Source organism: Excalfactoria chinensis, chromosome 2, assembly GCF_039878825.1.
Source record: "Excalfactoria chinensis isolate bCotChi1 chromosome 2, bCotChi1.hap2, whole genome shotgun sequence".
Taxonomy (NCBI): Eukaryota; Metazoa; Chordata; class Aves; order Galliformes; family Phasianidae; genus Excalfactoria; species Excalfactoria chinensis.
The window spans coordinates 26296236-26440414 of record NC_092826.1 but is presented as its reverse complement, the minus strand read 5'-3'; the positions used below and the strand labels follow the sequence as shown (position 1 = coordinate 26440414).

The following is a 144179-nucleotide window of genomic DNA, read 5'->3' as shown; positions in this document are numbered from 1 at the left end:
AGTAGTTTATTGTGCGGGGGTAGATGTAGCTGTGAGCAAGTCACCACAGAGCTTATCAGACTCTTTGGTAGACCTTATCACTGTGAAAGCCTGGAAGACCAGAGTGTGAGACCAAGAGCAAGCAGTGTGTTTGCATCCATGGGTAGACAGGAGGTTCTATTGATATGCATTGTTGATCCTGTTTCTCTTAAGAAACCTTTCATCCTTTATCACTGTTTGGGAGAAGCTGGCACGAATTAACTGATTAGAGGAACTGTTTGAGCAACGGGAATGTCTTGCTTGTAAGTTAATGGTATATAAAATGTATGCTGAACACAATAAAGACACACTATTCTGATGCTACAAGAAACTAAGAGAGCTCTCTAACCTGACTGAGCACCGACAGTTTATTTTTTATTTTTTAAAGATCAGTTCTTTTGGGCTCATCCCTGAATTTTGTGTTTTCAGTGTAGCAGTCTATTTCTTTAATCTTCTTCAGGCAGAAAGTGATGAGCAGTAACTGGTGACCAACAAACAGAAAGGGATCTCCAGCTGGGTTTATTCTTGCAGAGAGCCAAAGCAATGTGGCAAGGATGGGTGATGGGTCAAGTTGAATGTTTAAAATAAATAAGTTGAACAGTGAATTCAGTGACCTAACAGGACATTTTCTAGGAAGGATCTTCCCTTTTGTATGTGTATGTGACAGATGCCATTTCTTCTTTTTTATTCCTGGCTCTCTCAACAGCACTCATGATTTTTCCATTTGGTTCTAAATATTATCAAAATCATGCTTTACTAGCACAAATATTCACTTGAAAGCAGATTTTAAATGTAAAAGCCTGAATAATTTGTGTAAGATATATTTTTTAATGGTGCATTTGTTTGCAAAACATGGTGTTGATACTGTGTTAGTTTCTTAACTCTGTGGAGAGAAGGAATGTAATCTATTACTGTGCAAATTGTGAATATTCACAATCTGTGAAACAAAAGTTTCAGTTCATTAATTCTTCAAGAAACCTCTGAAATGTTCAAAATGCTTTTACAGAAAGAAGATAACTACAATGAATTATTTGGGTTTTTGTTTGTTTATTTGTTTGTTTTGCAATAGGAAGGAAATGCTTATGAAAGGTGAAGTGGCTGTTTCTGTTTGTAGACCAAATACAACACAGTGAATACCAACTGCAGAATGAGTGAGCAATACAATTATTCTCAGAGCAAATAATTCACAACAGAATTATGCTACTGTTTGAACAAAACAGTGGGTAAGTTCATCTATGTAAGGCCATTACATTTTGTGAGTAATATACTTTCCAAACATCCAGAGCACAGCACTGAAGACATTTGTAGTCTCACAAATGTATTCCTACATGTTATTGTTGTAATTTACCAGGCAGATCCTGCTGTTTTGCTAAGATCTCTGCCTATGCCACTGAAATCAAAGGAAGCTTTGATTTTAATGGGAACAAGATCAAGGTTTAGCCACTCAACATGTCCTTGAGCCAAAACAAAACTTCCAAGGAGGTTAATGTTGAGAGCCCTGTTTTGATTGCATAATGACACCATCAGACAAGATAGGAGAAATCACTGGGCTGCACTGAAATTGAAAGTGTACGTGTCTATTTTAAACTGCTAATACTTCATCCAACCTACTGTGCTGAACAGTTACAAAATGAACCTATGCCATGTCTGAATTGCTGTCCATAAAGCAAATGCAAGCAATAGAATGTTACTCTATTTCTATAACACAGTTATTTCTATGTTATTACAGCAATAGTGAAAACACTGCAGTACCCCAACACTGGGATACTACATTTTTGGAATCATTTACAGATGCAGTAATTTAAAATAGCTTTCTTTCTGTGAAACAGTGAGATGTAATTTTTACAAAATGAAATTATTCAGCAGGGAGGTAAAAAATTTACTCACTGGGGATCCTTACATACCAGAAGAGAGGCATATCTTAGGTAAAGCCATAGTTTTTCAACAGATTAAAGTACTGAAGATTAACCTTTAAATTAAATTTCTGTGTATGTATCTCCTGTATCCTTCGTTGCTGAGATGGCTTGAAATGGTTTAACATACCCGAGGATTTGACTTTTGAAGGTAGATTCTCCTAAGGAGTATGATCCTCCAAGAAGAAAAGCTTCAAGCTCCTTAGCTTCCTGTTAAATTTTGGGAATAATATTTATTTCCTGAAACAAGGCTTTAAATTATTTAGGATCTCCTAAAAAGTTTGAAGATGCCCATAAAATACCATATTTTCTTGTGTGAGGAAAAGTCATGATGAGGAATTATAGTCATCCTAAAATATATTTGGCCTAATCATTTCCTGTTATATTCTGATTTGGGCACTGACACTGGACTAAGTTGCTGTATCAGAGGATCAGGATTCTATCTTCACAGAACAATGAATACGATTCTCTGCACTTCTACATTTCCCAGAACTCAAGGGAAAATCTGAATCTGGTCTCAGGTTCAAAACAGAATTTTGTGATTTAGTTTATCACCACAATGAGCCGAACAGTCCTATTCATTACAGCTAGTCTATCTATGTATAGGTCAACTGTAAGTTATACTAAATAAATGCAGTCATTTGCAGGCACAGTTGTAAGAAAATGTATTTCATATTCCGTACTTTATCATTATGTTTATGGCTTTGTCTACATATGCTATATGGCAGCCTTACTGGAAATAGTTTACTATATTCTGTTAGCTCTTATTATTTTTATATTTTAATTTTATTCTACAGTTTCAAAGTTGGTTCTGTAATCTCACTGAAATACTTCATCCAGTAATAGCCAGTTTTGCTTACTGAGAAAGATAATAAGAATAGATAGGAAGATATCAAAATTTAATAGTCTTCTCAAGACTTAATGATGCAAATCAGACACTGCATCTGTGCATATTAAATCAAAGCAATCTTACACTAATGAAAATAACTGGTTTTCTAAAACAATGGTAAATACAATTAACTGAAAGTTCTAGAGGAATCTATATTCTTAGATTTTCTTTTTTACACATTTCATAAAACAATGCTAAAGTATTCAGTGGGTGTAAACATCTGGTGTTTATGTTTCTTCTGCAATACCACAGATGACTAATTATTTTCCAGGTGTCATGGAAAAAAAAAGTTAATCATCCAGTCAATTTAGCCTAATGTTCTGCAACTAAAAGCTCCTGTTTCCAGGTGTATGCGTGTGTGTCCATACATGAGCATGCCTGCATGCATGCACATAAGTGTATTTTGGTCTTCATTTCACTCCTCCATGCAAGATGGAGTGGTTTGGCAATGAATTTGCACAGATGCAGGTTCAGAATAAACATTTTGTGGCTCAGAAATATGCTTGAGGATGCATGGGATGAAGCAACAGACTAAAGAACATATTTAAGTTCATTACTAACACAGACCAAAGAGAAAAGAGAGTAAAATCTTGTTGAATTTCTTATGTAATTCAGAACTGTCTAAAACATGCTGAAGACCTAGAATACAGGTAACATTTTTGAATCTCCAGAGGATGTCTACTGTTTTGTTGTTTAATTTAGCAGAAAGGGTGGATTCACAGAGATACTGCATGAAGGGATGAAGGGGTTTTTTCTCAGGCTGACCACTAAAGGACAGTTATTCTTTCAAGGTAATGACTTCTTTTCTTCACCTGATGTTGTCACTCAGAAATCTCATGTTATTTTCAGATGAATTCTTGGATCTCTATTTGAGTTTTGAACCATAAAAAATTCTATAAAGTAACTGTTGAAAAGCTGTAAAAAAAAAAAAAAAAAAAGAAAAAAAAAAAGAAAAAAAAAAGAAAAAAAAGGGAATGGTGTAAAGCTCTGGGTTGATAATGTATGTGGAAAAAGTAATATGTAAAAAAAACAGTAAGTAGTCAGAGAGAAATAAGCAGGGTGGAGTCAAAGGATAGCTGTGATATAAATTTCATGGCACTGAACTCCATCCCAATGAAGTTAAAACCACTGTTCCTCCTCAAATGCTTCCCATTGCTTCAGTTTCTCTTGAGCTCCCTTCTTTGCAGTTCCTTTTGCCCAGAGGATGTTCAACAGTGTGTTCATTTAATACCTCTTCCCTTGAAAACACGGAAGTCAGACCATGTGTAGAAGGTAATCGAACGTATGAACACAGCAACTTCAGGCATGCAAACTAGGTTGAATTTGTCTATTCTGAATGACAAGGACAATAGCACTACAGAATTTCTCCCAGTCTTTCCACTGAAATTAGTATCTGGAATTTGTGACTTCAAATTTTTTACACTGAATTTAACTTGATCCAGGCTGGCTTGGTTTAGTGTGACAAGTAGAAGCCATTCCCCCCAGTTACAGAATATAGATATATGAAAATATCTGCATCCATATACATTATGTAAATTGTTCTGAAAGTAATGTCTCCTATTTATTTCCTTGGAAACCGCAGCCAATACAAAGAGCACAATAACACTATTTGACAGAGCGATTTCTTATCTACAAACTTTTGTTTTTCAACATAGTCACTCATTAGCAATGCATTTTCACCAGCAATGAACAAGAACCCTCATGCTGTGCTTGTAAAAATTTGCACCAAAGGTGACCTGCTGTCACTGTTTCCTCTGCTGAAATGTACCACCCACTGCCTCAGTGTGCTCACATCCACTATTGGTCACCGTAAACATTCAGCAAGTGTTGATGAATGTCAGTGAGTTCCATTTTTTTCTGCGTGAAAGAATTCAGTGGCAGACCTTTGTTTCATACACACTTCTGTGTCAGATGCCACTGTTTCAGACTTCCCCTCTGCTGCCATCTGTCATATGGCAACAACATGTAAAAGAATATTAGTAGGTAGGTTCAACTTTTTCTGCCATACCACCAGCATCCACCTCTGACACACTAGGTCAATGTAATAACGAAAGAGGCATTACTTTCAGAGCAGCAGCCATAAAATCTCCTGGAATATACCATAAAGATCATGCAAAACAAACAAACAAACAAACAAAAACAAAACAAAACACTAAAAGACACCTCCAAATGATTTTAATCCAAATGTTCTCCTGTGGACTTTGTTTTCTTGATTTCTCCTTTCATCTTTTGTGTAATCTCCATGTGTCATTACATTAAACTTTTCCTCCATTTTAGAATAACGCACCTCAAGCCATTGTTTTCAAAATCTTCTCTGTATTCCTGCCAACAGGAAATACACACTCAGGATTCCTTACAGATAATTAGCAGATCATATTGCAGTGACAGGTGGGGGAGGAGGCTGGTAGCCACAGGAAAGGAAGGGAGAAGGAACAGACCATCTTGGGACAGATTGTCACAGTTTTAACAGAGCAAGAATTGTGAACAGCTCATTATCGAGTGTGCCCCATGGGTGATACTTCTGCAGGACCTCAAGAAGGTCATTCCTGCAACTGTTCCTTGATACTGTGTTAACTGCAGTGATCTAAATGCTGGTTTTAGTCACAGTTGGACAGCTATTGCTGTAGGCTGATTATTTAAAACTCCTATTCAAAGGATCTTTCAGATCATCATTTTTAGGAACTATTTTGTAGCTAAATCATTGTCCAGTTGTGTAAACAAACTGACGTACTTCCTCAACTTGATATTTCTTACAGAGAGAAGTCAGTAGAAAGTACTCTAACATGGTGGAATACAGAAGAACTACTGAGTTAGTTAGTCAGCTTATTTCTGCACATTCCCCAAGAAAAGCAGAAGCCTCAGATTAGCCTTGGGCTTGGATCTGTGCTCAGAGACAGGTTCTTCCCATGGCTGTAGCTAGTGCTGGCAGTGACTGACCTGTTAGCACCATGAAGAGTCAGAAAGATAGAGTTGGAAGCTGCAAGGGTGGCTGTGCTGATTAAACACAATGCCAATAGCAAGCAGTCTCAGCATAGTATCATATCATAGTATCATAGTATCGTGCAAGTTGGAAGGGACCTTAGAGATCATCGAGTCCAACTCCCGGGATTCGAGCCCCTCTGTGTAGCAGAGCAGCACTTCTGCCACTTGCGCTACAGGGGGATTCGAACCCCGGGCCTCTGGTGTTGCAAGCGGCAATTCTACCACTGCGCCACCGGAGGCACAAGCATGAGCTCTAGCAGATGTTTTTTTAAATGCTATTCTGTTGTGACCATCAGACAGTGCTACACTGACAACTTTGTGAGGCCCAGCCAGAGGGAAGAGTAGGTTTGATCCCTAAGTCATCTCACTTCACCTGCATTGTCCAGTACAGAGGCCACTCACAGGCTGCTTCGAAAACTGCCATAGTGCATGAATGTCAGGCCGTTCTGGAAAGCACCTGGTAGCTGATCTGTATATGTGACTGTCCTTGAGACTATACTGCAAGAGAACTGGAAAGATCCACATAGCTTATATCTGCTGGTTTTCATCAAAATCCTGCCTTGTAATCTGGTAAGAAAATACAATCAGGAGACTTGTAAAACTTATTCTTCTGAAACTTCTGTTGGTTGGGTTAATTTATATTCTCAGATTCTAATCTGTTATAGGTGTAGGACTGAATACATTACCTCATTATTCAACCTGCTGCCCACACAAGGTTAGTGTGTAACTCTGTGATATCTCAAGTCATTTTGATCATTTTAATAGAGTTTTAGAATCATAGAATATCTTGGATTGGAAGGGGACTTAAAGATCATCCAGTTCCAACCTACTAGATAAAGGTGCCCAAGGTGCTATCCAGTCTTGCCTTGAATGTCCTGGAAATTCTGAATAGAATCCCCTGTTTAAATAGGACAAGGCAGAAATAAAGCTTTCAAAGGTTTTCATTGAAATCATAAAGTCTATTAGGAAACCTAAACCAAATAGTTCTTTTTTACTGTCTGACATTAATAGTGTTAGTATGTTGAAATTCAAGACATATTGTAATAGCACCCTTTTTTTTTCCCTCCCTCAAAAATGCTTTAATGGCCTTTAAAACCAGCATAATCGAGCCATGATTCTATTGTCAACAGTCTAGAATAAATCTTGCTCTCTGGCATTTACTTATTAGGTAACATAGTCACGTTTCTTTCAACTGTGCTGTGAACACAGAATAAATGGCTTGTGATGTTTAGCACTCTTGGTTAAAATCCCATTTTTATGGTTCAAGAAAAGTGCTATGACCCATTCACTGCAACTACTGATTTATCTGCACAGCAGCTTGGGTACCAAAATGGTTTTAAAATACTTCTGAAAACATCAAATGTGTTATGACTTAACAAACAACAATAAAATCACTCTGTTAAGTTTCTGGCAAATGCAAACAAAACAAAACAAAAAAGAAAAAAAAAAAAAAAGAAATTCCCTGGCAAAAATTGAATGTATATGAATGTATGCCATCTCTGTCATCAGGGAGACAGAGGCACCCATCTCCTGACCTGATGTACTGACTAAAGAGAATTGCTTTTTGCTGAAGGCCCATATCCAGGATACTGAGGAGGGACTGCCAAAGCACGTTTGGTGATCTTATTACTGCCCCTTGCTATTATTTCATGATGGTACAAACAATAATACCAGGGGAAAACCTTACAGTATAAAAAGTGACTACAGAGCTCTGGGGGCAGTAGTCAAGGCCTTGGAGACCCAGGTGCTGTTCTCCTTAATTCTGTCAGTGAGGGGAAAATGTGAAGATTCTAATAGGACAGGTCAATTGCTTTCAGAACAAATATTGGTGAAAAAGTTTGGGGTTCTATGACTGTGGGAAAATGACTTGGGGGGTGGATCATGGAAGACCACAAGTTGAACATGAGTCAGCAGAGTGCTCTGACTATGAAAAAGGCTCCTGTATCCTGGGCTGCAAAGTATTGAGAACAAGTTGAAGGCAATACTTCTTATCTGTTCAGCACTATTGAGGCCATATGTGAAGTAGTGTGTTCTGTTTTGAGATCCCAATAAAGGAGAGATATACTAGAAAGATGAATTATCACACTTCGACATGGGCCTGGACAACCTGCAGTGGGTGTCCCTCATCGAGCAGGGACCAATAGGTCCAACCCCAACCATTCTGTGTCTCTGTGAGTCTGGCTGCAGCTTGAAAGACAGCTTGTAGGAACAAACTGTCATATAGTAAAAACAGAGAACAAGTTTAGACTCAAACATACATAATTAAGTGTTTATTTGGTTTTTCCCCTGAAAAAGTCTTCTTTAGAGAGCTAGGAGCAGACTTATACTCTTGGCTACATCACAATAGTTGTCTCAATGTACATTTGTCTATCACTAATACATATGTGTGGCATGAAGTCATGGAAGCATAGAATCATAGAAGCATGGCTTGGGTTGGGAGGGACCTCGAGGCTCATTGGTTACAAACACCCTGCCACAGGCAAAATTGCCAGGTGCTAGATAAAGTGCTTGATCACATTGCCCAGGGCCCCATCCAACCTCACCTCAAACACTTCCAGGGATGAGACATCCACAATCTGTCCATATAACCTGTTCCAGCACCTTGCCACTCTCACAGTAAAAACCTTCCTCCTGATATCTAATCTAAATCTTCCCTCCTTTAATTTAAAACCATTCACCCTTGTCCTAACACTATCTACCCATGTAAACAATTGTTTTCCTTCATGTTTATAAACTCCCTTTAAACACTGGAAGGCTGCATTCATATTTTCCCATGGCTCTCTATATTCCAGACTGAACAAGCTCAGTTCCTTCAGCCTAATTTCATAGGAGAGGTGCTCCAGCCCTTGGATCATCTTCATGACCCTCCTCGAGACCCTCCACAAAAGTTCCACATCTCTACTGGGGCCTCACACTTGGACATAGTACTCCAGATGAGGTCTCACTATGGTCAAAGGGATAATCACCTCCCTCACCCTTGATGGCCACCTGTCTTCTAATGGAACACAGGATACCAATGGCTTTCAAGTGCTCACTGATGGCTCATGTTAAGTTTTTCATCAACCTATATCTGTAAGTCCTTCTCTGCAGGACTACTAATTCCCAGGACCAGCCTGGTGTTGAATGCCCAAATAAGTATTTTGATTATTTTCCAAATTAAAGAGCATGTAAAACTGAGCAGTCACTTGCAAAGCTGTTGCTCTGAATATTTCTCTTGTGTGATTCAAAGCAGGGCTACACCTATTTCAGATTTTCTGAGACCCCTACAGTTTTCCACTCTATAGACTTTTCTTAGACAAATTTCAACAATTATTTATGTATAAAACTTTTAAGTCGAACAGATGTTAACCTCTCCCTAGCCGTCTTAGTACAAGACTATACCTTTCTACTATATAACCAACTTCAGAGATATGTATCTGCTCTATCAAACTCTGCATCTTACTTTGTGCAAAGGAAATGCATTGCTTTGAAATATATTTTGTAACAGGAAGGTAGTTTGGGAAGTAAAACCTGTCTAGTGCAGATATGTGTGAAAGTAAACTTAGAGCTGCCTTGGGTATATTCAGTGAGACAAAGTTTTACAGAACTTGTAGCAAATCTTATCAACATGACTAAAGTCAGGTTTCTATACTCCAAAGAGCAATCTCCAATGCTAAAAGAACTCTCTAAAGCCATGACTTTCAGCCAAGACTGAAAAACTATTTTCTACAGCTACAGTAGTAATTACTTTCTCATCTCCATGTCTCCCCAGTGAGCTGGACAGCTTGCCTTCCTCTATAGTGATTCATACTTAAAGGAGAAAGGGGGAGGCAGTGTGATGGGGGTGGCAATGAAGAGTTACATAGCAGCCCATCCCCTTGCTTAAACCTAAGGCTAGTTAGTTCCTGTCTATGCTGGGAATGTGTTAATGACCTGCTCTGTCTCTGCTCTCCTACTCAAGAGACAGAGATAGGGCTTTGGCCTTGCCCATATGCTGGCCACCAAATCCATCTGGTTGAACTGGCATTCTTCCAAAAAAAGAGGGATTCTGTGCTGCCCAAATTCAAGGTAACACCCACTAAGTTAAAATTATCCTTCTGTGATGTAGCCATGCAACAAAAACTCCCTCACAAGTAGTGTTCCCAAAATTTCCAATAAAGTAATGTAGAGTTGCTAAAACTGAGACAATTAATAATACTGTGGTGTTTTGGAGAGGAATTTTGTTAGTCAAAATACTATGGGACCAAGAGAAAAACTTGTAGAAGGATTTTAGATTATGGTAGAAATCTCTTAATTTTTTATTTTTTTATTTTTTTTTCTTGCCTTGTTAAAATATTTGTAAATAAAAGTACTAAAGGATTTTATATTCTGTATTTTTGAGAATCCTGTGTGTTAGAATGGACTTTCAGAGCTTGTGTAGTTTTACTTCCTGCTCAGAGAAGTTCTAGTTAGATTGCTCAGGCGCTGTCCAATGGAGTTCTTTATGTCTACTGGAAAAACAAAAAACAAAAAAAATATTTTTTCTTTGGATTTGTTCAGTTCACAGGAAAAAAAATAGTTTCACCAAGAATTTTTGGATTAGCAAATAAACCTTTAAGAATAAACTCTAAATAATATTTTGATAATCAGATAATCACACATATTCCTTCAGTAGCTCAGCTGAAAAAGAGGAAAATTACCTTAATAGTAGAAAACTTTAGAGACTCTCAGTTCATCTGAGATGTCATCAGATTATCTGTTTTAGTCATTTGACTTTTTTAACAACACATTCATATACTTCCTACATACACTCACACTGTAACTTGACAAGTTTCTGAAGACCTTTTCCCAAAGATAGTAAATGATTTTGATATATATACTTGTTTTCTGGTCTCCCTCTCTTATTTATTATTTATTTATTTATATTTTGATAATACATTAAAAATATTACAAAGGTAAAAAACAAAACAAAACAATACAAAACAAACTAAACAAACAAACAATCAAACAAAAAAGCACCCTAAGAAAGACTGATACTGAAGCCTGCAGTTGTTCAAGTGCCCTTATTTCTTCAGGTAACTAACATGTCCTTTTGGATTTAAAATGTCAACATCCTGATCCTTCGTCAAGCTTGTTGCAAGTTTCTCTTGTGAATGTCTTCAAACTACCAAGGCAGTATTCCTCTATTTTTTTTTTTATTTTTTTTTAACGGGAATTCAGCACCTTTCATCTCTAGAGATTTGAATCTCAGTCTTCTGTAAAATGTGGTGAAGGCCATGCTTTCTCACAGAAGGATTTATAAAGGCAGTGACACATTTTTCAGTAGCAGAAATGGGAACTACATATATAAACTCAATATCAAATTGGATTTACAGAAAAAAAAACAATATATGGTACCAAGAAGACCTCAATACATCCTTATAAAGTAATAAATAAATAAAAAGCTGATCTAATTTATTCCATGAAATAAATCACTGCCACTGAGAAATAAGTAATGGGAATTGTGGGTTTGCATCATGATTGCTGCTGCCTCTTTCTCTCTTGTCCAAATTAGTTAGAGCTAGCTTGTCTTTTTTTGGTTGCAGACACAAGATTCACAAGGTAGTTTGCACAATTTCAGTTGGTGTTCCCCTTTTTTTCATTTAGTTTCATCTTAATAAACCAATACTTACTGCCTCCTCTCTCCATGCAACGCTCATCACTAGTGGTTAGTAGTTTTAAAAATTTCTTTATTTTAAACCTTTTTGATGCACCGACATAGGGCATAAAGATCAATAGGCCAGTAACATTTATTCTAGATGGTTCTTGCCATTAGTTGCTAGAGATGCTTTTAATATGATTTAAGAATATTTATCCTGATCTTAAATTAAATACTTTGGTTAGACATCTCTCTGTTGTTCCTGCTAATGAAATCAAGGGCAGAAACAAATATGAGCTGTTCACATCCATAGCAAGAGGGTCTGGAATATCATGGTTCTAGTTTTGCTTTAACTTTTGGAAGTAAAGTGATTCACAGCATCTTTTGTGGAGGACTGTATTATTTTCATAGAGTTGTTCACATATTCCCTTCCAGACAGGCACCTGAAATCAAAGGTATACACTCAGCACACTGACCTTGATACTACAATTAGTTTCTTTTAAATTAATTCAGTCAAAATACTCAGGAATAAGGCACCACAGAAGAATTTCTATCTCACTTATCTTTTAAAAGTTGCCAGAATCCACTTCAACTTCAAATTTATCAGCTACCAGGGGTCACCGATGAGCATTTGATATCCAAGCTGTTGCCAGGTGTCTGCTGTTTTTTTGTTCTTCACTGCTGTGTACTTACTGTGTGGCAAATCAGTCACTTATCTGCAATGTAGGCACCATTTTATTCATTATGTTTTTCTGCCATTTCATAGCAAAACAATTCTCACAGCCTTTGTGTACCAAGTTATTATTCTATTAGTTGTTTGTTTTACTGATAATCAGTTTATGATAGAAATCAAGCAGATATAGAAAATCCAAATGTCAAATCCATGGCAACTGCTTTAAAAATAAAACATGGGACAGGAGGCTTATAAACCTAAGTAGGTATTTCTCAAGGACAGAGATGTTTCCACCAAGACACAATCTGTTATTGATACTCAGCTAAAAGAATTTTGCTTATATCAGCGCAGGAGATCACTCATTAAGGCTTTAATCTGAATATGGAAGAAACCTGCCTTAGATCAATGTGAAAATTGCTTTCTTCTGATATTTTTAAATTAAACATTTGCTTGCTACTTTCTCTGCATTTAAACTACTACATCGGCTTTGATTTTTTTTTTTTTTTTTTTTTTTTTTTTTTTTTTTTTTCTCGAAGGATTAAATCCTTGGTGGAGTTCACACTTGCATTTCTGCAGAGAACAAGTCGTCTAATCTTATCAAGAGATTATTGCCTTGGAAATAACTGGGCTTGTGCATATAGTTCTAGGTCTCTGGATCTTGTCTGAGGAACAATTCAAGAAACCAAACTGAGAAACAGGAAATGCATGCTGATTAGTAAGCTCATGATATCAGCTCTGTGAATGTTTCAGTTCGTTTATTTAGTATTTGTTGTTCTAATCATCATCTGAATTTCTGTTCTGAGTAGCTATTAACAACAGCATATCTTAATTCCCTTCCATTCAATCAAGTTGTTAGATATCATGCTTTCTTATCAGAAAGTTAGTAAAATAAAAAGTGACCCTTTTTTTTTTTTTTTTTTTTTTTTTTTTTTCCCCCACTCTGCTTCTGTTTCCTTTTAAGTCGTATAAAATTAAATTGGTTCTTCACAAGAGAATTGACTCACCTTGGATTTTTTTGTTCTTGTTGCTTAGCAGCAGTGCAAACACATGGGTGTGTCTGACTCCAGGGAACTTTCAGCAGTGCTTTATATCTTTCGGGCATTTTTTACATTAAGATGATATGACTTAGTCGCTGCTTCTTAGTTTAACTACAAAGAGGTTAAAAGGAAGGACAGACAAATGCCTGTGAGACAATGCCTGTCTTGCAAGGGAAATGCATATCTATCAGGGGCAGTGAATTTTCAATTTAGTAATAGCACATCATTGTGTTCTGTACTTCATTTCAGGATTCAAAAAGAGCAAGAAGAGATCTACAGACTGATTTCACATTTGAGCATTTGAGAGGATGAGGAGACAAATATGTGTCGTGTTTTTTTGTTTGGTTGGTTGGTTTTTTTTGTTTCTGTTTTTTTTTTTTTTTTTTTTTTTTTTTTTTTTTCTGAATATCTCCCATTAAGTGGATGTAGTTACAAGTGAACAGCAGTTCTAGTTGCTGTTAGTGTCTGGAACCCTAAACCTGTGAAGAATTCAGACCTGTTATCTGGTGTTCACATCTGCTAAAAGTGCATGCATGCAAAGATGACATTAAATCAATATCTTTTCTCTATAATTTTGAGCCATATTAATATCCAGGGTCTAGATACTGCAGATCACAGATCTGCTCCATCCCCTTGATCCTCACAGGTAGGTACTTAAGCAGACTTGATAGAGGAAAAAACTTCAGATTTGCTAAAGTATTTGAACAGTGCTGGAAGATTACCTTGTCTAGGGAAAATTCTGTATATCTAAAAGCAGAATTCAAAACCATTGCATTGAGAATGACAACCACAACAAAAATAAAACAACAGCTTCAATTAATAAGAGCTGTGTCTAAGTGTGTAAGAAAAGTAGCCCAGAGAAAAAAAGAATCTCACATAGTTTTAGGGGTATTGTGTGATCTCTGCACAAAAATAGGGACACAATGGCATATACAATTGTATACACTGTTGCATGTTTATAGGAAGATAGAAATATGCAGGAAAAGTTACTTAAGCAATGAACTAAATGAGTTTCTTGCAGCAGTGAGAATGAAATGCAGTCTTGCAAACAGCAAAGATTTATATATGATATTATGTAAAACTACTTTAGGTCTGACATGAGATTAAACATTTACTTGTCCTAGTTTTTACTTTCAGCTAAAGTTTTTAAAAAAGATTTATTGAAAGGGTTTTTTTTTTGTTTTGTTTTGTTTTTTTTCCTCTTTTTAAATTCCTAATAGTGGTCATGCTAATAGTGGCTGAGAATCCAGTTATTCCAGTTATTTCACATGTGATTCCTCAGGGGAAAAATTCTTGCTTCTTTTAGAAGAAAGGAAAGAGTTACCAAAATTATCTGCTCTTGCAATTTTTAAAATGCTCTTGTTTCACAGGCCTGATAAATGAATGCTCTTTTTTTCCATGATTCGAACATCAGCTTAAATTCCATTGACAGAATTAGTTTGCAGATTTTTATAGACAGAAGACCCCTCACAGCCAGCCCTATCTAAATAAAATTTGTCATTACCAAGGATCGAACAAAATATATACATTTTGGTTGTATTAACACTGTAAGTCAATAGGAAAAGTATTTTAGATACCTGTGAATAAAATAATAATAATAAAAAAAAGGTAGGGCAGTAGAAAGCAATATTATGCTGTGGTTATTGCATTGTCTGGAAAAAATATCAACACAAAAGGCATATATTTATATCAAGTAGAATAAGAAATATATTTAATGACTATGTGTATTTAGCTGTCAGTGCTGTGCATCTCCATGGATTCTCTGATCTACCAAGGATTTTTATGTATTATGTGGTCTAGCCCCAAAAGGCACTATTATATGCTGTGTAGCAGACATAACAAACAGAAGTACTGTACTTTTAATTAGTACATTTGTAAATGTTTTAGAAGGGTTGTTTCTTTTAGAATAAGTTTTCTGGATTTTCTTAAACTTTATTTTAACTTATACAAATAGCCTCCTTATGTCCCTCTTATAAAAAGAAGATAAAACATTAACTCTTTCAGTAATTAATCATTCGTTGATATGGCTTTTCCAAAGATGCTGTGCAAGTAAAAGTCAGTTCCACACCAAGACTAAAAGCACTGGTTCACACCATATTTTTTTGCCTCTCAATTTGCTGTTTTCTTGATCATCAGATCAATACACTGCATTTTTTTCTGCATTTCTGTTTCTAAGCTGAATTAGAATCAGGATTCCTGTGAGCCAGCTGCCAAAGCTGTGAACTTTCCCAGCTGGGCTTTGTGTAATGTATATAGCTATTGAATGCTAATTGACCTTCAGAACTAAGCAGCCTTCTTTTCCATATCAAAAGATGACATGCCTATCACTGCAGTATTTGGTCAGATCAAGGAAAAGGCCTCAAAGTTACTTTTAGTCAGTGTGTATAATGAAGGCTTCCTTCTGCCTGAGTTCAAGCATAAACCAACTCCTTCTTAGGGTCAAGGTTCCTGCATTGCAAAAGTCAATCCTGGATATGAGTTAAGGAGGCTGAAAAACTCACAGGTTTTGCCAATTAGTCTGGTAGGAGTAATCACTGACATCAGTCATCCAAGGCTTTCATGACTCATACTTTAACCTCTGATCTACCAGAAATCCTGCTATACCCAGCCATCACGTCATTTCAATTATTGATGAGCTATGGCATCATTTTTTTTTTTTATTTTTTTTTTAAGAGGAAATCAGAAAAAAAGTCATATGAAAATGCATCATAAAGAATTATTTGGAGATAAAATTAAATGCAGTATTCTTAGATAGGTGCCTTTCTCTGAAGTGTAGAAGATTAAAAGCTAATTGTAATAAAATAATTTTTTAGGGTACTCAAAGAAGTATTTGTTATTGACCAATCCATTTTTAGAGGCCTAAATGTAGCTGTCGGGTAGATAATCTAGGTAAGGTACTACATTTGTAGTATTTACTCTATGCCTTGTACATTCTTGTTTTCATCAGTCCCTGAGTTATTATGGGAATTCCAGGAGGAGGACATTCCCCATCCAACACATCCACAAAAATTAAATCATTGTAAAGAACTCCTACATTTATTTATTTATTTTTCCCCTTTATTCTCTCTTTAAAGGGATTTCTTCCTTAACATTTGCTTCTTTATTTTTTAGTATTTTCTCAACAACCATACTAAATAGATAGTCTTCTTTAAAATGAGTTAGAGAAATGTGGAATTCTTATTTCAACTTAGAACACGGCTATGATAATTTCCAAATACAAAGCTGTAAAGCAAAGAGAATTAGTTTACTGAATGTGTCTCAAACAAAGTCCTTAGTTATGAAAGTGTATATTTATTGTATGGTTTCTCTGATGAAGTCTCCTTAACTATTTATTTATTTGTTCTTTTATTTACTTTACATGTGGCAGCAGCATATTGACATTGAGATGAGCAGTAGCAGCTTAATGTGGAAAAAATGAATAATAGTATAATTACATAATAACAGAATGGCTGAAGTTGGAAAAGTCTTATGGATTTCATATGGTCCAACCTCCCTGTTCAAGCAAGGACACCTAGAGCTAGTTGCTAATGACCATGTCTATTGAAGATTTCCAAGGTGATGACTCATTTTTATTTTGTGGCCACTCAAAAGGTCTGTGTTAGTTCAAGAACTGTAGCTACTAGTATTGAAAACTGCTGAATAATGCTTCATTTTTAACTGAAAATTTAGCAGTGTCCTACTGCCTATAATCAGGAAATTTGAGATCTGATTACCATTAAAGGACATATGTCTGGTGCACTTCTTAAAACTAAATATTGTTTTTCTTTCATGGTTTCATAAAATGGGTTAGAGACCAGAATAAGCCTGTAAGGGCTAACATTGCTAAATCATTCAGTATCTCCAGTTACAGATTGTCTCCTTATCTCTTTTGACAACTCTTCATTGTGATAAAATACATGGGAATAAACATATAGAGTGAATGCTATTTTCACTAACTTGTCTGGCTTAAATGAATGCTATTCATTATAAATTTCTTGTAATTAAAGTGTGCACATTGTTATCGGATGTAATGGCTAGACTGGTAATTTTTATTGATTACCAACACATATTAGAAAGATATAAATGACCAATCTAATTGTTGTTGGATTACAGTTTCCTGGACAACCATTAGACAAGGTCAGACAGAAATAAAGGATACATGTCTGAAACGAATAGTGCTTTTTTATTAGCTGAACAAATACTTCTGAGTTCCAAAATAAAAATATGAGAGTGCAGGTCTTCATATATGTACACAAAGAAAGCCTCAAAGGCAGGAGAAGAGTTGTATTCCCATGAATCCAACATTTAGGGAGGACATGTTCCTCAGCTTAAGGATTAATAGTGTAAAACTATTCCCCTTCATTCCATCATTATTGAACCATATAAAAAGTCAGTCTCCCTTCTGTTTATAATCTTCCTTTAAGTACTGGAAAGCCGCAAAGAGATCTCCCCAGAGCCTTCTCTTCTGTAGGCTGACAAAGCACAGATCCCTCAACCTTTCTTCATAGGAGAGGTACTCCAGACCTTTGATAATATCCATGGTCCTCATCTAGACCTGCTCCAACAGCTCCATATCTTTCTTGTGCTGTTGACCCCAGGCCTGGGTTCAATACTCCATATGAGTTCACATAGTGCATAGTAGAAGGGAACAACCCCTGTATTGATGCAGGCCAGGATGTGGATGGCCTTCTTTGCTGCAAGAGCATGTTGCTGGCTCATGCCCAGCTTTTCGTCCACCAGAAGTACCAAGTCCTTCTCAGCAGGGCTGCTTTCAATGAGCTCTTCTCCCATCTGTGTTCATGTTTGGGATCGCCTGACCCAAACACAACACCTTGCACCTGGCCTTGTTGAATCTCATTAGGTTCATTTGGTCCTTCTTTTATAGCTTTCATGTTTCTTTTTGCAGGAAATAAGCATTAAAATTGAGACATTCTGGTCCACACTATTATTTATTTGTTTGTTTGTTTATTCCTAGTGCAGGAATCATCTGCAAATTTGTTGAGGGTGCACTCGATGCCATCATCTATATCATTGATGAAGATGTTGAAGAGCTCCGGTCCCAGGACTGACCCCTGAGGGACACCGCTCATGACAGACCTTCACCCTGACACAGAACCATTAATCACAACCCTCTGTCTGTGTCCAGCCAGTCAATTCCTAATCCATTGTATAGTCCATCCTTCAAGTTCACACCTCTTCAATTTAGAGAGAAGGATGTGGTGAGGGACCATGTCAAAGGCTTTGCAGAAATCCAGGTAGATTACATTCATTGCCCTTCCCCGGTCCACCGAAACTGTCACTCCATGGCAGAAGGCCTCACCTTATGTACAATTCTATCAAGAAAACTTCCAGAAAAGTGCAAGTAATCAAAGCATGTGTCTAAAAAGAGCTGGATCAAAATACAAAATCATATTGTTTATTAATTAACCCTTAGCCCTTTTCTAAAATACACATTTGTCAGGTAAAATAATACATTTTCCTGAGCTGAACATTTATCCCTTATATTCCATAATAATTATTTATCTTATGGCAAGAAAACAGTTCTCCTAGTATGTTTTTTTTTAAAGACAGAAAGTTCTCTTAAAAGTAGGGTAGTAGTGAATACCAGCTACACCCTATATGATACAACATGAGCTGATCTATGCTGCTCCAGATGTAATTACATGTGTTCTTTTATTATGTACAATTTCCTTCTAGTTTCTTACTTTCTGCTTTTTTTAGTTGAGACTCAAAATTTAGTACATAAATCACAGCACATACAGGGACCATCTAGACCAACACCTGCTCAGAGCTGGGTCAGCTAGCTCAGGCTGACCAGGACTGTGTCCAGGTGAGTTTTGAGTATAAACAAATATGGACACTCCACTGTTTTGTCTGAAAACTTTTTACAATATTTGTCCACTCCTATGTTGTTATGATGTAAAGTGGAATTTTCCATATTTCAATTTGTGCTTGTTGCCTCTCCCCTGCCACTAGGTAGGTAGATATTGAGAAGAGACTGCTTCCATCTTCCTTACTCTTTTGCATCAGGACTTTATAGACATTAGTATGATCCTCCTTTCTCTTCTCCCTTTTTTCTTTTTATTTTTTTCTCCTGTGAAAATTAAGGATGTATACCACTGAATGAACAGAAACACAAGACAAATGCTGTTCTGTATAACTAATGCAATATTTCCTTTACGAGTATTTTGTTCACAGTTTACATTAATGTATGCAAACATAACCATGGAAGTCTGGGCAGTGACAGCAGAGGATATTTCTCTTCTGAAGTAGAGGAGGTCCCTGTGATTATTCAGATAGATCTCATGGCTCTGCCTTTTACTTTTTGTCATCTTCTCCCATTTAGCTTCTATCTCACACCTCCATTCACATAATGAGCCCTCTGGCCTTTCCTTTACTTCCACATGTAAGTAGTATTGCTAGTTTCAGGAAATGAACAAGATTTGATGTCTGGAGCATCCCTGCCTCTCTCTGTCAGTTTTCTCATATCTCACTACTGAGACACAATGGTGCTATTGCCTTTCTGCACTTTGTATTTAACAGATGACAGCAATGCAGACGCTTTACAGAAGCTGTGAAGTCCCTATTTATATTTATCGGTCAATACCATCCTAAAAAATATACATTTGCTTGTTATGCAGTAGTGCAGATACAGTGATAATAATAACATGGTTCAGAAGTTTGATACCTGAAAAGATAAGATTTTGTCAGAGAGGGGTTGCTCCCAGGCTAATTACCTCCTTTTTTTCAGTAGCAGTTACTTATCTTTGACAGACTGTTGAGGTTAGAATACTCCAGTAATTCTAGTTTTGGAGATAGCTAAAGAATCTGTGTATATGGAATCATCAAATTACTAGGGTTGGAAAAGTCCTCCAAGATCATCAAACTGACCACCTATTACCAATATTTCCCACTAACCCATGCCACTCAATAGTACGTCTAAACAGTTTTTGAACTCTTCCAGGGTCAATGACTCCACCACCTTCATGGGCAGCCCTATTGGAAACATAATTGATATGCATATATTATCCGATCCCAGCAATCCATTGAAAAAATAGTTTTCAACATGTAGCATAGAACTATGCCACATACTTGGTGTGTAGTGATAATTTAAGTAGTCCTGAAATGGGGATCATGACATAGGCTTATAGGTAGTTTTGTGTCACTAGACAGCTGCTGTTATGTTCACCTTATCTTGTCTTCCACTGGGCTTGCTACTTACAACTGGTAGTGCAGGTGCATGAAAACAGAAGAAACACCATCATCTTAAGGAGCTCTTTATTTCTAGAAATCTTTTAAGCCTTAGAATTCAGTTTGTTTTAAATTGGATCTATTTTTTACTGTTTTGATATCATTACTACTGAAAAAACATGCAATAAAACACAAGAAAACCAAGGGCATCCGTACGCTAAGGATTGTTGACATGCATTTGGGAAATAAGCGACCCCATCCCACAGGATTATTGCTTCTGCTCTTAATCTGGCAGAAATACTCACCTCTCTCTGCCCTTAATGAGTAATGTTGATATTTCAGCTTTCTGTCACAGTCAAAGCAAGTGGAGCCCAATACAGATACACACATCTGTGTAAACTGTTCTTTGTTTTGTTTTCCGGGACAATTAAGTAAAAGCCTAATAGAGCCTAATAGATGAGCTCAATTACTTTAAAGTAGTCACTTTCAGGTTGGTTAAATCATGACAGGTTAATTGCATGTATCTTGCTGCATTGAATTTTTTTTTTATATCAGTAGAAATAACTATGTAGCTCTTCCATCTCTATACAGCATTGCTATTTCTCCAAGAATTTTTGAAATATTTGTTCATTATAATAAACTGTACTTTTCATTAAAATCAATTATTTTTAATCTATGTTTTGTATGAGTGGTATTTAGCTGCTGTTATCCCAAGCAAATTATTAGGCAGCTTCATTTTTCTGACAATACTGAGCTTCTTTCTGAAAGTTTAGGAAATAAAGTTTTTGCCAAGCAAAACAGTCTGCAATTAATGCTGAGCCCACTTCATGGCACAAGTTAGGACTCAATTTCTTGAAACTGGTAAGAAATTTCAACAAGTTTTAAAACTGCAAATCTTTGGAATTAGATTTACACAGTCTATTTGATTGGTCAAGAAAGCAGTTTCCATCTGTTATTGACATAGTAAAGATCAGGTATTTTTTGCTTTAATACATACACAGCCTGTTCTATAGGAAAAATGTTTGTAGTTACTCAAGGAAATTTTAATTCACCTCAATTTTGACCATCAAATTGTTAAACTTATAAATGATCCTGGTTATCTCCTGCAATAACAGGAATGAAGAAGCAACAGATCACCCAGAAATCATTATACAATCACATAAATTATTTTTGGGTTGGTTAAATTGTGGCTAATACCAAATAAAGCAATGGAGAGAAATTTCCTATCTTCTGGATATTCATTTTAGATTAGGAGGTACTGTGCTCTGGAGTCACATCTCTCTCTTATGTCTCTAAGCAGATACTGAAACTCTTGTTGTCTTGCCTTGCTTTAAAGTAGCTTATATTAAATGAATGCAATGCACAGAGTCTAGAAATGCAGCTGTCTGTTCAGCTGTTATTTTGCTCCCAAGTTCAGGGTAATTCTTCACTGGTAGAAAACAATCTCTGGAATAGCAGACTTAGCCCTTGTTTTCCTGAGATGGCTTTACAGTTTATGAATACAATTACATTTTAGCATCAAGAATTCCCACATCTGTCTAGTATATGGAACAGTAGCACATTTGGAAAAGCTAGTTCAAATGAATGCCAGCAGAAAAGCCTCACTTCATTGTTATCCTGGCAAAAATGAAAAATTACTGCAGTGTTGAAAATGGATTTGTTAAAATAAAAATACAAGACCATGTCAATGTTAAATTTTATGTTGGAGTTCATACAGACATCAACAGAGTTAATCTTTGCTCCTGTATGAGAGGATGAGTAGGAAAAGCAAAATGCCAACAAATAAGAAAATGATATGCTAGTTCATCAGATGAACAACAAAAATCTGCAGTGGAAGATATCAAAATGCTGACCTAGAAGGGATTGAGATTAATGACGAATGGCTTGTCTATTGTATTGATCAGTGCCTGTGGCTATTTAGTAGATGATAAAACACAAAACATTGATCAAGGCTACTGATAAAATATTTTAGATATCAAAGAGGCAATCCTTTTCCTATAGCTCAAAAAAAGTCTTTAATTAGATATATATAAAGGAATATATGAATATACATACTTATTCACAGGCTTAAAATATTTAAGAACGACCAGCAACGGTGCTGATTTTGTAATGCCAAGCAATACAGGCTTATTACAGGTTTTTTCTTACTATTTTGGGAAGCAGTCAGGTAACCAGTAGATTACACAGAAACTTTTGCAATAAAATTATCAAAATATTATATATTTAGAACAGCAAGTAGTTTAGCTCTTGTATGGAGACCTGGGGAGAGAAGGGATATTGAAGTGGCTGTTTGTTACCTGAGAGATCTGCTTCACAATTAGAATTTTCCTGTGGGAATAATATAGTTCTAAACTCATTAGCAACAAAATAGAAATTGCCAAAAAGTTGAAGAGATTAAGAGAAGAAGAGTAGAATAAGAAAGAGGGATGACAAAACAAATATCTTTACCACATAAAGAGCTATCTGCAGTGCACACTGTTTGGCAAAATATTGTTAAAAGTGTAAGACATAATTGCAGCTTCTAGAAGTCACAGCAATTACCTCTGAAATGAATTTTAGCCTTGCAGATTTTAACAGTAAGGAAATGCAGCGCTGGTGCAAGAATATAAATGTGCTGTGAGTTTACTAGGGATCTGTTTTATCTAGTTTTTAGGGTTATAGAGACATTTGTTCTATTTTTTCTACAGAGCAAAGTTTTTTGTTCTGGTGTTGGTCAGAGCAACAATCTGAACTAGAACTAGCATGCAATGAGTTCATTCACCAACTGTAGCAAACTGTATAAATAAATGGAATTCTTCATAAGTGTATATTCTTTATGCAGAATGTTTCCTGGAGTAAAATGAATAATTATAACCTTCTTAACTGGGTCACTTTTGTGCAGGCATCTTTTACCATTCGCAGAGACTCTTCTAGCAAGGATATACAACTTAAACTTTCAAAGCAATTATTTACTGTCTTGTGTACACAGCTGATAGCAAAGTCTAACATGCTACTAGGTTTAGCATTAATTTACCCAGTGGCCCTGGTGAGATATACAATGAGTCTCTGCCGGCCAGGCAGTCATCAGTCAGCTGCAAAACTGCCTTGCTTCTTGCAAAGGGCTGATCTTCAGTCTTGTTAAATGCCTAACTTCTGATTCTTTGCATTTTTTATTTTCTTAGAAGAAGACTTGCCTTTTTTTTTTTTTTTTTTTTTTTTTTTTCCCTCCCGTTCTTCAACTATTCAACACAGATGTCATTGTCTCAACATTTTACTACTGCTGAGTTTTTCCTTTTTGTATCTTATTTGGCTCTAGCTTTTGTATACTGTCTTACCTCAGCACCCATTTTATCTGATTGAAAAGTCACTCAGCAAAACCGGGCATTTGATCACAGACAGATGAACCCGTTGGACATGGGTTGCAGGGTCTTGTAAATTTATGCTTCCTTGTCTAGTAACTTGATCGAGGTCATGTGCAGAACTCCATCTGAGTTGCAGATAAGTATATATTCCTGAAATGATCTCAATGACTCTCCAGGTTTCTGGCCCTTACATTCAGTCTTGCAAAAATCAAACATCTACTATCCTGTATTGTGATCAATGGCATCCTAACAAGAGGTGGAAAGAATAAAAATGTTATATATTTTTCTTTTCTTTTTTTCTTTTTCTCCATGCAGGGCATAGAAATGATAGATCTGAAGATGAAAATGTCAGCATCTTGTCTTGTTACATAATTTTATTTCTTCTATGTGTACCCATTGAATAAATCTTTCTACAAAAGTTTGGCCTTCTGGGCTGCAAGAACATGCTGCTGGCTCATGTCCAGACTTTTGTCCATCAGGAACCCCAAGTCCTTCTCAGCAGGGCTGCTCTCAATGAGTTCTTCTCCTGTTTATATTCATGTCTGGGACTGCCCAATCCAAACACAATACCTCTCACATGGCCTTGTTTAATGACATTAGGTTCACGAGAACACCTTTTGAGATTTCCTGGTCCCTCTGGGTGGCATCTCTTTTTTTTCTTCTGTATTTGCTTCACCACTCCAGTTTGTGTCATCATGAAACTGACAAGGGTATACTTGATCCCACTGTCTGTGTCATCAATACAGATACTAAAGAGCACCAGTCTCAAGACAGACCTCTTGAGGGACAGCACTTGTCAATGGCCTCCACCTGGACAAAGAACCCTTGACCAAAACTCTCTGGCTTTGACCAGTTCTTTATCCACTGAGTAGTCCAACTTTCAAATTTATATTGCTCCAATTTAAACACCATGTCAGAGGCCTTGTGAAGTCTAAGCAGATGGCATAAGCAGGTCCACTGGTGCCATCACTCCATCAGGCAACTATGTTGGTTTCTCTTAATGAAATAAGTACTTCTCATGGAGAGTTTCAATATAGATAATGAAAGTTAGATGAAATGAAACATATTTGGGTTATTTTTTATGAATTAATGAATACGTTTGATATTGAAAAAAAGAGAGAAGTTAAAATTAACTATGAGATTCCTTCTACTAGTTGAAATTACTGTTTAGGGAAATGGAGACTCAGCATACATAATTGTGTTATTATTTCAACTTTTTTTTTTCTTTTTTGTTTTTTCTTTTTCTTTTTTTTTTTCCCCCTAAGGAAATTATGGGAATAGTATTTTTATTTTATTTTATTTTTCATAAACAAACTTGCTGTAGCAATATAGTAGAACTGCAATAGTATTATTATAGAAAACTTGGAACACTGAGTGGCATTTTGTTTAGATTTTAAAACTGATTTACAGAAGCATGAAACAGATTTTTGCATGTTTTTCTCTATGTCAAAAGCCTACATAATACTTTAAAATGGAATAACATAGTAGTATTTTCTCCTCCTAGAAGAATGTAGATTTTTCATTAAATAAACTTTCACAGTAAAAAAATCTTGTGGTGATTACAAAACTGATTGTGAACTTTCTGAATAATATACTCTGTAGTTGAAGTCTGCAGTTACAGAAGTGTGTATTACTCCCATGCATCAGACTGATGTATGTGTATTTGAAAGAGATTATGTGATAGACAGGTGACTTTAGTAGATGTTGCTAAGTCATGTGATCATAACTCTAATCTGTATGTTCATATTAAAATTTGTTTTAAGATAATTATATTAGATGGAAATGAAAAAAAGATTTACTTTAAATAGATAAAAATCTAACAATGGAAAATGAACTCATTATACTAATAGTGATTATTAATGCCAGTGTATGGATATCAGGTCCTTCAAAAAAGCAAATATTACACTGACACAAACATATCCTTCAAGGTTATCCACTGCATTTTTTTATTATTATGAAAAAAAAATTAAAAAAAGTTTGCTCCTGCTTTGCCATGCCTGTTATATGAGATTCTGTACAGAATCCATTTTTTTTTTAGCTTTCAGCGAAAAGGATCTCATTGATACTGGTTCTCAGTATCTTCAGATATTTGAAGATCTCACTTTTCTGAAGGACAGCTTTGTTGGAATTCTACAGTTCAGTACATAATTTGAAAGATCTTTCAGAACTTATCCAGTTGAGGTTTCAGCTGCTGCTGGCCAGCTCCTGTACAAATTTACCTCTGGTGACTACTGTTCTCAGGTGCTTTGCAACTGTAGTGCTGAATCTGCCAAGCAGCAGTGTAGTTTCCGCCATTAAAGAGATAACATCCCATATGAATAGATTCCTCCCGAAAAACCACAGATGAAACAGTTTTCTTCATGCTCTCCTTGTATTCAGACAGACATATAAATGCACTGCTTTTATGTGGAGACCAGTGCATAAAAGGAAATGTGAGGGGCATTCTAACTTAGGCAGCAGTGTTCAGGAATTCCTGAACCAAGTGTCAGTTGAGAATGCCTATAATGTCCATACCATGGTCACTGTGTGTTATGAGGTTCCTTTCTTTCCTGCTTTATAAGTAAGGTCTTTTCTCACACATCCCAAACTGAGAAACTGTGATTTCAGGTCATCTTCAGCATCAGAGTTATTTTACAACAATTATACACTGAGGAAGAGTAAATGAATTTTGGATATCATACTGCAAATCTTAATGTGTCCTAAATTCATTAGCAGTTCTGGAAGTTAGTGCATGTGGTATGCTATCAAAATGCATCCATGTTATGGCTCAGTTATTTTTTTATAGAACATAAGCTGATATTCAGTTTCACATATCCTTTACTGATGAACTAGTAGAGTGGCCAAAATGGTTATCAAAACCTGCAACAGAATATTAGGGAATAAAATATTGATTATCTTTCTGAAATCAAAATACAACATAGATTTATGAGCAGCACCAGAAAGCTATGAAACTTTTCTTCACTATTAAAATGAAATCAAGTATTTTACCCACAAACAGAGTACATATTAAACTGTAGTTAAATTACAGTATAATTATATGTGTATAATTTCATATATTTACAGGGTTTTGACTTTATACCTGGCTGTTAAATATACATAAAAACACATACTCTAATGTCCTCAAGGAATTTGTCTGATGAAAGATCAGAAGAGAAACATAGACTATCAGCTTTTACATGAAAATTCTGGAACATGAGGTCTTCAAAAGTACAAAATGTCATCTTCAGCATCTGCCTCTACTGAAGAAAATAATAGACAATTTGCTTTTTAATTTTAATTCTTGGAACACACTGTTCATTATTCCACAAGCAACAAAAAATATCAGGTTGTGGTGACTTTCTATTGCTTGTATATATTTTGACCAAACCCATTTTTATTCCAGAGTGCACTAGAGAGATTTTACATAAATTCTTTCCCTTTTAGTTTCATGATGCATGTACATGTTTTTCAAGTCCTTTAAGGTTCAATTGAACATTATCAGATCACTGATGTATAATGCAGGTACTAATTTTTTGTGTTCAGTTTACATATCAATACAATTTCTGAATCATTTTGGACAACGGATACTTCTTGAAATGTTTCATTTTGATTGCTTTTTTTGGGTGGGAGGGTGTGGGGGAAAAGGTCTGGAACAGAACAAAAACATACAAGTAAAATTCTTACCACTGTGGAATGAGAAAAAAGATACCAACAAATGTCCTCCATCCAAGCCATTCTCGAAAATATTACTGCGAACTGTCCCTAAGATGGAGCCCTGGGGAACCCCACCAGTGACTGGCCACCAGTCTGAGGTAACGCTATTTACTATAACCATTTGGGACCGATCCATCAGCTAGCTTTTCATCCATCACATTATGCTTATTGTCTAGCTTTATGCAAGACATGTTGTTCAGAAGCATGCTATGAGAAACAATATTGAAAGCTTTACTGAAATCCAAAAAGATAACATCAGCTGACTACCCATGGTCAACTAGATGAGTGATCTTTACATAAACAGAAAGTTAGCTAAACGAGACCTTTCCCTCATGAACCTGTGTTGCCTTTGACCAATGACTGCATTGTCTTTCACACATTTTTCAATAACTCCTAGCATAATTTTCTTCATAATTTTATCAACCTCTGAAGTGAGACTGATAGGTCTGTAATTATCAGCGTCTTCTTTAGGTTTAGGCTTTTGTGGCAGTTTTCATCCTATCACCAAATGTTTTAAATTCAGTCACTTCATTTTTACTATGGCTGGTGGCCACCAAGGAGGGAGTGAACTTGTGATCTATTTAGAACATATGCATGCATCTAAATACCCCAATGACATTCTCAGATCCTTGTTTGCTTTTCTTGAGAGTACTTTCCTGCATGAGAGAAGTGTACTAAAATTAAACAAATACTGAATAACTCTGAAAAAGCAATTTTTCTTCATTTCACTTTTCTTTTTACATGAAATATTTATGCTGCTCAAAATCTGCAGCTGTGGATTTACACATGCTGAGGATCCTACATCTGCTGTTAAAAATAAAATGAATCAAAGGCACCCAAGATGATCAAAGACAAGAAATGGAAAACTTTCCCTTCAAGAACTCACAGTATAACTCTCAGGGGACTATTCCAATCCATATATATTTTTTGAATCATTAGTGTTGAAAATGAAGCTTCTTTACCAGTCACTGAAAATGAAGAGTTAGTAACATTCTGTGAGAAAAATATGTGTTCATTGTCTATTGAATCATTACCTAATTGTCTCACTGCTGTGACTTCAGTTGCTTCAGTGACTGAGAGGACAGAGAGGCTTTGGTGACTGAGCAAAGCTTTTCTCTTCTACCTGTGGTAAAACATGGCTATTTCTCAGATAGTTGAGTTTCTAAAGCCATTTTAATCATATGAGGTTGAAAGTACATTTAGCATATTTAGTTACATAGCTTGTCTAAACAGTTGTTGGGGTGCCTAGAGCTTTTCATAATGTCTAACTTTGAGCATGTTCCAATTAAATGCCACTAACATAAGACATCACAATCACTCTAGCTTTGATGTGATGATAAAAATCTACAAGGATGTTACATTTTCTAAAAAAAAAAAGGAAATAAATTGTTTCCATAGTAAATAACTGCAGTGTCAGTGCTTAAGCCTCATTCTTCACATTCTGTACTTGGAGCAAACCATGTACTTTAGGAAGAACTCACAGAATACAAGCAAACTGCTGTATATAGACAACGTGAATCAAACTGACAGAATTTATTGCTACTATGGAAAGTAGGTAGGACAGATGTGATATAGCACTGCTCTTATTCACTGAGATTTTAAATAATATTACAGTTAGTTTAATGCAATTTTACATGTATCAGAAGCCACACAATCCACTTTCAGCAACTATAACTGTCTCACTATATTAGAATGATTTACGTTACAATTAGAAGGCCAAATAACATTTACCCTTGTTTAGACTTAAAATAATAAACACTTTAAGGTCTACGAGCTCTACTATTACTTTAAACAAGCCAGAACTCTGTTCCTCCCAAACTCTTGTTACCACATTTGAAATAAACAGTATCAAAAATCTTGATGGGGTTACAGTGTTTGAGACTGACTTTAGTTTTGTTAAATCTTTGATATCTCTGATTTGCTGAAACAGTTGCACAGAGATGCAAGGGAATATGTAATCAAGTATCTTTGTATGGGCTATCCACAGTTTCCTTTGTATGCTAACAAATAGACCAGAGGGGAAAATAAAGGACCTGAAAGACAGAGTGTTATGGCTAGATGTTTCATAGGGGGATCAAAAGCAGTGCTATGCTTTCATTTTATGTAATTGTAGTTTATTCTTAGATCTGTCAAGAAATGAAGAAACTTCTAGGGACAATGATCAATGATAAATTATTTCCAGATTTAAGGATGTATTTTGCTAATTCCTATGCTGTCTGAAAATACTGGTTATTGACAAGGATTTCAGTACCATTCTTTGTAACCTGCATATCAGCAGGCTTCTACAGAACACTGTCCTGAGATATACTAAGTTTCTAACCTGGTTTGTAAAACTCCTACATGCCAGGCCAAATGCAGCTTTCCCAAAGCCTGTTGTTCACAAGGGTGATAATACACCTGTAGTCAATTCAGGTAGTCTGTTTCTTCTCCTGTAGTACATCAACTTTTGTCTGGATTACTGGACCGAGACTGATTTGTGCCTCTGTTACTGTAAATATAGCATGTAAGAACTCAAATAGGTTTTCTTCTTTGATATTTCATGACCTTCAGCCTCTTTCATATTAGACTGTGGAATGTTCTGCGTGTTAGATGTAATTCAAGTTAGATACCTATTATTTATTTTTGTCAAATATAAGCAATGTGGAATTAAAAAAATGAAAAAAAGAAACCATGTTTAAAAATGACATAATTTTGATTGATTTTAACTATCAGTGCAAAAAATGTGCATTTTTGAAAGTTAGCATGTAACATTTTGATGCTTCTATATGGGCACTGAATCATTTTCAGTTTCTAGTTTCTTACATCATTTATCTCTACAAATACAGAGCTATTCTTCAAATATTGTATATCAACTTATAGATCTCTCTCGAATATGTAAACGACTGTGTTTGTAAAATAAAAATAATATTGAAAATGTTTATTAAAACTGAATAAAGAGAAACAATTGGAAATATGATTTCCCCCCCCCACACACTACTATTAAGGATTTACAACTTACCCTTTTCCCATTGTACTGAATCTTACTTAGCATATAGATATAGGCTCCTTTGTTGAAGTCAAGAAAAGTAGTAATAAAGAAAAATCTTTACATTTAGATAATTGCATTTTTTGAAAGCTTGTCTTTTTCTCCAGTTGTCCTTCTGGAGGCTAAGACTGTATCCATCTGGTCTCACCAGTTTCTGCCCTTTTGGCTAAGAGTCAATAGTTTCTATTATTTCACTTCTGATAAATTGAGTTTAGGCACATTAATATTTCTTAACAGTAACTTGACTAAATTGTTTTATGGGTCTCATGTAACATTTTTCTACTTACCTGCAGCTGAAAGATATGATTCAATTGAAGTTATTTGGTGGTCAAAACCTTGTCTTGAATTAAATTCTCAAAATATAATTTATGAATTCACTGTTTTAGCAGCTCATGTAGGTCTATAATCCATTCTGAAAACTAAAAAAGTTATGCCTTTTAGATCTGATATTATGATGGAAGTTTAAAATCTTAGGAAACAGGAAATCTTAGGAAATTTCCAAGCAGGTTTAAATCAAAATCCTCTTAGAGATCAGAATCCCCTTAAATAAGACATATGCAAATATATATATGAAAATATGTTTTCTGAATATATATAATTGATATGCATTATCTTAGTGTGACTTCAGTTTCTGATATTTTCAGTTTTTAGCAAATTCTATGTTAACTCAATAATTTTTCAAGAATATTCCATTTGAAATGGTATCAGACTGTCATATCAAATCCCGTCAAAGTCATATTTTATAACAGCACTGAAATAACAGAATATCTTTCATTCCAACTGGAAGAATTCCTTGGGCAATCAATGTTAATACCTTATCACTTACTGCAATATAAGGTTCTGTTTAGAAATAAATTGAGCATATGATTCCAGAACAAATCATACTGTACTTGCTTCACAATGAGACAGTTGGAAGCTTGGTATTTTGAACGTGAAAATGAGATGAGCCATAATTTGAAAAGAAAATTAGTTTCTAATGTTTGCATGAAAATCTTTTACTAGAATATCAATATCACACTGCCCATGTTGTATTTCTTTTCTCATGACTTAGTTTTGTATTTAAGAAAAGGATTATAAGAAAGCTTAAACTAAAAAAATTTTGCAAGATATTTTGAAGAAAAGCATGACATTGAAAATATCAAAGGTCAGAAAGAAATTATAAGGACCCAAACATTTATTATCCAGCTTAGAAATCACAAGGTTAAAAAAAAAACCACAACAGTTTATTGTCTTGATATATGATCTTTGACATGATAGAATTGACAACAATGCATAAATAAGAGAAAGCTTGTTCAAGATTGAAATAAAGCCTCTAGAGGAGAGCAGAAAGGGTCTTCTCAATGCCTTTGCATTTACTGCTTTGATACCAATTTATCTGTTTGGGGATTTATCTGTTTATCTGATACCAATTTATCTGTTGTGTGCCCCCAGTGGCGCAGTGGTTTAAGCTGCTGCCTGCGGCACTGGAGGGCCCGGGTTCGATTCCCCCCTGTGGCGCAGGGGTAGAAGTGCCACTTCGCTACACAGAGGGCTCGAAACCCGGGAGTTGGACTCGATGATCTCTAAGGTCCCTTCCAACTCGCACGATACTATGATACTATGATGATACTATGATGATGAAGCAATTTTTCTTCAGTTGATATGCCTATAATAAGTTGGTGCAGTTTTTCTAGATTAGCACATAGTGCATATATAGATTCTCCCTATGGGAGTTTAGTTAACTTTCTCTGTCAAAATCTTCCCTATCCACCTCATTTATGATTTTTAAAAGGAGTTTAGATTAATTAGTATTATCAGGACATGTTAGATTTCAAACAGTTATCAGCTGCTACCATGGATTACCTTACTCCTAGTTTCATTTAGCAGCCTAGATGGCACAAAGGACAATAAACAATAAGCACAAAGTAAAAAAGGTCCTCTAGTGCTGACTGTTCCCAAATGTGAATGGAAACTCCTTCAAAATAAGTGTGAAAACATTTGTAAATCCAGAAAAAAGGCAGCACTGACTTATTACTTTGGCTCTATATTTATTAGAGCAGCTTAAAACCTTTTAAAATCTCTACATTCTGCATGCAGCTGAATATTCAGTTCAGCCTACATTTACGTTGAAACAATAGCAAGGCTACAGGGTGAGAGGACAAAAGCTGAGCAGGGTTTGCAGTGTGGCTGCTGAGCATCCTGTAATTGATACAGACGGCTTGCACATATGGGAATTTTTCATTTGTCTCTAGATGTCACTAGAATGGCAGTGGGGCACCGTTTAGCTTGCAGGGGTATTTTTAACATTTTCCCTGAAGCATCTTCTGACTACAGTTTTTTCCTCATGCACAACCCTTCTTCCTAGAGTGCAACAGCTATCTACTTGAATCAGGTAAATTCGTTTCCATCTGATGCTTATGTTACCCTGCCTTTGTGATACATCATGGAAGATGATAGATAGATAGATAGATAGATAGATAGATAGATAGATAGATAGATAGATAGATAGATTCACAACTGGACATGATTTTGACTTCCCTGAGCAAGTGTGATTCCCTGGACATTATAAATCTTGAATGTGGTGTGGGCTATTCAATATCCATTGATGTCTGTGTAATTTGGCAGTTCAAGAAGTTGAGTATGTGAAGCCTTGATCAATTAGCTGCACTAGTTAAGAGCTAAAGTTGCAGCAAGGAGAAGCTCTAAATTCCGTAGAATGATCACTAATTCCATGGTAATGTAATTAGTAGGGGAAGGTTGTATGTGCAGAAGTAATATATTTCATCATCTTTAAACAAAGGCTATTATTTTCTGATCTTCTGATCACATTCTTAGCTTTAGGTTTTTTTTTTTGTTTTTTTTTTTTTTTTTTTTTCCCTAGGCCACATAGGATGCAAAGTCTGTTTTTCATGTCAGAAAGGAATTACAGGCTCCAATTAGTTCCTTGATATCAGTTCAGGAATTTAGTGTCACTATTACTTGAAATAAATTCCTTAATTCTTTCCTTTCTTGGTGGCATGTGTATATTTCTCGAATGGGGAAATGCTTTATAGGAATTCATCACTTTTTTAGTTCAGTCTACAAACCATTTTCCAGACCTTTCTCATTTGATGAGATTGACTGAAGTGATTAAGGAATTAATGATTTCCCTTACTGGTTTTACTCTCCTTATAAACATTGATATAGAGAACAGAGTACCTGAGAGTAATTTCCACAATAGATATTCAAACTTCTACACTGGAGTGATGGTGAGACTGAGAATTTCTGAAACTTTTCAGTTTTTCTTTATGTCCTTCCCAGAGGAATGGTGTGTTGGTTTAATACCAATTGGTAGCTCAAATACTGCATGCCTCTGTCCAGCATAGGGCTCCATGGGCTGCAGCCCTCCTGACCCACCTTGGGGTCTTCTCCATGGGCTGCAGCTCTGGCCTGAGGCCTGCTTGAACACGAGCATCTGCTAGGCTGTGGGGAGCTCCTGCTCTGGGACCGGAGCACCTTCTGCCCTGCTGCACTGACCTTGGTGCCTGAAGGGCTGCTTCTCTCACATTTCTCACTTCTCTCTCCCAGCTGCTGATGTGCAGCATTTTTTCCCTTTCCTTGAAGTGCACTTCCAGAACATACCACGTGTCACTCATGGCTCTGCAGTGCCCCAGAAGTGGGTCGTTTTTGGAGGAACTGGAGCTCATTCTGCTCTGATATGGGGCAGAGCAGGGCTCCTCACAGAGACTACCACTGCAGCCTCTCCACTACCAAAACCTTGCCATGGAAACTCTATATACACAGGTATTTTCACAGCTGTGAATGAGGAAGTTATATTATGCTGGCTTTGCACGTTCAATATCTAGTTCTTCATGATCTAAGAGATTATTGAAGAGATGTGTCAACACACAGAGAAATTTCTCTGAACTGAAGGATGAATGTGCACAAACCATGCATCTCTGTTTTCCATTGTAAAATTTATATATATTATTTTCATTTGTGCTGTGTAAAATATAAATATTAATACAGCTGGTTTGGTTTTTTCTTGTTGTTGTTGTTGTTAAATGTCATTTAGGAGTATTTCAGCATTTACTTTCCTGCTGCAAGCCACTAACAATGAGATTTTATGTATTCTCTTTTAGAAAGAGAACAATAACTAGATAACCCATTGATATTATCATAGCACACACTCTCAGCATGATTTTTGTTATCAATAAATACAAAATTAAAATTAAAATGAGAAGAAACTTTGAACTTTCCAAGGAGAAATAACAATGGAAGTCATATTTATGTGTCATTTCACGCTTTTACACTTTTTTAGGGGGGCAAAGGAAGAATCTCACACAACACCTCTCATTTCATTGACTGCTCACTGTGTAATATCATTTGAGCATATCCAACATGTTTTGCTTAGGAAACAACATCCAAATACAATCAAGTGGCAGTTTTTCTCTTTTATTCAAATACAATTATGATCAATCCATAATACTGTCAAATCCTTCTATTTGGGAAAGGCCAACAAAATTCAAGACTTTGAATTCAGGCCCTGAATAAAGTAGCAAATGTTTTAAAAAATTGTGGTCACTGTGTTGAAAAATATTATTTTTCAAGTGAGAATTTGCTCTATGAAATTGCGTTATTCTGCTCTTTGCATCTGCTATAGTTTCCATGGAAATAAAAAGGAGGTATTACTATTGGTATTACTAATTACTATTTCATATAGATCAGTTGCTTTTTTTTTTTTTTTTTTTTTTTTTTTTTTTTTTTTTTTCCTGGTTATTTCCTGTGTAGCTTTCTGGATTTATCAAGAACTGTAACTTAGCTGTACATGTGAATTTTTTACAAACACATCTCTTTCTTTTCTCTCTCCATTTGAATTTTCACATTATTTATTTATTTATTTATTTTGAAACACCTTACTATTTAAAGAAAAAGGCTTAAAAGATGAGTAAAATGAATACAACACCCATGGGAATCTTTCCCTTCTAGAATGTTGCATATGACATTTCCCATTATACTTTGTAAAGCTGACATAAAGCTCCCTAGTGTCTTTTTAGATGATGTAATTGAATTAATTACTTATAGTGAGCTGTTCATGAGAGGGGAGTGAAGTAACAAATGTCAAATCTTTGCCAGGAGACAATAAGACATCATTGAGAAAAAGTGAGTTTGCATTATGCCAATGGCAAATTTGGGAATAGTCTACATATTTCATGTCAAGTTTCCTTTTCTATACCATAAAACTGAACATGTACTCTGCCGAGTGAACTGAGATAAGATTTCAAAGATTACTAATGATAATAATAACTATAAAAATATGTGTGAATAGATAATTTCAAAAAAGTCATATGTATTTCTCTTGTGCTTGATTATTCTTGATTATTTAGCCTGGAGAAGAGGAGTCTCAGGGTTGACCTCATTGGATTCCACAACTTACGGAAGGGAGGTTGTGATGAGGAGGGGCTTGGCCTCTTCTGCCAGGCAACAAACAGAACCTGAGGAAATGGCTGAAAGTTGTATCAGATGTGGTTTAGACAGGACATAAGAAGGAACTTTTTCTCTCAGAGTGATCAGGCACTGAAATGGCTGCCCAGGGAGGTAGTGGAGTCACCATCCCTGGCAGTATTCAAGACGCATCTGGATAAAGAGTTAGGAGATATGGTTTAGTGGTTTTCTTTATGTATGGTAAAGGGAGGACGGTTGTACTAGATAATCTTGTAGGTTCTTTCCAACCTTGTGATTCTATGATTCTGTGATTCTATGATTCTTTTCTTTTTCCCCACCCTACTCCCAAAAGATCACTGGAATATATCCGCAAAGATAACCCCATTGTTGTCTTAAGGTGATACTGAATACCTAAAGCAGCAGCATTAAAGTGTCAGTATAAAAAATACTTTGTAGTCCAATATTGTCAAAGTTGATGAAGCTTGCTAGCTGACAATTGCGAATGAAAGAAGTAACAATAGTAGGAATATCCTTCTGTTACACAGGCTAGTGGTTTTAGTCATATGTTTTCTGGATAGAAGCTTAGAAGAAATAAAAGAAATAAAGTGAAGAGGCTTTTGTGTGTGCATTTCTTATTCTAGCCTGATGGTACATTTCAGCTTATTTTTCTGTTTCTTTGAAGCATGCGATCTCAAGCTACTTTACTAAAACCAATTCATAGTCCAAGAGAAATGTTTCTGCAAGTTGCTCTCCTATGTATTTGTTTTTATTCAGTACAATTTATGTTATTCAGTAGAACTAGTTAAACATTGCCATTAAAAAGATGGCTTAATTAATTCTAATAATTACCCTCCTAGAGAAAGACTGTAAATACTTTAGGTACATATCTGAACACTTACTCAGTTTGAGTAATCCCATTGAAAAGAGTTACGTGTTGAAATACCCACTTGCAAATAAGATTAAGAAATTTACACCTCAGAATTTCTGAGCGAAATATATTATTTTCAATTAATCTTAACAATGAAGGAACTATGTCCAAGTAACACTGATTATCCATTGATTATAGATATTCTAAACATTTAGCTTAACAGGTTAGAAGAATGTACAAGACAGATAGAAAAAAGTTGAATATAGCCTTTTTATATACGGCTTATGATATCTTTATTCTAAGTAAATAAAGGTAGGAAGACAAAGGAAAATAAATGAACAAATAAATAAATGGATAAATAAAAAAAATAAAATTGAGTTTGGAAAAAGTTGAAAAGAGATGATATTTAAAAACAAAATAATCATCTTTGTTTCCAAAGAAACTAGAAGGTAAACAAAAGAGTAGTAGTATGTTTTAATGATAAAGAATTGTATTCTTAAAATCTTTAAAAAAAAATTCTGATACGCAAAATGTGGCTTAAAATTTAAAATCTTTTGGTTATTAAGTTATTGGGATCTGTTGATTATTGTATTACTGTAGTGTATTTATTGCATTAAGTAAATTATCAGAGAACTATGCATTCAGTTTGTTAAAATGTCTAATCAGGTGCCCTCAGAGATATTTTAATTATTTTATCAAGAAAACTCCATAGCTTTTGGCACACACATCCACAAACAAAAGAGCTGGTTAAATTATTTTACTAGATTATTTGCATTAGGTCCCTGAATTTTAAGATGGTCTTTTGTTGTTGTTGTTGTTGTTGTTGTGTATGTGTGTGTGTGTTTTGTTTTTGTTTTTGTTTGTTTGTTTGTTTTTGTTTTTGTTTGTGTGTGTGCGTGCGTGTGTGCATTTGTATGTGTGTGTGTCTGTGTCTGTGTTTTAATTCAGCCAACTTTATGGAAGAATTCACTCAGGAATCTCCTTATGGCACTTAATTTGGCTTTCTTCAAAGTGAAATATGCTATGAATGAGCTTCTTTGTAGTGAAAAAAGAGAAATACTTTATATGCTGTGAAATATTTAATATATGCATCATCTCATGAATTTTGCTATCTTTAAAACACAAGCTCTACTCTCAGGTTTTTTTGTTGTTTTTTTTTTTTTTCTTTTTCTTTTTTTATTTCTCTGTGACTGTAGTGAGCATTTGTGAGCAAAGACAGTAGACCATACTTTACTACCCAGTATTTACTTTGTAAACAAAGGAAATGAAACTAACTGATTGTATACAACATAAATATTAAAATAATTTCTTAGAAGTTGCACTGGCAAGAATTTATTTCTGGTTATAAATTCCTTTATACCAAATGTAGTATATGTGCAATGAAGTCCACAGAAGTTTTTAAAAGTATTACACGTTAATAAAGCTTTCCAGATGCTATTGAAAACAACCTATCAGACTTTCTTCCTATCAAATATATTTCCTAAATCAATAACCCCTGTGTACCTCTCTCACTCTTGCCTACATGTGTATCTCTCTTCCATTTTTTCCTCAATAAAATAAATTCTAATATATATTTTTCTTTTCTCCCTATTTTGTCTATTACACTGTAGGTTAACTGATGTTTTGATATAGCATCTTTGAAGACGGTTCATCATACTAAAATCTATTTGTTTTGAGTAACAAAGCAATTTAAATTTCTCTTGCTAGTAATATAGACAAAAAATCTTTCATTTATAACTATCTAAATGGATTTGTGACTGGTCATGATGAAATGACACAGATTTGTTTTTCTGCATCTTAGCCCATGTACAGTGCACGAGTTATATACGATTAAAAGCCACAGAAACTAACTAGAGAGGACAGAGATTCAAATAAAATACCCTGAATCAATCTATCTCCTCAATATCTCTTCTTTGGAAGTTGAATATTGAAAGGTTACTCTTCTTCCTTAGCTTCAACTTTCTCAGGAAGCATACATCAAACCCTTTCACCAGTATCATATAAAGTACATTAATTTTTCTTTCTCATGCAGCTACTCCATAACAACAGAATGACTGATTCTCCTTTTCTGAAATAACAGAGATAATACTTTATCATTCCAATCCTTTGACAACTCCAGTCAAAATCATTTGTTCCTCCCACTAAAGTAAAATTCCTCCTCCTCTGTCAGTGGAAACTCATGTTCCTGCATTTTCACAGTGAATACTATTTTCCTCACTTTCTAAAATCCATAATTTAAGGAAGGGTTTTCAAAGAGTAGATACTTAGTCTTTCACTCAACTGTTTCACTACCTCAAAATCACCAGCCACTTTTGAAAGCCTAAAGTGAAGTGTCTATAACATTACAATTATTCCCTCCGACCAGAAAGGGTATGCTGCAAAAGAAGTGTTTTTTACTACTCCATGGTAATAAGCATTCAGGAATTCAGAATACAGACTGTGACAGACATGTAGCATTAGGAATCCTCTATCAAGATGTTATATTTATTTAAATAAGTCTTGTACTTTTCTATGTCAGTTCAAGGAGTTTCCCATTGTAATTTTCTGCTGAGTTTAATCTATGATGTGTAACTATACTGTAGTGTACAGTATAGAACTACATAAAGAGAACACAGCAGGGCTACTCATGGAGCAGTGTTGTCAGTCACCTCATTTAAACTTAGTCTCTTCTGTCCAGATGTCAGTCATTGCAGGAACACATTCATGGAACAACCTGACTATTTTTGAAGTGTTAGACCTATAGTGTTTGAGTGCAAAGAACAAAATAAATAGATGCATAGGAAGTTTAAAAAATTTCATTCCTGGTGTCTGGAATTCCCTTTTCTCGTACTTGAGAACAGATAATTCTTAACTTGTGTTGCACTGAAATCTGAGTAGTAGTCAAACAAGCAAAGTAGCATATAGATATATAAATGTACATGCATATACCTATAATTACATTGTCTCCCAAGGATTTCAATAACAAATCATCCTGAAAAATGTCAGAAACTTTAAATTACAGAAATGTTCTTGACTTATTTCCATCAGGTCTTCTGGTGGACTGGAGAAGAAATACACATTTATCAATGCAGACAATAATAATCCAGTAAAAGAAAGTGATAACCTTTATTGTGTTAAACTGCTTAAACCTAAAATATACAGTTTCTGAGGTGCTGTCAAGTACAGTTAACTAATAAGAGCTCTGTTGGAATGCAGTGACAGTGTGCTGACAAGATCGAAGTCTATGTAAGATCAATGCGACATAGAATCTTGTACCAATTATCTGTCGGATATATGTCTTCTACAGCTGTCATGTTTGCAGAAAGAGAAGTGAGAATGAGGGAGGATACCTTAATGAGACATGGAGTACCATGGTCTTTGGCGCTCGGAGCTATGCATGTGTCATGCATACTGGTGAAGACAGAGAATCACTTTTACCTTCATCCTGCACTAGGTGCTGTATGTTCAACTGGTGGTAAGAACAGTTTCAAGATGTGCTAGCTCAGTCTGGATATAAAGCTGACAGAAAACAGAGTAATGTTACTAGTTGAAGAAGAATTTATCAGAGTATGAATGCAGACTGGCATGAAGTGAATCATTCTGTATACAACAAATAAACAACAAGAGCAAAAAATGAACCCAGTGTGCTTCCTAGCAGTATTTTTTTTCTTATTTCAGTTTTCACAAAACTGAGTTGAAATTCTTTAGAGAAGAAAGAAGAAAATATATTTCAAAATAAATATTAAACTTGAGTAAGAAACATTGAAATATCAAAATACCTTTTTGCAAATAAATATTTTGACTGATGCTACAGCTAATCATTGTATTGCCAAAGTTCTCCTGGAATAAACACACATAATTCCCCAAAGCTATTTGTGCAAAGAAATTGATAGATCAATCATTTGAATAGCTTACCTAACACAAAGGAGGTGAACAGGCTCAGGATATTACTCCTAACCCTCAAGTCCTAAAATCAAACTAAGAAGAAAATGAAACATTTTCAATTTTAAGCATATTTAAGATATTTCATATAACAAATATCTGCACAAACAACTGTCATGACTGTAAATTATTTGGGCATAAATTGCTTTTCATTACTCTATACTTAGAACTTCATTAACAGGTTCTAAAATTTATTCTAAAATACTAGAAATGTACAAGTAAAATGCTTGGAAATGTGGAGTATTCTGTATGCTCTCAACATGACTGAGAAAACTTACTTAATGTTGGCTTAGAAGATCAATTAAGCCAACTTTGTGTAGAACTATGTACAAAATTCTCCTTTCACTATTTTATTGAATGTATTTTTTTGTTTGATTCCTTAAGTAAATATCGCACAATATCACAATTATAAGCCTGAATACTGACAAAAGATTTTCCACTGAAGAGTAAGAAGAAGAAAGCTGAAGTCATTGTTATGTTGTGATGTAGGCTGGTCAAAGAAAATGTATAATATATTTCTTTTTTGCAATAGCATTGAAAATTGAAACCAATTAGTTTGAGAAAACAACAGTAAATCTCCTCTCATATTCAAGAATACAAAGGAGAAGCGTGAGAAAGTAGAACATTGAAGTAGTGTCTTAACTCTGTTGGAGAATTTCATGCAGGGACCAGTGAGGCTGAGATGTGAATCTAAAGATTATAGAATCTTCAAAGCTATTTCATTTTTACATCTGCTATAATAGCTGAAAATTAACAGAGCAAAGATATTAAGTGTACAAAAATCAACTAAAATCTTTTGTTTAAAATGAAAAGTGTAGGAATTAGATTCTTAACTTGATTATAGTTTATTACTTCAGAATAAAGATGTCAAAATCTGTGGCATTTTTAACTGATCACATTTATGCTAGGACTGAAAATCTCAGACTGGATAATATCACTGTAATAGCCTTCGGCAGAAAAGAAAAAGGGAAGGGAAGGGAAGGGAAGGGAAGGGAAGGGAAGGGAAGGGAAGGGAAGGGAAGGGTAGGACAGGGAAGGGAAGGACAGGGAAGGACAAGGAAGGACAGGGAAAGGGAAAGGAGGGAAAAGAAGAAACCAGTAGTGGGGAACACATTCAAAATGAGTGTTTTTAGATGTGCAGAACTTCACGGCCAAAGGTTGTTTTCTGGTCCATGGGAACAGCATTTACAGACTAAGCTTACTGTTTATACTCCATGTAACTGGTAGGATTTCTGCTGAGGTCTGTGAGGTCACACTTGGAGCATTACTGCATTTGAAAATCCAGTCCTCTAAAAGATCACCTGAGAGGTGATCCTTTCTCCTAAACATTAATTTTGGCCACGGCCTCTTAATTAATATTACTATATCTTCAGCAAGCAGCCTCTGAAATAAGGGACCAGGCTGGTCATGACAGTTATTACAGTATTATGCTGAAAATATCTCAGGGCTTTTAGCAGGCTTCAAATTTAAATTTGTATAAACTTGTAAAAGTTGCCTCACATTTAAGTAGAAGAATCTAGAATTCTTTTGAACAGACATTATTGGAAAGAAATGTGGTTATAAGAGCTAACTAACTAAATATTACAAGGGAATAGAGTGTATGAAATCTAACATTTTTCTGGTAAACATTTCTGACATTGACCACATTATGCCTAACAGATCAATAATTTTCAGCTACTTAATTATCTGCGTGATTGCATTTGCCAATTCCAACATAAATAAATGTCTTACCTGATCAAGTACCTTATAGAGGTAGAGAGAACTGTTTCAAAAGAATAAAATGTTTTAGTCTCAAGGAGACAATGAATTCTTGACATTTTATATGTAAACTGATTTCATGTTTTAAACAGGAGTAACATTACGGGGCAGTTGTACCATAAGAGAATCACTCAAAATACTGCTAAGTACAGATTCCTTTCCAAATGGATTCAGAGAATCCAAATACATGGCAAAGATGTAGAAGCTGGATTAACATAAAACCCCAGGCTGTCTCTGCTGGTTCTGCTATATCACTCTAAATAAAATGAAGCATGATTAGTTAAGTCAACCAAATAGGAAAAAAAGCAGTAAATTAAAAGAAAGTCAAGTTTATTTTTCCTGGTGGTGCAGAGAAATATTGGCAAAGATTTTGCTGTTTGTATTTTGTTTGTTTGTTTGTTTGTTTTTGTTTTGTTTTGTTTTGTTTTTTTTTTACCCCCCAGATAATTAGAGCAAATTATACACTTCAAAACAAAACAACAGAAAACTTGCTTTAGGGTTATTCAAAATCTTATTACAGGCCTAGATCTTCATTTTATAGCGATGTAATGAAAAAATAATACAAAATTCAAGTCATTCTTAGCTTTTCTTGATGTTTAAACAGAGAAAGTCCAGTGGGAGTGTATCACTGTAATACTATAAAGAACAGGACTTGGCGTTCAGAATCCACTGGATTGCACTCTAGCTTTTTAGCCTTATTACAGGAATCTTTCACAAACAAAGCAACACATTGTTTATTTTAAAGAGGCACAAAACACAATGGGATAGTTTTTAAGCTCCTTTCAGAAAATGAAAATCAATAAAGTCTCACCAGGATTTTGGGTTTCCAAAGAGCATTGCTGCTATATTGGCAAAATGGAATGAAATTGCACTTTCCTTTCCTTCTCTTTCCCCACTCTCTCCTCATCTCCCTATCTCCCACATTCTTTCCTGCTGTCTCTTTTGCTGTCTTCATATCATGCAGAGAAGCTGGAATATGAGAGGAAAGCAGAAGAATCTTAGTACTTCACAATATACTTTAAAATTAGAATGTCTAAATTTCTAAGCTTCAAAGACTTTTATTGGGTTTTAATGGTCCCAAAGTGCATTTTTAAAACCTCCCATTCTTCCCTTCATTCTCACCCCTAATTCAGTAAAGGCTAATGTATGGGTCACTCAATTTGCTTACTGAATGAGAAAAAGCTTTTTTATTCAATGGAAATTGCTACAATTTTGACTCCCCCCCCACCCCCCCCCATTTTGCAGTATAACCAAACCCACACAATTTTTAAATATTGTGTGAAATAAGCACAAAGCAATTTTCATTTCAGTGAGCCAGTATAAATTCAGAATATCTATTATAAAATTCTTTTTATTACAAAAACAAAAACAAACACACTTATAGATAAAGATAAAATGAAAAAAAAAAAAAAAAAAAAAAAAGTAAAATTTGTTTCAACTAGGTATTTCCCTGAGGGAAACTGACATATTAATTCAAGGTTAAATGTTTGAAGAATATGATAAAATGTTTGAACAATATAATAAGTTTTGTTTCAGAAGTATTTATTTTAAATTCTTGTGACTTAAGAAGTTCTCCACTGACCGTAGATTCATTGGCAATGAACAGTGACTGCTGAAAATCCCTGATTATTTTCAAATTAGGCGTGCTTTTGAAATACTTTTTATTGCAACCTCCCAAACATTAGCATAATAATATTCCTGATTTTTTTGTAAATTCCACTTTTCAATGCCAGATCTTGGTAGCTTTGTAAGTTAAACAAGGAAGGGACAAAATTCTGCTTCTCTTTACTAAAGTGGCTGTGGCACATCATATATCCTATGTTGCTTAATAAAGACAACCTATATTTTTGTATGTTGTATGGAAATTAACCTTTTGCCCGTAGTTGATCTCTTCACTATATAAGGAATGTATGTTTGCTGAGTGTAATTTGTAATCTGAATTGTAAGAGCAGTCTTTGTTAGTTTTTGTGTTGCAGACACCTTTATGATCTGTAACTACACAGCTATCTTGCAGTTTGTTTTGTTTTGTTTAATCAGATGTAGCAAGCTTCAGTAGCTCAAGCTATACTAAGAATAAGGAAAATAGAGCCTATTTTAAATAAAAGAATGCTCTCAGTCTTTTAAAAAATATTTTCTTACTCAGTCTTTTAAAAAACAATTTCTTCTCAATTTCCACTTTTTTTTTCTTTTTCTTTTTTTTTTTTTCTGATTTATTTAGATGATATTATTATGGTTTACAACTAGCTGATTATATACTGTGAATTGTGATTTTTACAGTCTGTGATGCTCCTAGCCCTCTACCTATCTAACTGTTCTTCTGTTCTTCTATTTAATTATATTAGATATTGCTGATGGCTATCAGTTTCATTTGAGGGTGGCATCTGAATGTAAATACAAAAGGTCTGTTTTCTAGTGTCACCTCTATTAGCATTTATAGCAATCTGAATTGCTTTGTCTATCCAAATGTAAAAATAGCTATGTCAGAGAACCAAAAGTGTTAATAAATTTTGATATTCAGATATAAATTTGCTACTGAGGGAAGTGCTTTATATATTTTTCCATAGTAAGTAATAGGCTTGCAGAACCACTGAGCTTAATAGGTGAAAACAGACCTATGGTGGTCAAGGAGTTTGTACCTTAGCTCATTGTGACACAGAAAAATGAAAGGACAATCCTGTACTTCACAACTGAAGAGTCCATCTCTTTTATTAAATTAGTAGAAAGAGAAAGAACAACTTGTCACATAAAGTTCTATTAGAACACGTGCATTGCTTCTTGGAAAACTGTCTTAGAGATACTGCGTATGTTCATGTCTGTGGGACCTTTGGATACTGAATAGTATCATTATCATACTCGTTTCACATAATGGCATAGCATAGTTTAAACTAAAACATATCTATTGTAGCTGAAAGAAAAAACAGGAAAAGAGATGTTTTGGTACACTGTATTGTTAGGAACCACTAAAATCAATGGATAAATAGTCCAGGAGGAAAACGATGAGTTCTTAGGGCTCTTGTACCTTCTCAAAATATATCCTACCAGTCTTAATAGCCCAGATTCTTTCTAGAAAGCAGGAAATCCACAATACAATTTTTTATGCATGTAATGCAAACCATTTAAGCTAAGGCAAACTAGATATACTAAAAATGGTATTAACTCTGAACTCTGATATTTAAAAATTTGTACGGAGGTATAAACACATTCTCTATACATTCATGTATGCCATTTCCGCAACTCATTCTCGGGCAAACTGAGATTACTATGTCCAATTTGCAAAAATTTGTTCTTTTCTTTTTCTTTTGTGTGTGTGAGTGTGTGTATTAGTATTTTAAGCTTCAGCTCCCAAGAAGTGCATGTATGTTCCTTGACAGAAAGTCAACAAGCTGTCAGATAGAGTTCACTTTGTGAGACCAATATGGTTATATTTTATAGGAAAGTCTTGAGAATATTTAAGAGACATCAAATATAATTCATTTGATTACTGATTAACATTAAGCTCAGAAGTAAAGCCACATAAAATAATTCCAGGAAATAACAATAGTATAAAAAACAAATCAGTACCCTTGCTTTTCTTTTTGGAGAACATTGTGGGAACAATCTGTACTGTTTCTGTTTTGCTCTGGGCATGTAGACTCTTATAGGAATTACTTTGCAGATTAGTGGGTACAACGATTGCAGTGTCTGGGCTTTAATATATTCAAAAGGAGAAATAACATTACTTTTTAAAAAGTATGAATATATAAATTAATTCTGACTGATATTTCATGTACATGCAATAGACTGTGTGGCAAAAACAAATCTGTAAGTTGAGCAGCTTAGTCACAATACTTTATTTAATTATGCATCTAAGATAAATGAACAAATAAATAAATAATTGCATTTTATTTTTATGTGAGCATGTGATATAGCTAGAAGATTGATGGAGAATACAAACTGGCTAAAATAATGAAGCTGACTCCATTTAGATTCAACCGTGTCATTAAAATAAGTAAGTTGCGCTTGAGCCAGGGCACTCCCAGGTATTTAAACAGACCGGGAGAAGAACTCCATGAGAGTAGCTCTGCAGAGCAAGACTTGGGGGTCATGCTGGACAAGAAGCTGGACATGAGCCAGCAGTGTGCACTTGCAGCCCAGAAGGCCAACTGTGTTCTGGGTTGCATCAAAAGATGTGTGTTCTGCAGAGAGTGGGAGGTGACTGTCCCCTTCTACTCAGCTTTTGTGAGACCTCATCTGGAGTACAGCATTCAGGTCTGGGGCTCCCAGTACAAGAAAGATGCAGAGATCTTGGAATGAGTCCAGAGGCGGGATACAAAGATGATCAGAGGGCTGGAGCATCTCTCCTATGAAGAAAGGTTGAGGGGACTGAGCTTGTTTAGTTTGGAAAAGGGAAGGCTCTGGAGAGACCTCATTGTAGCCTCCCATTACTTGAAGGGAATGCATGAGGGGAACTGCTGCTTACATGGGTGGTTAGTGATAGGACAAGGAAGAATGGTTTTAAGGTGAGACAGGCGAGGTTTAGGTTAGATATTAGGAGGTAGTTTTTCACACAGAGGGTACTGACACAATGGAACATGTTGGCTAAGGAGGTTGTGGGTGCCCCACTCCGGAGGCATTCAAGGCCAGGCTGGATGTGGCTCTGGGCAGCCTGGTCTACTGGCTGGTAACCCTGCACATAGCAGGGAGGTTGAAACTAAGTGATCTTTAATGTCCTTGTCAACCCAGGCTATTCTATTCGATGATTTTGTGAAAAAACAAGCACTACAATTCCCCAAAACAAAATATTCACCATAAATAGATAACCAAATTCAACTGAAGTCAGGCTCACCTTTAAGAAAAAAAATCTACACTTGTAACACAACCCATAACAAGAAAATAGTGACTGTTCAGCCTTCAGAAGTCAGAATTTTCAGGTTTGATACAGTATCGGTGAAATGAGCTAGCTCTCAGCCCTTGAAGATGAAATTCACAAACCTCATAAGACCTATGATGACTGGCACCAAAGAAAAGTTCCCAGTCTTCAGAAAACAGTGGAACATCAGCAATTCATTCTAGCATTTATTCAGTTCACACTTCACTGTATTAGAACTTAATGAAAAATTAGCACAGCAGTAATGATATTTCACAAAGGAAAGTGGACACTTCTCTTTACACTGTGACTCATACAAGGAAGCTGCAACATGACTCCAGTTTATGTCTGATATTAACTTTTTTCATACTTTCTACCTTTATTGGCAATGTTTTAACCCTCCTGTCCATTCACAAAAATCTGAGTTTAATGGGGTCTGTCATTTCTAGTAAATTTATGAATATGCTGTGTTTATTTTAAAGGAATTTATTTATAAATTTGTTTATGATGTATCTCTGAATGTCAGGATGAACTGCGTTTTGAAGAGGAACTGCAAATATAGAGCAACTTCAGGCTTTCCAAATTCATACATAACTGAGAGGTCAAATATTGCTTTTAAGCAACACACCCAAATTAGATAAAATGAAAATGAAATGAAATTGAACTGGAAATATTTCCAGTTTTTCTACTCAACTCGGTAGGCTAGTAGTCTAAAAAGTGCATGAATGTATAAGTTGACAATAAACAGAAGTAGTAATTTTAGGGTATGATCACCCAGCTGGCAGTGCTATCTCATCAGCCTTGAATCAAAATACTTTTTAGCACCAATATTACATTTCTATTATTATTAGGGTGAGTTGCCCAGAAGGAATATGTAAAAGACATTATTATATCCAAATGTCATACTATGTTGTTTTTGCCTGAGAATAAGGTAGTAAGATCGCTGTCTCCAGAATGTGACCCATGGCTTCTTAAGTAAACAGACATTTCAGTGAAGGCAGAAGCCATGAAGTATTTACTATTTATTTAGTGTGTTTTGTCATCTGTTTAATGTATGTGAGCAGGGTAAAAAGAAGGAAATAATCCAATGAAAAATTTCCTAAAGTATTACAGCAAAAAAGAATTTTCATATATAAAAAATTAATTATGTAAATATAAAACTCAAACAAAAAGACAAAGCAGTACCTATCTGTAAAATGAAGTGAATGGCTTATTTAAGAATCAGCAAGCGGTTAATACAGTCTTATCAAGGACAGAAATTTTAAGAGAAATTGCAGAAATTTCCGTATATTATTAATATCTGACTTAGCAAGTTCCATATAGGCAATGGTTTCTCTGCTCTCTCAGATACGAAGGTGGGGCTAACAGTTTCTCGTCTCAGACCCTGTCGGTGCCAACTCTGGAAGTACACACGCTTGGGTTTCAGCACCACGGATAGCTTCACATATTCCTTCTGGGCAACTCACCACTTGCTTATCTTACTGAACAGGAAACATATGTTGCAGTCACACATCACAGACTGTGAAACAGGATACCATTTTGTTAGCATATCTACCTCTCAGCTTCCAGCAGGTGGAGTGGCTTCAAATGTCGAAGAGCACAACAGGATATTTTCATACTTGCTGAGGAAATGTTTTTACCTTTTCTCTACGTGTAAAACCAGAAAATAAGTTTTCAGTAATTAATTTTAGTTGAGTAGTAATGGCTTCTGGATTGGTCAGTTTTTGTAGTATAATGATCAGATGGATTAAGACTGTAAGGCATTTCTTGAATCTTAACATTCAGCCTTGCCTCCTCATTTGAAACAGTAAAATGTAGCTATTGCAAATCTTTAAACCAGTAGAACAGTGTCCTCAGACTGATGGCTGATGATGAAGCTAATGATTTATTTTTTTTTTCCACTCATATACTAGACATTAACAAGAAGACATATTTTATGCATTGTGTCATGGAGTTGATCTATGTCTGGACAGGGCAGTGGCAGTAGGACTGTGGACCCCCTGACCCCAAAAAATGGGAAGGGAAAAGGGGAAGGGGGTAGGGAGATGAGAGCTGGGCACAAGGAAGAAGATCAAAGGCAACAACCAAAGGAGGAAAACTTATTTTACCAACTACGACATCAGAATGCAAGAGAACACAATATAATACAATCTAATTAAAACTGAGGCTAATTAATCAAGTAAAATAAGAGAGAGAGAGAGAGGTTTCTGAAGACCAAGAAGCCTACTTTGAAACTGAAGGTGCCATGGCTAGGAAGCACACCTACACCTGCTGCCAGGCAGTGAGAGAGAGAGCGAGAGTCACTTCTGTGACTTATTTCCTTCTCTGACCGTGAGGTCCTCTGGAACGTGCAGTTCTTCTTCTCTGTGTTTCACATGATGTTATGATGTATGATGTGGAATACCAATAGCAAAAATTACAAAATTATGACTTTTTTTTTGACTTTTTTTTTTTTTTTTTTTTTTTTTTTTTTTTTTTTTTTTTTAGTCTTACATGCATTATTAGAAATTCAGTTTAACATTGTTTACTATTGTTACTATTGTCATAGTTATCAAAACATATTATGCTATGGATCACTGATATGGAATGAGATAATCAAAAACAATTTCAAATTTGCTAGAAGTATCTACTTGAAGTTTACTAGAAATGGAAATAAATGTATAAATAATGTAATAAATGTATATAGGAACATGTATTAAAAGCTGTTCTCATTTGAATTCTACAAAGAAAGATAATTATACGAATCTCTGTTTAGTACTTTTAATTTCTACATACCTTCCCCTAGTGTCAAAGCCACCTGCAATCAGCAGTATGTGTTTTAACACAAAAATCTTAAGTGTCCCAGATGTTGGCTATCATACTGTGCATAGTAAGATGCTTTTCTGTGTTGATATGACAATTTATCCTTTAGGTCTAAGCCTTGTCATACTCAGCTAGAGCTCCTAATGATAAAGCAGAGCTGGAGCCTGTCAGTCCATGAAATCCACTATCCAGACTTCAACAAGTCCTTTGACATAATATCCCACAACATCCTCCTCTCCAAACTGGAAAGATATGGATTTGATTAGTGGAGTCTTCAATGGATGAGGAGCTGGTTGTGAGACTGTACCCAGACAGTGGTGGTCAATGATTCAGTGTCTAGATGGAGATCAATGATGAGTGATGTCCTCCAGTGCTGGAACTGGCATTCTTTTAATATCTTCATCAATGACATCGACAGTGGGTCAGGCTGGAAAAGCCTCTGGGCAACTTATATATATATATACATGTATATATAGATATAGATGTACATGACCCTGTTTATTGCAGTAGAATTATACAAGACAACCTTTCAAAGTTCCTTCCAACTCTAAGTATTCTATGGATCTATGACTCTGTATCACTGCCTATATTTGAGCCTAATTATATGCTTGAATAGTCAAATGCACAGAATCTCATTTGATGCAGTGGAAGAGAAAAAGCTGCACGTTTAGTAAAAATAAACAAATTAACTTCCATCACTAAATAGTAAAATGAATGAATAGATAAAACTCAAATTATACAGTGTGCCTGCGAAAAATATTCATTTACATATTTGAGCACAACAACGTATCGAGTTTTAAGTAGAAGTTATAGTAAGTAGAAAGTACTTTTGTCCTAAGTCTTTGATCTTTTTTTTCTGTAAGACTGTTGTGCTTTCTCAGTCATGTTGATGCTGGCTGAAGTTATTGATAACAGAGATCAGAGTCCCTGGTTAATAAATGGGAGATACAGATGCTGGAAAAATATTCAAAAGTCTAACAGGTGTTATCTTTCATCACCATCATAGAGAAGGTGGTCAAGCATTATAGAGGGCTGGCCAGAGGTGAGGTGGAGTCCTCATCCCAGGAGGTACTTGAGAAATATAGATGAGTGTAGGTCAGGTTGATGATTGGACACAATGACACTGAGGTCTTTTCTAACCTAAATGATGTTTAGATTTTACCATTCTATGATTAAGTGTTTTTAACTCACTATCAGTATATTTGTTTTGTTAAATATTTATGCTGGAAAATACTGCTCAGAAAACAATATAAACATAGCAATTGTATTGGAGAGGATCTTGATATCCACTAGCCTGCTCAGAAACAAAATCTGAATCACCTGTGTAAAGATGGATATCACAGGTATGCACTTGCAGTGCCAAAAATGTCAACATTGTAATTTTTGAAAAAAATGTTGTGGTATAATTAAAGATAAAATATATGGGGAATTGTAAGACTGAAATTATGTAAATAACAATAACAAGAGATGATATTTTTTTTAATGCACGAGGCACCTGAATGCTGCAGTTGCTGTGTTGATTTGTAAATGCCATGACATTAAATAATAATAATAATAATAATAATAATAATAATAATAATAATAATAATCTCTATTGCTTTCTGCAAGGGTTTTTAATTATTTAAATTTTATGAAGTACTTTGGAATGTAACTCATTTGTAAATACAGCAGATAAATGTTACGTAGTGGCAGCAACAGGGTTGATTTTTTTCTACTATGTTAATGTTTCTATGTTACATTGCTGAAGAACTTGTTTTTTAAATCATCATGTCCAGTCCATGAAAAATTATCTGTGAACCAATGTGGAGATCTGTGAGCACGCATCAAAACTAGCCTTTTCTTACACATAATGAAATACAGATATAGCTGAGGAATTCTATGGGATAGGAAATTCTTTGGTAACAGGTGCAACTGAGTTACTTTGGAACTATCCTGGGTATTTATTTATTTATTTATTCACAAGCTGACCTTTAGTTCAGTATGAAAACACCAAAGCATAAAGAATAGGCCACGGTTTCTTCTCAAATCCAAATATGGATTTTCATAATTGGCACCAAAATTCATCCTATTGGCTTAGAAGAGTGTCATGTTATTAGTAAAAGTATCTTTCCTTTTCCAGTAATTCTTTTTCTAGTTGAAACCTTATTGCTCTGGTACTGGCTTTTCATGTTAAAAAACTACTTTGAAGTATCCCTTTCAGCAGAAACCAAGTTCTCTCTACATTTCTGCTTTAGGGCAGTCAGAACTTCACTAAAAATCTCATCTGTATTATCTGGACCACACTGTCGAAACCTATGTGCAACTGAAGGAACAACAAAACAGAAAATAAGTGAGTGTGTTTTAAGAAATCCATATCTCAAAGACTCTCAGAAACACATAATCATAAAATCAGAACATCCTGAGCTAGAGGACACTCTCAAGGATCACTGAATCCTGGCTCCATACAGGACCACTCAAAAATAAAACTGTATTTTTGAAAGTACTGTCCAAATACTTGAACTCTGGCATCTTCATGCTGTGATCACTTTACAGGCATGTAAAGTTTACTTCTAGAAAACAATCCTTTCCTAGCACCCAATCTGACCCTCCCCTGATGCAGCTTCAAGCTGTTTACTTGGGTCCTATTGCTGCTCATCATCTCATTTCTATGGCTTCTCTTGTTCTTTCCTTTAAAGAAAGGAGAAAATAGATGCTTCGTCTTATTTTATTTATTTTCTTTGCACATAAGTTGTGTATATAGGACTTCCCTTCCTCCTTCTCTGTCTCCCTTCTTTTCTTCCTTCCTTCCTTCTTCCTTTCTTCCTGTCTTTTCTGACAATTCTGGCTTAGTTAAAATACTGAAAAATCTTAAGGGGGATTTTTTTTTTTTTCCTCCTCAAATCACTCACTTGTCAATGAGGTAACAACATATGTTATGCCTTTCATGTGACACTGAATTTCATTATCTAATAGAACTACAGATTCAAAAAGATTCAAAACAAAAAAAAAATATAGATTTTCAAAAAATTATGTAAATTTGTAACTATTTTAGTACCTAGTTTGGGGTTGGGGTACAAAGCTTAATTTGTTCATAAGAGAGCAATGGCTTTTGCATGGCTGATGAAATAATTTCTTTAGACACATCACATCAGAGTGATAAAAATAAACTAAGAGAAAAATTAAAATTAGAAAAAAATGTTGTTATTGAAAACTTTATTAATGCTCTCCTTAGCCTGAACAAATTATAAAACTATGAAGTTAGAATGCATAATTTAAAAACAAGCAAAAGAACATAGTCTCTTGGATGAATATTGTATGCAGCGAAGTGCATTGTAATATAATCTGGGATGAAATGATCTTCACTTTCTGTCAGACTCTGGTGAATATTTTAACAGTTTGATCTCAGTTGTTTTTACCTGTAACAACTTAGTTTAACAGTGTACTTCCCTTCTCCCTCCCCTTAGAGTTGTTAGTGAGCATCTCAGTTTTTCCTGAAAAACTGAAAGTCTTTAGGCAAAGCTGAAATTTTCCAAGTGATCAAATGATAAAATGAGGAACAGCAGTTACACAGATTTGATGTCTGAAGGAATATGAGGAGGAAGAGAAAAAAATAATTTGCAAGCTTTGTTATTCTCTGTCCAATCTTTGGCAAAATACATTATTAATATAAAGATGATTGTGTAGTAGTAGCTTGCAGTTCAGTAATACAATCAGCTCAGTAATGAGAAAAAAAAATTCTTATATTTACCTGGAACACGTGAGAATTGGCTCTATTAAAAAAAAAAAAAAAAAAAAAAAAAGTGTTAATCAGGAACAGAAACAGAAACAGTGCAGATTTGGAAGGCAGGGCATGGAACTATGATTACAAAAGAAGTGTGGGTATTATCATAATAAGATGAAAGTGATAAATCTTTAAGATTACGTATGATTACTTTTCATCTTGTGGGCTCCACCTCACCCGTATAGTGTGAGAAACTAGGAGATGACACTGAAATTTTTAACTTCTGTGTACGTAGTTTATGATACTTCAAGGTTCCTTTTGCAGAATTATTTTCATTACTTTGAAACTTCGCAAATGTTTTTAAATGGGAATTTAGTTTGACAAAAGGGAATTTTATAGTTTCACTATTGAACTCTTACCCTGGAATCACCACTGGACACAGGCAATTCCCAGGTCTACAGTGAATTTGGCAAAAGAAGATGCATTCTCTTAAAAGCTGCTCACTTTTGTTCTTTAAGTTATCAAGCATATATTACTGCTCTTCTGTGTGCATTTATGTATTCTGAAAAGCTAAAGATTTTTCAGAATTTTGCTCCTAAGCATCACTTCATACTACCCCAAAATACCACCTGTCTTTGCAACAGTTCACACTGAGGGTTCCTCTGAAAGCTCTTACTTTAATGATGGAATGTTTAGATGGCAGTATTTTTGTAGCAAATAGAAAGCTGAGCCTGCTGCCAATTGGTGGAATCCCTCTGAACAACGGGGCAGTGCTGAAATGTCCACTGATGTACAAGCATTTATAGGATAACCCATAGTGCTAGAGGGAATGCTACACAAGCAATAAAGGTCATAGATTAAATAGATGCATAGCAATCTGTTTTCAAGCCCTGTCTCAAGACTGATCAGAACAGTTACTTATATGAGACCTGCTGGACTTGGAATTACAGCTATTCTTGTGTTACAAATATATTCTGAGTGTAGCGTAGAATCAAAGATTGTTTTCACATGGTAAGTTCTTAGCAATAACATGGATAGTGAAAACAGAATGCTTCAGCTGAGGGTAACACAAATGACATTAGAATGTATTTTGTGAATAACACATTTTACACAGTGGTATTCATTTGAAAACTAAAGCTCATTTAAGTAGAGTGAATATTCGTTAGAATTTTAACTGATGTAAACTAGACTTTTAAATATGGAATCTCAGGGGGTGGTGATATAAATATCTTCCCAGTAATCTAGTTTGTATTCTTGGATCTGTTATTGATTACTGTTCACAGAATGGTGGAAGATAGATCACAGTTATTGCACTGAGTCTCATTTACAAAATGAAGACAATACTATTGCTCTAGATTTTCTGATAATGTTACATTGGAATGAAACTAACTAACTAAATAAATAAAAAATAAAAATTTCAGCAAGCTCACTTATACCAGCTGAGAATCTAACCTTGACTGAATAAAAATACTCCAGCAATTATTAAAAGGAATTAAAGTGAAAGCAATTTTCAAATTAATTCTCATCCATTTTCAGATAACTTTCTCTAGGATATAATAGAAAAAAAATATATAGTTTGCCATCCCAGCTTGGATTAGTGTGATGATATTCATTTTTTTAATACAAATAGTTTGAAAAGACCTATCATTTTGAGTAATTTTCCAGTGTAAGTGAAAGAAAAGGGTCATGGTTCATAGATACATATTAATTTTGTTAACAGAAAGCAATTTACTTTTCCTTAATTAAACTTAACCATGACAGTCTTTGTTTTAAATTGATAAAAGGATTACAAAATCATCTTTTCAGGTTTGTATAGCAGTTAGTGTTTGAATAAAAATGACTTTCGCCTGAACTTGAGTTACACTGCAGAATTATAAAAAGCTCTTCAACAAATTCAAATCATCTTTACATTTCTTTATTAAATTGTAGAGTTCAATTTCAGTTCCAAATTGTAAGGTTTGTGCAATTACAGGAAAACTAATTTGAAAACATAGGTAGAAACAGGCAGTCAAAATACAAAGACTGGTAATTTAATGCACAACTCCTTTTTGTGGCTATGTATTCACCAATAAACAACAACAACAACAACAAAAAAATACCTTCTATCATCAGAGCCAACAACTGTCTACCTTGGTTGTGAAATTAAATCTCACCAGTATCAGTGAAAAAGAATGTTAATCAGAGTGGAAATGTCCAGCAGGGTATATCCTTCTCTAATCCAATGTCTACTGAACAACATGAGAAACGTATAATGAGCTAAAACATTCTTCTGACTGTGTGTGTGGGAATATAGTACAGAGTATTGGCATTCAGTTTCCCTGGAAAGAAAACTCTGTTGTAAATAACAAACAAATCACTAAAAAATCACATAATGCACACAGTGTGTAAATGGAAAGCTGAAGCTTATTGTGGGTAACTTTTGCTATGTTTTGTCTCTTTGGATTGTCACAGCTGAATTACATGATAATGAGAGAGAGTGGCTAGTTGAAAAGCATCAGGCAAACGAGCAGGAAATGCTTTGAAATTGAGATGGATGGATAACTACCTAAAAACAGAAACAAGTGAAAAAATAAAAAAATAAAAAGGCTTTGTTTTGAAAACAGGGAAATGGAGAGGGGGTTAAAGAGAGACCAGATGAAAACTGTGCTGAAACAAATAAAGGTGTCTAAAACATAATGATATAATTGTAAGGACAAGAATAAGAGAAGCCTCGTTTCAATGAGGACGGAATTTATAACTGTAATGTATACAGGGTTCCCAGAAAGGGAAAAAAAAAAAAAAAAAAAAAAAAAAAGGTAATTTTGAAGGACAGGGAAATTACTACCTTAGACTCTGGGATGAAGAAGAACAAGAAATTGCCTTCCCAACATCCAGATTGTTTATAATGACATCTCAGAAAATATATAGTAAGAATAAATAAAATAATTTTTAAACTTGGGACAAGAATGATTGATTACGCTGCTTACTTATTAATCTGAATAGGATATAAGGAAAAAAAAGCAGTAAAAAAGGAAGAAGACATGGCAGATACAGAAAGAAAGTGAAAGATTTTATCACCTGACTTCCCTGAAAACAAAACAATTTAAATAAAATGACAGCAGTCGACTTCGGTTTCTCTCATCTTTCTTAAAAGATGATAAGTTATTGCAAATGAAATTTATACCTGCAGAGTCAAAGAAAAGAAATTAATAAAAATTATGTAAAATGGATATGGAGATGAATAAATGCTAAAACTAGAATGAATTATTCAGCTGTGTCAAGGTACAATGGAGGCCATTGGATCCCAGAGGTATAGTGGCAGAGGAACACTGGGATAGCTGGGCAGGACCAAGCAATTTGTCACATGTCACTACCTTAGTCAGGATTTGGCTGATTCACGAGGGAAGCCTCACTGCAGGCATCAGGAAGATCTCCCTGGGGCTGGGAACAGGATGAGGCTAGGCTGGGACATGGGCCTGTGAGTGGTTCTGTGGCCTCAGATTGTTATCTACATTATTTTCCTCCTAAATTCCAAAAGTACCAGCATACCAGCTACTACTATTAATAAAATTAACTCTAGGCTAACCAAAACAACTCCAAAATTATCACTATTATAAACACATTATGGATGTAAACAGAAAAGAGATGTGATTTGCTTTTTGCGCAGAAGTTCAATATTTAGGAATACATGTAGTTGGAAAACAAAAATTTAAAACTCAAGACATTGTGCAACAGATTCAGTAGAAATAACAAGAGAAGAAATCCAGATAGTGTTGAGGCAGCATATGAATGAGAAAAAAGATTATAAAACATATTTGCAGCTAAAACAAACATCTGTGATGCTTTGAATATATTAATACCTAAATTTAGAAAATGATAATAAATGGAAAGATTTAAGTGGTGTAGCTGTATAACCTCAATGTAGGAGGGAAGGAGAAACCTTCAGAAGTGTAATTCACAAGCCTGACATTTGATTTATAAAGCAGTTTTTAAGTAAATGGAAAATAGAAAGTCTCAAAAAAAATCATGATAAGGTTTGGGTTACATATGACAGGCCAGTTGCAAATACCAGGGAAAAGAATATGTTTGAGATTCTGAGGTCCGTGTAAATTTGGAGCTGCACGTGGGATGTGTCTACTTCTTTCTCTGCAACAGCATGAACTCAGTTTTCCAAGATGAGGGAATACACCCCCCAAGCTTTTCTCAAACACGGTGTTTGAACTGAAAGCATTTCCAAGTTATCATTAATTTTGTAAGATCTCTATCACTGATGTTTTTTTCCAGTTAAAATTGATTTGACACAAATGACTTAAGTTAAATGTCCTTAAGAAATGAAGTTTTTTTCTTACATACTATGTTATTTTATTTTATTTTATTTTATTTTATTTTATTTTATTTTATTTTATTTTATTTTATTTTATTTTATTTTATTTTATTTTTTATCCCAAGCTCTACAGGTCAGAGTTAGGCTCCTCAGCAGTTTGGTTAATTAAGCTATTACATATGCAATAACATTGCTTGAATCATGCAAGCAGGTCTCTTTAGAATTAAAATCCTGCTTATAACCTAGGTTAAATATACTATCTGAAAATTTTGCTGGCTGCCTACTTGCCTGTGCATTAAAGAGTTCAGTGCAACTTGGCTGATTACCTACAATTAATGTTTAGTTCTTTGTTTTAAATCTTTATCACTTCTATTTTAAAGGAAATGAGAATCAACACTGCTTTCTATCAAATTAAATTCATTTTTAAAAGAAAACATATTCATATTTGTATTGCTTCAACCTGATGAGTGTCTACTCATTCAAACTGACCATGTAATCATCTCATCAATGCTGGTATAATCATAGAATCATAGAATGCTTTGTTTTGGAAGAGACCTTTAAAGACCATGTAGCTTCAACCCCCCTGCTATGGGCAGGGACATTCTCGCTAGATCAGGTTGCCCAAAGTCCCATCCAATCTGGCCTTGAATGCATCTGGTGAACTCCCTACAACTCTTGGCAAGATGTTACAGCGCCTCTCCACCCTGATAGTGAAGGATTTCTTCCTTATAGCTAACTTAACCTATCTTCTTTTAGTTTTAAACCATTATCCCTTTTTCTGTGTAAGGGTTCAGCCCATTTTGACCTAATTCCATGACAGGGGGCAAAGGGACACATGGACCAAACCACAGGAAAGGGGAAGGGTGGAAGGAAAAACAAAAGGTAGGATGATGGGCCTAGATATGAAAAACAGCTGTGAGCTAAGGGAAAAACTTAATTTACTAAATATAATAGCAGAATGTGAGAAAATATAATATAATATAATATAATTGGAATTGAAACTAATAAACCAAATAAAATCATAAAATCATAGAATGGCCTCGATTGGAAGAAACCCCAAAGGTCATCATATTCCAACCTCCCTGACAAAGGTGGGGCTGCCAACCTCCAGATCTGGTACTAGACTAGGTTGCCCAGAGCTCCATCCCTGAGAGAGAGAAAGAGAAAGAGAAAGAGATTTTCTGAAATGAAAGTTCTTGCTTTAATGCTGTAGGTTGGAGCTCAGATGCTGTCCTGTAGGACAAGAGCACAGAGAGCAAAGAGATCAAAGAACCAGTTGTGTGTCTGCCAGTCAAGTTCATCTTTCCCTCTGTGTGAAAAGAGAAACAGAATAATAAAGTCTTCTGGGATTTGAAGTACATTCTTCTCTTCTGAGTCTGGATGACCAGAACTATTGTCAATCTATGAAATTTCAGCATTAACTCTTTAATTCCCAGTACACTCCATGATTATACGATGTGGAATAATATTTACTTATTTATTTGTAAGCCTTTTCTAGACCCATGTTAACAAGCCCATATCTTGTGCTGTTTGCCCAAAGTCTGGATGTGGTACTCCAGGCTATCTCTCACAAGGACAGATTAGAGGGAAGATTCATTTTCTTTACCCTGCTGGCCTCATTTCTTTTGATGGAGCCCAGGATACAGTTATTCTGGGCCACAAGTGTGCGCTGCTGGTTCACTTTTAATCTCCAGATTGGAAAGCCAAGGTTGATTTTGTAGGATTAATGGACATGTGGAATCCAACTACAGAGGCAGAAAAATTTATATTGTTTTTAACTGTACAGAAAAGAATCTATGGCACATCTTCTTTTAAACCGTAACTTCTTGTCATGTTTTTCCCCATCCATTACATTCAGTTCCATCCCTGTTTTTGTGTCATACAAGGAATAAAAATACAAATAATTTTCTAAACTATAATGTACCAGTATATATATACTGTCTTTCATTTGATAATCAAAGTAAGAGAAAAGAACTTTCATTTTGGTTGGACAAACTATGCTTATTTATATTTTTCCTGTATGGGAAAATATTTCAAGCATTTTCTGAAAGCATAGTATGCTTGTTGCATATGTAGTTCCCGTAAACGTACCTTAAAATTAGAACAAAAAGTTAAATACAATCTCCCAAAAACTGGTAATTCATTTCACTGAACAAATAACCTGATCTAATACCTAGGTTTTAAAAAAGGATAAAAGTATCCTGAGGTTTGTGTGGATCCATGAGATTGAAAGAATGAACAGATTTCCTGGAGTTATTTCAGCATTTCTGAGTAGTCCTTGTATGCAAGCTCTGAAAATGAGTAAATGGATTAAATTCTTCATTAAAAACACAGAAGAAAGTAAAACTGATTTGTTAATATTTATGGGAGATACTGAAGCAGGCAAGTGGTGAGTAACAATTACAGTTGAGACTACATTACAGCTAGTTCTGAAATTAGAAATATAGGGAGGGAATCAGGGAAGAATGATAAACGTGATTGTTTGTAGTAAGAGTTAACTGGAGAAAACTGAATAGAAAACAAAAATATGTTTAATTTTAAACAGTACAAAGTAAAGTAGGCACACTGATGCTGATTTGCTGAGTTATCTTGACTCAGTTTTAGTGTCTGCTGAACTGTGTATTACTAATGCAGTTTCTGTTGCTAACATTTATTGGTAATGGTTATTATATACCATGCACCAATATAATGAATTTATAAAAATGGAAAAAAAAAACAAACAAACATTGAATTAGATGAAAGTAGTTGAAAAGAATTATTTTTCCTATAACTAAGACAAACTTTTAAAGAGTTACTGGAAAGAAGATAATGATAAGTTTGTTAGAACATTTGGAAAAAAACCAGTACATGATATAGACAAAGACAGAGGTGGGAGTTTTGGCTTCACATTCAAGAAACTTACTGTACCACATACTTTCTGAACAGCCTGGCATTTGTTATGCTAGGAATTACTCATATTCTATTCATCTGCAACTCAAACCATAAATTAGGGATAGGAAGATTAAATACTTGAGGTGATTTTAAGAGCCATTATAATAAAATTTCTTCTTTCTCTGGAAAAAGTAACTCAAGTAGACAGCTTGATGGTTTTGTTTGTGTTTCTTTTGAGCAACACCACTCTAATTCAGGCTCATTATGATAAAGAAATGAGCCCCACAGAAATTGCTGGAGGAAATCCCTTCTCCTCCACCTACCCTCCTACAACTCAAGGAGAAATGATAATTATTTATAACCTCTAAGAAGCTGCTTAAAAAAAAATAAAATAAAAGTCTTTTAACCCAAAATTTTACTTCAGACAATAATGATAAGAAACAGGACTTAGTTGACAACATGAGTAGGGTTCTATTTGTTTTTCCTTCTCTTCCAGCTACTCATCATCCACAACAATTGTATTAAAGATGATAGAAAGTATCTTTATCATCTCCTTATGGTACATTTCTTTTTAATTTCTCCACATCCTCAGCTGCTGAGACTCTAGGCTGCTGGAGGTCACTATGTCTTGTGGCAATAAGGTGGAGGATCCTCTGTTAATCCCCTATCCCCAACCTATTTTATCTGTCTTGTCTTAAAATGATCTTCTGTTAGATTCCCTGAGTGTCTCTTGTTTTAGTATTGCTAAAGTATGTTAGGAGTAGTGGTGGCTGCTTCCAGCATCTCATGGATGCTGAAGTCAAGTCCAGTGTCCCAGTTTCCAGGATCTGTGGAGTGGTGCAGTTGCAAATTTGTGGGTTTGGTCATTAGCAAAGTTGAGCATCTACCCCACAAGCGCACTGACCAATACAGGCCCTGTGCACAACAGACTGGAGGAAAATAGAGACACTTGTGCACTCCAGCAGCTAGAACCAATCACATGGGTTGTGACCTGTGATTCTGCTCCAGCCACCAACACAGAACCACATAATCCTTCTCTTGCTTCACACTGATATATTCCAGTAGCTCTTGTTTTGTTTTGTTTTGTTTTGTTTCCACAATAGTGTCTGGAGTCAAGACCTCCACCTGATCCAGCAGCTGGCAGCACAGTTCAAGGGTACCCATACACCCAAGTCTGATTCCAGTAGCTGGCACTGAGTCCACACACACAAGTCTTACCAGTAGATTGAGCTTACATACACAGAGACACTTAGGAAAGTATTTAGCAAGAAGACAGGACAGCCTGGTGGTCAGGCACAAGACTCAATCAAACAAATGTGCTGTTTCACACGACTATTGATTTTTATGCTCTTTTCTGCCTATTTTCCATTTTTCTTTTTCTCCGTTTCCTTCCTATATTCCCTCATCTGTTCCCTCATCAGTTTGCTTAATTCCACTGACTCCCTTTCAGCAACACTCAGGATACATCCTTGTAAGTTGCAAGGCCCCAGTTTGTCTGCAGTTTCTTGGTAATCTGTCAGTGATGTAGTTTGCTCTTTAAATAATGTCTCCTATTTATTTCCATGGAAACTACAACATATACAAGGAACTGAGTAATACCATTGGATGGAGGAAATTATGATAACATTCTTGAAAAATGCTGTGAAATACCACATGACTGATCACTCCTCTCAATAATCTAACCTTAGCCAATCATTGATAACAAAATATTTCATCCCACAAATTTGTAAACACTGGAAGAAATATTATTTATCAGGGAAAACAAATTAAAAAAAAAAAAAAGCGTTAATTTGATCCATATTCTGGCAAGGTTAAAAATCGAAAAGCATTGCTATCTTTTATTATTGTGAGTGGATGATTTATGTAGCACATTTTTGCAAGAATATGTACGTACAAAATGGAAAGGCTGCCAGTAGCACAAGCAGGCATTTAAGCTGAAATATCTGTCAGCCATGCCTCTCAAAAGAAACAGGCAAATGAGCTAAATGTGCCACATCACAGTTCATGAGAGAAATTCAAACAAATGGTGTGGTTTCTCACTTCTGTAAACAAATCTGTTCATCTGATATTCGATATTATGAAAAGGTATATGCTAGAAGCATCTGGGATTTAGTCACAGAAACTGGATGGAAAAAGAAAAAACTGCCAAGAAAATAGTTGCATGCTGTCTAGGAATGAGGCAAAAACAGACACTATGGAAATTTAGAGTAGTCTTCAGAGTAACAAGAATGGTCTATTGAGGCAAATATCTGGATAGAAGAAAATTACTTACATCTGTTAGCAGTACGAGTTCAATAAGTCCCAACATTATGACTGAAGTAGGAGAAACAGAACAATATGCTTTTGGAACTAAATTGTGTATACCAGATTCCTATGACTTCTAAATATATTTTGGAAAATACTTAAGAATGCATATTTCAAGATATAAACATTTTCTTAAGCCAAGTTATTCTTATGATTGTAAAGCTAATATTACCAATAAACACTGCATCTTAAAGAATTGTGTTTCTGAGTACTAAAAATTCTTTATCTGACCAGGTCCATCATTGAGAAATTGCTTCAGAGTTCTTCAGAAAAGTTGGCATGATGTTGCTAAGATGTATATAAACATGAGTTTGAAAATTTCCTTCCCAAATACTGGAAAATAGGTAACATGATGGCAGGCTATGCTGAATATGATATATTTCAAAACATGGTATGAAACTAAAAGACAAAATGAAAGACTTGAGGAGAATGGCTCATTAAGTTTTTATGGAAAAAGTGCTACTCAAGTTGATCAGTAATGCCAAGGTATAAAAAAGTATAAAAATCACTTTACAAGTAACATGTTCATAGCAGTTTTTCTGATTGATCTTGTTAGGAAAATTTCTGCTCCAATAGACTTGCTCAATCTTTTTTATCTCCAAAAGAGACAGAAGAGAGTCTTCAACTTTCTTCATTTGAATAAAGGATGAGTCCACTGAGGCATAATCCTGTACACTCTCAAGGTACTGGGGGACATGGTCTCTCTTTTATCACTATTTTAGCCCTTCCTCCTTTCCCCATTTGCTGAGGCACTCGGAGTTCATATTCTTCTCAGTTTGCCTGAGACTACTCCCCCCCAGCTGGTACTCCCTTTCATTTCCTTTTATTATATGTATTTTGTAAACTGGATTCAGAGTTTGTTGTTTCGCCCAACTAGAACTGTATTTTTATCCTGTAAAGTCTCTCATTCTTTGTTCTGTCCAGCAAGATTTAAACACAAGTGCTAAGATACCATCTCCTGCCATGTACTTTCAAGATAAGCTTGTTAAACCAGATCCTTGCAACTGAAGCTCTTCTCAGCTTTTCCTTCATCTTGTTTTGCATGTACCCCCTAGCCTTCCTAAGTTCTTCCCAAATTTCAACTTATTTTCCAAGGACACCTTATTCTTGCTTTTCCTTCAATATTAAAGTCATTATAACTCCATAGTTACTTAAAGTTTATTAATCTATTATTTTAGTTAAAATAAACATATTTAAAGAATTAAACTACTTTGACTTTATTAGCTTACAATCAGATGAAGAATGGATAAGACTAAGGACAAAACTTGTGACAGTCTATTGAGTTTGAAATTAAGAATATCTATTTTGAAATATAAAATTGCTTATAAATTACACTTTTGAGAAGCATTCTGCAGGCAGTAATAATTTTAGAATTAACAATTCTTCCATCAAAGATTACCAAACACCACTAAACTCATTTTCTAAACTTTACTGAAAAGATTTTAATACACTTTTAGGCAAGCTACAAAGTAACATTTGGCTACATGTTAAAAATTAGCTAGCTTTGAAATGTATTTCATCCTTCTAAAGCAAAATAAAAGAAAAATATATGTTGACTTGTAAGATATTTTTACAGGAGTCCAACCTTACAGACTATAAAACTGAAGAAAGCCCAATTGCAAAACACCCATATTGTACACATCTTAGACAATGAATGATTGAAACACTTCAAAGTGACTGAAATGTAAGCATCTAGATGCAAAACAAAAACAAAACAAACAAACAGTATTTTAACAAACAATCAATGATTACTTCTCAAAATATCATATTGTATACCAGTTATCAGGTGTTAAAATTGACAGTGTTACTATGTGTCTCACTCCAAGTTATAGGAGAGGAGGTTCTTTGATATATGAACACCCAACAGCGAGATTAAGACACAGTGGCTTAAATTATAGCCTGACCATTTATTTTAAATCCTAGTCATTTAGGGAAATGGAGAAGGGAAGATGGGTGATAGAAAAGAAGGAAATAAAAGCAAGGAGTCTTTACTATCACCTGCCTTCCCTTCCCCAACACCCTAAATCATAACAGTGTCCGTCCTCCTCTCCCCCATCTCCCTGATTAAGAATTGTAATAAACAGCTCAGACCAATATTTGAGCCACTGTTTCTTAATCTCACACCAGGTATTCAAATACCAAAGAACCTCCTCTCTCTCCTATAAATTGGAGCAAGACACTGTGACAATACTTTTCAATGGCAGTATGAACTTATTTATAAGTCCAGAGTAGTTGAGTCTGTTCCTTTTGGATTGACAAATTCTGGCTTTTGGATCTTAGCAGGAACTCCTCCTTCTGCTCCCATCTTCCTGGCCTTGCCAGAAGATAAGAGGGAGCATGAAGGAGCCAACTTGTATCTTGCCTTCAAAGCATACAATAATATCATCCCCCAGTCTCCCATAGCAATCTGGACTTATTTGGTCACAGGCCAGATCTTCTGCAAGTAAACAGTCCTGAGCACTCTCTTCTGAAGGCAAACAGATGCAAAGAAATGTTTTCAAATGTAAAATTATCCACACAGTGATGCTGACTGTCACATGGCAACACCCACATCTCATCTCCTAGAAAGTCAGTCTTATAGCAAGAAATGCTCTGGAAAGCAAGCTTTAAGCCAAAAACAAAGAAGGTTTCAGATGCCATGTTTGTTGTAAATTTGTAGGAAATTTTGTAAATTTAGAAACAAAGCATATAATGCTTAATTTTTTAAATCCTCATAACTTGGTCAGATTTTCTTGAGTACATGAAGAAAAAGTTATATCTCTGATTTGAAGTATGGAATTACAATCAAAATTCAGCTCCTAGAATACTAGAATATGACACAATACATCTGAATTAGTTGGCTTTGACTGCCCAGTAACATCAGTCTGGAAAACAACTACATTTTTTCAAGACATTTTTTAATCATCTAGTTATTATTTTCTTCCATTTCACTTTAACTCGTAACTTAACTTAAAATCGTGTACCACCTGCATTACATGCAAAAATCAGAGATACTTTGTGAAATGGTTTCATTTTAATTTTTTATTAAGGGCTCAAAAGACTACATGGAATTTATGCAAACAGTAAGATACAAAAATCAGCACCAAACCAATTTTCTGAGTGGCGTATCAGTAAATGATCAAATGAGAAAAAGATGCATTAAGAAAATTTCCACGACCTCCAAAATAGATCACTTTATCCACAATTTTGCACTTATATAATTAAAAGAAGAGAAAATTATCGCAAATTACCGCAATCAAGATGATGAATATTTTTTTTCTGATCACTAATTATGTGTAGCTGAACAAGAGCAAGAAATGATGCAGTATAACTTGGATGAAATTGTGTCTCATTGTAAGTTATTTATTTTCTTGGATACATTTCATCATCAAAGTTAAATGATCACTTTTTTTTTTTTTTTTTTTTTTTTTCTCTGTGGAGGTTTTTTTTTAGTGTATACCTAATGCTAGTCTAACCTCTCAGAGGTGCAGAGTCATAGGATGAAAAGAAGTAGAAAAAAAAATAAGTAAATTAGCAAAATTTGGATTCAATATAAGGATTTGAATTTCTTTTATCAGTGTAAGATATCTTCCTGTTTTTATTTTAACACAAGACATTTTCCTTGTCCACCAAACTGTGTAAAGCTGGGTGGCTGTTTGGTCCTTAGCTGTAAACAAATATTTCTGCCAAATAAGCTGCTGACTCTCTGGAATCATTGCTTGGGAAAAACAATGCATTTTAAATTAATAAATAATTTTTCATTTTTAATTATTCTTACTTCCAGGTTATACTCCAGGAACTGTCTGATTCAGCTGGTTTCAACATCAATGACAAGATTCTAACTAGGTGAATACAAATTCTTGCTATTTGATGTGTATAACAGTGAAAAACAATCATGTCCATGCTTTCTTTGCTTTTAAAGTACCTGTGTCCCAGGTTTCAGGAAAATGCATCTAAAGATTTTAATGGAAGTGACAGAGATCCATTTTAACAAACTTTTCAATCTGTGATACCCATTAAGTGTCCTTTGTTCTATCAGCTTCCAGCTGCATGTCCCAGGGAAGCTCTAAGTATGTGTAAACTAAGCTATTTGTTCAATGCATAAAAGCTTTCTTCAGCTTGAGCAGGAGCTGCCAGTCCTAGAGAACAATCGACAAATCATCCTTTCTGTCTATTGAAGTTTTTCAATAGCTGTTGTATTTCTTTTTGCAGTTAACCTAGACAACTAATGTCTGTTGTCCCTAGGCTTAGAATGCTTTCATCATGGTTTAAGACTAGATAGTACAATGAAAACAGCCTTCTTAAAGAAGAACAAAAAAATACCACAGATGCCAGAACATGAAGAAGTTGTCAGGGGACTGAGAATACTGCTCTTAATTTATCTGGAAAATTGTATAAATATTTTATCTAACTGTCTCATGTGTAATGATAAATTCATATTTAAGAGGATCTTCTCAGTAAGGATAGTGATAAAATTTGGATTTAAATCTGATTTGTCACCTAGCTTGAGATATATTATTTTTCTGCATTTTGGTAGAGGATATAAAGTTATTCCACAGTTTTTCTCTTCTTCATTTATATCATTGTAGAAAAGGAACAGTATTAAACAGTGAATCAGAAAAAGTGATGGATTAAAGAAATAAATAATACAGTATTTTTTTTCTTGGGTAGTGTTGGGTTCTACTCATAGAGAAATCAGTTTTCAGTAAATATATTATTTGATAGATGTGTGCCGTAATTAATTTTAGTTAAATTGTGATATTTGTAATTCAAAATATTAATATTAACTCCACATTATCTAATAAATACTTACAGAAATGGATCACCAAAAAAATGTCAGACCTAAAATTTCAAGAATAATTTGGGTATAATAGCACACAAGTTATTAAATTAACCAGAAAATCACAGAATCACAGAATCAGAGAATTGTAGGGACTGGAAATAATTCTTGCAAGAATACAGAAGGGAAAAACAACATGATTTCATCTGATTTTAAGTAAAATGAGGAGAGTAGGAAGTTATTTAGAAAAGTGTTAGCTTTTATTAAATGAAACAACTAACCTTGTAGGAAATAACTTCTTCATCTCTTGACACAATCACTGTGCAGCAGAAAACATCAGGTGTATTTCTTGTCTTTTGAAAAGTTCTTATGTATGCCAGCAACATGAGAGGTATTCTCTACAGAAAAAAAAAAAGAAAAAAAAGAAAAAAAAGAATAAAAAGAATAAAAAGAATAAAAAGAATAAAAAGTATAAAGTATACAAAAGGAAAATATTCAAATATTCCAATGAGAAGAATACACATTTTAAAGTGGAGGAAAGAAGTTTCTTCCTGCTCCTTACATAAGAGAATTCCATAAATTATCATAAAGTAAATAAGTTAGTGGTATGACTGCTAGGAAATGACAGAAAGATCCTACCAGGTAACATAAAAAGAAAAAGAAGTGTTAAATAAGTTCTCATGAGAACCTGTTTATCTGGTAACTGCAACACCTTTTAAACAAGCAAAGAAAAGATTCTGAGATATTCCTGAAATAGGAGTTGAGTATGGACAATGGAGATAGCCTTGAACCTAATAGAAGACTTTCAGAGAAAAGCATATTGTAACCAAGGACTGCAGTTATAGTATCAAGGGAAGAAATCAATCAAACAAAATACTTGATAGAGAAATTATATTGACAATACACAGTCCTCAGCAATCAACAAAAGGTATACGTGCTTCTCCCATGAAGGAAGAAAAGACCTCTATGTAAATAAATTATAATTCAAGGTTAAGGTATGTTAGATGTATACCTAAAAAGGTAAATGTCACAATGTTACCAAATGTCTGAGTGTTTCAGTGGCAATTATTAACATACTACATATGCAGATGTTGTTTTACAACAGGTATGAGAGTTTCTCCAGATGTAATACATCCTACATTATTCTGGCCAAGGACATCAGAGGTAGATGTTGGTGGGATGGCAGTAGAAGTTGAACCTTCCCAACAATGTGCCATTACATTTTCTTGCCATGCAACAGATGGCAGCAGAGGGGAAGTCTGACAAATGGCATCTGACACAAAAGTGCATATGAAGCAAAAAATTTACCATTGAATTCCTCCATGAGGAAAAGCTGGTGTCCCTTGACATTCATTGATACCTACTGAATATTGATGGAGATCGAACAGTGCATGTGAGCACAGAGAGGCTGTGGGTGACACATTTCAACAGTGGCAACAGTGAAGTAAAAGAAAAACCATTTTTGGACAGTCATTCGCAGTTTTCACTTCACAAAACAGAGTCTCAGCCAGATCATCCACATGAATCAATGGATTATAACAAGAGAACTATGGGCAGATCTAAATATCAACTTAAATGTATTGGAAGCAATGGTAGTGTGGTTGGAATATCATAAAAGATGGGCTGGTTGAATGCCATGAATGCTAACATAGGAACAGAAGGAACACTGTGTGTATTTGTCAGGACCGATTGGACCAATATGAGGCAGAAGGTGACATTTTCCTGGATTGCATCACTATGATGAGAAGTGATGTCACCTCTGTGAGCTGGAATCAAAAGAGCAATCTACAGAGAGAAGAGTGAATTCCCCATTGAAGAAAAAGTTCAAGACGCAGCCCTCAGCAAGTAAAATGATGCGTACTGTGAAAAGGGTGATCCTACTGGATTTCCTGGAACCTGGTTAAGCTATCAACTCTGACTGCTGCATTGAGCTGACCAAGCCTGAAGGCTCAACTTCTAGAGTCAGACTGGAGAAGAAGATATCATTTCTCTTGCAACATGATAATGCCAGGCCCCATAACAGTTTGAAGACTGTGTAGCATACTGCCAGTCTTGTATAATCTGGATTTTTTGCCTCCTGACTTCCTTCAGTTAGCTGATAAAAATGGGCTGCACAGGAAGCAATTTCCAAGATACAATGCCATCATAGAAGCAGAGGAATAGTGGGTTACCTCCACTGGTTTGGATTTTTATGAGCATACCCTATAGACTCACTTTTACTGCTGGTAAAAATGCATAGCTAATGGTGGCAACCATGTTGAAAAACAAAGTTTTGTAGCTGAAATTACTCTAGCAAATATTGTTGTTGTGCTTTTTGTATCAGCAGTAGTTTCCACAGAAATAATAAGAGGGATTACTTTCAGAGAAACCTATATATATTTGTAAAGATCTAATTTCTTTTTTCTGATCCCTAATTTTGCATTAGGGATGAGCATTATGGTGTATTTGAGATACTGCAGTTGAGCATTCTCATAATGGGTGCAAAATATATATATATACATTTTTTCCATATTAAGTCAGTTCATTGGTTTCTCTAGCCTTGTCTTGTTAATATAGTATGTGTGGCAGAAGACATGACTACAGAGATTTCAAACTGCTTTCAAATTCTTTTCCTTCATAGTTTCTTATGAAGTCTGGTCAGGTAAGTATAAGCGCTTCCCACTTCTGTGCTGACCTGGAACCATAATGGCAGAACTGTGTTTATATTTTGACAATGTTATGTAGTTTTCAAAAAAGTCAATATTTCTTAACCTAAATCTAGCCTTTTCCATCTCATAGTGCCACATAAGCAACAGCAAACTGAGGTTAACATGATCTGAGTTTCAAAAGACATTTGATATAGAATAACAAATTGGCAATGAGGAATCCTGTCACTTTTTAAATGACTTCTTACATACTGAACTATATATCTATGTAGAGAAAAAATGATACAAAGCCAAACATTTTGACAGCAACTTGTCTGTTGCATAGGCACAGCTTTTGGGAAGGAAAATAAAAAAAATCACTGACACCTGTCATATTCTACAAATTCTCCAAGTACCTGATAGCATAATTCAGGACAGTAAAGCAGAGAAAAAAACAAAACAGTAGAAACCCCTTCCTTTTTTCCAAAACAGATGTTATAATAATATAAAATTCTAAAATGCATGTAAATGCAGATGTATACACATCACTTAAAATTATCAACAAAAATCATTCAGGAATGAAGATGTCTGAATACCCATCAGCTTGAATCAAAACAGAAATGCAAGGGAAAATGAAATGCTACAATTCAAATTCCAATTTTGAGGAATATAAGTACAGCATTAAAAATGAAATAAGACTGTTAAACTCAATTGCGATGAAATCTGAGCCATTCTGGCCGTCTTGGATCTCCTCCTATTCTTGAATATGCCTTAGCACATCTTCCAGGAAGATCTGTTTCATGATCTTCCCAGGCACAGATGCGACTCTTGGTCTGTAGCCAGTTTTCCCTTCTTGTATTATTAGACGGGGTACATTCTACGTCAGTCTCCTCTGACCAAAGTACCCGCAGAATTTCCTCTTATTATTTTTCACATCCTTTGCCAAGTCCATTTTCACCTATGCCTTGGCTTTCTGAACCAGTCATCTCCACATGTTCAGGAAGAATCTCTGTACTATTCCCAGGCCACACATCACCCTGCTTCCACAGCTTGTACATGTCTTTTTTACCCCTCGGTCTGACCAGCAGGTCGCTGCCTCTGCTAATTTTCCTACACTGGGGTACAGAAAACTCTCATGCTCTCAAAAAAATGCCTCTTTAAAGAACTGCTGGCTCATCTCCTCTTCCCTGTTTCTAAGGACAGTTTCTCAGGGAAACTCATCAAGTAATTCCTTAAAGAGGAATCACTCTTCTGAAGTTCAGGGTTCTGCCTTTGCAGAATCAAGAAATGGAAATGAATTCACATCATAATCTGTGTCAGGAAGATGAAAATACTCCAGTATGCATGGGAAGGGTTTATATTTTGATGGTTTTGTTGTAATTCATTTCAGAACTGCTCTCCAGCTCTGCAGAGCAGTGTGAAATGGTCTCCTATAGAAGGAGAGGAGAAAATAAATATGCTCTTTCCATTAAAATACAAAAAATGCAATAACTTCGACTGTGTTCATAGTGAAACTTTTGTTTTATTACTATTTTTTACAAATGTTTTCCAAATATTCTTTTTTACAGGCTATAAAACAATCCAAATTTCTGCAATAATTCTGATTTCATTCTACAGTATTAAGTTAAGCACAATTGAATATTCCTTTCCTCTTTTTTACCTTCTTTTCAGATGCATTCATATTCTTATTCACCTTTCAAAGTTAACCCCCAAGTTTTTAAATAGTCATAGTTTCTAATTGCATCATGGTTTCTACTTCCTTCCGCTTATTTCCCATGATAAAGGTACAGAAGTGCCTTAGAATCATAGAATCATAGAATCACCAAGGTTGGAAAAGACCTAAAAGACCATCCAGTCCAACTATTCACCTATTACCAATTGATCCCACTAAACCACGTCCCTCCACACAACATCCAGTCACTCCTTGAATACCCCCAGGGTCGGTGACTCCACCACCCCCCTGGTAAAAAAAAAGTGCTGCCATACCGGGACGATGCACGGAGCAGAGCGAGCAAGCTCTGGGTCTAACACCTGCACCTCAAAATCTGTTTAATATAAAGTCTTCTAATCGAGGATGTCCTGTACATTTATAGGAGATTGAATGCATTGTCATGTTGCCCACAGAAATATAAAGCTAAATAAAGTGTCCTTGCTTTTTCAAAGCAGCCTGTCATTGTTTTCTTAGCATATCTGAAATGCAAGCAAAGACAATTCTTTGTTTCTTGCATTTTTCTCTTTGAGTAGGGTCATCATGTCATAAATATCCCTCAAGGGAACTGTATTGAAAACAGTTCTCTGCTGTTTTTATTTCTGTTTTATGCTTTACTGTTTTTATTTGCATTGAATGATATTATGCTCTACCTAATCATCTTTCTAACTAGTTTGACTTTGTTGACAACGGTATGGTTTCACTTAGATTATCCTGGCTTTCAGTTTTACAGAGATGGCCAAAACTATGTATGGCAAGTTTGTCTCTGTCTTAATAGCCCATGAAGTCTAGTTGCATTAAAATGCTCTGAATATTGCTAGGTTAGAAGTTTGCCATGTGGTGACTGTGTACGGTGATTGTCTATATGCATCTACCAAGTCTGAGCAAACATAAAAGCAGCAGCACTTCTGCAAGCTTTTTCAGATGACAGAAGTATGGATATACCAGTTTGCACAACAGCAGTTATCAGAGCCGAATTAATGCAGCAGTTTCTTAAACTGTAGCAATTTAATTATAACTTTGTGCTCTTAATGTAAATACAGAGCGTCTTTGAGTCTGATTCTAGAGAAAAACACTAAAACAAAATATGTAACTCCAAGGGTAGAAGACATATGACTGTATTTCTTTTTTTATCTCTTTTTATCTGCAACACTTAAATGTGTCTATCCTCAAATAGGAGAATTTAATAGAGTGAATACTTTATTTTGAGTCATTTGATTAAAGTAACATATAGGTATGGAAAGATGGGCTAACCCTTTCTTCCTACTACTCGTTTGAGCTAAATAGATTGGACTAGTTTTAATGGATTCAGTAACTAATAAAACTATAAGAATAAACAACAGTATTTTGTTGTCAAACATAGGTTTTAATTCTTTTAATTCTGTTGATAAGAGAAATAAAGCTACATGCATCATGTTTAAAAAAAATTAACAATAATTTATGGAAGAAAAAATCTTCAGTTTGGAGATCTGCAACCTCTCACAAATTCAATTATTATGTCTAAATATTACCACCTATTTTTGCATCCTCCTGACTAGTAAATTGACGTTACTCAGATCACTGCCATCAGACCTATTTTGATTGCCTGAAAAGTTGAAAACCTAATAGTTAAAACTATTATCACATTCTAGTGATGTGTGTTCTCTAGAGCTTCCAATTTTATCTGCAGATTTTTTTATAATGCAGGGTATTTCTCTTCATGCATATCCATGCTGACATTCTTTAGTGCCACTATAAATTCATGAGAGGAGTGGTTAACCAGTACTGAAATGAGAGTCAGTCATCTTAATATGTAAGCATATAACTGAAGAAGTTTGTTTTGTGTTTTAATGACAAAAAATTAATTTCTCAAGAATAATACATAGTTATACATCCAGACTTAGTGTTGCCAAAGTAGTTTTTACTCTTTTACATTTTGAACTTATAAGAGAAGAATAGTGTAGCTGAGAAAAAGCAGTGTTAAAAGAGCATGAAAATGACAGCAAATTTACATGGTATACACAGAATCACAGAATTGCAGGGATTGGAAGGGACCTCAAGATATCATCAAGTCCACCCCTTCGCTAAAGCAGATACCCTACAATATGTTGCACAGGTAGGAGTCCAGTCAACACTTGAATATTTTCACAGAAGGAGACTCTACAACCTCTCTTATCTGTTTCAGTGCTCCATCACCCTTACTGTAGATAAGCATTAGTATGAAACTTCCTATGTTCAAGTTTTAGGCCATTATTCCACGTCCTATTGTATAGGAAAATATTCATGTGGAACCATAATTTTCTTAGAACAAAACCCAGTTGTTTATTACAGTTAGAATTAAAGAATCCCAGCTAGAAGACTATATTTAGATAAAGATACAAAAATAATAGCATAGTATTACTTGGAACAAAAAATATGGTATACCATACATTCTTAGGTGGCAGCTTTTAAGTATGAGTAGATGATGAGTGAAGATGAGTGCTGGAAGGGAATGAAAAATACAGTTAATTGTCTAAATAAATACAACAATCAAGTACGATAGGGAAAATGTAGTAGGTCCTAGAGCATCTTACCTGGAGTTAAGCTACTGTGTTTGAAGTAGACAAAGGTTTTTCATAAGGTCTGGCTTGTATTTGCTGGCCCTATAATTCTCAGGTTCCATAGAGGGACTCAAGTGATGCTGACTTCTCATATTTAGGCAACAGAATTAATGCTTTAGTATAGAAATCACTCTGAGGTCACAACTAGTGTGAAAAGTAGTTCACTCTTGCACAAATTGACATAATTGAGCAGATTATTCGATATAAACTACTTCCATTGTGACTGTCTGGATGGGAGAGGAGATTAGAGTAGTTGCAAAACAGTTCAGTTAAAATTCAATTTGCAGATACATTTGTCTGAAAAAAAAAACAAAACCAAAAAAACAACTATGATTCATAATAGAGACCAAGATAAGGAGTCCGTTAGCAAAAATTGCATGTTAATCGTTTTTTGTGTTTTGGGAAGTTACATTTTAGAACATTCATGGATAGTATGGAATTCATTGCTTCTATAATGATCTTTATTTGTAAGTATGTAAAGAAAACATCCTACAAAGTAATTACAGCATTGTAGAAAAGTAATTATCAAGACAACTTTTAATGAAAAATTCAATAAAATGTGTTTATATATTTTACTATTTAATTCAGAAAGACACAGATACAGGTCTTACAAAAAATCTTGTAGATAGAATCTTTTTCTCTATCATTAAAAAAAGGGATACATAAGAGAATTTGAAATTTGAAAGGACTGAAAATTGCAGTGTGTCAGCTTCTGGGGTTCAGCAGTAGGATTTACAGACTTTCACCTACAAATCAACACTTCACATTCAATTAAAGGGTAAAGTCGTTCACTTTAAAAAATAAAGAGATTATTAATTACCAATTATTAATTTGATCATTCTGATGTTATTTGAATACAGTTACAGTAGTAATGTATAATTTATATCTTAAATTACAGAATTATAACAGATGTAAACTGAGAATGATAGTAAGGAATGAATTTGCTGTTTCAACATTCTATTAATATAGAGCTCTAACTGAGAGTGACGTGAGATTTTAGATTAAGTACCTGGTCTCTGGATAACGTGCTAAATAAAATGAACTTTCCAATCAAATACCAAACTTATAATGAGTTCTTTCTCAGCTTCTCCAGCTATATATACTATCTGGAGCATGCCTTCTGTTTCTGTGGTGGTAGTCATATCTCATCTTTGATGTGCTGCATCTGCAACAAACAGCAGCTGCTAACAGTGTTATGAACTGGAGATGGGCCTTCACAATCACTGCAAACCTTTTATTGACTTCTGTAGTTTCTTCTTGTTATTTTGCTCTGTGTGCATCTCTTAAACTCTAAGATCAATATAATATTCTCAGGAAAAATAACTATCAAAAAATCCCAGTATTTATCTCAACATTTAACTTCCAAATATATTATTAACTTTTGTATTTGTAAAAAGATTATAATATGGAGAAAAATAGTAATAAAATCTGGGTTTGCTTGTACATTATTTGACTTGGACAAAATAAGAATTAGCTGTGAAATTGTGCAGACATCTGAGAATAACATTTGGACTTTGGACTTGTCATCTGACCTGTGACAGTATAAAGGGAGCATTCTTTTAACAGATTGGCTTTAATCTTTTATTCTGTCTCCTTTCCCATTTATAATGATAGGCTGAGCCCAATGCAGTGTGGGATAACCTGCTTACTGTGGCACCCTAATCAATTAATCTCCTTAGCCTTCCTGCCCACATTCCTGTTAGTTAATTTGTAAGCACACTGCAGGTCAAAAAGAACTGACCACAAGCTTGTTCACTACTGCATTCGATATTTACAGCCACTTGAAAAAAAGTCAGCCTCCTGAAAGTAGGAAAAGACTCTATACACAGTACTTCTACTAAGATTATGAGTTTGAATATGTAACAATGTTTGATTCCAGCAAGCAAATAGCTTAAGCAGTGTTAAAGTATAAGCGCAAAAGGAGCGTGCTGGCAATAAATACTTGCCTGATATTCCTATTGTAATTATTTAATCAGAGATGTGAGATGTTTCACAGTTCGACATTGCTTTCACTCTTTAATACACTCATTTAAATGCAGAGCCATATTTAAAGTTAATGATTTGTAGACCCTCCACCAACTCTAAAGGTTTGACGTGAAAATGTACTGACAAGAAATAAAAACTAATTCATACCATAATCTGGGGCAAGATGATCTAAGTACTCCAATATGCATGAGATAGATTTGTAGAGTGTAATTTACTGTTTCAGACCTTTCCAGATCTGCAGATCAAATTCATTTTTTCCATAGAACTAGAGGAGAATCTAAAAAGGTTCTTCTTACTAAAACACACACACACACACACACACATAAAACTGCATTGCTTTTGGCTCTGTTCATATAGAAATGTAAAATTCTTTATTTTGGGAGGAAAAGAAATTATGATACTTTTGCTTGCTTGTTAGTTGTTTTTTTCCTCAAAAAAAGTTTATGTTGTCAAGTTGACTCCGGCGCTGTCCTGCCAAATACATATGAAGTATGTATGTATGTATGGGGAAGTGATGATTTAACACCAATGAGCAGATAAGCACCACAAGACCATTCTCTCACTCCCCCTCTGCAAAATAACAAGAGAAAATATGACAAAAAAGCCTTGGGGGTTCAGAAAAGGACAAGGACAAGGAGAACACTCCCCAGTTATCATCACAGGCAAAACAGACTACTACAATTAAAATTTTGGTGAAGAGAGATTGCAATGAAAGCCAAAATTCTAGAAACAACTTGGACTTATCTTTTGACAGTTCTCAGTCATAGGTAACATTCTGTTTTTCTATTATGTTCAGTTTTACTGCATTCTCAGGCTTCTTCAATCAGTTAAAGCAGCATGACTCATTAGGACACCTGACTAGTGTTTTGAAGCACTGAATTTTTCATGCTTTCATTTACATGCAATTCTTTTTCCTTTTAGGCCTGGCTGCTTAAAATCCCTTCTACAACTTGTAGAGGTACATTACTTGGGAAAAAGATAACAAATGTTTATGTTTCATCAGCTGAGATTAATTTTGCAGTCTTGAAAAAACTTGCTCTTTGGCTTCTTTATCTTTAAAATACAGCCTCATGGTCCTGATCAAAATATGCAGACTAGTGTAAAGTTGGACTATGACTCTGTCTCCTGGTAATAATGAGGCAACGCAAACTGTTTTGTGTTAGTGTACATATGTTCACTAATATTTAATGTGAGTTCCTTCTGAACTATTTTCTTGTAAATGCTTCACAAGGAAATAACACAAACAGTGACCTTGACCAAATCTGTAGTGTTCTTGAGTTAAGAGATGTACTGCTCTGTTATCAGTGAACCTATTAAATATTTGTTTTCACGATTGCTACTGTTAAAACATTTTGTTCTCCTATTAAAGGCAGCTGACCAGCACTGGAAACTGCAGTTTTATTCTAGCTTAAGTGACAGTTACACTAAATTCCTGAAAGAACCACAAAAAGCAGACTTAATATTAAGGACTTTGAATAAGAGGATCTTAGGAGTGTGAGAGACCTTTCATCAAATCCCCCATGGTCAGAAGAATGTCTCTGATAGAAATCATGTAATATTAAGACAAAAATTAGCTTTGTTTCTGAGCCCTACTGCTATTGCATTTATCATAAGTTAGATGCAGTTAAAAAGCTGTTAGGTATGAATTTTAATAACTTGTTGCTGTAATGGAAGTAGACAGAATATGATCTAAACAAAAACTAGTTTCAGTGCATGCAAGATGTAGTCAAACAACACACATAATATGTTGGTCATTGAAAAGTGTAAGCATGTTCAAAAATGTCCCAAACAGGCAGACTGAAAACATCAGCAATGGTAACAGTAAGTCCAAAAATCAACAGTGCATTTTGAGACATCCAGCTCCCAAAAGGGCATTTTATACCCAATCCTACAGTTAAGGAGGCTTAAGAATACAAAAAATCCTTGAGAAGCCTCCCCATGAGCCACCACAGGATACAGGACCATCTTTCATCTTTAGGCAGCAAGGAAGAGCCCATTGGAACTCCAAAGGGCTGGCTGATTCACTGCATTGCTGACACCGTTTAAGTGATGACCCTAACCTAGGTACATTCTCTTCCATAAGACAATGTCATGGTTTTGTGCCGTTGCTGTCAATATTCTACATCATGACATCATGTGCAGTATGAATCATTAACTGAGGGTACAAATAGTGGCAAACTGTTTTGGTGGTATAAGAAAGTGTAGTTGTTAATGGCATACAGAAGTATAACAGAGGGTATGTGGAAGTGTAACACAGGGTATGTGGAAGTGTAACAGAGGGTATGCGGAAGTGTAACAGAGGGTATGCGGAAGTGTGGAAGGTTCATGCTCCAGATCTGTGGAATGGCAGCATCCCGAGTACTCAGCTCTTGGAGGACAACTACATATCCCAGGGGAAGACACGGCCAGAGACAAATCACCAGAGGAGGACACATACATAATCTCGCTCCCAGGCTGGAACATCCTTTTTTTTTTGCTCTATCTATCGCTTTGGAGTGCTCCATCCCTGCCGTCTCCCCTCTCAGCAACGTTCCAGCCTGTCACCTAGAGATCACAGTAGCCCCCCCCGGTTCTCGGGGACTCTTTTTCTCTCTCTCTCTTTCTCTGTCTTGTTTGATTTAGTAGTTGCAATTATATTGTATCATATTGTGTCATCTTGTATTCCAGTATTATTCGTATTTAGTAAAATAAGTTTTCTCCTTAGATTGCTGCCACTGTTTTTGTTCATTCCCCTCCTTCCAGGGGCAGCAGCCTTTATCACAGGTAAATCTAGATAAACCGATTACATTATCTTGGTTCCCTGACCGGGAATCGAACCCGGGCCGCGGCGGTGAGAGTGCCGAATCCTAACCACTAGACCACCAGGGAAGTCATGCAGTTAGTAAAGTTGAATGTCTGCAATTTAAGTCTTTTGTTATTCCTTTCTATTTAGCCACACTATTTTGTTGGTTCATAACTGCTTTAACCAGAACACAGTCCTCTGATTTTTACAGAATCACAGAATCAGAGAATAGCTCAAGTTAGAACAGACCCACAAAAATCATTCAGTCCACCTCATTGACTAAAATTCAAACATTATGCATGAGAGCACTGTCCAAATGCTCCTTGATTGCTGGCAGCAACTCTGGGCCATTCCAACAGCTCTGGGCAGCCTGTTTGCTGTAGGGCAGATCAGTACAATGGGTGTGATGGCAAAAGGACTGGCACAATAACGAGGTGCTATAAGGAAATATTTCTAATATTTCTATGACCTTCTTGTATGGTGGCACCCAGACCTGCACCCAGTGCTCTAAGTGAGGCCTCACAGCACAGAACACAGTGGATAACTCATTCCCTTGCTTGGGTTGCAGTTCTGGGCCTGGTACACCCCTGGGTATGGTTGGCCCTTCTGGCTATCAGGGCATGCTGATGACTCAGATTACATTTGCCAACATGAATGCTGAAATTCCTTTCCATGACACAGTTCTACAGCTCTTCACCTTCTAGACCCTCAGCTTGTACATGGGTTGGACTTCTCATCGCTACCAAAGAGAAAGCCAGGCAGTGCAGGGGGGGGCAAAGAATAAATCATTTTCTAGCACCAGCCTAACTCTGTTTACAACCAGCAAACGCCTCTTTGTTCTTTTGCTAGCTTTGACCTCTAACTCATATGCTTCTTATCCCTGAGATAATCCCATTCTTTCTGAATCTCAGTGAAAAAATCATATTCTCTGAGAGCACTTACTAGAGCCAATTATTTTTCTATCTTTGTTTAACACAAACACTTCATCCTGCTCTCACTGATAATGCTTGCACCCTTTTCTTCCAGTTTGAATTAATCTTTCTCGGACATAAACAACAAAACCATAGACCTGTGTCCTAGTTTGCTCCATAATGGTATTTTCTTTTTTTTTTTTTTTTTTTCTTTAATATATTATTATTATTAGTTTTATTTTTAATATATTTAAAATTCTGTTTCTGATGCAGTCATTCTGTTTTTTTTTTGTTTGTTTGTTTGTTTTGTTTTGTTTTGGTTAGTTTTGTTTGTTTCTTTGTTGTTGTTCAAGATTATATTACAAAGATCTTATATTCAGATCTGAGCTCCAGGTTTATAATGTACACTCTTATTGACCTTTACAGAGACATATCTTTTATTTTGTGCTACTAAGTGTCATCTCATTCCCAGTTATTAATGTCTCCTAGTGCTTACTAGTATTCTGACCCTTATATCTTTAGTAAGTACTTTTGACCTCTGAGCCATTAAGAAATTTCTTTAGATGGCAGTTTTTGTGTCAGGGTCTCTAATGAAAAGGATCTTCAAGACAAACACTAAGATGTAAAAATGATCTCACTCCAATTATGCTTCCTTTAAACTATGTCTCACATTCTTGGCTGAAGCTTGGAATACATAAAGAAGGGAAATGTGGTTGTCATGGCAAATCATGGAAACTGGAACTGCAATGTTTTGCTATAGTTCTGCATATACTTTTGTCTAAATAGCTGGATGCTCTTTTATCTGATAATTTCTTAAAAAAATAGGAAAATCAATGCTGGGAATTTTGAGTACAGTACTTCAGAAAAGGTTTCCTTACCTATTTGTTGATATTGAGTCAATTAGCAAATCAAATGATCACACAGAAATGCAGATTTATTTTTTTTAAATTTAATTTCATGGATCATTCTGAGCCTGTTAGTCATGAGTGAGAAATGAATGTGTTGTGAGCTGCAAGTTAGGAACTCACTCCATAGGAATATGACTCCATCTTAGTCTTCTGAGGTACCAGAGCTGGTCAAGGACATCTGAAAGCAATATGTTGCATTAACACTTGTCATTAGAGGAATGGATTGTGATTCCATCTTCTAGTTTCTGGCACCATTCCCCTTAGATTTTAGTTTCCTTATACTTATTACATCAGTGAATTGCTTTCACATTCAATAATTAACCTTGCTAGCTAATATCTGTTATAAAGTTTTCAGCATATGTTTGATATAATTAATGTTAATTGCTGTGTGAACTTTGGGTGATCCTCTAGGAAGCTGTTCATTCCAAAAAGAACATTTTCCATTTGAGCACAGACTTGTTAAAAAAAACTAATCTATTAATCCTTGCACCCTTATGCTGTTTCCCTCTTCTTCTGCCAAGAAAACAAGAAAAAAAAAAAAAAAAAAAAAAAAAAAAAAAAAAAAAAGTATTATCCCAGAGCAACCGTTGATTTTGATTTCATAGGGAAGAATTCAAGAGAATACACTTTAAGATGTGGAGGCTGGAATTTCCCTAAGGGTAACTGGGAAACAATACTCATAATGCCAGTGTTATTTCTTTTTCTTTTCCTAATGAATTACTATGTTAAGAATTATCTGAACAAAGTCCTCATACTTTATTTATCATAGTTTTAATACTGTGCATTTCAGAATATGTCCCCAAACTTAACTTTCTTGTGCAAACAGTTAAGGGCTGAGAAGCATTGAGATCATGGTTAATTTTTATAATTTTAAATGGCAATTTTTGAACTACTGTATAAAGGTTGGTAGAACTACCAAATTCATATTAATAAATGCAGTGTCAAGTTCTTTCAGGCTAAGAGAAACATTTGTCTTGCTCAGGCTTTTTGTCTCAGTTCCAATCACTGAGCAATGCTCTTCAGAGATGAGGATTGCCTTGATGTTGAGTCCAGCCTCATCTCCTGAGAAGTTTATTCAGTTACTTCTGGGTTGTGCTCTTAGAACTGTGACAGGGAGAGACAAGTCATAAATGATGCTCAGAGGAAAGTACAGTGCATGTTCTCTTGAAGTGATAGAGGAGCACCTGGAGTCTTCAAAGTGTTTTGTTAGCTACAGAGCAGCAGTCATCTAGACCAACACCAGAATATGTATATGTAGGTAAGAGAACAGAGATGTAATACTAAAATTACATCCTCCTTGTCATTCCACTTACCTAATAATGTGCTAGAAATCTTTATGAACTGCACTGAAAGATATATATATATATTTAATATCCATTAAAATGTTGTCCACTGAATACGTTGCCAAGCAATGTATAATAAGATTTAAATAATCAAAATTATTATAAATGAAACCCAAAACAAAATGAAACTGATAGACTAACTCATAAGTTTCTGGGTTTTAGAAGTCCCTATCTGACATTTAATTATAAACTCTGTGGTTAGACACAATGCAGCCACAATGAAATCAGCTAGCAGTAAAGGACAGCAGGTTTTGCCCACAGCTGTTTTCAGACTTCCAGCTTTTCCCAGACTTATCAAAAGACAATTTGTTTGCAAATCTGCAACTGGCAATTAGCATTACACTGTGTTGCCTTAATGCCACCTTTATAAGCCCAAGAGTTCAAGGAGGAGATTGAAATCTGCACAGATGACTTAAAAAGTTCTAAATATACAAGCTACATTTGACAGTTCTTGCAATAATCGGTGCCTCAATTTGGAGATTAGCATGATCATTCAAGTCCAAACAGTGTTACATTCCTTTTTTTTATTCCATACAAATAATCATTTATGAATGTACTGCAAGTTAAAATAAATATTAAATAAATATTAAAAATTATTTAAAAAATTATTATAAAAAATTATTAAATAAATATTAAAATAAATATGAAGAAAGATTTTCTTTTTTATGGTCTTTGTTCACTGATTCATTATAGCCAGTTTATGTGAAATGAACTCTACATTTGATGTTTTTAAGGACACATTTTTATATAGGAATTAACGAAAATCATAAGGAATGAGAATATGATTCAGTCTATGATCATGGGCAGGGAATGTGGGTAGGGATCCCAGGTCAGGCTGTACATTGTAATTAACTCATTAGAGCAGTCAGGAAGGACCTGAACAGTCTGTGTCTGCCATGCATTTCTGGAGTTTCAAGTAGTTCAGAATGTAGTCCCACACTGAGGAGAAAACATACGTATTTGTACAGGTTATATGGAATGCCTGAATGAAAGAGAAAATGAACAAACTGAATCTGATTAAGCATAATAAATGCCACACAGAGGTTGTATTTACTACTAATTGAGGCAGTTAGCTACTCTTTTTTCTTTTCAAGGGAAAGTAAAATTATATTTGTCTACTTAAAAAGTTACTGTATTTCTACAAAATGTTGTTAAATCAAATTAGAACATGGTCAAAAAATGTGAGAATCCAGTGTAAAACAATCTGAAGGTATATATATTACTTACCTTAAGTTTGACCATAATTCTTGTTGGCCTATTAAGTTAAAACTACCTAGTTGTTTTCTTGCTATTCCAACTCCTGTATCCACAAGAATGACTCAAATAAAAAAAGTAACTTCTTTAAGAAGTATTTTCTGATTGTATGAAGCAAGGGTAACAAGTTTACATCAGCTACCATAGTTGAAATATAAACATAAATCCACATGGTTCCTTGGTTTGAAGTGGTTAATTGTAGTGTAATTCTTATATTGGTAGGAATCAACCAGTTTTCCCTGGGCTAACCAAGGGTTGCTGAATCTTGCGGTGATGTTAACAATGTCCCAGCCAGCATCTGCACCTCTACTGTTTTCCTTTCTCGACATGCTTTTCTGCCCACCTACCACGTACATATTTAGTCAATCTTAATAAATTACTTAATATTTTAAGAACATAATGTATTTTTCATGGTAATAAAAAATACATAAATAGCTGGAGTTCTATAATAATTCTTCTATTTTCTTTTCAATTCAGATGAAGATCCATACACTCTGGACACTTTGCTAAAGTTTTAAAGAATTTCTTTATTAGACTTTCTAAAATTTGAACCACCCTTAAGATATACAATTTCATTTTACTTATGATAAATACTACTAAATATCAGTAAAAGCATTTTACAACTTCTTTTCCAAATGAGATTAAAACAGTCTTCTTTTCACCATTTAATTATTCTTTAAAAAGAATAGAAAACTGTTTATCTCTGATATTTTTTATTTATGTAAATAATTCGTATTTAATTAAAATCACACTGGAAACAATATTGAAAATATCTAAAAATATTCAGGTAAAAATATTCTGATTTTTTTTTGTGTGTGTGTGTTTATTTTTATTGCATTTTATAAATCTCTTTTTCAGCAGTTAAAGCATAGATATTTCCCATTATACATACATTCTTCATTCTTCTAAACTGAATTCCACATGAAATGTGATATAATTGATTTAGTTTCCTGTTTGGCCCTTTTTTCTCTCCTATTGAACTTATTCTGTGCTGTTAAACAGTTGAAAGAGAACCTATGGCTATAATTTGTTGTAGTCTCAATAGCATACATTGAACCTGAAGGCATTCTGGTGTCATATAAATTGAACACAGTGCAATACAATAGCAACAGATCAGTATACTGAAAGAAATTCCAAAGACGGTTAAATGATAGCAACTTTGAGTGCACATTCGGTAAATCTTACAATGATGCTACCAGTATTCAAGCTAAAATGTTTCAGTGAGACCTCATCTATCCAACAGGTTACTAAAAGGTTTTAACCAGCAGATAAAGAGCTTTGAAATTCTGTAAGTTATTTCTTGATCTCATACAGCTGTGCTTGCTCTGTTTAGTTGTTTCGTTGTTATGTTTTTCTCTAGAACTGGATGTATTAGCTCTTTGAATGACTGATAATTTAAATTATTTTTTCATGTCTTTGTTTTTTGACATGTATCTGGTAGGGTTTCCAAGGAAAATAGAGCCCATAACTTCTATTCTTCAGCTCCATTTTATTTGGATGCATTCCTTCTACTTACTGTTCTTATTAGCAGCTGATAGGTCTGATATGAAAAAAATCAACTTTTATTTTGTTTGTGACATAGTAATTCTATACAACTATGTTAGTTCTATACAGCTAATTTTTTGCCTATGTGGAAACAATAGAAAGCCAGAGTGATAAAGACAGATAAGCTTCAAAATGAATGGCATATTGAACAGTTGTGATAAAATAGACATGTTTATGGAGATCACTTTGCTTGGAAAAAGCTTAGCAAGGCCAAGACAACACAGTTGATAAAAATTATGATAAAAATTATCATAATGCAATAGGACTAAAACCTAGCATTAGTCAGTGTCAGTGTGATTCTCTGTATCTTGAATAATTCATGAACAACTAACTTGTTGTTACAAAACATCTTTCTAATATCTTCTTACAAAAGCATCTGGAAACAACACATTGATCCTTCACTATCCTTGTTACCAACTCACAGAAATCACATGTCAAAAGTCATACAGTAAAAAAGAAGAGTAGGAAATAATGATTTTCATGCTGTGACTCAAAAATACATGGGAAAGAACAATTACTATTAATAAACTTAGAATTGTATGATTGAAAGCAAGGAAAATATGCAATTATAAAATCTTTCCAGACACCACAAAACTGTTCAATGTCTTAAGAAATTTTTCTATCCAATAAGAGCATCAATTTTTATATTTTACATTATTTAATATATGAGTCTCTTTATTGTTATTTTAATAATTTAATAATTTAATACATATGGTCTCTTTCTTATAATACATTTACTTGTCTATTTCCTTTTTTATATGATTTGATCACACCATGTAGAAGATTTTATAGCCATTATGTCAAAGCATTAATGTAATGGGCAGAATAATGTCTGTTTTTATTAAAATGTTATTAATACACATTTATTTTAATGTCTCTATACAAAGAACTCTGGAATATTAATAGCTCTACCTTATCTTCACGTAACATACAGAGTATAGTAGAGTGTTACAGATATGAACCAGAGAAGTCATTCATCTTGATTTTAAAATCACTTAATGACAAATATATATATATGTATATATATATAACTTCCAAGTTTGTTCCACATTAATTGGTTTTAATAGTTGAAAGAAATTCAAGCAATACTTCAAATTAGGTTGGTGTCAATAAAATAGAGCAGAAATAGGGAATTTTCCATTTCTTGCATGGAAAACATCTAATTCTTTGTACAGACAAGTTGGTTCCAGAGACATTCATCATGCTTTATGTCCACAAGTTATCTCAGATATGGAAAGGCTACATAGCTACACCTAACTGACAAAATAGAGTAGGTCTGTACGATAACTTGCAGTGTCCAAATAACTGATAGGGAATGATTTCAGAGAATTAAAATGTACGTTAAAAGTAGCCTGTACAAATTTATTAGAATTTAACAAATATAGATTCAGTCTTTTCATTTGCACTTCCTAGAAATAAAGGGCAGAAAGAGAGAATCACAGAACTTGTGTAAACAATTATGACCAAAAATGTCCGGTGTGAATAACCTAATGGGCACGTCCATTTTAGCACTTAGTTGAAGCCCATCTTGTTCCTTAGCTACTTATGGCTTTTCACAGAATCACAGAATGGCCAGAATGGGAAGGGACCTCGGGGCTAATCAAGCTCCAAACCCCTGCCACAGGCAGGGACACCAGCTTCCACATTTAGTACTACAAGCAGACTGCCCAGGGGCCCATCCAAGCTGACCTTGAACAGCTCCAGGGGTGGGGCAGCCACAACCTCTCTGGGCAGCATTTTCACTAAAATTTCTCAGTTATTTCAGAGAAAAATCAAGTGGTCAAATGGATTCAAAGTAGGTAAAAATCTTAGTTATCACACAGTTAATGAGAAAATAGACTAATTGTCAGCAAAGTAGTTTGAGTACTTTGAGATCTTAAGCTTAAATTTTGCATTGAGTGAATTACCTTTGAATTACCTTTCTCTCCCTGGACATTTTGGTCTTCCCCAGACATATTTGCTCCTCCATGTCCAAATACTTCCTTTGGACCCTGTGAGGTTGACAGAAAGGAGAAAGAAATCTGACAGAATTCAGACAAAGAAAATGTTACAGCAGTGCTGCTGAATGTTTACAAAGCTTAGGGTTTCATGACAACTCGCATTGTTGATGTGACTGCTTCCAGCAGCTGTGCTATGAGGAATATCAGTAACTGGGAAGGAATTAAGAAATATGAATTTTATTTTCTAGTTTTAATTGCCGCCTCGCATAAGAATTCCTCTCTATGTTCTGTGTTGACAAATTTTTTCTGGGGACAGAATTCTTACATAGGAAGAAGATAGATAGTACTGAATTCTGTAACCAATAAATATTTCCTTTTAATTTAATTTAATTTTGTATGTGCTTTCAATATTTCCCATTTATTCCTTCTCTGTTTTGTTGTTGTTGTTGTTTGTTTGTTTGTTTTGGGGGAAGGGTTGGGGGAGGGGGGGAGAGGGGCAGGGTTGTGTGTAATAATTTTTTCTATGATTGCTGAAGTAGGAGCATTCTGTCCTTACTCAGCTCATTACAATGCCAACTCCTGAAGTTCAAGACAAGCAACCCGAAACAGTTTGCAGTGACCCAAATGTTCGAGCCTTCTTCATCTGAGAAAGAAGTTCCATCTACACTGAGCTGATTAAAACGACGTGCACATCAGAGTAGGCAGAGACCTACTGCACAGCAGCACAGGTAAATTCCTAGGGAGCAAAATAAATAAAATTATATATATATATATATATATATATTTTCAGAAATTGTTGCTCTAATTTTTATACCTACTTTTCCTTCTGATTTGTATTTTTAGCCTATATCTCACTAAAGTTCCTATTATATCTTGGTCTGTCCACACTGGTAGTTGAGACTGCCTGATCAGCAGTGAGCTGAGAAAAAGAGAGCTTTATTAAAACAGAAGGGTAGTTCAAGAGGCATAAATCTAAACAAGGAAGTCTCTGGAATAACTTTCAGCAGTTCTAATGGCTGGATAAGAAGCAGTTACCAGCACTTAGACCTTTTATGAGTGTTCTAAATTGTGGTGGATACAAATATTTGTCTTTTACCAAGGAACAGAGGAACTATAACAGGACTTGTTGTCTAAAATATATTTCTTCTGTTGCAGTATTTATTCATTTATTTATTTATTTCCTGAAAGTTATATTACTGCAGAGCTTACTCCTATCTATATTTTCTCTAAGGTTCCCTCAGAGTCAATGCAGTTATTTCTGCTTGACAGGCTAGGATGAAATCATTCCAATATATTATTTGTTTTCTCCCAAGTGAACTCCAGTGAATACTTGACTCAAGAAATGTGATGACAGTAAGGCCTCAGTTAATTCTCACCTTATGCCTTGTTGGCACCCACAATAAGCTACTGTAAGTTCAATTTAATGAAAACTCATTTCTGAATCAAGTTCAAACACAAGCAAAAATCCTTTGGTTCAGTGGAATGGAATAAGAAATGCTACTGATATAAATACAATGCCATTTAGGGATGGCATAGTTGCTGTATACTTTTTTGTTCAGGATGTTAAAATGATTATTTTGGAGTTGCTTTACTTTGGCATAACCTTTGTTTTTCACTCTCAAAAAATTTAAATCGCTCATTTTCTGAGATCAGGGAATGGTTCACTAGAGATTAAGGCATGATAAAACAAGGCAATGCTTTTTTCAGGGTCACTACTGTGATAGTGTAAAACTTACAACGAATGAAAAGTCATGATTAAGATGAAAGTCAGAAGTGAAAGTACAGCTACACCAACAGCTAAAGACATCCACTATATTAAAAGGTCCTGAAAAGAAAAGTAGAAAAAGACATAATTTGCCAGCTGTATGGAGAGAGTGTCTGCATTAGCAGTTTCATGGACTAGTCGTACGAGATCCTTAAAGGTCATCTAGTCAAACTTCCCTTCAGTGAACAGGGACATCTGCAGCTAGATTAAGTTGCCCAGAGCATGGTCCAGCCAATTTGATTTGGATCAGCAAAAGCCCTTGTAAAAAAGACAAAAAATCATCTGTTTCTTTCCATTTGCCCCACTTCATTTGTGCTACACAGTACTCCCTAAACACTGTTTTCTTTTGGATGAAATTTCATTGAGGGAGCTGCACTAATATGAACTCTAGCTATTACTGTGAATCTGTTGTTAAGGTCTAGAGCAACTACAGCATGTTTCAGTTGGAAGGAACCTTTAAAAGTCACTTAGTCCAGCTCCCCTGAAATGAACAGACACATCTACGAATAAATAAGGTTGCTCAGAGCCTCACCCAGCCTGACCTTGAATGTCTCCAGGATCCATCACCTATCCGGGCAACATGTTTCAGTGCTCCTCTACCTTCGTCATAAAAAATGAATTCATATTTCCAATGTAAATCTCTCCTCTTTTAGTTTGAAAAGATTTTCCTTTGATCCACCAGCACAGACCCTGCTAAAGAGTCTGTCCCCTCCTTTTCTGTAGCTTCCTTTTAGATACTTGAAAGGTTGCTATCAGGTCTCCCTGGAGCCTTCTCTTCTCCAGGCTGAACAACCCCAGCTCTCTCAGCCTGTACTCATAGGGATGTTGTCCATCCCTCAGATCAGTTTTGCGGCCCTCCTCCGGATGCACTCCAGCAGGTCCATGTCTCTCCTGACATACATAAAATTAAAAAAACAGGACTAATGAAGTTACTGTCTTCTTGCACAGCTTTCATTAGAATCAGGTTCTTGTAGTCAAAGAGATTTAATATCAAATGGGCAAAGCGTAAAATTAGTATGCTCAGTACACCTCATCAGAATGCGAAATAGTTTTGATCTAGTTTCTTCTGGAAATTTAGAATTATATAAAAATCTCATGTGAAATATAAAGTTATTACCTGAATTTTATTTGCACTAAAAAAAAACAAAACAAACAAACAAAAAAAAACAACACCAAAAACAAACAAACAAAAAAAACCCAAACCAATCAACCAACCAAACAAAAAAAACCCAACAGTTACTTATATTAGAATGTATACTCCTAGGAGAAGAATGATTAATCAGAAGCTAGGAATAAGATAAGATACAGAGAGGATGAAGTAAAAGAGCAAAATGATACAGATATCTGAATCTGACATTTTTGCAGTACTATTTTCACTTTTACAATTTATCTGTATAATGTCCTCTTCATTTTTAAGGTAACCTTGTGCCAGTTAAAAAAAAAAAATAAATTAAAAAATTGCTTTTTTTACCTGCTTACTTGGTCCTGTTTTTGGTGAGTCAGATAAAGAATTCAGGACCTGGAGCTCTTCCAGGTTCAAATGTGGTCTCTGCTTGCATGCTGATAAGTTTTAGAACAAGACCTGATTAAAAGCTATTTCCCTTATTATGAAACACTCTGTGTGGGGCAGACTCTTGGAAAGTTGTCATTGACCACCTCTGTCATAGTAATGCATGTACTGTGATGTTAGGACAAGTAAAATATATCTGTAAACCCACTGTCTAAAAGCAACCTAGATCTCACAATCGCACAAGGCTAAATGATCAGATTTCCTCAGATTAGGATATGAGTACCATCTGATCCCACTGTCACTCTCAGTGTTGACTAAAAGTGGAATCACATTTTTTTTTATTTTTTTTTTTAATAAAATCTTACATGAAAGATGCAGCAGAAAGAAAATGAACCTGTAGTCTTTTTCAGATAGCATTATATTTATAATTAGTTTTGCATCTTAGAAAATTAGGCTGGAAAATATCTTTAAAGATCACTTAGTTGATGTCTAAGGCTCAAGTCATTATGATTTATGCAGCTGGTTAATCATATACTGTCAGATATAACCGAAACATTTCCTGACACATAAGAGACTTAAGAATATTAAGCAATGAAGATAGGGCTGATTCCTTATGTTTTGTAGTTCAATTTGAATATCATTATTTCTATATAATTAAATGGTTGTTTGCAATGTTGAAGATAAATATGCTCTGCTGCAACTTATATGACATAATTCCCCAAAAGGCAGGGAAGCAGGGTACTACTTTCTTCTTTACAACAACTGAAAGGACTGCTATTTCAGTATTCTCTTCTTGAGAGCATAAGAGCATAGCTGCTTTGATATCTTTAATAGGTTGTATTTTATAGAACCTCCAATGAGCCATATTTTAAGAAATAATATCTTGACATGGTAAGCCTGTTTTTTTTGTTTTTTTAATTGGAAAATCAGAATACAGTAGGATTAGTTCAGTCACCCACTCAAAGGCAATTACCTGATATTAGATGTACTTTTTCTAGTGTTTGCAAATATAAGCAAGAGTAACCCCAACAGACTACATCTGTCAAATTTTCTCCTTTTCATATGAAGTAACCTGTTACACTACTATAATCAAGATTCTATAATATATTCTCAGCTCGCACTTACTTTGTCCCAAATGTATCCTCATCTTAACAGCAGAAAAAAATAGATCCTGGCAAGTTACATATATCATGAAAACTTCTACCAAAAATAAGATTAAAAAAATACAGGAAATACTGATGTTGAAACAGAAGATTATCTATTTATAAAGACTGGATGCGTCTAATTTGGCCCGTAAATAATTATATGAGTAAAATCTGTCACTTACATGCCTGAACATTATGAAACAACCTTATTTTATTTTTATTTTTATTTTTATTTTTATTTTTATTTTTATTTTTATTTTTATTTTTATTTTTATTTTTATTTTTATTTTTATTTTTATTTTATTTTTATTTTTATTTTTATTTTTATTTATTTATTTATTTTTTCCCAAAAGGGAAGAGAATTACATAACAATTTATTTTAGAGGACATGAATGCTGTGTGTTATGGTTTTAAATCAGCTCATGGCACTGAACTATGCAACGTGACTTTTCTTGGTTCTGCTCTATATTAAAGCAAGATTTATTCTGACATAAGGCAGCTCTCCCCACACTAGAGAGGTCACATCTTGGGAGCTGTGTAGGCTTGTAGCAGGTGAAGCCTTGCAGCAGCTTCACAATGTCCCAGTAAGGAGAGTAGTAGCTGAAGTGGCTGTCATGATGCTCATTAATGTTCTTATCCTAGCCCAGGAGCTGAACCTGCAGGAAATTCTGCATATCCTGCTGCTGACCCAACTACTCCCTGATGCATGTGACAGCAGAAACAAGAACAGTGGTATCATTATTTTGTGTCTACCTCAGACAGCAAACTGTTAGTAGTGGGAACATTATAGAGTGTCTGACTGTTTCCACCACTTTCAGTCAAGTCCAAAACCTGAATCCTTCCAGCCCGATGATTTCTTTTTCTCCCCCTTCTTCTTTCTCTGTTCATTTATGTCAGGGAGTAGAATGTGGGATATGCTATCTGAAATCCTGCCTCTGACCCTTCCATTCATGGGATGGAAAGAGAAAAGAATCAATCCCATTAATCCCATCTCTGGTGTAGGTTAGCAGTTGAGGCTCTGCAGATACTTACAGCTATCTAAAGCATGAGGCAAAATGGCTGAAGTCCTCCCATTTTTTTCCATTTATTTTTCATTTCTTTCCTTCCTGAAATGAAGGACAATGAATGTCAGTATTTCCCAGTGACTCTTGCCATTTTTCTTCCTTCATTCACTTTTTTTTTTTTTTTTTTTTTTTTTTTTTTTTTTTTTTTTTTTTTTTTTTTTTTTTTTTTTTTTTTTCAGTGTTTAAGGTCTCTGAGCAGATAGAAGACAATATATTTATGTTTGAGTATCTGGGATGTGGTAAAGAATAAAGCTCTACCTAAATAACACAAGTGCAAATGACAATGAATAGCCAAAAGAAATCCTTTACAAAGCTCATTAACAATCCCCCAAAGCTTATTAGTGTAACTTCAACAGCTTGAAAAAGTAAGGGATAATTGTTTTGCTTGACTAAACTGTGATATTTCCATGTTGACTTCAGTGATCTTGCTGCTGGCTGACAGGCAGCATAAAACAAATGAAGTTTGTGTAATAAGTCAATCATTGCTGAAACCAGTACTATGAAGTATTTGCACAGCACTTCCATTTCATGGCCTATAATTTAAAAAATGTTAGGTAATTTTCTAGCTTCAGTTCAAATCTGGATGGAGTACTTTACAAGAATAATTGGTTGTTATCAGGCAAGGCAGGGGTGAAAACGCAGAGAAAATAACATAGAAACATGTTTACATATTCAGAAACTTTGTTTTTTAGCAGTCACCAGGTATCACTGAAGAGTTAGATGTTTCAGTCCATGTGTATAGCTACTCTGGATTATCTGAAGAGGATTAGGATTTGTCTCAGAGTGTTTGAGATGAAATTAATTTTCATCATGTTTTTCTCCCTTATATAGCTCTTTGCATTTCAAGCATAGGTTAAGTTCTATTGGTTAAAGAAATCTGATCATTGAAACTTCAGCTACTTCATACTTCTTGAAAGTATTTTGTTTCTATCTAAAAAATTGAAAAAATGCTATTATCAGCTTCAGAAAATAATAATAATAATAATAATAAAAACAGTAGTGAATGAAGACCCTTGCACTACTTGGAGTAGGTAGAAGAGTTCCATATTGTGTGTTTATGTTGGTTAATTGAATAATATCAATTAATCAATTTTCAGGAAGTGGCAGACATTAGCTATAGAAACTACAAAATGTTACATTTTGGTTGCACATTTTTGACTTCCTTTTTATGCTTAAATAACTTTAGTTTGAGAGTACACATTTTTATTTCATTCACATGTCATATGGTACAAATGGTGAGAGACTGGAGAAATACATAAAACAAATGTGAAATGGAACAGCAAATTGAAACACGTACCTGACATTCTGCTTCATGTAATCATTTCATTCTCTATATCAATTCCAGGAGTACAGTAGAATAAAAACAAGTAATGGTCAACAACCAAGCTGTTAATTTAACAGGAAAACAATAAGTTCCATGCTTTTCTTGCATTATCTTTTCACAAAATCTCCTACTCCTCCCTAATGGAACTCAAGATAAATTATAAAGGTCAATATTGATTCCAGACTCTTGCCTGCATTTCCCTACTCATTACAAGTGCAAAAGTCTACTGGAAATGAATAAAAATAATGTCTAATATTTATTATTTATCTTATTATTCATTATGTCATTTTACTGTCCCAAGGATTTGCAGATTCTTTAAGCAGAAAAAGCTAGCAAAATTTCACTTTCTCTTCTCACACAGAGACATAGGAAACAGGCAGACTCTCATAAGAGGGAGAAAGTGAAGCTTCTTGACTGCTAAAAGAAATAGGGAAGTGCAATAGATGACCTTCTCTTAAGAGATGTCTTTGCATCCTGAGCTAGACAGGAAAGTTAAATAAAAAGCTGCTGCAGAAAAATCTTTGACTTAAAAACCAAGGGGCGTGCTATCAAAAACAAAGAGATAACCTTCAGGAATATCTGGCCATACCTCCTTAGCACTGAAAATCTAAAAATTTTCCAAATGAAAGAATGCATCTAATTTTATGTATTTAATGACCTTGATATAGAAAGTAGTGCATTTCAACATATTTATATGTCAGTTTTGTTCTGTACCAGTAAAACATGATCATGCATAAAGCCATTCACAAACAAGAAAGCTTTCAACTCACTACTTTTCATTTTAGATAAAGGATATCTATGGATTAAAAGTCCATAATGGGATTACATTATAATCCACAGGTAAGAGCAGGATTCATGTCAAAGGATTCCAATTTATAGTTTTCTTAAGCTTTCCTCTTACTTTTTGAGATTAACTTGCAGGACAATATCTGACATACCTGATACAGCAACAGAAAGGATTTCTGTGGTATTCAGTTTATATATCTGACAGTAACACTAATAGAAGAACTGTTTGCTGAGTAGCTTGAAAGGTATACTCTCTATGGTTTATGAGCTTGTTTAGAATGTTCTTTTAGAGTAAAGTGCATTTTTAAACTTTCTGATTTAAGTGCATTCAGGACTAATGAGCAATTCAGGAAACTTGAAGGCTTTGATGCAAAAAGGCATTAAATGTGGTTGATATGAAAAGCAGTATTATAGTTATGTCTGGAGTTAAATAAAAATAAAAAAATGAAACTTTTGCCTTGTTAGCCTGAGAGAATAAGGGAAAATTCTGCATTTTCCTCTGCCAATAAAGCACTCAGAACAACAAACACAAATTGAATGGATGTACATGTCAAACTGAAGTAAACAAAATGATAACTTTCATCAGGAAGAAATAAGTAAGTTTCACTTGTAGCTAGACAGCACGTAAACTGTAAAATGCTCATTTGAGTAATCAGTGAATCATGATGTGATCTTTAGCACAAGTTCTTCATATCACATAAATGATACAAGACCAAAATGACTTCCTAATATGACAGGTCCTGCCTCATGCCCTTCCGCCCTTCCTATTCTTATTTTTTTTAATTAATTTATTTATTTTTTGCAGGTAGGTGGGAGATTGGTAGAGAAGAGGGGTAGATGGAAAGATAGAGAGGAGTAGGGAAATTTTCAGAGTCTAATGTGTGCTTCTGCTCTTGTGTTGTTTTATATTGTTAAATAGATCAGAACACATATTTAATTCAAATTGCATTTTCAATGACTGATTTTTAGTAATTTTTCCTCCTGAAAAGTAAGAGAGGTAACTGATCTGCAGTGGTAAATGGGGTATTACTAGAGTAAGTCTGTCTCAAATATTTGTACTATTAACACAATGTTATTCAGAAATTCATTTAGTATTGAATTAGGCACTGATTATCTGGGGATGAAACTAAGTTTTACTACTATTATTTTATTTTATTTTATTTTATTTTATTTATTTATTTATTTATTTTATTTGCAGTGAATACATGCAAAATAAACTATTGCAACTCTAATATTAGAGGGGCAAGGAACCTGAGGCTATGCTCAGGAAAATACCTTCTGTGCTCTAGAACACATCCAGTAAAAAAATCGTGAAGTAATAATAATATGGAGAAATCATTTGTTAGATGCTTAAAAACATTTATTATATAACATTTTTAAATTATATTTATTAGATGCTTAAAATAATTTATTAGGTTACATTTTTTATGATACTTCAAACTTGCTTCCAGCTGTTTAAAGAATTAGTGCAAGAGATCCACTGGGAAACTTTTATTAAGGACAGAGGAACTGAGGAGAGCTGGCAGCTCTTTGAGTAAACTTTCTGAAAGCTCTCCGTCCTCATGCATAATAAATCAGCCAGGGGAAGCTGAAAGCTATCTTGGCTGAACATGGACCTACTGGTCAAGCTGATGGGTGACAAGAAAAGCGCAGGTAGTAGAAGCAGAAATGTATGTCCTGAAGAGTACATGAACTGAACTTGCTGAGGGATGTGAAAAATGTCAATAAGGGATTCTACAGGTATATCAGTAAGAAAAGAAAGGCTGAAAAATGAGAACTGAGAACGGGAAACAACAGACATGGAAACTGCTGAGGTACTCAGCTGGTTCTTTGACACAGCCTTCATGGTCAGCCAGGCTTCCCTCCTTTCTCACATCCCTTAATCTCCAGGCTGGAGTTAGGGGAGCAAAATCCCTCCCTCTGTAAGCAAAGAGCACGTTCAGTGTCATCCGGTGAGACTTAATATATAGGTCTATGGGGCCTGTTAGCATGCATCCTTAATTTTTAGTCTTTGCTGTTGTAATAAATTCTAATGGAGTTTTACACTCTTTAATGCACTTTGTATTTTATAGTCTGAAGCCGTTTAGTACTTACAGGTAGAAGAGATTCAAAGTTAGCAACAAAGTTCATTTTTATTCTTCAAGAGGACCTTTTAATCTTTTAGAAGTATCAGGCTCAAATAAATCATCATAGACAGTTTGGCTGACCTCTCACTATAGGCTTTCAAACTAATAATTGCCAGAGAAAACCCATAACTTATTTTCTAAACTATAAGACATATTCAAAGAAGTTATTTGATTTACAGATGTTACCTGATATAAAACTAATGTCATTCACATTTAAATCATACCAGAGTTATTGAACTATGTCAATTCTTACTTTAATTTCTAAGAGTTATACTTAAGATTTCCTCTGCAAATATATGCCAACATTTCACTGTAGTATTTCTTCTCTATTGTATATTAATGCACATTGTACTTTTTCCTCTTCCTCTATCACAGACATTGAGTTTGGCAAAGTTAACATTCCAAAAAAAAAGTGTTTCTTGTGTAAATTGAGCAAAAATATAAAGCTCGGTGTTGAAGGCACAAACTACAAGAAGCCAATCAAATGAACATAAATTAAAGGATTATTCTCTCCCCACCCCCTTCCCAAGGAATATGAAATATTTCATATTCATTCCTGAAATATTTCATGCAACTGTAATGAGAATACCTATAGAGAAAAATAAGAAACAGAAATCAAAGGCTGTGGTTTAGTGCAACACCACAGAACAAGATACTTCATTTTTCAAATATTTGTTTAGATCTTCAGCCCATGGCCTGACTGCAGTTTAAAAGTGATCAAGAATTATGCTGGTACAATAAGAACTAAGGCAGAAAAGAAGTTAAATGGTCTCAACAGAAATAACTATATATTCTGTAATTTCAAATAAACTATCCATACAACACATTGCAATTATTTTAATTATTTGCCCAAAGAACCATTTGTTTTTGAAATGTTTGGAGAATATTTTAAGCAACAATGAAGTAATACATACCAAAAAATAAACATCTGTCTGTAGAAGAAAATAATGTGAATTTACATCCCTAAATAAAGGCAAAAAAGAATTCTTATGTCAGACACGTAAACCATAGTACTGGCAGTCTTTGAATTGTTTTATGTTAGGTTGTTATTTGAGAAACACCCTGTTTTCTTTCTTATGCTAAAACATACAAATTGATTTATTGCCCTGTTCATGCCCTGTTCATTAAGCATTTGAATAGTCTCATTGACATCGGGGGATTAAAGCTAAGCATGTGCAACAGATCTTCATGACTCAAGCTTTTACTGTGAGATTATAATTTGTAATTACTTTTAACATTTATAACTCTCTCAGATTCTGTTTTCTATTAATAAATTAGCATTCTAAAGGCTAAAGCTTCATTTATGCTATGGAAGATCGACACACAGATGTTTAAGTGCTTCACACAGTCATTGCTACATGCTTCATGGGGTGCTTGACTCCTCAGTAACTCTTGATTTGAAGTTCTTACTCATACAAAAATCTGGAAACATCTATAATTAAACTGGAATTGAACAACAACAACAAAAAAAAACCAAACAAAAAACATTGCTTTTTGAATGCAAAAATTTTCTTAGTTGTTATAAGTCTATAGTCTATTCTGTTCATGTATCTAACACAATAATCTCTATGTGGTTATCTTCTGTAATCTTCTCACATCTCCCTTTGTCACAAATAATCACAATTTTCCTACATGTTTCTACTGCAGAGGAAGGGGACTATTTGACAGCTTTTCTAATTTTTGTTCAAGATAAAACAGGTGCTATAAAAGTTGTCATTTCTCTTTGTCACAGTTCTTTTCTGAGAGAATCGACATGAGGGACAAGAAAGTAATTGGCTTTCCGAGTTCATTCAGCTGCTGCCAATGATACTGGGGCTGCATTAAAGGGAAGGTCAGCTATATTTCTTCACTAAAAAATGAAGAAGATGATGATAGTTTTGAAAAGGTATATTATGAAACATTATTGAGTCATGTATCAGGAAAAGATTGATTAGGACCTGTAACCTGACATAAAATAGTATTGCTGCTTTTCTAAGACATGTGTTTCAGAATCTGCTTAATAACACCATAAGAAAAGTTACTTAACTACCCTACAGCTACTGTGTGCCTTACATACTAGCTGAAATAAGAAGTGGTAAGCCAATCACTAAAGTTTGCTTTGTGTGTATTCCTTCACATGTCCATCTCATCAAAGTTTGCACAGTGATCTGTGAGGCGAGCAATTCTGCTTGTCAGCTTTCCTTACACATCCAGGAAAAATGAGCAGAACAGAAGCAGTATTCACTTCTGATTTGTTACTTTTTATCCCAGTCTTCAGCTATGCCCCATTACTTCCTACACACTGTTTCAGTGCTTGAATCTGCCAGAAAAAAATGTGAGAAGAAGAAAAATGTTAGTAGAACACGAAGGACAGGGAACACATAATGTCTATTTTAATTTATTATGTAAAGAACTATTAGTTTTCAAAGTGTTTGGAGAAGATTAAAAGTAAAAATGAGAATAAAAACCAATTGGATAGAGAAGAAAATAATGTGGAATTTGTAGATACCTAAACCTTAGAAGGCTCAGGAATTTAGGAGTTTAAACAACAGATGTGTTAAAAAGTTTCAGATTGAAACTCTGATCCAGTCAAGTAGGAGAATTATTGCTGTTTCATGCTCATGATGTTATAATAAGATAGACTGTATACATTTCATAGGTGATAAAATGTTGTCTGCTAATTCAGTATCCTATTGGGCTAGTTAACCTTCCTCAGAGTAATCTTGACTGCAGTATAATTTCTAGTGGGTGTTAGGTCCTGTTTATGGGTACCTCATGGAGACTGGGCTCAAGGTGGAAGTCTTAACATGTGCTGAAAATCTCTGAAGTTAAGTAATAGTCTTACTTTTCTTAACTAGTGGTTATAGAAATCAACATTTAAATCTGAAGTGCAAAGATCAGAAAGTAACACCTCTTTTTTTTTTTTTTTTTTTTTTTTTTTTTTTCCCATGTAAATAACAACAGATACAAAGAATACAGTAACACTGTTTGATAGAGCAGATTCTCAGTTACAGAACACCACTTCTTGGAATAGACACCACTCTTAGCTATACATTTTAACTAGTAAGAAGAACCTTCATGTTGAGCTCATAAAAATCTGTACAAGTGAAGGTGACCCACTGTCACTGTCACCACTACTGAAACGCACCACTCACCACCTCACTGTGCTCTCATCTGCTGTTTGGTCTCCATAACAGCAACCCTGTGAAATGACACAAAAGTTCCAAAGCTAACAGAGAATGTCATTTAGATGACCCATACTTAAAGCACTATGAGTTGAAGAGATAAACTAACAAACAAACAACAATAAAACAACAACAACAACAAAAACAATACCCAAGACTACTATTTTTCATAAAAGCTCTATGATTTGGATTCACGACCAATACTAGATCATACAGCCCTTCTAATAACTAGCATTTCAGACTCATGAAAGAGTTTTGATTCACCCTTTCTTAAAAGGGGCCTTCTGTTCATAAAATCTCCCTAGGTATATTTATTCTTTAAGTAAAGTTACAAATAATTCACTGGATTTTCATTTGAAATTTAAGGCAAACTAATAAGCTGTTAAAAATAAAATCTGAATGCATCAATTACATGGCACTACTAGGAGTTTTAAAATGGTACAATTGGGACATTTCAGTATGAAGTTCATAACCTTGTTATAGTTCTAACATTCCATCACTTGCTGTCTGCAAGAAAGGCCTGAAATTTTAGAATGCTGTCTTTTTCAGTGACACATGTACTCTGAATCAGTCCTAAGGTATAGACCCAAGGTGTTCATGCATCTACAATATTAACATTTGGCAGTTAAGCAAAGTAGAGTCATTGCTGCCCAGTATTCAGAAGGCCAGTTCTTTAGCAAGAAATGAAAGCACTGTGTTTGAACTTCTGCCCCCTTCTGAAGTTTTGGTATCAGGTTCAAAGAGATACATTAGATACCTTCATCCTCCTGATGGCATGGTCTTGATGAGAAAGCTTTCAAGAAGAACATGGTTTTAATGTACCTGCCTAAGCTATACTCCTTATACTTAGACAAGATTTATTTATTTATTCATTCATTTATTTGTCTGTTTCCCATTTTAGAGCTTCTCATGGTAAATATCTCTCTCCAGGAAGTGTGCATTCTTTGACTAATCAGATTTCATTTCTGAATGTTCTGAATAGTCCCAACAGAAGATGTATTCTGATTTACAAGGATTTATTTGTTTCTCTGCAATGGAATTAGTAATAATAATAATAACAGCAGCAACAACAACAACAATTTGGGCTTAAAAGCCAAATGTCTAAATTATTTCCTGGAAAATCTTTTAGCTTTGCTTTTCTCAGCAGCTGAAGATGAGACCCAGAGTTAAGAATATCTTCTAACTTCAGCTCGGACTCTTGATTATTCAGTGCCAGTAGTTAGTGTTGATTGCCTGAAATAATTTTACCTGATTCAATTATGCAATCAGGGAAATCTATATCCAGTGCTGCCTTCCATATTTACAGATAGCATGAAGTAGCATGAAGGCTTCCTGATGATCAATAAAACTCATTTAAACTCACAGATTACATTTATTCACTTTCCCCTCAAAGAGGTTTAAATTGAATATCTTAACTCAAGTTCCTAAATTCATTCAAACCACAACTATCAGCTCAAGAACTTCTCATTAGAAGTCCCAGTATTTTAATGGTTGGATACTTTACAAGATTCATAGCTGGTGAATAAAAAATCACTACTGATGTATTGGACAGGGCATAGATCCAAGTAGTAGTCATGTCACTTAATATGAATTTGAGGAGGTTGCACATGTGCTCGCAATTTTTCAAAGATGGTTGTCAGTGGGATTTATAGAGTAAATAAATCTATGTATACCCACCAGCTATTTAATATTTCCTATTTTTACAGCCTTAACAGAATTACAGAATCAGAGAATGATTAAGGTTGGCAGATATCTCTAGGTCCATCTGCTTCAATCCCAGCTCCATCAGGAACACCCAGAGGCAGGGTGCCCAGGACCATGACCAGGTGGCTTTTGGAGATCTTCCAAGATCTTTCCAAGAAGGAAACTCCACAACTTCTCTGGACAGTCTATGCTAATGCTCCATCATCTGCACAGCACAGAAGTGTTTTCATAATGTCCAATATCTCAATATCAAGTACATTGATTCATCTCCATCATATTTCAGCACATCTTCTAAGTAGTTACCATCATGAATCAATAGTTTTTTCCCCACGCCACTCTCTTTTTTTTTTTTTTTTTTTGTTTTGTTTTTTGTTTTATAAGTGTTGCAGTTTATATGGAAATAAAATTAAATTTGTTAAGATGTCTCAAAGATATCCTTTCAGCTGTTTCTGCAGCATCTATGCTAGAGAAATATTTTTATATTAGGAGATGAATTTGCAGAGGTTAAAAGGACTAGAAATAAAAATGTGACCATTTAGGCATGAAGTTCTAGTTGAGTTAAAGTCTACACAGGCAATTGTAAATTTTTAAATACCTCTCAAAGGCAATTAATAATGTGTATTGTCTTGAGTGAGAACACATGTTCTCTACTTTTCACATGCACAGTTGTAAAAAGAAGCTGAACAGGGAGAGATTTTCAATTCGGAAGGAATGCAGCTAATACAATTCTAGGGATCAAGAAAGATATTCTTTATATTACAAAATTGAGTTTCTGTTACAATATTTAATCCTAGAAATAAATGAAAATATTTTTTTTTAAACTGTGAAACTGTCAAGGAAAAACGCTAATGTTGTTCTTGTTGCTAAACTGACACTTATAATGGCCAGAGTCTTCTGGTTATCCAAGCAGCTTTTTGTCACAGATGGCAATGTATCAGCAGGCTAACACACTAAATATAGCCAAAATGTCATAAAAACTGTGCAAGCTATTTTGTCTCTTTATTGTGCTTCCTTGGTTTTCTGTTCTAGTTCTCTATAAAAGAGAACTTGACTGGATTCATTCTGGCAGTATCATCTTTACTTATCTAGAAATCAATGAGATGCTTTGCATCTCAACTCATTTTCTTTTTCTTAGCATCAGGAATATTTGGCAAACACAGATCCCTACAAACTAAGTTATTTCTGCCATGGCACTGTGATTTTAAGCTGTAGGTCCATCATTCCACATCACTCTAACCTCATCTGTTGCATGCTTGTCTGTAGCCATGTCTTTCACAAGGAACTAATGAAAGCACTAAACTAGGCAATCTCAAACACTTAATATTTGACAGTGTTTTAGTTTTGTTCATTATTTCAAACAACCCTAAAGTTAACAACTTCACAGGGAGTATTCATTCTCATCAGAATTCTAAAGTGAAACTTAAATCTTTCAACTTCATGATTTTCATATCCTAGACAGCCAAAACAGCATAGTCTGATCACCACTGAATTCACAGAACTAGAGGCTGCATTTCTGTAAAGTCACCTTTGATCTCTTCTCATGCTTGAAAAGGTAGAGGTGAAATGAATCCAGACTGAAACTGAGCAAACTTTGTAGATATGCATAACAAAAAAAATGATTTATTAAAGAGAAGATGCTCAATTCATTCACCACATATGATTTTCTACAGAAATAAATCATTCCTAACAGTAAGAAGAGTACCTAACTTACCAGTACCACAGTATGTAAACAGAGAGAGGGGAATGAAATGCTAAGCTTTAAGAGAGGAACTTGAGTTCCTAGAGATTGCATTCCAGATTTTCTTCTTGCCTTTTGATGAACAGGTAATTTATGGAGGTTTAAGTAACTTTTTTATGAAAAAAAGATAAAGGTGATTTAAGACTTTTCATGTGGCTGTAGATAAATGTTTAGCTCTCATAAAGAACAACCTGTATTCTGTATGTTTTTTTTTTTTTTTACTTTGTTTCTTTTTTTTTTTTTTTTTTTTCTTTCCAAGTGAATTCAAGAGGTATAGCTTCTAAAAAGCTGCAAAGCTTTGTGTGTTACTATCAAGCAGATGCCACTTTCTTAAAAAAATAGCTGTACTTCAGTAACAAGAAAACTATTTTACTGAGTATTTGTGAGCATCCAGGGAACATCTCAAGGGAGTACGTTGGAAATCAATTATATGAAAATTGAATAGAGTGAAATTCCTTGGGGTCAAGCACAAATGAAGATAAGCTTCTAATTGGGCAGATGTTTTTGAATTCTCTTACTTATAACTCTTCAAACCTGCTGCAACTAAAGAAATACGATTACCTAGAACTTGGTAGGTAATTCAGGGATGTAGTTCTAAGCTGTTAGTGGTAATAATTTGCACCAAAAAATGATGGATGTTTTATAATTTGTCATATAGGCCATCCAGTGATATGAAACATTTACTGTGCTTTCACCTATAGATTTTGGATTTTATTTTTTATATACTGGGTGTAAATTGTCATCTCATTTTAGGTGCAGAGGAGGTGAAGTGTAAAAATGCAATGGACTTGATCCAGTGTCTGTTGAAATCAGTGAGACTCCTTGTGACTTGGCACGGAATTGGACAAAAGATGTTTACTTGAGGTCATTTAAATATACTCAGTGACAGATAAAGTTACTTGCTTTTTATAAATTACTAATCTCACAGACAGAATTATCTGTGGGATAATGCTGCCTGCTATCCTGGAAGAACTGAGATAGAAGCAGAGATTTAGTTTCAGGAATATTAAAAAAATAGAAGGGCTCTGTTTATTTATGCAAAATTCTTTTGACAGTGGAGCATATTCTGCTTTCAGTATTTAATTTGGCACATGAAAAATTAGAGTCACTGCTAGGAATTTTAAGTAACTGGTGTCTAAGAAGGCAAAGAAATATTTACTGTTCAGCATTATCACTATTTTTTTATTTTTTTTTTTTCCTGAACTACTTTTTTGCCATTGTTTGTTTTACACAGCATCTTTCTGAGACTGGCAACTATCATTTTTTCATCTGTCAGATGTCTCCAGCAAGATTCTTAAAAGAGATTCTGTGGCAAATCATTAAAGTGAAACCAATGAAAGTTGCAGATAAAAGGTTTACTCTTAAAGGTCTATGCAGTGTATTGTACAGAAATGTACACCTATATTTTAAGAACACTCTAGCTGGAGAAGCCTATTTCACTTTCTTTTTCTATTCAACTTGAAAACAAGCATGAAAAATGTTTTGGAGAAGCTTAGGTTATTGGACTTGCTTTCTATTTATTTATTTATTTTCCTTAGTGCAGCGATATCTATTCCTCCTTCTGCTCAAAAAATGCATTGCAAACCTTCTAAATTAAATTGACCTTTCAAGTCATCTTAGTAAAAAAGGTAATTTATTGAAATTAAATTCTGAAAACGGAATGCTACTTACCTATTTTTTGTATGTGAACTGTCAACTTTAATTTTCAAATTCACTTGTCATAACAGCAAAACACCACAGAATTTGAATTATTTTAGCAGACACTGAATCATCTGCTAACCTGGACAAGTAGTGTGATCTGGCTAGTGACAAGAAAAGCAAGTGCATAGAATTAGACTGAAAATACATCTCGTGGCTTGAAAGAACTTGCTTTAAGCAAATACCAAGACATACTGTGAACCTGGTATTATTTCTCTCTCTGTGTTTTTGAAACTCTTGCAGGACAGTATGCATCATCAGCTGCGAAAAGATATGCAGCATTTGCTGAGACTGTAATAGATACTGAATAATCCAAAAGCTTTTCTGTAGGATTTTTTTTTATTCTTTGAATAGTCTACAGTATTTATTCTTATGAGGGCTAAGATTTTCACATTTGTTGGCAAGGCAAAATGCCACTTCACACTGTATTGTATTGACAGAATATACGCAATATAATTGATTTATATGTCAGATGGGAATACACACAGGAAGACTTGATGTTGCGGATTGCACTGTGTGGCGGATACAGAGGAATGAAGGAAGAGGATAGCAAAGAATGTTTGATGAGAATAAATGGATTTGAGTATCTCTGCGACATAAAGCTTTTAAATCTGAACTGTAATTCAGATGTGTCAGAGAACTCTAGCAGAAAAGAACTTGAGCAAAGAAAAGAAGTCCATCTGAGTCATGGCAAAGTTTTTCAGAAATGCTTTTGCTTTATGTGTGTAATCTACACTATTTAGGATTCAATATTACCACTGAAACATTTCAAGTTATCCATACTGTGGCAAGGTAAATGAAAATGTGGAACCTTTCCAATTATGTGTTTTTAATATTAGATTTTTTTTATTTTTTTTTTTTTGTGTGTGTGTTTTCTACAGTATTTGTCTCTGGAGACTACCCTAAATACTTCAGTGACTAAAGCATTTGACCTTGTTTTTGACATTGATTCAGATGTTGATTGACTACCTACAATTACAGAGGAAGTACAGTATAAGAAGTGCTGTGGCTTCTGAGGTGGGACTCAGTTTTGTCCTCTCAAATGAATTCTAAATTAATCTCTTGTCACACACCAAGAAATAATTTCAAACAACAGGCCTTTCAGATATAGCTATTGAACTGCTGTCAAAACTTATTAAACATCTACTCAAAGATCTTACTGCAGAAATTTTAGTGAATTTATGTCTTGAGCAAGAGAAGGAGTTGAAAATTGCACTGAGGAAGTGTCCACTCTTGCTATAGATCTTCTGTCAGGGTAAATTAATTCAATGTATAATTAAAATGTATGGTGAAAATTTAGTATGTTTTTTTCTTCTTCTTAGGTGTGAAACTGAGTATGTCTCATGTGATTTTCATATGGGAAACTGATGTGGGTTTATGTTTTAATATTTTCTTTAGTATTGACATAAAGAAAACTCTTTCTTAAAAATACTCTAGTACTGTGTAGGTAGAATCAGAGTTTGAAAACAATAGGTCTTAGTTTTAAAACAGTAGTAATGCATGTGAGTTAAAAAAATAAGTGCAAGAGTTGTAGCTAGTAATATTTTGTGAAACTTTAGAGCCTCTCCTGTCTCCTAGATTTTTGACATTTTTAATAATTATGTAAAACTTTTTTTTTTTCCCAATAAGATAATCATCTTTAAATCTTCCACATTTCCAACATGACAAGAGTGATCATGACTACTGTATTTTAAGAACTGCAGAGCAATAAAATGTAGAAATAATAATGAATAAAACTGTGAGAAAATGGAAATCAAAAAATAATTCACATTACATTTTTAGTAAGATACTGAGATTCCTAGAACTAAAAACATCTTAGTAAAGAAGGTGAAGGCATCTGGAACACCTATATATTAAAATAATATACTAAAATAATAGCAATATTTGAACCTCTGGAAAACTTCATTAGTTGGTCAAACTTAATAGCTCATGATACTGTATGATTCATCTGGAGGTATTTATAATCAGTTCCAAAACACTTGAAAAATGGAGGGTCAGAGATGGTAGATGTCTGGTTATTTGGTTTCACATGTTTAATACAGGTTTTAACTAAGCTTGTCTTTTTGTCTCTCTGTGTACCTTCCTCTTTCTCTCTCTCTTTTTTTTCCCATACTGACTCATGGTTTCATAATTTTGTGAAATAGCAACGTCCATTCTCAGATGTACTTAGTGTACAAGTATATATATATTTATGTTAGGCAAGTTATTCTTTCAGTAGAAATAGGCTGATAACTGTGCCTAATATCATCAAATTGATCTGTTATATAGGTATTTAGCTAATGAAAATATTTTTTTCTACTCTGAAATCTGCCACCATATACCAGAATTGTGCCCATTTTTTCTGATGTGAAGTGCATTTTAATTTTTTAACAGTTTTTTGATGTTTGATTTTGTTTTTAAATAAAGTTTTGAAGAAATATAAAAATATATGTACTCCACTGGAAGTCAGTGGATTTAGACTACATCTTTATTTCAGATTACAAGGACAGGGAAAAGGTATTATTATGTTTACTAGTGATATTGTAAAATATTAGTCAAAGTTAATAGGTTACAATCAACCTTAACTCCAGCTTTCTCTCCTTTTGACTTGCAAATGAAGTGAGTCAGTCTTCTTTCATTTAGCTGATGAAGTACAGCTTTGATTTATACTGTTAGAGTGATCAGTTCCTGTAGAGTCATACTGAAATCAGTGAATGCAAGGAGACGTCTACCTATGGCTATTTCAAGATTTGGAATCTAAGTTGGCTGATCTTTTAGTAGTAAAGGTGCTTTAAAATTCATCCTTCCATGCATAAAAGACATATAGATCCTTGTTTTCTCTTATCCATAATTTTCTCTTTACTGTGTCTTATTTTTCAGAAGCAAGATAGAATTTGAAAAAGTGCAACAGTGGCAGTGAATTAAATTTCATAGTCAGAAGAAATTGTACTGTAAACTATTATTAATGCATTTACCTCTTTTCTACTACCACGATGATAATTTCAAATTGATGAGAGAGAAAAAAACGGACATATTTTTCTCTCTTTGGAAGAACTGTATTTAGTGATCCCTAGTACAAGAGTTCAACAGCTTTATTTAATTAATAAGCTCAAACAGAATCTTCTTGACTGTATCATGCAATTGCTTTTAGATTGCTTTTAGAATTTGTGTTTAACTAAACATAGAAATTCATGCAGGCAAAATACAGTGGCATTTCCCAGACTGGGGATTGTTAGTGATAGTACCCTTTATATATCGCAACAAAGCTGGGACAAATCCCAGTTGTTTAGAATATACAGTTAGTATCAACTCTGAGAAAAAAAATGAAAAACAAAACCAAGAAAATGAGTAGTGCATATTTTCCCTGTCTTATTTGTCCTTTGGAAGCATTAATATGACAGAATTTTCCCTCACAAAACGGAACTCCTTCATTTGTATTAGGCCAAAAAACAATGAGAGAAATACAATGTAGAAAAGTTATGAGATGGATCTATTTACCTGTTCACCTGCAAGCTGAGCCTATCTAGAATTAGCAATTGATAAATGTATGGAGATCTTCAGATGAGGACAAAGATATTTGACCTCTGACTTTTGAAAATGTGGAAAATGTAGATCTAATTTTAAATATAGTGAAATATATACTCACTATTTTATACAAATTTATGAACTTTAATCTTTTTTAAAGATTAAAGAACCTTTTAATTCCATTAATGGGATGACAAACTTACATGCCAAAACATTAAGCACTTTGGAACCTGGGAGAAGGTGCAAACTCCATAAACTGAAAAGATAAAATAGGGAAGTCCAAATAGTGAGGACAGGAAAGAGGGATGGAGGAAAGGCTGAAACCATGGCAGGGGAGTTTAGGAAATAAAATAAAACTGACCTTTTGTTTTGTGGAGTTAAAATTACACATACTTTATTAGATCACATCTGTGCCTCTTTTCCCTGATTGTTTTCTTTGCTTTTATTTATAATGCTGAAGGAATATGAGCTGTCTCACAAGGTTTCTTCATTGTGACTACTGAATTTTTTTTTCTGTACCTAAATGAAGTCTTTGTCCTTTTAAATCATTTTCTCTTGCATGTAATTTGTCTTTTTAAATACACTTCTCCTGCATGCAATCATGACACTTCCTACTTTATCTGTAAAGCAGTCTGAACTAGAACACACAGCAACATTAATGCTACAGAGTTGAAAGAATCAAAGGAAGAGTTGCTGTTATTAAATATTAAAAAAATAATAATAATCAATTCATCCTACTTCTGAGTAGTTTAAATGTCTTTGATGAGAATAGAGACATGTTCAGCATGTGTAGAATTGTAAATGTTTTGAAGACAGATCCTAAAATGTGATAGCATGTGTTATTCCAATATATGAATATAGTTTAAATGAACAGTGTGCTTGTCCTAGTGTTACTTTTTCTTGCTGAGAAATAAGGGACTCCCAGTTTCTAACAAGAATTATTTAAAGATGAAGTCATGTATAGTAGGACGTAGATATAGCTGAACATGTGCTTAATGGTGCTGTGCCAAAACATCACTTGAAGCTTCATTTGAATCTGAAACTTTGTGAGTACTGATTCTGTAGTGCTTCCAGAGTTTGTCACAACTGATAAATGTATCATCATTCTCCTTCACTGACCAGTCTGTGATAAATGAACTTTTCTCTGTTCTTTTGAGGTTGATGCCTTCAAAACTGGACTTAAAGTATAATAAGGCTTTGGTAAGATAATCAGAAAACCATGAACCCCAATGACAAAATAAGATTTTTGCAGTGAGAAGGAGATCCCAACAGTGGGTTGTGTTGGAGTCTGAGTTGAGATTAACAAATGATCTTTTTTTTTTTTTTTTTTCTTTTCCAGGTGGATGGAGTGAAGAAACATTATGTACCACTGTGCAGCAAGAATAAACATCCTCTGAATCAATTCCTGACTAGAGCACAGAACTACTAACTTAGAAAGCCACTGAATACATATCTAAACAGATATTTACTGAACAAATCATTTTTGTTCTTGAGGTTTTTAATTAATCCAGAGAACAGATTCTGAGAGAAGCAAAAAGTTTCAAGTAAAGCAGCATACAATACTTTTGGAATCTAATTCAAGCTCTCAAGTAATTTGAGCAGAGAAGACTTCCTGGTATAAATTAGATAAAACAGATAGGCTTACATTCATTCAAAACAGTATTGTGCAACAGACTGTACGCTGGAGGGTTAATTTACTTCAGATTTAAGTCCTGAACTGAAATAAGTCACATTTAAAAAATGTGAATATTTGTTCAAGTTCTATTCCTTGGAATATTTCTAAAAGGAAAGTTAAATGTGTATTTCAGAAAAAAGACTTCACAAACTATATCTACAGGCATCAGAAATGTATACTTTTTTACTACATTCCCAAGTTATATCAATAAAAATAATTTTGAAGTGCTTCTACTTCCTTTTTTTTTTTTTTTTTTTTTTTTTTTTTTTTTTTCTTTATCTCTCCTCTCTCTCTTCTTTCCTTCCTTCCTTCCTGCTTTTCTTTCTTGTAGAGGGGGAGGCTGAGAGATTCCTTGGTGACTAAAAGTTTATAACTAAGAGGTAAGAAGCAAAGGTGAAGAGTAACTTCAGTCTTTTGACTGCCACCTCTTGAAACAGACTTTTTTCCTATTTTCTAGGTCTTCTCAAGATTATCTCATGACAGCTCTGACAAAAGATTATGAATTCCAGTCTCTGGTTGCTCAGAAATTCATTTTTAGTTTAATTTTCATCCCAGTAAGCAATGGTTTGCTTAAAGCTGGTTGCCCTGCTATTGCAGAGGCTACTGCTGAGCTAAATGTTTCCATGTCTTAATATTAATCTTTAATTCATGTCATTGAGATAGCTTCTGCTACTCAATGTTGGTTCATTTTACTTCTTTGATACTTCCATTCTTTTCTGAGGAATATTCATAAAATTACAGAATTTGTTTCTATTTTGCAATGTTGTCTGTCTCTCTGTAAAGATTTTACGTTGATTTACTTAGGAATCACAGAACAGAGTCAAGAGAGGCTGCAGTATACCATAATTGAATCAAAGACTGTGTGAGGTATTTACATTCATCCTCTTAGAACGATTAACTAATGCTGGTGACAATATTTAAAAATAGAGCAGCTGAAATTTACTGTATCAAATAATGTTACTGTGCTCTTAGTATTTGTGTAGTTTCTACAGAGATGAATAGGAGGCATTGCTTTTGGAGTGACCTTACTTATCTGGTCTCAGGTTTTGATTCAGAAATATGGAGATTACAAAATGAATTTTACATAATTTCATGAATCTTGAGCATTTACTTCAGTCAAGATGTACATCTTTACCTTTAAAACATAATTTGTGTTGGAGAGAACCAAGATCAGCAGAAACTGGAAGAAATTATTACAACAAAAATCCAGGCAGACACCACTGACACATCATAGAAAGAATAGCACAACTCTGGCTAATTTTAGCTATGCATCTCCATTAATGCTTGAAGCAGTCAGAGTAAGCTATGTTGCTTATTTATCTCAAGCCTCTATCTTGGCACATATTACATGATCTAACTGCAAATTTTAGTAGAAACTGTGATCAGTTTTTAATGATTATTCAGAGATTCCTTTATGTCTGTTTTGTCAGGCTCATATGATCTTTTATTTGTTTGTTTGTTTGTTTGTTTTTTAAACAGTAGACATCTAAAAACATTCAGATGCAGTATTTCTGAATTCTGTGGCTCATCATAATTAGCTCCTTCCTACATCCACTTTGGTCAAGATTTTCAGATCTGAATATTGCAGCAGAATATTTCTGAATATTTCTGAATACTGCTCCAGGATTAGAGAAAAATTTCTGAAATTATCCTTCTTAGAATTTACTGATTTTTATTTCCTAGAATTTGGCCGTTGCCCCAAAAATTCTGTTTTTGTTTTTTATTTATTTATTTATTTATTTATTTATTTATTGTACCCTATGGCTGAAATAACTGTTTAAATGAGTACACTAAGCACTAATGTGTTAACCACATAAGCAAATATTTATCAAATTCAAGTTGCGGGTTTCTCTTAGAAATATATGTATATATATTTAGACATAAATGATCTTGCTGATATGCTGTGAAGCAGCCCTATTCAGGGAATCAATTAAGTACATGCTTACATTTCACTTATTTGTCTCTCAATGCAGTGTCCTTTCATTCTTGGTCATATAACTGGTGCTGGACTAGGTGACTTATACAAATCCATTCCAACTTCTTTGGTTCTGTAGTTCTTTGATTCTGTTACAACAAACAAGACTTTACTGAAAATAGATATGCCAACAACAGAAGAGCTGCAGAGCTGTGTGCGTTATTTCTGCCTTCCCCCAGCAGCCCTAACAGCAAAGTGTTAGAGAGTGGGATCAAGGGGAATCTTCCCTTCCAACTTCTGCAGTAATCACATATGTGCCTCTACCCAGATACCTGGTCATCACCACTGTCATTTTGGTTAATTTCAGCAGACTTCCCCAGCCTCTGTCCCTGGTCTGTCTTCATGGTATTTAAAAAGGATGATTTGTCAGCCTCTGAGGTATAATTGTGTACTTCCTATCTTCTCCCATTCAATGATGTCAGATTTCTTCTGTGCTTTCTTACTTTCCTTGAGGCATTTTTATCCCATTAAGAACCATATTTTACATAGGACACTCCACCCTCTCTTGTTTGTTATTCTCTCACCTTCTCCTTTTCCTGGTTATGAATGAAGTAGGATTCACTGCTGTGATTGTTGTTCCACAGCCTCCTTCAGGAGGTCTAGAAAAACTTAGTCCTGTTCATGGGTGATCTAGGAAGCCCTGTCTTTACCACTGACTGGGAAGAAGCCATAGTGATTAAGGTGATTAAGGTTATATAGACATTTTCAGATGACTGCATTTCAAAAGCACGGGAAAACACATCCAAGCAGTAACACCTGATTCTAGTGGGATATTCAAAATCTCTAAATATTTACTGGCATCCTTAAATCCTGTGTTTTAAAAAAACATAATCCAGACTCCAGTTCCATGAATCTCTGCAGTTTATAAAGCAAAGAGTCATAAAGAGTTTTGAAGAAAGGACAGAAAACTATATTTTTTCAGTCTCTAGACAGAAATGTAACAAGTGAGCCCTCATTTTCAAAAAGTTATAAACAAGTTTTTTCAGTGCAACTAAAGAAAAGTAACTCTCACAAAATATTATTCATTTCACAAACTTGAAGCATGATTGAATTTTAATGTTATCAGGTGGTGCATTAATTTCAACATGTATTGATGAATGGGAATAATCCCATAGTATATACATTGTCAGCATTCATTTTTAACAGGAAGTACTCATTGATAAAAAATAAAAACATGCTAATTGATAAGAAATCTTAGTTGTTTCTAACCATGCTGCCATATTTAAATCAATAATCTGTCTAAGTATGTTGGTCAATGACATCAAAGGCAGGTGTTGTTGCTGGAGCTCTTCAAACTGGAGAAGAGAATGCTTATAGTGGCCTTCCAGTACCTGAAGGGGGACTACGGGAAAGCTGGGACAGACATTTTAGAAGGGCATTTAGTGACATGGGACAAAGAGAAATGGTTTTAAACTGGAAGACAGTAGATTAGGCTAGATATTAGGAAGAAATTATTTACTGTGAGAGTGGGGAGACACTGGAACAGGTTCCCCAGTGAATGTCTTCTCCATGGAAGCATTCAAGGCCAGGATTTTGAGCAACCTGGTACAATGGGAGGTGTCCCTGCCTATAGCAGGGTTTGGGACAAGGTGATCTTAAAGGTCCCTTCCAACCCATTCTGTGATTCTATGATTCTTTGATTCTATTTTGGCATTATGACAGTAGAGGTGAAACCTTCCCACCAACATTCTGTTACATTTTGCTGTCATGAGACAGATAGCAGCAGAGGGACACTCTGACAAAATGGTATCTGATATGGAAATGTATATGAAAGAAAGAGGTACCACTGAATTTCTCCATGTGGAAAAAAAATTACACTCATTGACATTCATTGATGCTGACTGAATGTAAATACTGAAGAGTAGATGTGAGCACAGTAAGAAGATCAAGCCACTTTCTGGATGGCCATGCAGATATTTATGAGTGTGACATGCAAACTATTGTTCATTATTGGTAAAAATGCAGAGTCAGTGGTACTGTCATTTTTAAAAAAAACATTGTTTTGTAGCTGAGAATGTGCTCTATCAAATAGTGTTGTTGTGCTCTTTGTATCTGTTCTAGTTTCCATGGAAATAAATAGCAGACATTACTTTTGGGTGACCTACATATATAGTAGTCATTGGTATAAATTGACATTAAAGTGCAAAGAGCCCCTAGCTGTGAAGCCCTCACTCATTTATATGTCTGAACAGAACTGTACTTCTAGGGGTGGAAATCTCTTACGCTTTATTTCTATTGAAGATCTGGAAGTGAGAAAACATGGGGTACAGGTTTTTATCAAAAGATGCTTTTTATAAAGCTGACAGCAGTTGAGCAGATGACTGGTTTTATAAAGTCCCACTGTCTCAGAACTAGCAGTTTTACAAATTTTATGAACAGGTTTATTACCCTCCGGCCACCCCAAGCAGAAAACTTGCTTAAAGACTAAAGGTGATTGAGCTGTGGGTGTGAAAGGGCACATCTAAAATACCAAAAATGTTTAAAATCTACTCATTTTTGCTCTTAACTCCCTTCCCCATTCAGGTTTGAACAGTGGAATGTATTCTTTTCTACCTCTTCCCTTTCCATTGTTGCAATAATGCCAAGTTCAGGATATTCCAACCAGTTGCGCATACACAAAAAATGCCTATTTTTCAATCAGTGTCATGTGGATGGCATGATATTTTGTTAGCTTTAACTTCTAGAATTACTATCCATTTATAAATTTAATCAAGTTTAACACTGGCATTTAGCAGTGAGGCTAATGCTTCACGTTTAGTGAGAAGTCAGAGTATTTTGAGTCAACAAATCTCTCTTCCTGATGTCTCTGTACAATCCCACTGTTTGATCCAATATTCAGGTAGCAACTATTTCTGCAGCCAGGTTTTGGGCCATCCATCCTTCTGGAATAGACCTTTGCAAGATTTTGAAGAAGGTGATGTCTCAGAACATGAGGCAAGGAACAGAGGAGAATGATTGGCACTAATGACATTCAGAGAGCTCTATGAGGAAAAGTTAGAGAATGGTTGAACATGGTTGAATGCGAAAGTTCTGGCACCACAGTGGTGTGATACCTCCCGCAAAGAGACTTCTTTATGGTGCTCAGTGACTTTTTCTGAAGTACCACTGTTTCACAAGAATCTGTTTTATCAGCCACTAATTGGAAAACAATAAAAAACAACAGCAGCATAAACCTATTAGAACTAATTCTGAAGATAAAACATGCTCTCAGATATACAGAAGATACATTTGAATAAGAAAATCTAAAAGGAATGACACTGGAAACTATGATACTGCTGAAATTTGAAATAATAGGAGTGCCTAATGAACAAAATTACAAGAAGATAATAGTTTTTCATCAGGTAAGAGAATTGATAAAATCTTGGAATGGATTTAATGCTGTTATGATTAGAGATGAGCCCATACTGGTACCTCTTCTTGAGTTGACTTGAGCATAGTTTTGTCTTAATTTGTCTGCATGACTTACTGGTAACAATTTTTTTTTTAGAGAAGGAGTATAGTCTCACGTCTTCAGGCTGTTGATCATGTAAAGCGACCCCTGATTTCACTCCATATAAGCAATATCACTCCAATTTATGTATTTTCCTATTTCCTTTCCCATTTGAGTGTGATTAAGAAGTCCAAACAAATGAGTACTAACAAACAACAACCAATTTTTCTTTTGCTGAACAACACATATGAAACAGAGGAGGCAGGCAGTAAAGTATGATACAAGACTAAGACGAAGTCAGAGAATTCATTGCAGTAATATGCCGTTGTTATCAACTTTGAGTTGATAGTGTTTATTTTCAGATTGTAGCTTTTAATAGAATAAGTCTTGTTAGCCAGTTACTCCTGGGAAAGCCAGCTACAAGTGAAATGTAATGATATGTTTTTAAAAACAAGGACTGATTTTCTTTTTCTAAAAGATGAGTTATTAATGACATTTTAATTATGCAATTCCTTCTTAGACTCCTAAATTCAATGTTGTTTCTATATTTCATGAGGAAATTGTTATGATACTTCTGAAAACAACTCGATAATATATTTACTCAGTGATCACACAAAATATGTCTGAAAATTCTGAGTAGAGTTCTAATACATGAGCTTCTGCATAAAATAGATATGGAAATAATATGAAAATTGCACAGCTGGATAATAGTGACAAGATACATATTTTGACTGTGTATAAACTGTTCCCCCCACGGGAGGTCAGGAATAGCTGTTTCATTTAAAAACTGAGTAGAATGAAGGTACCAGATACTGTGCAGGTGGTTTTACTAAAAGCTTTAACATAAACAGTGAGATCTTCAAGCTGTGGATGCTAGGCTTCTTTTTCATGACAGGGGCAAACTGCCTTTCCCAACTGAGAAGCATAAAGTGACTCTATGTGAGAGAAGCATTGCTTAGGGATATCAGAAGGGCAGTTCTGAGACAGGATAGTATTACTGAGACTCATCTGGCTTCTACAAGTTGGAGTTCCACTGCTTACACATTACCATAATGTTTAGATCTGAAACCCAGGGTCTTGGAGCCTCAAAACTACCTTTACCGTAGACAAGAATAATGCTGGAAATGATTGATGTATTGTTCCATGAAGCCAGGCTCTTCTTGGTGGTGCATAGCTATAGGACAACTAAAATTTGAACTGAGAAAGTTCCATACTAACATGTGGAAGACTTTCTTTACCATAAGGGTGTCAGAGCACTGGAACAGGTTGCCCAGAGAAGTAGTACGGTTTCCTTCTATGGAGATATTCAAGACTCATCTGGATGCCTACCTGAAAGCTACTCTGGGGAGTCTGCTTTGGCTTGGAGGTTGGAGTCAATGACCTCTTGAGGTCCTTTCCAACTCCTGCAATTCTGTGATTCTATGAGTAGCAAGTATAAAACAGATGTTCTTTTTTTTGTTGTTGTGGGTCTTTTAATTTTTTGTTTGTTTGTTTGTTTTTTGGTTGGTTGGTTGATTGGTTTCCTATTTATTTTTAAAAAGAACTCTGAATCTGTTGTCATGGTTTTGCAATTTTGTAATTTTGCTATCAGTATTCCACATCATAACATCATGATAAAGCATGGATAATTTTGATGAATGTGCTGCTCACAGAAGAAGACTGAATGTCCCAGAGAACATCACAGTCAGTCATATGACATGGACTCTATATAATCTCACTTTGGTGCTGGACTCCCTCTCTTGGATCCTGCCAGCCATGGGGGAGTGTGTGGAAGCATTCCAGCCATTTTGCCTAGAGTTACAGTAGGCCTCTCGGTTTTGGGACTTACTCTCTCCTATTTTACTTGATTCATTAGCCTTAATTCCAGTTATCATAGTATCATAGTATCGTGCGAGTTGGAAGGGACCTTAGAGATCATCGAGTCCAACTCCCGGGATTCGAGCCCTCTAGTGTAGCAGAGTGGCACTTCTACCACTTGTGCCACAGGGGGGATTCGAACCCGGGCCCTCTGGTGTTGCAAGCGGCGGTTCTAACACCGTGCGCCACTGGGGGCACACAATTATATTGTATTATATCATATATAATATAATATATATATATACATATAGTACACCGGGGGTATACAATTATATTGTATTATATTGTGTTATTCTGTATTCCGATCAGATCGTTGCTGCTGTATTTATTTTCATTTTCCCTTTTTCCCATTTCCTTTTGGGATAGTGGCCCTGCAGGCCATCTATTTCCTTTGTCATGGGTGCAGGTAGATTTTTAGGTTAACCCACAACATCTGTATAATGCAAGTAAGAGAACAAGACAGAAAAGGCATTCTTTCTGTCCTCTTTACTCACTTGACTATTACAAAAAAAAAAAAAAAAAAAAAAAAAAAAAAAGATATTATGAAGCATTAAATTAATGTTTTCAGAGCATTTTCTCTGGCTTGTGTTTGCCACTGGAGGCTATATTAATGAATACGCAAGATAAGGAATTGAACCAAGACAGTCGGTATGGCTTCACTAAGATGGATCATGTCTGACCACTCTGGTGGCCTTCATTAGTGTGAAAGGTGATCCTGCACCACATCCTTGTTTCCAAGTTGGAGAGGTATGAATTTGATGACTGGGTTGTTAGGTTTATAGGGAATTGGTTGGATGGTCACATAAATACTTTTTCTTCCTGAGATCCAAAAGATTTCTATTCAGTCAGGATGATTATTATTTTATTTTATTTTATTTTATTTTATTTTATTTTATTTTATTTTATTTTATTTTATTTTATTTTATTTTATTTTATTTTATTTTATTATTTTATTATTTATTTATTTATTTTTAATGACCTGTTATTTGACACATAGGGATGATTCAATCCTGTGCCTTTCAAGATTTCATTCTTGAAGAACCCTCAAATTTCCTGAACTTCCTTGCTCTCTAGAACTTTAAACAAAATTTTAAGCATAAATTTAGTCACCTATTACCACAAAGTATGTTGTGGAGTTTCATATCTTTAGGGAAATCAAATGTGTCAGCGCACCTGGAGTGCAGGAGATAAGCCTCACACTGATATAAGCAGCTGCCATATTGTGGTATCTCCCAAGACAGGTAAGTATGGAAGAAGGATGAATGGATATCCAGCAGTAAGATTACATAGGACATGCTCTTATTAAAAAATCAAAACGTAAGCAGTAAAAGCAGACTCAGTGTGAATGAAATACCAAGCATACATTGAAAGTAGAATATCTGTATAATAACACACTTTGGTACTGCCTTCATAATACTGAGTAGTCATATCTACATGCATTATTCCAAGTACAGTCTGATCAATGTCATAAACAGAAGGACTATCTTTTTTTTCTGGTCTATAATGATTAGGAATGCAATTTCCCATGTCTCACAGATTTCAATGGATCTGCATTATCTTGCAAATGTATCTCTGAATTTATGTCCACTAATGTTTTACAGATTTCATCAATGCTTCTGCCTCTTCTAGTTTTTCCCTTAAGCCATAATATGCTTTTCCAAAAAATTTTGCCTCACTTTTTAAAAATTTTTCACTCTGAATCTTACATTAGTGTTTCCCATAATGGTAATCAGTGAAGAAGCCTTAGACTCCGGTGGACTCCATTTTTTTTGGAAATACTGCATTCTAAATCTTAACTTTTTCACTGCCAGTCAGTGAGAGAGAAAGTCACAGACTTACAGAAACAGTAATTTTTTACGGTAAGAATCACATAGAGCATGACTTTGAAAATTTTCTAGTAATTTTTGCAGTTTTGTTCACACAATTAAGAGCAATGAAAGTGTTGGAAACCTATGCAAGTGTAGTTTTCATTATGTATAACAAACATTCCAGTATTTCCACATTAGTATCTCCTAGTGCTGCTATTCAGTAATGAATACATATGTTTAGAAATACTTACACAAAGTTAAACTATTATATCTGGCCAATAGATTGGTATTTCTTAAGGTGAGGAACCTAATTAATCTTTCTCTTGATTTAGATAGCGTGATCTAAGTTTCTGGTTCCATCATTTTGCAACCAAATAAACAAATTGAAGAAGTACCTGTGAAAGTAGATTTAATACCAGAGTCCTTTCTCTAGATTCACTGAGAAAGAGAAAAGAGAGGAGCTCTAAACTTATAATCTATTATAGAAACTTCTTTAGCACATAATCACATAGGAAATTCTACTTAGAAGGTATGTTCCTGACTCAAATGTCAGTTGGTATCTGAACACAGGGGAAAATAACCTTCTGCTTCCCAGTGTGTCCTCAGTAAAAACACTTCAGTGTCACATTAGCCTGAGAACTTTTAATATAAAAAAATGAATTTAACATGTAGGTGGCAGATGCACATCCTATACTATATGAAATAATGTTCTCCTGTCTTTTCTTGTCCAGTTAAAGGTTTTGCTGTGTTTAATAATAGACTGTATTTCCTAGCACAACATCCCTTTGAAGCAAAAAGAAGTATCTCAAATGAGTATGTTCACTGCTATTTTTATGCAGGTGTTTATCTAGAATATTTTTTATCTAGAATATATTTTGTACAGGTGTCTATCTGAATCTGTAGACTATATATCTGAATTTGTAGACTACATTCAACTTCATTAAGAGATTTTCATGGAGTAAATGAAACTATCATAGTGTAGACAGAAATAGGCAGCATCTGAAGGAAAGTATTTGAGAGACAGAAATACATTTTTTCACTAGGACTAACCTCCTTCAAAGAATATACCTTTATAACAGTGTTGTAGACAAGAACACAGAACATTAATACTTTTCAAAAGTGAAATATAAATGCATAAACATATTACGAATATCAACTTTACTGAACATATTAAATAGAGAAGGGGAAGCCTAGTAAGTACTGTCAGATTAACTGCAGCACTTTTGAAATTTATAGAGCAAATCCACTTACGAGATGTTTTTGCACACCTAAGAGTCAAGGAGGTGACATGGAACAGTCAACATGGGTTTAATGGAGGCAAATCATGTCTGACTTACCTGACATGACTGATGGAATGGAGAGCAATTTAAGTACATTTGGAGATGACATCAAATTAAGAGGGCAGAAGCTAGTGTACCAGAGGGTGGGACTGCTCTTCAGAGGAATCAGGACAAGCTGAAGAAATAGGCTGATATGAATGTCATGAAGTTCAACAAAAACTAGTGCAAAGTCTAGCAGTCTAGGATGTATCTCCATGATCAGGGGATACAGAGAACATGACGCCAGACCATGAAGATGGTCAAATACTGGAAAAGATTACTCCAGAAATCTCCATCCTTGAAATGTTTTGGAACCCGGGTGGACCTGAGGGACTCCTCTGAACAATAATTAATAAGGCAGTGAAATGCATTTCCACTGTTTTTAGCATGCATTTGTAGTTGTATAAAGGTAGTGATAAGTCTGACTATTCAAATTTGCAGTTTGCATGTTTGCAAAGAAGAGTAGATATTTTAAGTGAAAGTCTCTCATTTTAGAAAGGAGACAGGATTAATACTTCTTCTGTAAATGCAGTTTGACTTGCTGATTCCCTGAGACACATGTATGTAAATATGCTTACTAAGTTTATGTAAATTGACTGTGAAATTCATGGTCCCCTTGATAAAAATACAGCTATTAATAACTACTTATGAAAAATACATTTAGGATAGAATAATAAAAACATCATCAAAGCTGCTGGGAAACCCTTGTGCAAGGAAGAAGTACAGATAACAAATGCTGTCAGAGTTGGCAGATGGAGCATTATTATATGCAGCAATAGGTTTATCTTGCCTGTTTCATCGTGTGGCATTTCAATAATTTGCTACCAGGAGAAAGCTTTACTATGCATCTCTTCTCCCAGATGTTCTTAATACTCAGAGCAGTACACATTCAGTCTACTGACTCTCTTGTTTCAGCTGATATTGTGGAACATGGGTTATTAGACAGCCCCAAATGGGAGGGAGTGGGACAACAAAAGACAGTATTTCCATACCTATCTTTTCTCCCTGCTTGATCACAGAACCTTTAGAAGCGAATATAAAAAGTACTTTTAACCTGAGAGGTTCGTCAGTGATAAAACTCAGCTCATAGTTCAGAGTTGCACAGCCAAAGAGACTTTCCACAATTATGATGCAAATATAGCAGATATGAAGCAAAACAGAAAAATAATAGCACAGAACAATAAGCCATGGATACTGAAGAGATCATTGTTTATATTAATTTAGTAATCACTTCTCCTGATAGTGTACTGAAATGTCATTAATTGTATTATGTAAGCAGAATTCATGACTGAGAAAGAAATTACATGACTGGAAAAGAAATGCCATTTGTTTTTTTTTAGGCATAGCACTACGGGTATAGACAAACAGTAAAATAACAGAATTAGAATAAACAGCACAATACAAAATAAAAGAAGCAGAGAACAATAATATTGGATCATAATTGTCGTTGTTGTTACATAAAATTATTATTACAGTGAGACTCATCACTCACTGTGCTTCCCTTTTTAAAGGGACATATTCTTCTGAAGCTGAATTGCTTTCTAGTTTCCAGAGAAAAATCTCTCATAACTGTAAGTTTATTTTCACAGAAATTTATTTGATATATGTCTATAAACACAGCATAATCAACACTTGAAACAGACAAATATTTATATGGGTGGTCCAAAAAAACTTCTTTTACCTGTTAACAACTCATGCCAATGCATTTAATAATAATAATAAAAAAAAGGTGATGGTGCTAATTAACAGTAAAATAGTGCAGAACTGAGTTTTGCAATATACTTTGTAAGGTTTACACAACAGAAGCTAGATTTCCAAAGTAATTTACCTGCATTTCAGCACTTAAGATTCACATTTTTTTGTGGTCATATTGTCCCTGTTTTTGCTGTCTAACCTCTAAGGATGACAAAATAAGCAAAAAATAAATTTTACTGTTCAGGGAATAAAGGTTTGTTCTGGGCTATGAAAGAAGAGAGAGAGAGATACAATAGGAGATGAAAAAGACACTCTGGAGAAAACTTGGTAGTCAGACTCATGAGTGGTGCTAATGGTAGGGGGATAAGAGTAACAGAGACAGCAATAAATACTAACACTAAAAGCAATAGCCCCAAATACCTTGAATGAACAGTAGGATTATATCTGTTTTCTTTCAAATACATAGCGAAAGAAAACAGGATGGAAGACGATATTCTGACACTTCTGGAAGCCTATGTTTATAAATGTCTGCAATGCTGATGATTTCTAATTAGCTTATGACACAAACCATCATACCTCATCCTCATACAAGGATAACCAAACAGAGTCCTTCATAAATGTATGACTATTCATGAAAATCTCTTAATATGTTTGAGTGGACCAGTCTGGTGGCCTATGACGAAGTGACAATAGCAGTAGACAAAGGGAGAGAGATGAATGTAATTAGCCTGGATTTGTGTAAGGCCTTCGGTATGATCTCACATCAAATTCTTTTCTCTAAATTTGAAATAAATGAATTTAAACAGTTGACTGTTCAATGGATAAGGAACTGTCTGGATGATTACAGCCAGAGGACTATGCTCAATGGCTTTATGTCCAGGTAGAAAAAGGTCACAAGTAGAGTCCACCAGGATTGTTTTAGGACTCGTGCTCTTCAATAACTTTGTCAATGACCTGGATAGCGGGACTGAGTGCAGTGTTAAGCTGAGCGGTGCAGTACATTAGTAGGTAGGGATTTGGCTGGTGTCTCAACCAACCCTGGAACTGTAGCCAACAACTATAAATACAGGCGATGGGAGGCTGCCCCTTTTTTTTCTTTTTTTTTTTTTTTAATTCCACATCATGTGGAACATCCCCATAATTATGGATCCAGATAATTCCAGGGGAATCCCATCCCTGAAGTCTTTCAAGGCCTGGTTGAATGGGGTCCTGGGCAGCCTTATCTAGTGCGTGCCAACCCTGCACATGGTAGAGGAGTTGAAACTAGTTGACATTAAATAAGGTCTTTTCTAATCCAAGCCATTTTATAACTCCATGATTCTGTTAAATGACAATTTAATATCTCCTATATCTATAGCATGGGAAAGAGTTTTTTTTTTTTGTTTTTTTTTTTTTTCCTTTTATTGTGTTATGTTCTAAGCTACCAGGCAAAACATTTGCTTGTCAACTTGTTGATGCTGATTCACAAAGTTGATTTTGAGAGTATTATTAAGGACACCAGAGTATCTCAAGGGTTTCTCGAAGGTCTGTTTTTCAGCAAATGTAAAGATGATGTCCCTTACATAGAGCACTTCCTAAACCTCAATTCATCTTTTCCTCTTTGTACTTCTTTCTTTTAATTTTTCTTGAACATACTTAGTTGATACTAAACACTTATTTGCAAATGACATCAACATCTGTGCCCCCGGTGTGCGCAGTGGTATAAAGTGCTGCTTGCGGCACCGAAGGGCCCGGGTTCGAATCCCCCCTGTGGCGCAGGGGGTAGAAGTGCCGCTTCGCTACACAGAGGGCTTGAAACCCGGGAGTTGGACTCAATGATCTCTAAGGTCCCTTCCAACTCGCACGATACTATGATACTATGATACTAACTCGCACGATACTATGATACTATGATACTATGATCTTTCTTGTACAATGATATTAAAATGATTCTATCTCTGTAGGAAAGCTTTATTTGGGTACTTCTCATGTCTTTCCTGGAGTCATAAGTATGTTGCTACTTACAGCGCACTGTTGTACAAGATGACTCTCTATTCCAAAGGTCAGGTCTAGTTTATAGAAAAATAGTTTGCTATGAATGCCTCAAAAAACACGAATTTGAATAACACAGACTAAATTTTACACCCCTTCTACTTTTTAAAGTCTGACTGTAACCACAATCCTTCTCTATGTAATTCTCAGCTATCTTTCATTGAGCATGTTTTGTAGCATTGTGCCAGTAAATTTCATCAACACACTTCCAACTTGTTGTATAAAGGAATTCAATATTTTTTAACCAAAATACTAAATTTCAAAGACATTCTTTAAGTTATTCACAAAAATATTCTACCTATATGCTAATATGTCCACCTTTAAAGCTCTACATTCCCAAATTCTCCCTCCTGTGACTTCCTGATCGTTTGCAAATATTCTCCACATATTTTTTCATAGTTTTTCATTTCATTAAAGTGATCTGGCCTTCATTCTTCCTTTACACCTCACACAGAGTTTTTTTTGTTTAAATTTTTTGGAGAAGAATATACCTGTGGAGCTATTTTTGCAGTTGAAGAAACTATTTATGTTCAGGGCTGTCTGTGGCTGTCTGTTTTGCCTCATGGACTGCAGTTTATACAGTATTTAGGCAATCAACATCACAGAGTCAATCTAGCTGGAAAAATAAAATACCAATTTTATGTTGCAAAAATTTTCAAAGAAAAATACAAATAAGAAAGTAATGAAAGATAGTATGGAGGTTGGTGGCAAGGGGGATAGAGCTTGGTGATCCTTGGGTCCCCTTCCAACCCAAACCATTCTATGATTCCATGATTCCATGATAGCAGAATTGAATATTTTTTGATCAGTACACCTCAACACACTTTTTAGCCCCTCTTTAAACCTTGTAGTAATGCTGCTGAGTGACTGATTGCATTACTGAACTCTGATATGTATGTAAAAGAAGTTAGTTATAAGCCTCCCAAAGAAACGAAACATCATTTAGAGTCTGAAAAAAAGGTTCTTTTTCCTAAATATTTTTCCTATCACACTTACCGCAAGGCTGTGCTTGTTTTTAAAAATTTTAGAGTCATTTTTTTTATAATGTGTTCTCATCTGTTAACTCCACTTTCTAATTTCAGATTTAATTTTTCTCAATATAAATGTTAATTTTGAGATTATCATTATCTTCATTTACATAATGTTGCTAATGCAGATTTATGGATTGAAAACAACAACAACAACAACACACAAAAAAAACCAACAAAACATTAACAAGTGAGGAAACAGAGCCAGAAAGCCCCTTGAAATGTAGTCATCATCTTCCATTAAAGAAAGGTCTAATTAAAGTTGATCACTCATCAGGGGTGATCTCTTTGCTTTTCTTTGCCTATCTTTTTTAAAAGTGTAAGAAATATGCTACCTGGCATAAAAACATAAGAAAACCTCTGACTGGTGTATATCCAGCAAAGACAGTTCATTTGCAGCAATCCTTAAGCATGAAGGGCTTGTAGCACAAGTCAGGGGTCAGCTTAAAATAAAGAACAAAGAAGGAGCAAAAAAATAAATAAATAAAATAATAATTATATATATATATACATATATATATATATTATAAAATAAATGTAATGAAATAAAAAAGGAAGTGTAATGTCTGTTTAAGTATCTGTTGTGCTGAATCCAGAGGTTACCTTGTTCACTCTCTGCAGTTCACTATTTCTTGCTTCACGGAAATGTTTATGCACTTTGACCCACATGCTAAAAATCATTATAGGTTTATTTCTTGTCACCCAGCATCCAGAACAGGTTTTTGGAGTATAGTGAGCAGTTCTGATGAAGTTAATTTCTTGCTTGCTTGTCCTGTAAGCACACTGCTCCTAGCCAGCAGCACTGCAATCTGTTCCAAAGCAGTTGTTTTCAGGTAATGTGTATTTGGGAAGATAATGCCAATTTTGTAACTCTATTTCAAAGTATCCTGAGGAAATTAAGAAAGTTTATGCAGTACACCACTTGTTCACCCCCCATCAAAACAGACACAAGAAGAAGCCTGGAAAGAACTGACTCTAAATAGTACGGATTTTACAGTCCTTCCCTGAATATTAATGTGATTTTAACTGTGGAGTAAAATCATCCTGAAGCAACCCTACCAGTTCAAAATAGAGCTCCTGGATTCATCTGGAATTCATCTTTTACATTTAGTGGATTTCTTTCTTTAAATGATGGCTTAATAATATAATTAAGAGCAATATTCTAGTTATTCCTTAATATGTATGGATTTTTCCATCAGTCTTGGCTTACATTAGGTCATTTTTAATATTAACTAACAAAGTTCTGCAGGATTTTCTTTTTCATTTGTGGTCTAATCGTTCCACTTCTCCCTTATTTCCTGTGATACTCTCATTGAATCTTATAATTTGATACATGGACAAGCATATAGTTCCTACAAAGTAATTTTTTCAGAAGGGAATGTTAGACAATTTTTATAGCTTTTCCAGATTCCAACTTTTCCAATAGTTGCAGTAAAAAAGCAGTAGCAAAGTCTTCAAGAGATAGCTATAGCTTACCCATACTTCAAACAACTACTATTTGGCTGTTGTCACAATTATCTATGATCTAACTACAGAAAGCTATAGATAGATTCTATGCTCATATTTGAAGCCTGCAAGGTTTGCAGCAGTTGCGCTCCCTTCTTGAACTTATAGATATCTTACAGAATACAGGAAAATGTAGTTGAGGATCCAGAGAAAAAAAAAATATTTGCTCAGTACAGACCCTCTACTCAGAAATAAATAACTAATCAAATTAATGAATAAAAAATCTTAATTATATCATTGTTAATATTCAGTATTATTTATATATTTTCTAGTTTTCACAGGAGTTTTTGCTAATCCTCTTCTGAACCTACATCTGTCACGTCAGTCTCATATCTGCAGCAGTGATAAGACTGATTTACTCATCTCTGAACTGAATGGATAGATTCTTTTTTTCTACTCTTTAATTCTTTAAAAAATATAGTTTGAGTCAATAATATAGTAAATCATAGTATCATAGTATCGTGATAGTTGGAAGGGACCTTAGAGATCATCGAGTCCAACTCCCGGGATTCGAGCCCTCTAGTGTAGCAGAGCGGAACTTCTACCCCTTGTGCCACAGGGGGGATTCGAACCCGGGCTCTCCGGTGTTGCAAGCGGCTGTACCGTGCGTCACCGGGGGCACACTCATAATCTCAAAAAGCAATTGGAATGAACAGTCTCTTTGGTTACCCTCACGTGGAATTCAGTTTCTTAAAACACTGCATTAGATAACGTTATATCATATATTAGCTGTTGGTTAATGCAGCTCTTGCTCATCTTTGCTGTAAGGTTATAATATGAAGAAACATTGGAAATAACCTTCACACAACAAAGAATTGTTTGTCACTCTTTTTAAATCTTGACCTGCATTTTTGACTGCAACAGGAAAACAACCTGTCAGAATAGCACTTGAGGAAGTAAAGGACAACACATGAGATGTCTGCTTATCATGTGCTCCAGTGGCTTCTAGAAAAACAAAGTCAGACTGTAACAAATATGAGAAGAAAACAAACCAACAGAGGTTAAGTATACCATATTGATGAAAACATCTGAAGTCATTGCTCCCAGCATGTAGTTTGTGTGAAAGCACCTGGGCCATGTCTGCATTAGTGAATATGGCAGTGCTAGTTACTGAGGCAGAGGATTGGGTAAACTGAATTTCCACATTGCTTTCATACAATCATAGAAATGTTTGAGTTGGAAGGATCCTTTAAAGATCATCTAGTTCAACTCCCCTGAAAAGAACAGGGACATCTACAGCTATATCAGATTTCTCAGAGCCATGTCCAGCCTGACCTTGAGTGTCTCCAGGGATGGGGCATCCACCATTTGTCTGGGCAACCTGTGCCAATGCTAGTAAGGATGATTCCTTACTACAGAAAAATTCTTCATTATACCCAGTTTAAATCTCTCCTTTAGACTGAAATGGTTTCCCCTAATCATTTCAAAACAGACACTGCTAAAGTCTGCCCCCTTTTTCTTCTAGTTCCCCTTTAGGCACTTTCTAGCCATTATCAGGCCATGTGTGTGTGTGTGTGTTTTCATTTCAAGATCTCTTCGGGATCTCTGGAATGGTGGGACTAAAGTTTGTTCATACTGTGCCATGAGAATGAGCCAAGGTATCTGATATTCTCCTCTAGTTCCTGGGCAGTCTCAAGAATCTATTTTCTTGACACAAGTTATGAGAGAAAAAAATGCTAACAGTGAAGTAATAGGGTAGACAACATCTTTATCATTGACATAAACTATGGAATCAAGTGTACTCTCAGCAAATATGCTGATTCAGTGAGTGGCAATCCTGCACACGTTAGAGTGTTGGAACTGTGTGATCTTAAGGGTTACTTGCAATCTAAGCTTCTCTATAGTTTTATTCCATGAATCTATGATTTCTTATTTCAGTCTGAGGGACAGGACAAGATTGTGTTTATTTCATATAAAGCTACTTCTAAGCCTGAGCTGGTGAGGGAAAGGAATAGACTTTACTAGATTGTTTGATAGCACACCTATCACTCTTTGTGACCAAAAGTCATTTTCATTTACAATGAGCAATTTCAGTTACATGGTAAAGTTACAGTTGAGTTCCTGTGGTAGTACAGTGTATAGCAGTAGTCAGTGCTCTTTAGAGATACACACTGTACTGAAAGAGGCAGATATAGTATGACAAGGTTTTTTTTTTTGTTGTTGTTGTTGTTGTTGTTTTTTTCACTGTAGGCTTTGTGATAAATGTCTTCACAGTTTGACATTTGTTACTTTTGCTTTATGATTTTTCCCCGTTTTCCTCTTCTGTATGTATACTATCATTATCATATGAGTCGAATGTTTCTTTCTTACTGCATAGTAAGGTCAGAAGGGAGAGCTATATATTATGCTTTTTACCAGATGACAGGAAAAAACCTGCTGGGGAGGGAGGGAATTTATTTATTTATTTATTTATTTATTTATTTTTTAAGGTACAGTTAAGATATATTAGCCATCTTCTGGGTAAATATAATCCTACATTCAGACACTGATTGTTGAACATATATCAAAGACAGTTATTTATTACTTTGCTATTAAACTTCTTAACAATTCAAGAAAAATATATATTTGTAGAATTAAATGCCTAGTTAGAGGATCCCTTTGCTATCTTTTATTTTTAATTATTATTATTATTATTTTTTTTTTTTTTTTTTTTTTGTCAAATGAAAAGTAGTCAGAGCAATCAAGAAAAAGTCTGTCCCAGTCACTAAGGTTCTTATATTTACTCACAGACTTTGAATGAGATACTAGTTAAAATTTGATAGATAGTTGGTACTTATCACATAGTATGACTGCATATACAAAAGAAATTTCATAAGCAAATTAGGTGTAATTAGAGAACAAGTTAAAACCCAGTAACAATTTCCAATGTTGCAGTAGTATCAGAAATTTGCAAGAAAAGTTTTTGGCTTAATAACAGAAATTTACAGAAAAGCGTGTTCACTCATTAGGGTTGGTCATTTTTGCAGAGATTTTATACTGAAATATTTAGAAACAATTTTCTTTCATATGTCATGGTTTTGTAATTTTTGCTGTTGGTATTCCACATCATGACATCATGTGAAGCACAGAGAAGAACTACATGACCCAGAGGACCTCATGGTCAGAGGGGGAAACATGTCATGGAAGTGACGCTGGCTCTCTCTCTCACTGCCTGGCAGTGGGTGTGGGTGTGCTTCCAAGCTGTGGCGCCTTCAGTTTCTAAGTAGGCTTCTTGGTCTTCAGAAACCTCCCTTTCTTATTTTACTTGATTCATTAGCCTCAGTTTCAATTAGATTGTATTATATTGTGTTATCTTGCAATCTGATATCATAGTAAAATGTTTTCCTCCTTAGATTATTGGCACTGCTCTGTTTGCTTTCTTGAGCCCATCTCCCATCTCCTTACCCCTTTCCCTTTTTCCCTTCTCATTTTTTGGGGTTGGGGGGACCACAGGTCTACTGCCCCCGTCATGGACATGGATTGACTTAGATAACTCTGTGACATCATTACATGGTCAAAGACAGCATTTTGCAGAAAGCCAGTGTGGGCAAAAGTACGGACAAAGTTAGACAAGGAGATGCTTATTCATCTTCACATCTGAAAATTATTTTGATTTTTTTTTTTTTTTATTTAATCAACACATTTTGCAACTTTGTAATGTTCAGTTCAAGTAAGTCACAAGTAAAGTGTATCACTAGAATGTAATATGAAAAAAGAAAACCACATATATCAAACTCCTTCCCATTTAACAACTTTGACATGGACAAATTTGAACTCAGTTTCCACCTAGCTCTTAAGATGTGTCATTTTGGAAATTTGCAGTCTATCAAGCTAACTGAACTGGAAACAAACACAGGGTCATAATGTGGAAAGGATGACAGAACATCAAGTCTAAATATAAACACTCTCAAGTGTCCCAAAGGCACTAGATGTGAACTTACTAGTCATCTGAGTTAATCAAATGTTAAATTTAAGGAACAGGACATAAGTGAATACAGTTTTTCACCTCCATTTAACAAAAATAGTTACACAATTTTAATGAGAGTGCCATGTGAATAGCTGACAAAACTGTGTGATCTTGTATAGTGATATGCCAATACCTATAAAATGCCACTGCCCACTGCAATCAAAAACATTTTTTAAAAGACAGTAACAAATAAGAGCTATAAATGTAGTTTAAATTGGCTATCCAAGGGTTGAAAAATTCTCACCTAGAACCTATAAAAAATGACAGTCTATCCTGTTCTATTTTTCTATAGTTTTCTTTTTTGTACTTCAGCCCTGGTCAAGTATGTACTGGATATTGGAGGCTGCCTTAAGAGCTATATTTCAGCATTTATTTCACGCAATATACTCCTTTCAGTGGGAGTATTGTCGAAACAAGAATTGGAAGGCATGCAGTTTTAAAGGTTTATATTGTATTTCACTGTGATATTACTCTTCTTTTTTATTTAATCTTATATATATAAATTATGAAAGAGAAAAGCATCTGTACATTTCCAGGTATACACAGAAAAAGCCTACATAACATCACATTTAACTATGTCTTTCATGTTACTCAAGGAACTTTACCTTTGTGTAATACCATTTATATATTTCACAGCAATGCATTTACAGACAGTTACAGACCAAACAACTTGCCCAAGAATGGTCAGAATTATAGACTGCCAAAACTACTTTTTGTTGATTATGGCAATTTATCTTCCTGCAAGACTCTTGAGTGGAAGGCCTGGCTGCTTTGCCATAAAGAAAGCTGCATTAAACTATTTTTCTGTCATGTGCTATAACTTGTTTTCTGTTCCTCATTATTTAAAAAATCAATCCCAAAATTCCAATAATTGTTTACTCAGTTCCAAAGCTACAGGAAATTATTACTTTTATTACTTTTATCATTCAGAGCACTGAAAATAATAGACCAATACTAGCTTGACTTAACATTTAAGCCATACCCCATCTGTTTGGGATGGTCAGACCAAGAGATTTGATTGATATTTCTATACAAGGCTCGTGAAGGGCTTGGAGAATCAGCCCTACGAGGAGAGGCTAAGGAAGCTGGGGCTGTTTAGTCTGGGGAAAAGGAGGCTGAGGGGAGACCTTATCGCGCTCTTCCAGTTCCTGAAAGGTTCTTACAGTGAGAGTGGGGCAGGTCTCTTCTCACTAGTGACAAGTGACAGGACGAGGGGAAATGGCCTTAAGTTGCACCAGGGCAAGTTCAGGTTGGATATTAGGAAGAACTTCTTTACAGAAAGGGTAGTTAGGTACTGGAATAGGCTCCCCAAGGAGGTGGTTGAATCGCCATCCCTGGATGTGTTTAAGAGCCGTTTGGATGTGGTACTCAGGGATATGATTTAGCAGTGGTTTTTTTTAGAGATGGAGTACTGGTTAGGCTGCGGTTGGACTTGATGATCTTCAAGGTCTTTTCCAACCTGGGTAATTCTATGATTCTATGATTGAAATGATTGAAGAAGTGATTGAAATTGCTCAACCACAGCCCTTTTCTCTTGTTGTTTTTTTGTTTGTTTGTTTTAGTGAAGAGCCTATGTAGAACCAGAAATGGTGATAAAATCAATCATAGTTCACAATATGGACTTAAATATGGGCACAGCTCATCCTATCTCTCACAAAAACAAAACAAAACAAAACAAAAAACCAAAACCAAAAACAAAACAAAGAGAGCAGAGAAACTAAAAAAAGATGCAATGATTTTAAAACTCCTCTTCTGAACAGTCCAAACTCTCTAATTCCAAAATGTCTAAGACAGACTTAGGTGCAATAATTTTATGAATCCACCTCTGTGAACTGGACATTCTGAAACTGTAACATTGTACAATAGCTGTTATGCTTGTATTGACATTCTGTCTTTTCATCTGGCAGCACTGGAGAAAGGAAGTAAAATCGAAGAAGCTCACTCACTGAGTGTTTTTAGCTTTGGAATTCACTGACTTCTTCTGTCTATGTGCTATTGCCTGTGTGACTTGGTGTTATTACCTCCTGAGGCCTTTTGGACCACATTTTTACTCATTTCTACATAGGGATAATGTGAATTTTTTTAATTACGAAATGTAATGTACCTATTTCTGCAACTGCTCTGATCAGCTCACATAATGTCACATCTTCGATACTGTTAGAATTCATAGTGAAATCTACTATTTAAAAATGTTCCAGAGTAATTATTAAAAATTAAATCTATGCAAACTATTCTATAACCAGTAGCATATTTTGAGTTTTTAGTATTTGTGTAGTTCTGCAGTGGAGTAAAACATGAAAATCCGTGGCTAACCTGCTGTGCGGTAGGAATTTCCACACTTCTCGTGTCTGATCAAAGGTATATAGCAAAAAGAACATCCTGATGAAAACTTGAAGGAAATAAATAAGACTCACTATGAATTTTAACTTGAGAGGAAAATATATATATATATATATATATATATATATTTCAGGAAGATTCTGAATAATTATATTCAAAATGATTCACTTAATGTAGAAACATATTTTCTCACTAAACTATTCTAGAATGATGGCCTTTATCTTGGCATATCTTACTGAAACATGAGTTGTTAAAGTAGTCAACAGGTCAACAGTCAACAGATGCAGAAGATTCTACTCAGAATTACTAATTTTCTGCACCCTTGTAGATTCTCCCAACTGAAACGCACACACAGACACATAATTTTATACAATTATTAATAGAGCAGTCTAAAACTTAGAGAACTTTTTAACAGGAAGAATTTTAATGGATTCTTTCCTCCTGTCTTTTTGTCTGTATTGATAATGGATCGGTAATAAATTCAAAGTTAAATAATATTGATTTGAAAATTATGCCAGTAAGGGAAGATTTAAATTGAAATCTGAAAGGTAGTCAACGTATCTTTAAAGTGATTACATTTCTAATTGTATATCAGGCAGTTTATTTCTTTTGTCTCTCTATCTACTTGATCCAATGTCAGTGTTAACTGCAAACTTTCTGAACATAAATTGTTGAATTTATTCACACTTATATTTCCCAGAAATTGCTGAAATAGTACCTTCCAAACCATATGCATATATATTTTTTAAATAACATTTTGGAATCTGATCTCATATTATAAATTTTAAAAAGAAAACACACTGCTCCTTATTTAGCTTAACCACAAAGAATAAAATCTCCACAAATTATTCAATGCATATTCTTCATATTCTTTCACGGAAAGTTGTATCTAACAAGACATGTGTTTCCCCTAACATGCAAGGTCCAATAAATACTGTTTGAATCATATTATCATGTCACAAACAGGTAGACTGAATCTGTCACAGAGGAAATTCAGAAGTGATATATATTTTCCACTTGCGTTAATATCATTTCCCCTCTGAAATTTCTGTACACTTGAGTAAGAAATAAATCTTCTTTAAGGTCAATAATGCCTATCTAATCAGAAGATGAGAGACATTTATACTGTACAAAGAACTGTCCAACAGAAAGCTTCAATTTTACTCAAGTATTTAAAACCTATGATTCATAAAATAAAAATAAAAATTGTATAAGAAAATAATCTTAGCAGTGTCAGCTGTACGTACTTTCCTGAAATAGGAAATGAAATAGCTCAGAATAGGATTGCCATGTTTTCTGTTTCGATTGAAGTAGGCATAACACTTATTTGTTAGTCAACTGGGAAATCTCAGAACTGAAGCTTTGTAGAGAAAAGTAATCCTTTCTCATGCTGGATTTCAATAATTTGAAATGTTTACGATGAACTATAATGCAAAATATGTTATGAATGCAAAATTAATGAATTACCCTTATGAAGAATGGTCAGCTAGTCTACTAACCTCTGAGCTAAAGACCTGAATAAGCCAGCAAACTGCTTAAAACAGCAGGAAGGTTTGTGCAATCCAGTCTTGAAACAGCAGTGATTTCAAGGAGGAAATATTTCAGTTTTTAAAGATTCCCTGGGAAGATTATTCTGTTGGAATTTTTTGTTGAATTGTACTTTTAGCATTCTTTGGGGTGGGAAATGGTCAGTAGGTACTTGTATTTCCCCTACAGTCACTCAAGGATCCTTGGAGGAGGAAAATCACTGGTAATATAGATCCCACTGACAAATAACTATTTGACACTGATTACTGAAAGCAGGAAAATGATTCATTTCTCTTTTTCTTAGATGAAGTGTGTTTGTTGAGTCAAACTACAACACAGTGCATACATCAGCTATACACGACTATAATTTTAGCACTTCAGAATCCCCTGTCTTGACTCAAAGTGTTACTGTCCTGCTGCCCCATAAGAAAGGTTAATGACACCTTGCAGATTAAGCATGATCAATTTTGAGAAGTTCTGACTTCAGAGGAAAAACAAATAATAAGGTTATATTGTGTGAGTGGAAATTTCTACTTCTTTGGTTTCTGAGCTAATGTAGGTGGTGTTAGTCTGAAGTAGTACTTAGGCACAAAGATAAAGAAGCTAATGAAGCCCTGGACAATTTAAACAAGGTATTCTTAAACAAGAGCAGGGCTATGCACAAAATATTGTAACATTTTGTTCAATTAAGTTTGAGAAAGAAGTAATGGTAACATTGGAGGTAAAGAAAGAATCATTAAAAATGAGGAAATGTGATGAATTTGAGGTGACCAAGTGAGCTCAGTCTCTACGGAAGTAAAAAGATGTTTCTTATTTGTGGTCTGTATGCATCACTCATCAATGCAAATTTGAATTTCTTATATTTGGGTGTTTGACTTTTAGTCTCAATATTCTCTTAAAGCACAGACTTTTCTGTGTGTGCATAGACTATTACTTTTTACTGTATCATTTAGTTCCATATTTGTTTGTAAAACATTTTCTTTCTCATGTAGTTGAAAAGCTATATTTATGACTGAATTCACATTCAAAATATTTGGATATTAGAAACACAAAACCAGCTTAAACCATCCGTTAGGATTACAAGCGATTACACTTGAATAAACAGAAGTCTAACTCATTAAATGGAATCATGATGTAAGAAGTAAGTAAAATTCTTTCCAGTCATGCATTTTCCTCATATATGAATAAAGATTTAAGGGAGTTAAAGCACTAACCACAAAACTGCTTTTGCTAATAAGAACTTAGGAATCTTTCAGAAGCTTTCAATTTGAAGAGAAGATTCTTTGTTAGCTTTGATCACTTCAGTATATTAATTAATATGTAAATCTTTTGTAATTTCCCAAATTTCATGCCCATGTCTTTTAAAATTTTTTCTGCCCAATCATCTCCAAGGAAATGTTATAATGCAATATATAATTTTCCTTAATCCTTACATTATCATTAAAGATTCCTCAAAAATGCAGTACAATCTGCAAAAATTCACTAATGCCCAAGCCTTTGGGATTTTATATAATATCAAACAAAATAGAGAGTGCTAACCCAGATGTATTTCTAGACCATGGAAAGGATTCCAGGGTATTCAATTACATCTGGATTTGTAAAGTAATGCCTAATTCTTCTCTTCAATGCTTTCTATGTGTGACATTGAACAAAAGATTAAGTACAAGTTAATGAAATTGAACATTTCATTAGCAATTGATGGAACATGAGATATTATTCCCAGCATCATTCTTAGAAATATAATCGTAAGCATTCCTAAAATCCAATAAAGACAAATTTGCAATAGCTTAAGTTTCTCTCCATGTATTATAATTATATTTATTTTGCAGGTTTACTTTCCAGGGGAATATTATGAGCAGAATTCCATTATTTTGTCCTTTCAGAATGAAGCATTGCTCAGAAAGAGAATGAATGTATCAATAACTGAAAGGACTGAATTGAAAAACATTCTTTAAGTGCAGGTGTAAGAAATAAAATTGTAAATGAGATTGTAAATTGTATAATAGTCAAAGTGGAGAAAACACAAAAGAAATTCATACACCAAAAGAAAAAGTGAGACAAGCTGACACCAGGTTATCTGTTTATCTCTTTCAGTGCCTTTAAAAATTATCTAGAGGCTCTGAGTAACTGAAAATATTTTTTCTTTGTGATCTTAAGATGCAACTGATTTAATAAATCCAGCTTCATTAAAAAATACTTTCTAGTCAAAGTAACTAATCCAAAATTAAAAACTATGCAGTTTGTGGGAGCTTTGATTCATCATTAACCTAGGGAAGAATGTATATGATGAGATTTGAATTTCCACCTGCTAATACCATCTAAGAGAAGGATATAGGAGTAAGGATTTACAGACTTAGAACATTCAGAATAGTTTTGGACCAATTACCTGCTTTCCTGCCTATGACAACAAAATTGTTATTTTTCTCACTTGTCCTGGTCACCACATTGAACTAGCCAATAGTTAGTATTAATTGCATAGTATAGGAGAGACTTCATAGATTGGATCCTGGTTTTTACATGTGATATCTTTGCTTTTCTTAACAGTGACATGAGGCAGGTGTAAGAAAAGCAACAGAAGATTTCCAGCATGAATCAAAAGTAAGACAGATATTGTTACTTCAAATGTTTATTTCCTTGGATTATACTTTTTCTTCATCCTGAAGTACTATAATAATACACTATAGTTTATTATTCTCCAAGATATGCTGCTGAGATAAAATGCATTTTGCAATACACTTAATAATAACAACTTGGTCTACTGCTCCTCAAAACCTCTCAGCTGCTCCAGTACAGAGATACACTCTGAAAAGACCCTCAGAGTACATAGCAGAATTACCTTTTTTCCAAAGTACAGTTCTGGATAGTACAATTTGTTAAAACATCTCCAGAACTGGTGATAGCAACTCATTTTACCTAACATGCTAGGACAAAGTATTCTTGTAGGAACTGATTTATCTGGTTTAAATTCCCTTTACTTCCTAAGGAAATTCAAACAAATATCATCCAATGCTTGACAGAAATGTTCCTACTGTGTGGTCATTTTGCTGTTGGAGCACTCACCTTAAACAGTCAAGAGACAGAAAGCAGATTATCTGAGCTGAAGTTCCTTTTAGGAGGACTATTCCTATGTTAAATATTCAGCACTCATGGATGAAACATGTATATGAAAATTCAATTAAACATTGAGTGGTTCACAGAAAGAGGTGATAAAAGATTCAGTAGGCAGGAGACAGATGGAGGAAACTTCTGCAAGACTAAGCATGACTGTCACCTGGTGTGGGGTTACATTAGTATGGAGAGTCTTAAATTCTTTTGGTTCCCAGCATGAGAGTTCATAGTACTTAGTCTCTTTTTCAGATGTTGATGCTTTGGAATAGTAGCACTATTTAATGCACAAAATTGGAAGGAAATATTTTCTGAAAGAAAATCCGTCAGGCAGTGGAAATTTTAGGCTTCTTTGCAAAGAGGAAGATGAGCCAGGAGCAGAGTGTTGAATTTGGAAGGCCAGACACTGCAGATCTGCAGCAAAGTCCAGAAAAGGGCCAAGATGAGTAACTGGTACTGATGTGCCTCAGTTTGTATTCAGGTGATACTGACCTTGCCTTGCTGGCTTGGCTTTCTGGTTTGACTTTAAACAAGCTTTATTTCTCCAGACTCTTCTGTACATAGCTGGTTATCTTTACCACTAAAAAGTTCTGTGCTTCTTATCATGGTAGTGACAGAGTCTGACTGGTGTGACACAACCCTTGCAGTTCTGATCCCCTCTTTGGTTCCTGATGTTCTGCTCCCCACAGCATAAAAGCATCCTCCTGCTGCTTCCAGCACCCTGCTCAGAGCCTTGACAACATGCAGTCATTGCTTGGAACACTGAATGAACTCCAAGGAAAGGATAATGACATTAAAGTCATTTCAATAGTCAATTTTTCTTGTTTGTTTTATTACACATATTAAGTATTGAATGGAGCACATTTGATTGGATATATGCAGAAAAAATATTGTGTATTTTTCATAGGTGCAGTGTTTCCTATTCAAGTCTCAGTGCAAGACACAATACTAAACAGACAACAAATAGCTTCACTGTTGGACATGTGTCCTTGGTATGACCAGAAAGGATAACTTTTTCAGAGAAAATTACTACCCTATCTTATATAAGATTATTGAAAATAAATAACTGATTAACTGATTTTGACCAATATCATGACTTAAACTATGCATGAGTGTGAACATTTCTCTTAAAAAGTGAGTCTATTTTTTCAGTGTATATGACTTTTATGTCATAAAACAAGAAAAACCATTTTTTCCCCAGTTCTTCTTCAACTTTCACTACAGAAACAAGAAAAATGTAAAATCAGCCCTACCATATGAAAGAAAATTAGTTAGCTAATTAAAATAATGTTCCTCATTTATCAATAATTTTGTCCTTGTAAAGGCATCTAATAAAAGAATAAACCTTATTTTACACTTTCCTGGCAAATGATCTGAAGTGTCTTTAGTTTTACTATTTTTTTTAGTTTACATCCTATGGACACATAGGCTCACTCTTTCTGTCTTGTGTGCCTTTAGTCTGCTTTTTGAAAGCTTCTTTTTAATCTTTCTCCTTATGACATTATTGAACCTACAAATTCATCCTGCTCAGGTATCTCCTGGGACACTGCTGTCTCTTTTTTATTTATTTATTTATTTATTTATTTATTTCCATGTAAAAGCAGATTGTTTACATAGCTCTTGTATGCATAAATAGCCAAAAGTATATTCTCTGCAGTCATGACTGTAATGGGGCTGTGTGGAAAACTGATAGCAGGAAAAAGTCTTCCAGTCTGCATTCTGTTCCCTGTTTTTTTCCAGACTGCTTCTTGAAGAGAGAGATACAGGTAGGGCATGGAATATTGCATGAATGAGCCTAATGAGACATACTGCCTCGGGGCTACTGGTGTGTTCACAAAACAGAATACATTTAGAGAGATCCTATTTAATCATGATATCTGTCACACAGAGCCAAAAGGTCATGTGATTTCAGTCTCTTATCATTTCAGTTATCTGCTTATCCTTGCACTACTCAACATCTAAGTTTTACTTTTGTTCCAGGAGTAAGATACATGTCACAACTAAGATGTTTATAACTGAAATTGGAGACTTTTGAGCAGTAAGATACATGAATGTATATATAAGGGCTACTCCAAAAGTAATTCTCCCTATTTTATTATATTGGCCCATGATATCAGAGGCAGATATTGGTGGTATGGTAGTAGGGACTGAATCTTTCTGTCAGTATTCCATTACATTTTGTTGCTGTGTGACAAATGGCAGCAGAGGGGTAGTATGACAAGTTGGAGTATGACATGGAACTGAATATGAAGTAAAGGTGTGCTATTGAATTCCTCCTTGTGGAAGACACCTTTTGAAATTCATTCTTGCTTGCTGAATATTTATGGAATCCAAACAGTAAATGTGAGGTACTGTGTGGTCTGAATTTCAGAAGAAGTGACAGCAGTGGTCATGGCAATAAATGGGAGGCATTAAATTTGGAGCAACCCACATAAATAGGAGAGCAAAGCCTGGTCTATCTTTGTCATAAATAAGGGAATGACTAAACCCACCATATCAACTGAGTAACACAAAAAAGCAAGAGTTATTCTTAACATGTCTGAAAACAGAGCTAATTTTGAATACAAGAAAAATACCTTCTGTAGATAAACTTATTAATATCCTCTGGATTCAAGATTTAGGCAAATAGATTTCACTTACTTGTATTATAAATATGATAGTAATATATTAGTAACTAAAATTAGAAAATAGTACAGCAGGAGGCAAATGAAAAACAAGTTTAGTAATCATCAAAGAACTGGGGTGTACGCATGCACATTAGATGTAAAATAAAGTGATATTTTCTAATGCTCCTTCCTCTTGATTAAAGGTCAAGCTTCCTGTAGAATTAGTGACAGATAAGAATGATTATGAAGTTCTACTTATAGCACTTTTTAAAGCATTCCTTTAGAAATACACTGTAGTAGCAGCATGAAAACTAGAAGGTGTCTCTCAGAGCTGTGAATCAACGATCCTCTGTTGTTTTCTCTGTGTAAGGACTATAGAGGTCAAAGTTCCTTTAGCTTCAGTAGAGATCACTGAAAAATCCTGAGGGGAAAATACAGTGAAATCGTATCACATCTTTATCATTATTATTTTATTTCCATTCATATTAATCCACTCAAAAATTCACACACACACACACACACACACACACACACACAAACACAGCTCCTACTTTAATCAATAAGATCTGGGTGAATAAAAGAGGATAGACAAGAGAGTACAATTTATTTTTAGCCTCATCTCAGCTGGAGTCTGTATAAGCTTTTGGAAGATTGCTTATAAGGTACAAATTACACTTAAAAATCAAAAGTGTGTTTAGGCTAGGTTATTCCAAAAACCTCTCAGACTTATATGGGTTTTAATGCTTGTATGATCATGCTACAGACTTTGCTGCAGGTGAAATTTTGGAATAAGGCATTCATTAATGGACTGAAGTGGCTCTGCTTGTCTTTGCAGTTTGTCTTTGCATTTTTTAAGCAATATGTATATATAATAATCAGACCTTTTTCTTTCTTACCATCTTTCTATTTTTTTTTTTTTTAATGACAGGTTTTATTACATAACACCAATAGAAGTTGTAGGAAAATGCATAAACACAAAGGTAAAATTCATTCATATGAAAAATGATTTAAAGAATCTTCCCTTAAGAAGCAAATACAAAGCAACCTAAACTTAGTAAAATAAAATTAAATATAATATTAGAGTAAAATAAAATAATATAAAATAAAGTTGCTTGACTAATATGGAGATTTTGAAGATGCTTCAACTGTGATTTTGGTACCAAAGTCGTTAAATAAAACATCCATTTTTGAAGAGCAGAAATCGTGGTTAAACAATTAACAACAAAATCTAATTTTCTGAATATCCAAGGTTTTAAAAAGAATGTTGTTTATTGTTTTAAGAATATAAAAAATGGAAATATTAGAAATAGAAACATAGAATAATAGAATCCCACTTCTGCATGTCCAGACATCTTTCCTGTATCCTTTTCCAGCCACCCATCCCTGCTTTCACTGCCTATACTTTCCTTATTTTTTCTCTCAGGCAATGAACCAGAAGGTCATTGCTCAGCCATGTTGGTTTCCTACCTCCTTTGCTTGATTTGTTGGCTTTTGTTTGCAGCTCAGGGTGTTGTTTTTCCAGCTCCATTGTATTTATAGTGGCAACATGTTGATCTGCACTGAGAAAAATTCCACCGCATTTTCATCTGTGAAGAAAACATAACTTATCATAATTTTCTCTATTGTCAAGGGCTTTTCATAATACTGACCCTTTCAGAGGGTTTTGATTTATTTTCATTGTTGGATTATCTGGACAGTACTGAGTCCAGGGGAAAAAAAAACAGCACAAAAACAAGTTAATGCTGAACTGTCAGCATTCTGTTAGCCTGCAAAAACAATGGACGTCGGAAGAAACAGACTGGTAATTCATCTGCCTTTTCACAAATCATGTCATGTGCCCCAAAAAGTCTGGAGCCAAAATACTAAGAAGCCTACTTACACAGAACCACAGTGAGGGTCATAATTCAATCTGCTTTTGATACTTATTTTCATAGCTCAAAGTTGATGTGTAAAAACAAGTCAAATCTTGACCATTAGCAAGAACTATAAATTTATCATCTCTATTATAGTGACAGCTATGGAGTGTTATGTCTTAATTTATATCAGAATGAAAATGTGATATTAACAATTTTGGTAGTTAAAAAAAGTCTTCCTTAATGTCATATGTCAGCTAGAGTCAGGACAGAAAAATCAAGCTGAACTAGTTCTTGTACAGTTAACTATTGCTCCACAATGGGCCTCCTGGTGAATCTTATTGATGAAAACCCATTATATGCAGAGTGAGAAGAGGTGTCAGACTGAACTTACAGCAATTACTATTTTTGTATTCATAGACATGTTGAAAGAAACATGCAAAACATTTCTTAATTTGTACATTTTATTTACTTATATGATTTACTTATCAACTTATGAATTGGTGGCTGCAGATTATTGATTTCACCTGAAGTCAGGACTCAAAAGTTTTTCCATCAAATAAATAGTAGTCATATGCGTTCCAGTCCAGCATAATACTAGATATCCAATAAGCACAACACTATGAGACAGTGTTTCATAAACAGTCATCAAAAAACACATGGAAACAAAATGAATATGGAATTTCTACTTAAGCAAAGTCACAGATTTAAAAATTTCTTGCTATCTGGCCACAATGCTCTGCTCAGCTGAAACAGTGGCTGTGTGACTGTACCTGATGGCAGATATTTAGATGTTTACATTTCCTGAAAGCAATGTAGATGCCTACTTGAGTAAATAGATAGTTATTTATTCCTCAGACATGCCATTTAATAAAAATAACACCTCTTTATGATTGTACAGTTCATTCAGTAAGCAAAATAATAAAATGTGAAAGTGCTCACCTTGGATCTATTCTTTGTTGCATCCACAATGTAGACAACAGTGAAATGCAGATTATTTAATATAACCGCATACTCAGGTTGTTATGGAAACTACATAAAATGTTAAACCAGTATCTTTCTGTACAAAATAAAATACTCATACTGCATTAAGTTTTATTATTATTATTATTATTATTATTATTGATTGTTATTAAAAACAGCATTCAGGGACACAGGCAACTCAAGTACTCATTTTGTAGGAGACTATTTTTAATTTTAATAATCTCCAAAATTTAAAATTATGTTCTTGTTCAAAGAAATTTTATTTACTATTTAATATCAGAACAAGTCATAGGAATTTTCTCTATTCCTACATAACTATGTTCTTACATCCCTATATAACAAAACTCATCTGAGGTGCTTACAATTAACATTCACCTTAGTCAGCATGCTGAGCTGCAAGGAATCCAAGCCAATCTATTGGAAACAGAAGATGACTAAAACTGTTTTTTATCATAAGTAGAACTCAAATGTTTCTAAATGATTCCTTTGGTTATGATAGACCAGAGCAAATATA

At 34.8% G+C, this 144179-nt stretch overlaps 1 non-coding gene across 1 annotated transcript; it reads right to left on the bottom strand.

Annotated features, from left to right (window-relative positions):
* Positions 1-79565: 79565 nt before the first annotated feature.
* TRNAE-CUC (transfer RNA glutamic acid (anticodon CUC)) lies at positions 79566-79637 on the bottom strand. Its single transcript has one exon. It is a non-coding gene; the product is annotated as a tRNA-Glu (tRNA).
* Positions 79638-144179: the final 64542 nt, after the last annotated feature.